The sequence below is a fragment of the Phalacrocorax carbo genome, chromosome 1, assembly GCF_963921805.1.
Source record: "Phalacrocorax carbo chromosome 1, bPhaCar2.1, whole genome shotgun sequence".
Taxonomy (NCBI): domain Eukaryota; kingdom Metazoa; phylum Chordata; class Aves; order Suliformes; family Phalacrocoracidae; genus Phalacrocorax; species Phalacrocorax carbo.
Window position 1 is genome coordinate 66060557 of NC_087513.1, and position 108981 is coordinate 66169537.

Genomic DNA, 108981 nt, shown 5'->3' on the forward strand with positions numbered 1-108981 from the left:
CACACAAACAGCCTAATGCAACAGAGCAATAAATTCCACTCCCTGAGAGGCCAGCACTGGAATTTGAACTGGTATTATAAATTCCTTAAACTGTCAGCCCTGAACAGTTTTGATTTCACCCTTCTCTTGCCTCACAAATGTCACCACAGCTTGGAGGACACATGAACGAACAGATCTCTGACTCCTCAGTCAGCATCTATAACAACAAAAATGAAAGGCTTTTCCTCATCCTTGGCCATCTCCCCATTTTACCCCAGATACAAGATGTAGATTCTTTGCAGTGTCCTTTTCTGGAAGCCTATGGTAGATTTGTGGCTGACTTTTGAACCTCAACAATATCTATATCACCTTTCCTAACCGTGCTTTATCTTTTTCACCATACCCTTGGATAGCTCATGGCAATATTTAACTGATCTCCAAACTTCCATGGAAAAAAAGACTAAAAATGGTTGTACAGAGGGGTCATGACCCACGACCATAAACCACTTCTCCCAGAGCATTTTTTGTGCCATGCTCACTATACAGACCAGTATTGACCTGAAAAGCTATTTTCCTTTGCTTAGGAGTGCACTGATTTTTCTTCTATATGATGCATGTTGAACTATATTTTTGACATAAGCATTTGCAAGTCTAGTGACGTCAGTTATCCACCCAGCAATCTTAACCTCATCTCTCTCTCGCCACAGGCTCCTCCAGGATCCTCCCTTTGAGTTCCTTCTAATTTTAGTCTTTTATTTTTTAACTACAGTTTTGTTGACAACCATAGCAGTACCCGTGTGAGCCAAAGTCTGTTACAGCTAATTGAGATTTTTCATTGGCATGATTTTGGATTGTACACTTCACATCTTTTTACTTGACAATTACAAAGTTAATTAAACAATGCTGAACACAATTAAAAATTATAACTAGACAACATATGAATTGATATTAGCTTGTACATCCCACATAATACTTGTAAAATGCCTTTTTATTTGTCAGCTGCAGGGCAATTAGTGTATCTGTGATTGTCAGATGATAGTTTAATAATCTTTGAGCATGAGATTAAATTGGTGTTTAAATCAGCCTCATGCTTTGGTTTCTTTTTTAATACAGCACAATTTAGCTTTCTCAACAGAAATTTTCCTGTGTAGGTTTGAAATACCAAGAACAAGAAACTAAACAAAAAAAAATAATATGAAGATGGCTTCAGAAAGACCTAATTTAACCTAGGAAATGAGATTTAGAGTTAATTCCACCAAAAAAAAAAAAGCATATGGGAGGAAGAGCCTAACTTTATAAGGTATCTGTTTTTCTGCCTTCTCAAATTTCTTTACACTCATCACTTAGGTATGTAACTCAGCACTGGAACAAAAAAACATTCCCTGTTTTATGGATATAATAGCCTTGACAGAGTATGCACCACTGTTCATATTCAAAGCAGCTTTAAAAGAAAAGAAAACAATGCGCTGCTGCAGTCCCTTCATTTTTTAGTTCATTCCCCGTGAAGAGCCACCTTTCTATGCCTTTATGAGCAAAATGAATTGGAAAGAGAGATAAAGTATTTCTCTTGCTGTCTTAAAAAAACTACAGGATTCAACTATTATTCAAAATGATAGGCCGTCTTGTTGAAAGAGTGAGCAAGCAATTGTTTGTCTGATATCAAAAGAAAGTCCTAAGTAATCAATGTTTTAAGCCCTATGAATCTTCAGAAATTAAATATGCTGATGGCTTCTCTCTCACCAAGTAACTGAAGTACTCTGCCTTCCCTCTTTATTCACAAAAAATATTGATTCCTTCAGACACTCCTGATGTTACTGTGGGTTACACTACTGAAAAATCAGCTAAAGCAGGCATCAGGCAGCAGAGAGTCTAAAGCACTATAAATCAGAACATGAAAGCATAGCTGACAATAGAAGAGTGGCTGGAGATAAGTGTTATTTCAGCTAATATTACTATCCAGCCAAAGTAGAACTATGCAGAACAGCAAAATGAAAAGGTTGTTTTAAGAATGCTGCTAGCATGCATTAAGACAGAAAGAACATAATAAAATGACCTCCTTTTAGCACTGCTTCTTGCAAACGCTACATACAATATCAAGGTTTTTATGCACACTGTTCTGAAATAGCTTCTTTAAGATTTCACACATGTAAGAATACAGAATTGTGTCTCCATTTTATATTTCATTCCCCAAAAATGTTGTGAGATTACAAAGAAATACTACAGGTCAATTATTATCCATAGGAATAAAATCAGTTTTCTGATTCATACTTTCCAGCCAAGGTAAATACTGAGAGCAGCCCCTTGGGCACTCTATTGTCTCCAGGTAACATGGAAAATGCACACAGAACAGTCATACATTTTTTGGCAGAGCCATTTTAACTTTTCAATTCCAATTTCTTCATATAGTAATTTCTTTTCCTTCTCTCCTGTTTTATTTGGGAAATAAAAATGTACTTGCTAATGGCACAGCATTAAAGTCTTACTTCCTAAAGAAGCTGGAGTTTATTGCTGAGATTGGAGAATCCTTCAAGTCTTTTTGAAAATTCAGCTTAATACAGTCAGGTTCATATAAGGTTCCTTCAGGTATATGTACTGATCAAAATCTAAAGTTCTTATCATATCAACAGACATTTAAGCAACAGATGAGTCATCCTGCAGTATTCTGGAAGAGCCATTCATGGTCCTATGCTGTTTCTCCTTCCATTGTTTGCTCTCTTGCCTCTTACAGCTGAAAAGGACCTCTGCCCTTAAATGTTTACTCTGACTCTTCCCATTGCAAATTTTCCTTTAAATTATCCTTTACCAGATTTGTGTTGGCCAGTCTAGAACTGTACATATTTTACTTGTGTCTTAGTTCTCACCTTTCCTTAACTCAAAATCCTTGAGTTTATAACCTTGGTGTTCCTTTCCTGTATCCCTTTTAATTTAATCTGCAAGCTCTAATTTACACCACCTAACAATGACTTGAGAACTTTTATGCCAGGTACTAATTCCCAAGGCAAAGGACCTTTCAATGATGTTAACTGTCTCCTGTGATTAGATGCAGTGATTTCAGGTCCTCTTTCCTCTGACAGTTTCAGAGAAAAGTCTCAAGGAAGGGCAGAAGCAAAACCCAGTGAGTGGTGCCTCCGGTCCCAATATTGTGTGCACTCTTGCCTCATTTCAGCAAGTAGTCCTCAGTAACAAAGTCAGAAAAAAACAAACACCAGAAGCTGACAAGTATTTTTGTGTTCACAGAGCCGGGTTGCTGCCTCCTCCTCTCCCTTTGCACTTCCATCCTGATTGTCTCTCTCCTCTTCAGCTGAGCCATCAAGGCCAACCACAGCACTGCTCTCACATCTTTTCCACTCAGCATGCCTGGTCCCCTGTTGCTTCTTTTCCTTCAGCAGATGGCATATGCACGGCTAATAAGCACTAACACATGTGCCCAACCAGCCGTTCCTCACGGTCTCAGTCGCTCTGCTGCTCCCTTTGGAGCTTCTCATCCCTGACAGTCGTCTTCTTACAAAACAAACCCACCAAAATTGCTGCTTCCTACCCTTGTGGTTTAATACAGACCTGCAAAAATGAAGGAGTCATATGCAAACTATGCAATATTCTTGTGACCCACGTTGTACACACAAAGCAGAGGATTGAACACTCAACAACCAGCAAGAACTTGCTTTCCCAAGTTGCTTTTCTGGGAAGCTCAGGGGAATGCCACCCTGTTGTAGATTTTGTACAGACTGGAGAGGGGTAAAATCTGATACACGCTGGCTAATCAACAACTCCCAGAGAAGAAATCCCATGTTTCATAAAGACCAAAGAGCGGGGAAAACAGGCGCTGTGCAGCAGCACAGGGAGAGCAAAGAGCAGCAGACCAGAAAGTCCTGAGGGAGAACTGTGTGTACAACGCTACTGGCATGGATTTGAAATCTCTGTGAGATGGCTTAGCCTGATTCTCTTTAAATGTGCTTGACAATAATGAAGTAGTTCCTCTGATTTCAAGGACTACAGTTTCATTTTTACTTCAGTGACTCCTAACCTAAACTGATTTAAAGAAAGAATGAAGCCTGATCCCCCACTCTCTACATTGCTATCACTTTAGCTTGCCTCCAACACTGTAACACAAGCAGTTGGTAATCATAATGCTGCTAATTTCTACATATCTTCTTTACTATCTAGTGGTTGCATCAAATAGAAGCCTACTTGAGGGTTATATTTAAGGATTTTTTCAGTTATTTGAATTGGGGGTTTCCATATTTCCCATCAATATTTCAAGCAAGATAGTACCTTTCAATCTTGAAATGTACCATTGACTTAGCTCAATTTGGCTTGCTCTGACACAGCACAGGCTATTTCTGTGAACTGAAGCATCTCTGATAGATAAATGACCAAAGTGACCTTTTCATTTTTCTCTGTAGAAGCCATCTACCTTTGTGAGATATTTTTAAACCATTCATGATTACCTCATCACAGATGCCTCTCATGGAGGCTAAGTTTAAAGGTGAAAGCTCTCCTGATGGTCGCAATTAAAGCTCACATCTTTCAACCCATCATTTTGTTTGACATGCAAGAAATGTCTTTATTTCAGCCATGACTCATCACTGCTACTTCAATGTAACAAAAAAAAAAAAAAGGGTATTGCTGCTTAAAATAAATCATGCGGCAATCTTTCCACCTTCAGTGGCCCCCAGATCACACTACCCAGTCATTACTTAATAGCCATCGTATTTTATCCTTGTTTTTCCTGAAGTGGTGTGCTTATGCAAAAATCCTTTTCTAGAGCTATAAGCTCCTGGATGGCTTATAATACCTCTGAGTGTAAATGTCTTTTTTTACTTCCATGTCATATTGAAAGGATACTGCGATCTGTATGTTCTTCAGGCCTCAACTCCATAGTATATATCAACAGGCAAACCTGCAATTCCTTATCAAAATTTTGTCTGTATCAGTTTGGTCTCAGCAGGAGAGGAGACCCCACAATGTAACCTTCTGTTTCTGGAGAATATAATACAGGGGATATGAAACATATAAATCCATTGGTACTTTATGTATCTCTATTTCAGTTTATAGTGTGATAGCTTCAAACCACCCTTCATTCTTTCTTCTATAAAATAACATCCTTAAAAATTTAGTGGCCTGTGTGACCAACCCGAAATTGTCATTTTTCTTTATTTTTCTCATTACAAAAATATGGAAGTAGAAATCTGAAAATAAAGTATCCAAATTTTTAATGAGACATTTTATGATATCCCAACATATTTCTGCTTTCAGAAACTTATTTTACATTTTCAGATTTATGCTAAGAACAACAATTTAGTATATTTATAGTCTCATTACTATGCTTATTGTAACATGTAACTTGCCTATATTTCCAAACTTCTTTTTTTTTCCATTAAAGAGGTACTAACAATACAGAGGCACAATTCAAAGTTCATTAAAGTTTGGAGCAGACTGACTCAACCCCAAGTTCAAATATTTTCTTGCTATTATTACACAGTATGTGAAGGTTCTGTTTTCAGCATGAATAAAACCTAGCACCCCTTCCCATCTCTTTTTATTATTCTTTCTTCTTTCTTTCCTAGCTTCTTTCCTCTTGATGAGAACAGAAAATGTCACTCTTTCCCCTCTATATGCTGGAAGCCAATCCCACCTTGCCCAAGGTAAGCCATAGCTCCTCTTCTCCTTACCTCCTGGTCTTTGATCCTGCCTAACACTGACTGTTTGGATTCGAGAAGCTGACACGTTTCTCAGCTAAAAAAATGACATTGAAGTAAAACTGTCTGCTTCCAGAACATATGGAACTGCAAAATCCCTTGAACCCTGACCATAACTGATAGTGCCAATGATGCTATCTTTTTTCTTTCTGAGAAAATCTGAGTCCTTTCTGAGGACTACTTCAAAAGCTCTTGTCTTTAGTTCTTGGTGGGCATCCCCTAAGATATCCCTAAATATACAGAACCTTTCTTTGTTCCGAATGGCTATTTCTACGTGGGTTCTATGCAGTAGTTTGAAAGCTATCCCTTGCACTTACCTGGCTCTTACTTTTATTCTGGAAGCCCTATAACACCTCCTGCATTTATTTCAGCTGGACTTCAGATGTCATGAAACATACTCCTCACAAGAAAGCAATAAATTCCTATTGACTGATCTCTTGGTGATGACTTTTAACCCTCAGCTGTGCTCTTCTCAGTCTGATCCTCTTCTCTTTCATCAAAAGCATGACCGCTGCCATTGATATAAAGAATAGACAGTCCCAACCATGAGTCAGTTCTTCTCATGTCTGCTGTTTCTGACAATTGATTCTGCTGGTGTCCTTCCAGCAGAATTTTACTTTGTCGTCAGCAGAAATTTCACCAGCTATTCAGTCTCCACTTGCATTTTGCTGCTGTTTCTTTTGACAACAGTATTATAACAGTGCAGCTCCAAATGCCTGAGTGGAATTATATACAAGTGGAGAGGGAGAATAAGGTCTCTAATATGGATATAAAGAAACATAATGAACTAAAGTGTATAGTGAGTCTCACAGAACCTAATTGCAATGTTTCCATGTGATTTTGAAGTATTACATAAGCACATTTTCTCATAACTCCATCAAAAATGTCATTAGCCATATTCTAAGTAGTCTTTTTCTAAGTTTGTAAAAGCAAAATAAACAATACTTTGAGCAATTGTAACTTTAATTGGAGATTCAATTCAGGGAATAAATCTCAGTGCTTTTTAATTTACTTCTCAGTAGGCTACAAGGTTGTATAATTTCTGAAAAGGAATATGACTGTGTAGTAAAAGTGGCTGACAAGTGCAGTCACACTTTTCTTCTCTGTACAGTAATCACCAGGAAATAATGTCATCAATTATAAACCAGTTTATGAAAAAGAACACAGACAAGACCTTCTGTTTGACAATTGTAGTTGCGTTTAAGCAAAATACTGTTTGATGCATAGATTCTTTCTTTTTGTTAATCACATTTATTTCACACTGAAGCGTCTAATAATATATAGTTACCTTTTATAAAACAGAAGCTACTGTTTATCTTCTCAAGTACTTCTTTTTCTGAAAAAGCCAAAAGTAAGGATAGAAGATTCTCTTATGTAGCTGAACAGCATTATTGCTACAAGATAAGGAGCCATTTGATGATAAATACAACAGAAGTGGCTCAAAGATTCAAGGAAATTAATAATTATAACAAATTGATTGCTGGCAGAAGAGTAAAAGTCCTGAACTGGAGCTCAGGATTCAAGACTTGTATGACTTTAAGCAAAGTGAAGTAGGAGATCTGGAGATTTCTATTCTCTCCATTTTCTAACTGGCAAGTTTAGAGCTGTCATACAGCTTTTCACTGCCCTGTCTGCTGGACCGAATTGTTGTGGCTATTTCTGAACTGAGGCACTCCAGAGTGTTTCTGGGATGGACACAGACTGTGCCCTGGCCAAATCCCAGCTCATACAAGGATGCAATGTACAGTAACCCCACCTTTTCACTCCCCCTACTCACGCCTTGTCTTTCAGAGGAAGGGAGTCTGTCCACACAGAGCTAAACATTATACTGTGCAGCCATGTTATTCTGTGGCTAAATTCCCTGTCAAATGATCAGGACACCAGGAGTTCAGGCAGCAACCCAAGACATTTTTGTCCCCCACCCCCAGTGCAAACAGCAGTCCGTGAGAAGATACAACAGTGAGTTCTATACTGCTGCAGTTTTGGGAATATGTTAACAAAAAAGGTTAAATTTCTATGCTGCTTTGGATAAAACATGCATTCCTTGGCCCCACATACAACCAATGAATGCATAAATCTATGCTTTTCACCTCATAAATTATTTGCTCTTTGTTCTTTTGTCTATGTCGAATTGCAACTGATTAAAAGCTCAACATCTCTGGAAAACTATTTGCAGACCTGTTCCGTAGCTATCAGTAGACAAGAAATCCAGAGTTTCTTCCTCTCCAGAGAACTACCCTGGATGGAAGAATGAGAGCATTAGTCTGTGCTTGTCTGTGCATACCTGAGTGTGCCCATACACATAAAAGAAGGGTCACATCACCCATTACAACATACTGCTATACCTCATAGCAGAACACAGCCCAGCACTGAACAGTAGTTCAAAGACCTCCGAGCAGCTTGCACAATGGGCCAAGAGAGGAAGCAGAGAGAAAAAAAAAACAATCCTAGAAAGCTGATATAGCACCAGAGATCTATATAAACAGTATTCAACTTTCTTGATCTGAAATATTGCCAAGATCTTGTTTCAGAGCTGTGGAATATAGTGTATGTCCTGTGAAAACAGAGCCTTTTTTCAAACATCTCCCTATGATGGAGAAAAGAGGAGCTAAATTACTCAGGGAAGGAGGGAATAAACAAGCTGTTGGTGATGGATCCCAATAGTGAGAGGAAAGCTAATGGAAAGTAACTTATGTATGTTTTCCTACTGTCCGCAGTTTCTACACAGACCACTAATTCTCATCTTCTTTTTCATCTAAAACAATTACACCTAATTTCATCTAATACAATTACACATATGCATTTTACATACATGTATGCCTATACATTTTTGATGAAACTACTTAATTTGCTTCCAATACTGTGCATTCTCTTATGTTTGGCATCTTGCAAGAGAGCAAGGTCCGTCTGATCTGGGCTACTGCACTCAGAGTTATACTGAACTCTTTGGAGAGAGGTAGAAAGGACAAAAAGGCAAGAAGCAGCAACAGGGACTGAGAAACTCCCAAGAGAAGTGAGGGGCAGCCTGCAAGAGGGAGCAGACCCATAGGCATGCAGTTTCAAGTTACCTGCCTGCTACTGCCGGAAGATTTCATCTTGTTCCTTCATCTGCCAATCTCACAGAAAACCAACCCAACAAAAAAGAAATTTCCAGCTTTTCAGGAGCAGCAAGGTAAGCCTTCTTACCCTGTGCCCAAATTACTGTTACACTCAACACAAAGGAGAAGCATTTAATTCAAAGTGCGAGGGAAGAAGTGGGAACTACCATTTCAGCAACAACCCATATGAGAGGTGGCATGACACAGTACGCTGAGACAGACACTTCCTTAGCAACCCAGAAGAGGCTGTATGGTTTTTTTTCAATGCCAGTTAATAGACGAAAGGAAACAACCAGACCTGCAAGGATCAGAGTGTGCAGGAGGGAGATTTATATTTCATCTGTTTTAACTATAAAAACATCTTAAATATTTGTCATGCCCTGATTTATTATTTTATCTTCAAAATGAAACATCGATTTAATAACTCCAAGCCTTTAGTGTCATTTCCATGTTAAAAAAAAAATAGAGTTGAGAGAAGAAATTCCAATCCTTGGCTGCACATGATTCCAGGTCTAGTGAGGAAAACCTTCAGCAGGGCTTTTAGAGAGGCTGGCAGGTGGCCCGTCAGTAAGAAAAGATGCCCACAGTGATCGTTCCAGTTAAATTACTGGCCACTGTATTCCCAAAAACTGGCAGGCACAGCTTAACTTTGTGCAGTCCCTTCTTCCAGCTAAGACCTAGACAAAAAAATGTCCTTGTCTGCTTAGACTGCTCTTCAGCTGAATATTCCATTTTAAATTGCCTATTGAGATACAGGCTTTTTGCAGCAGCAGGAAATAAGTTATCATCAACAGCACATCTAGGGATCAATTAAGTTTCATCAATGCTGGAAAAAGTACAGCTTCGATAAGAATAGCCAGCCTGGATTCAGATTATGGAGAGACTGACTGATTCATTTTAAAGAAATTCATAAGGGTGTTGCCAAAACCCAATGAAACAGATATAGCAGACACCAAGGGAATATTAATTCTTGCAGTCTCTCCATTACCGCCAGTGGCTTCACATCAGGGGGATATTTGGCTGGATTTCTTCAGGTTTTCAGGAAGTGCTTTACAAAGCTCCCATATCCCATTCAGAGTTATTGTCTGGAGTTGACGAAGAAGAGTGAAATCCAGTGGCTACTGGCACAGTATGTCAGAGTAATCTAAAGTGTACGAGGGAAGGAAATCCCTATAGTTACAATTTTCATTAAGCTAAAAATAAAACAGGGTACCTACAGAGGCAAAAATGGGACCGCATACATTTCTATAATTTATCTAAAAGACTGGCAAAGGAACCAACAACATCCAAATTGCCTGTTAATATTAAAATGATACTTAACTTCAGAGACATAGCACATAGCAAGGAACAGTCCACTGGCACAGAGAACTTGTACTGCTTAGATCTAGCACCTGGATTAACAGATGGCAGATGCTGTGGTACTGATAAATATACATGAATGTATTATGCAACAAAGGAGCAAAGAGTAGGGAGGACATTGAGTATATGGAGTATATTGATCAAGCCACAGCTAGAGCACGTTGGTAGAAAAATCCCCAAAGTTTCATTTCATTTTGCAGATGGCTGTAGGTAGGGAACTAGTTGCCAAATATTCTGGTTTTGTGATGTTGTCAAGTTTACTTCATGAATACATGCAAAATATTTTGCAGTCTTTGGAACAAAGCAAACAATTCAGCTTTGGATTTCTTCCATCGTTTACTCTCTTCAGGTAAGGACTAGGTTTCTCTTCAAACATTTTGGTTTAGTTCCTTTTGACCTATGGCTCTTTTTCACAAATGAACTATGTTTAGTGTTTACTAACAGTAACTGTACTTAATGGAGTGTCCTGTCAATAGCAATGTGCATTTACACACTTGACCTTCCTTGTTAAAGCTGATGTGTATTCTACAGCACCATGAACAACTTGTGAGACCGCAAAAACTACAGCAGTGGTTGGATGTCAAATTGCAAACCTCAGTTCTCATACAGAAGTGTCAGGCAAAATATTTAAAAGCAACTCTCAAGGCAAAGTATATACATTACCACCAATAGGGTCAAGATAACAACAGTTAACAATAGTGAAAAGCTGGGGGAAAATCAGATTCAGAGAGTCTGCCAGGACTGGAAATGCCATAATGATAGGAGAATCTAATTACTCTTATGTAGACTTAAATGTCACACTGGGGTATTTTTAGACAGTGTACATGAATGTTTCATGGATAAGCAAGTCAGGTAACTCAAAGGGGAGAGTCCGGTTTTGACTCACTTCCCAGTGGTATTTTTGGCTTGTGTCACAGTGTTCCTATCAAGGACTAACTCTGTAACAGTAACTAAAATGTTCTTATATTCAACATCCTTGCAGGATGCGTGAAGGCCAAACAAAGAAACCTCTGCACTAGCGTTTGACATCAAAATGTCAGCTTAGAAGCAGTCAAAAAAAGCTAACTGAACATAAAGGAAATATGGGGTGCAGAATAAGGAGGAAAACAGGAAATAATGACTATATCACTGTATAAATCCAAAGTGTCCCAGCACCTCAAATATTGCATGCAGTTCTGGTGTCCTGTCTTAAAAATGGTAGAGCTGAGCTAGAAAAGTGAAGGTTGATAAAGATGACCTACAGTCTGAAACAATTTGCAAGCAAAGAGTGATAAAAAGGTTAGGACTTTTCAGCCTAGTAAACCAACTGCAGAGGAACATAATAGTGAACTGTATAAGAGCAGCACAGAGAGGATGAATAAGAAACTCTTACTCACTTTTTTTCATAATACCAAAAATAGATTACATCAAGCAAAATTATCATATAGCATATTCAAAAAACACAAAAGGGAATATATATTCTCATACCCTATAAATAAGCTCTATATCCCATTACAAAAGGGCAATAGTGATGCAAAAAGACATTGAAATTCATGGGGGAAAATCATTAAAGACAATTAAATACAAAGGTACTACCTCTGACTAAAGATATCCCTGAGCTGCACATTGCTGTAAGCTGCAGAAGTATACTAAGGGAATACTATTACACCTTTGCACTGTTTTTATTCTAGGCATCCAGTGTTGGCCACCATGACAGCATGGTAGGCTACCTAGATCTTTGGTCTGATCCAGGACAGACATCTTTCTGTTCTTATGTCACTCCCTAAACTGTGCTGGAGATGCCTAGAATATGAACTTTCTTCTTTGTATTATACCCACTGCTGTCTATGCTAAGAACAAACCGTAAAAAAGAGAAAGAGTTAGAAAAATCAAAAAGTATAGGAAACGAGGCAGAACTGGTTGCATTTATTTTTGAGCCAAGATCAGGTTGGACTGTACTTTTCCTGACCTGGCTTACCTATGGCAAATTAATACCAAAAAATGTGCCTATAAAAAGTTAATCAGTCTGACTTACCACCCCCACCCCCACCCCCAAAAAAAAGAAAAAAAAGGAAAGGAAAAAAAAGAGAGAGAGAAAAAAAGAAGAGCCCATTGGGAAATCATTGTGTTCATAGAGCAGCTCTCAACAGCAGTTCTTGCTGGCCAGCTGGACCTGCTGGTCTTACACACAGATTGCTTATAAACTATTCTGGCAACTGGAGCCTATCTGAAATTTTTTCTTTCCCAAGGAAACAGGCCAGCCAGCTTTGTGACTGCTTTGTACACAAAGCTGCTAAAGAAAAGTTAAGGATCCAACCCAAAATGAATATGCATGTACACTTCAGGTTTTTTCCAACTTAATCTCTATGTTTTAGTGCATTCTGTCATTTTCTTATAGTGTCTGGTTTGGATGCATTAATCTGGCATTATGTGGATGAGTGTCTATTATAACAGATCTTTCATGTGTGCATCCTCAGGTTGTGGAAAACCAGTATGATATAGAAATAGCCTTCCATCACGTATTAAATAACATATTAGAAGCAGATTAGTTTGATATTGGTGATATTTTAGATATAGGTGATCCTACTTTACAGCAGGAAATGAGTAGATGTCCTCCTCAGGTCCCTTTAGCCCTGTTTTCTACTTCACTAAATATAATAGGAAAAGAAATTAGGACATTTTAATGAAACCAATAATTTTATTTTTGCCTGGAGGAGGAGTGTTGACAGCTCTTATTTAAAAAGAAAAATGTTAGTTTTATCTCAAAAGATGCTTTGATGGGGAAATTATGATCAATAAAAACCTTTCTACTAATACTACAAAAAAAGTGTTTCAAAATGTTGCTCTACCATTGTCCTCAATAACCACATCTCATATATTTAAAAATTAGGAGCCAAAAAATAAAAAATGCTTTTCAGTTTCTGGGTTACCACATTTCTTCAGGAATAGCATTTAATTCCTCCAACCCTGACTTTTATATAAAGAGGATACATCAGTCATTTGGATGTATTGGTTACTTGTACCATAAGGCAAAGGCAAAAATCGCTCACGTGCAGCCCCTAACAAAAGAGGGCACTGATAAAATATAGAGCCTCTAGATAACACTGCATGCAATAACAACTCAATAAACACTGGTGGTGTGCTCCTGTGTCAACAGTTTAAGAGTATTTATACCTCCACCTACATATACAGCATGTTCTTTTACTACAGTGACCAAACGCTAATGCATGACAAAACAACCATGCCTGATATAACTGAACAAGCGTGTTACTCAAAGCAGTGATAACAGCTTACTGAAATTAGCTCTGCTTCATTGCTTTCATTCCAAACCTTGCAAACAAGTCACATTACATTGTTGCGCTTTTTAGCATAGCATCTGATAAGACCATTCGAATATGTCTTCCTAGATCTTTCTTGGCTGTCTCCTCAGTGCCCAGATGACTCAAGAACTGACACATGCAGAGCACAACCTTTGTTCCAATAACTGGTTACGGGCACCCATGAACTAGAAAGAAGAAGAAAGAAAAAAAAAATCACACTTTTAAAATATTACACTTGATTACCAAAGAGAAAGACTAGGAATGGTAGGATAAAACAGAGCACAGGGGGCTGTAAAGAAAAAAATAAGGACAAGAGAGGTACCTTAGGCACAGGCAATGGCCTAGGGCAGCAGGTACTCAGACAGCAAACAGTCCAATACATGGACAGGCCATGCTGTTACTTTATCAATGCTTAAATGCAGCATTACAAACTTCGCCCATGCTCCCCTGCTGTTCAGTTTTGCCTGCTTTGCTAGCAAGCCTTGAGCCAGCTGTGATAAGCTGCATTAAAAAAGCAGTCAAGGGAATGTTATCCACAAAACACTGACTGGCTAGGACAGAATGGGCTTTACCATCTTCCCCCAGAACTTGCTGCCCACCCACCCCCTCCCCCCCCCAGTTCACAGTGTGCAGGTGGTCCTGCTGAACACAAAGGATCTGTCGGGAGACGGAAAATCTAGGCTAACCCTGTCTCCTCTGCTCTTGATCACTGAAGAGTATCTTCCTAATGGAGCTGTGCAACCAGGCTCTCCCCTGCTCGCAGGGGAAAGAGGAGCCCACTAACAAGCAAAAGAGACCTGGTACCGGCTGGGGAATCTCCACAAAGGTAGTTCACAGTCAGACCTTTTAAAAACCTTATCTCAATTCTCTCTGTTCCTGCTGTCTTGTTCACTGCGTCAAAACCTCTTTGTAGCATCACAAAGGACAGAGGACATCGTACACAAGGGCAGCCACACACACCCCCCTTCCTCTTGGAGACTGCTCTACTTCATTTATCAGAGCATGATCCAACCCCACAAATTGTGCTGGAGACAGCATCCAAAAATATCCCCTGATTGAATGCATCCCTATATCAATCTCTAGCAGATCTCTAGCAGTAGCACACAATTCCCACCAGATTGAGCTCTGTGTGGCAATGACAGCAAGCAAAACTGCTCAACGGTCTGTGACTCAAGCAGGGATTTTACCTGAGGGCCACAACGTTGGCCAACATCAGCTGCCACCCTGGTACAGGCAGGCTAGATAACCAACACCTCCAGCTGCAGGAAGAAACAAATTGCAGCAAGACTGATGAAATGAACATTGCTTTCTCAACCCAGGTCAGGGTGCAAGTTAGTCCTGTCCTACTACACAACCAAAAAGCTGTATGCCTGAGGAGCCACTGTTATCTGCAGCTTCAGGACCATCCTGAATTCCTGCAGCCCTTGGCTCTCTTTGAGACATAAAGCAAAGCTCACGGCCATATGGCAGTTTTGATAAGATGTTTCTCAAGTCAGGGGGTTTAGTCAGCTCTAGGCTATGGCCTGGATTTCCAAAGCAGCAGCTGCACACTCTCATCATCAAAGTGAAAGAAGGTTTGTGATGTTCGAATAAGGATCATTGTCATCTTGTGTGTGTGTGTGTGTGTTTTCTTTCCTTAGGCAATTTGCTGCTCCCTTGAACTCTAAGTCAGGTAGGGAGTCTCAGTCATAGCTCTTACTACTCTTATTGCCACATCTCTGTCAGGCAGAGAACTGCTATCACACCCATTTTACGAATGGAAAAGTAGCACTTTTGCCCTAGTTGTCTTGAAAAAAACCTATGCTTTAAATTATTCTACAGGACAAAATAGATGATCTTCTATTTCTCTGCTTCCAGAAATGATGCTAGGCTGAAAGAAATGTATATGTTACTGTGGAAAATGCAGATACCAGTTCTTGGTGCAAAAGACAGATGGTTTGAACTTCAGTTCTATCTCCTATGACAAAAAACAGTTGCAATAAAATACCGATTTCAGATTGTTAAGCCTGGAGTTAACTCCTTCCTGGGTACTCTCCAAGTCTGCTTTGCAAGTTTTACCCTCCTGGGAGCCGCGGCAGCGAGCAGGCTCGGTCGTGCCGTTCCAGCAAGGGAACACGCGGTGGCAGTGTGGCCTCTCGCTCCTCGCTGGGGTTTTACTCACGGGGAAGAATTGGTTCCCTTTCCCTCGGCGGGGTGACTCAAACGAAACCAGAAGGAAGAGGACAGATGCAGAAACAGTCCGGCTATTCCTGACTAACCTGCACTTGTATATAACACCTTCAACCATGGGATCAAAAATAAAAAATAAAAAACAAAAAACCAAACCTGAGTGAACGGCACTTCATTTTCATGTGGTCCTAGAGATACACATAGGGATAATTTGTGTGTATTTAAGATTAAGCCCTTGTTGTCGAGCTGTTTCACATTTAAACTTAATGCCTCCATGTTCATGCTTACGCCCATTTCCTCCTAAGGTTCCTGCAGCTGAAAATAACCTGTTTCCAGGTTACAAACCCAGCTTATTCCGTAAGCCCGAACACAGAAAGAGGGGTCGGGGAAAGGAAGGAAGAGTGAAAGGACCAACTACCACAATTTTAATATAAATATTACTTGTGGTGAACTTCTGATGGGGAAAGGTTGCATGATTTAGGCTGAGAATATCTGGCCAGATAAGAAATCAGTCTTATAAAGAAATACCTGATTTACTGATCTGCTTAACTCCATCAGGCACTGGACAGAAAGAAGATTTTTTTGCATGTGATTCCTCATCCCTTAGTCACTACATGTATCATAATTAAATCTCTTTTTCAAAAATCTAATGAGCAATCATTCATCACTAGTTGCAATTCTTTCAGGGATAATTCCAGCTATGTTGCTTTGCATCTGCAAATGGTGCTAGTGAGGTATTTCCCTCTCAAAAGACTCGGGTTGGTTTGTTTTGGGGGGATTTTTTTCTTTGTCTGTTTTTTGTGGTTTTTTTTTCAGTTCAGTCGAGAAGAGGTGTTAATCCGACATAAGTCAACTTCAGGGAATTGCTATTGATGGGGCAATCAGTTACATGATATTTTCTTATTTTCTTCAGGTAAGAAAAAGCCTTAATTCATTTCTATTTCAGATCTTGGCTAAGCATTGTCTGAATTGCTGTGCAGGCAAAATTCTTTCTCTCTCCCTTCCCCCCCTCCCCCCCAAACTTTCCAGTCAGCATTCCTAGTCACAAGGAGAGAAATCTATCTCAGAAATCTCATTAAAGAATTTAAAGCCCAGAGCAAACTGCCATTTCTTTTGCCACGAATCTCACAAGCACAAATAAATGAACATACTTGCAAAATAAAGTTAATAACAATTCAACAGTTCTTCCAACAGAGACAATGCCAATGTGCCAAGAGCTTGTAAACCTGCATGTGCTGTCAGTGGCATCTGAGGACACCCTCTATGAGAGTATTTTCTAAATGCTGAATCCATTTCAGGTGTATTTTGTGTGTGAAACCAAACTGGTTTCAACTATAAAAGCTATCCATCATTCATGTTTGTACTGGAGCTCGGGAATGGAGAAGAGGGCAGGGAAAAGGAGGAGGGGAGGAAATGTTTCACATTTTTTTGACTATTTTCTAATCTCCTCAGTAGTCCTCGCTCATACATGCAGAGAATGTAGTATCTATTGTTTACTGGAAATGCTTTTGTGACTGTCTGTATGTCAGCAAAAGGGTCTAACATAGTTTCTAACACTGTTTACATTCCTTCCTAGCTGTGATGTGTCTTCCCCTTTGTTTTGCTGCTTTATCCTGCCAGTTTGGTGGGTTTTTTTTTTTTGATCCTTCCACTTTTCTGTTATATTTTTCCCCTGCCCATTGTAGTTCTGCCGCATACCTCTAACTTTCTGCTTTCCACAGATTCCTGCTCCTCTTTCCCAGCTGGTACCCCCACAGCTTATCTCCAACCTTTCTGCTCCCATACATAACCTTTCCCCATGTATAAGGAAGGAGTGTGTCACTCCATTTCTCTTAAGCAGTGAAACTATTCTCACGTATCATTTACGTGACCTCTCCTGTGATATGCCACGTTACAACAAAAGGGGATGACATTAGCCAGACCAAGTGACCAGAAAGGCCAGAGCTCCCTCCCCCTCGTAAAGAAAAAAATAGAAGAGAGACAAAGAGTAAAGCAGGAGCAAAAGGATTCTGGACTCCTCCGCGTGGAGCCCCGTTCTTCCCTCACCCTGGGTTTTCTGAGAGTAGAGAAGGTGCCCCAGTTTCTTACGTTACTGTATATATACGGTATACACTAAGACAAGTATTACCTCAGTTTCTCCCCAGCCAGCCTGTACCCTCACCGTTGTCTGAAGTGTTCGTAAAAAACAAGATACACCAGCTCATTTTGAGTCCCAGCGTGTCTCTGAAATAGCAATACATGAAGTTAAAAGCCTCGTTAGTTTCAATTTGCTTTTAAGAAACATTAGTTTTTCTGTTAAAATACCTACATTTAGTTTGCCGGGGATTTTTTTTTTTAATCATGCCACCCTGGATCATCTATTTTTTCTAGTGCCTGCACTCTTCTATCCCCAACACGTTGCATGTTCCTTTTTTTCCTCCTCCTTTCAACCCACCGTGAGTAGAGTGCTTGTTTAAACAGTACCTCCAAGCTGTGTCCTGAGATAGCGTGAGAACTTCAGCCTTCCTCCGGCTCAGCTTCACCGAGCCGTATTTCAGCGTGTGAGAAGCCACTTCGGATCTCAGAAGCAGGCAGGCGGTCGGGGGGCGATTTCAGCCTTTGATCACGCAATTCCCTTGCCACCTCTTTACAACTAAAGGGAGAGAAGGCGGCTTCAATCACCCTTTCTGCAAATCCTCGGGACAGCCTGAAAAACCCCAGAGAGCAGGAAAAGCTCCCAAACCAGCAGCCCTACAGCCCCCTAACACAGTCCTGCTGAGAACCATCTTCACGCACAGGGACCACTACATTTAAAGCAGTTTCACGCCTTACACTTTACGTCGGAACTTGCGTACACGTGCACAAAATGCAGCGATGTGCAAATTACAGAAGTACCTTAAATCTCTCACCTAATGCAAAGGCTCTGTAAGGGACAATGCAAGAGGACACTATATATTGATGTGTTTAAAACGTGCATGTGTCCGTTCCCGCGGGCGGTAGGGGTGCCGCAGCAACACGGTCTCCCGGCGGGTGCGGGACAAGGCGGCACAGCCCCCCCCCGCCACCACGGGAGTCCCACCAGCCCCTGCAGCCCCGGGATGCCCCGGCGGGTCAGGCCGGGCGCCGCGGCCGCTCAGGGAGGACCGGGACGGGAGAACGGGGGGGGCGGCGGCGGCTGCCTGCGGCGGCGGCCGCGCCCCGCTGGGGAGGGCCAGGCCGGACCGGGCCGCTGCGCCGGACCCTTCACCCCGCCGGGAGGGGAGTGGAGCGGAGGGGAGGGGAAGGGGCGGCCCGGCCCCGGGCGGCGGGGCGGGCCGGGCCGGGCCGGGTTTGGGCGGGGGCTCGGGCCGTGCCTGGCACCTGGGCGGCGGGCGGGGCAGAGCCCGGGGCCGGGCCCGAGGCGGCGCTGGGCGCGGCCCGGCCCGGCCCGGCCCTCGGCGGCTGAGCCCCGGCGCTGGCTCGGCGGCGGCGGCGCAACAGGTTGTCGGCGCTGCGCGGAGCGGCTCCCGGCTGTGCCCATGGCCGTCCGCGGCCCCGCCGCCGAGCAGGGCTACATCCGCACCGTGCTGGGCCAGCAGATCCTGGGGGAGCTGGACAGCTCCAGCCTGGCGCTGCCCTCCGAGGCCCGGCTCAAGCTCTCGGGCGGCCGGGCGGAAGAGGAGAAGGCGCTGCGGATCCACCGGCAGGTCCAGCAGACGCTGTCCAGGAGGAGCCGGGGCTCGCTGCCCAGCGGTGAGTGCCCGCCCCGGCCCGGGGCCTGCGCCCCTCGGTGCCGTCTGGTGGCGGCCGGTGGCCGTTTCGGCGGCGGCGGGAGCACGGGAAGGGGCTCCGGGGCGGCGGCCCCGGGGTGAGAGAGACCCGAGCTGGCCCCGGGGTGAGGCCCGAGGTGGCCCCGGGGTGAGACCCGAGCCGCCTCGGCGGCTTCCCCGCCCCGGGGTGGTACCGGCTGCTCGGGGCAGCCGCGGCGCCGGGCATTGGCCTGTATCGGGTTTGGCAGAAAATCGTGGCTCTGTCGCGTCTTCTCTTTCTTTTTTCCCGCCCAAGTGAGTCAGAAGTTTCTCCCTCCCAACCGCCGTGACTCGGGCGAGTGGCGGGGGCTGCTCCCCGGCCGCCGCTGCCCGGGGGATGAGCCGAGCCTAAGTTCTTCTAATCCAGCAACCGCTTATTGTGCTTATTTTAATACCTTGGCTTCGCATACCCGCCTGTTTGCGAAATAAAATGGGAAGAAACATAGGAAATGTCTTTCCTTGTTTCACCTGGAAGCAACAACAACAAAAAAATTAACCAAAAGGAAGTTTGGAAAAGTAACTGTAGGAAAGGCTTGAATGGGAAACATGGAATGATAACGCTACCGGACATATTTACCCTGTTGCTTGACGTGCGTGATACAAATTGACATCGACCAATCCTTGCTTCCAAGATCTTGTAGGGCAGATCCATCCGTAAGGTCCGCGCAGCCGTGCCTTCTGCCCCAACGAGGGTCTGGCTGCGGCGTCAGGCACCCACAGAGCGCCTTTGTCAGGTGCCGAGGGGTACAGGCAAGCCGCTCCAGGGGTTGAGTCTTAACTATGAATGGTGAAGAGATGTGTTGTTTTCAAATTAAATTTTAAAAAGGGCAATGCTTACCGTGAAAACTCCAATGCTGTTTTTTAAATAGGAAGATATGACTGACTTACAGGCTATATACCCTGTTGCTCGGTTGTCATTAAAGAAGCTGTTCATTTGCAAAAAGCTGTGAGCCAAAGGGCTGTAAATTTATAACTATACTTCACTTGTCTATCTTGTCAGGCAGAGGAGTGTTTGCTTGTACTTCATCTGGCTTCTATCTAAAAAATGCCTCATGGCGAACACTGCATACGATGCAGACACAGACATACTCTGCTCAGAAAAATCCGGTACACACACCGCATAAACAGGTACACACAGCTGTGCGATGTGCAGCTGCACGTGCAAGTCCTTAGCTTGCTACTCTAAGTAAGGTTTCTAAACACTTTTAGAGGAACTTACATTTCTTTTTCTCTCACCTAGAGAGCCCAGGAAAAGCTTTTTAAGCAACAGTTAATAAATTATATGGAGTCATAAACCTGAGATTACATCTCTAAACCATGCATAAAACACCATGAAGACAAAGTTCCCATCCTCCTAACTCAACTTCTCTGGAATACATTAACAGACCCAATGAATTTGGGGATAGTTGTCTTGGTTCGCTTTGTTTTTCTAAACGTCAAGTATTTGAGCTCTTTGCATTTCTGAGACACCAAAACTTTTAAGCTTCAGGATCAGGAGTGGCAAATGACATGTCTGTTACATGTATTGTTCACGCATAAAATGAACTTTTCTTCTTTCAAATGTGTCCTTGTGCCCAACTCACCGTACATTTTTAGTCCCACTGCAAAACTCAGAAAAAATAAATGGAACTGGAATGTAATCCATGTAATTATACATACACACATATATATATAATACAGATGTATATCTATCTATATCTTAAATATATAATGTGAATGAAATGGCAATCACGCATTTAACCTGTTGATTTTCCTGAAGAATATACGTATATATACATGTGTATCCCAACGTGCTTTCTATATAGACTTGCTCAAAATTTAACTATGCTTTGAGAAACAAGTAAATTCTTATATGTAGGGTACTTTTTAAAAATATGCACTCTTCTACATGCAAAACATTCACTTTCTCTGAATTGTAACAGTTTTCTAGATACATTCACCATGGGACCCTTACTGCTTGCAGGTGCGGGGAAGAGGATACAAAAGTTTTGAAGGAGCAGGAGCAGGCCCCTGTGATATAACTGTCCTATCTGTAGGAGTATTTCAGACTCTGTTCAGCAAGGTACTTAGCGCATACCTAACCAGAGTATTCACATACACGCCTAAAATTAGCCAAGCACATAACCACTGGGTATGAAAAATCAGTGGTAGTAAAGGTCTGTCATGGTAACCGTTCAAATACAAATGCAGTGAAAAAGACTCAGGACTGAGGGTTAACACCGTACATGATTAAAGGGGAATTTGATAAACCTAACTCCTTAATGGAGGATGATTGTCTTTTTCATACATCGTATGTCTTAGAAATGCCTCCTGTTGTTCTCGGTTTTGAAAGCCAAGCAAATAGGAAATTGATCTGCCTGCAGTCATTGGCAGTGATTGCTGGGGAGGAACTTCCAAGGCCTTTGGAGATGTTGGACCTGTCACGTCCAGGGGAGCAAAGGGGCATCTGTGAAGGCAGATGGGATCTTTGCTCAGTCATCTATAGTCTCTCTCCTGATAGTGTAATTATTTTTTCAGGTCTCAAAGTTTTGTTATAACTGATACCAGGTGATTTTTGTACAGCTTTTATTTTAGGCATGGAGAGAGTGAAGGGGTTCAGTTTTCCTCCTCCACTGACCACATCCAAAGCTTTCCTGAGCTGCTTTAGTTCATACTGACAGGGGAGAGGGGAGACTGTGATAAACGGTTCCGCTCAGTTGCCCACACATGGGTGTCTGCTGCTGTGTGAGATGCCTGAGTTTTCCAAAATATCCTCATGGGTTGACAGACAAGACACAGGGCCTGTAGGACACCCATCCTTTTCTTGACTGGCTGCTGGAAATCAAGTGTGGCATCCTACGGCCTCTCAAATAACATTTGTCCCCTGTGAATAAGTAACTGAATCGTGTGCATACTTTCTGAAAAGAGTTTTTGTGAGACTTAAAACACTGAGTCTCACAGTTAGAAAATATTAATCCTAACAGTAAATGAACCCATAATATATTTAAAGAAAAAATTAATGCCTTTTTTTTTTCCTTTCTTTTTTTTAAACCAGTGCACTGAGTGTAGAAGGACTGCCTAATGATTTCTGAATATATGTAATACTGAGCAAATCTGAGAGGTGGGAAAGACATGTAGGTTTTTGTAATATGGTGAAAATAAGCTGAGGAGAGCTTCATGGGCAGAGGCAAGTTTTGATCAGATCACCTATTCTGCATCTCTTAACTAATGGAAAGACACAGCATTTGAGTTACCGCTTTTTCCTTTTAACACTCTGGCTTTTGGCACAAGTAAACAGCACACAGGAAAAGACATATATTTTATGTCTGCCTAATAAATCTACAGGTAAATTGCTGACAAAATAATTTACTGATGTGGTAAGAGCAGGCAGGAGACAGTGTAAATGCAAAGCGGAATTCCATAAGCTAACATATACTGTGTTTATCTCAGAAAGAGAAAAATGTTTACTGACAGATAGTTTCACAGGGAGACTGAAGGTTAAAAAAAGAGGACTGCTTGAAGATAACTGAGTGTTACAATTTCTGATTGACTATATTTTGCTTTTGCAGAGAGGGAACTGTTAGATATGTAGTTCATTCTCAACTAGTTCATGGACAGCCTTGTTATTTTTAATTTATCCTCATTTTTAAAAATTTGTTTAGTAAAGGCAGGGAGTTTAGAGTTACCTAAAACATGCACAAAGTACTTGGTCAAAGGAACTTTATGGCCTAGGCAGATAAATAACTGAGAGTAACTTCTCACTAAGTAAATTGGACGAAAAATACTAACTATAAAGAAACAAATGTATATGCATTTGTATTTAAAGACGTTAGATGAAAGTAATATGCAGCAGTGAATAAAGTGAATCTTTAAAAAGCAGGCACAGGCGATAGGCTAAGATAGTCTTATTGGGCACCTGAAATAGTGCACTGATGTGGGAATTATATCACACAAATTAGAGATTTATATGAATTTGTAGATCTTGGATGTTGGCGTACATTGGCAGGAATTTTTTGCAGTACAAAGCAACAGTTTCCTCTTACTGCTTTCTCATGCACTTGGGTGACCCTTGGGCTATGGTAACCTTGTAATGTCACGAAGGAATTATTACAATCCAAATCATGAGTTTGACCAAGCTGCATCATTCCACTCTCATGATGCAAAGTTACCGTGAATGTGTCTTAACAAATCACCTAATACATGTTTAAATCTGTCTCGCGTGGCCAAAATGAAAGAATTGGGAAGTATGATTAAGTAAGCAAAATAACTGCAAAGTATGATTAAATAGGCCTCAAATTATTGCAGTCCGCTGTTAGATTGTTTTGTATTATACTATATTATATTATACACAAATTTGGACTTTTCCAGGTGGCTACGTGCTAGTGAGAATCATTCATAAATTGTTCTTACATGAGTCTTTTGTTTATTTTAATACTTGTCAAGCCCTTTACTAACTACAGACACTAAGAACCAAGGATACAGGAGTACTGAAGTTCGTAGGGATACCCACATGCACCTGATGAAGCCTAGAGTCTAACTACACGAACTGAAAGCCTCAGCTATTTAGGACACACACACTAGGTGCTTCAAAAATCCCAGCAGGCACTCGCCTGCTTATTTTTGGCACCTGAATTCCCATGGGCATATGACTCCTGCTGTTTTTTAAAAGTGGAGACTTCATGAGCTTGTCCAAGTTAATGATTGATTCTGTAGATTTCTTTTCTATAGTGCCTCAGGTAATGCCTGCTATTTTGAAAATTCATGTCCAATTAACTTCTTTATTGACAACTGTTTTCTGTTCAGCCTAAACTTCTGCAGCACACACTGGCCCCATCTATGACCAATTTGCGGCATATCTTGCTTTCAACTTCTGTTTCACCTCTTTAAACTGGTCTGTGTTATAACCTGTGGTATTTGTATTCCTATATGCAGATTCTTGTAGTAACACAAGAATCTCATGAACAATTATTTCAGCAGTATTTGTTGCTTCAAAAAAATATTAATAGAAGCACTTTTTCTTTGAAAATGCATTGTGTCACTGAAAGAGAAAAAGCCTGAAGTTTTTGGTTGGTTTGTTTGTTTTTAATTAAAAGAAGAATGCAGTTTTAATGAAAGAAGTGATCTATTTTCAAAGCTGGGTTTTTGAAAAAAATTATTAGAACAGATACGCTGTGGATCTTCTGTAGGCTTAGCAAACCTTTCAGGTGCAGATCTGCAGTGTCATTAAACAACCCTGCTTTACAGCATCATATGCCACATGCCTCCAAAACCATGGAATTTGTTTGTGGACTCTTCAAGCTCTTTGGGTGAAGCAATGAGAAGATTAGTGAAGCATTCCTTGCTCCAATATATTATCATTAAACTAGCACCTAAGGGAGAAGAAACACCAGCAGTTGAGGTAGACAACTATGAAATAAACAGTCTCTACTCAGTGTATGCTATTTATTTACAGTGGTACGTTATGAAAATTGCATCCGTAGGGTGCACAGTAACAGAGGTATAGACATCAACCCATGCTTCTCATCTACAATCTACAGCTGCAATATTTTAATTTCCTGTGTACTGTGCATGTTATATTCAGCCTGTAATGTAAACCATGCATATATACTCGAAGTGGTTACAGTGGAAAATAAGTGTTCTTAAGAGCTGTTCAGTGATACCATTTCTCAATGCTTAAGGATCTGTCATTACCTGGGATATTTAAAATATCAGCTTGCTATGTTAAAATATTTTTCACTAAATAGCTACATGAACAATAAGACTTCTAAAAGTTAAAAATATGTCTTAAGTATAATAAACAGGAAACTGAAAAAATGGCTTGTGTCCTCAGAAAGTTTTGCTTAGCCATGTTTTGAATGCAAACCTCTTTCCATCATTTACCTGTCTGATTTTCAGCTTCTATATATTAGTGGCAGTGCAGACTGGGACATTTCCCTAGTACTGTAAATCATCCTTTATAACAATATCATCTTTTGTTAAAATCTTACTAATATTAGTCTTTGGTTCCAGGCATTTTGCAGCGTGCATCCAGTGTTCCAGAGCGTGTCTATAACATGGGGATTACTGAAAATGATTTTGCACCAAGAACTCCCTATGGGTTCTCATATTATCAGTCAAACCAGGTGAGGAAAAGAAGACAACAAATAGAAATAAATAGAATATTTCATGCATAGTTTATCCATTTTGTTACCACAAATAATATCACGTAGATGATGTTTCAAGGCTTGCTTCCTTGCTTGTTTACTTTTTAAAGCCTTTTTTAGAAAAAGAGGTTTTTACAGCTGAGATTTGTTAACGTTTTTTCCCCCTTCTGGTGACTTCTGAGCCCAATGGCTAAATTCAGCTTAGTCGTACAGATGGGCTTTCTGCAATCCTATTGATTTTGTGAGAATTGGCATCAGGGTAGAAACTAAAAAACTGTATTAACACTCCACTAAGGCAAAGGCTGTGACAAGTTAAAGGTTGGACTAGATGTCCCCTGAGGTCCCTTCCAACCTGTGATTCTGTGAAGTCAGGTCTTTATCCATCCCACCAGGCAGCAGGTCAGTCAGCACATCGGTAGCTCAAAGTGGCCGGAGGCCATGCTGCCACTCTCCCAGCCGAAGAGTTGGAGGTTCCTAGAGGAAGTCCAGCGATCCCGCAGGGTAACGAATGACATGGGTAGGAGCTGGGAATGTAGTGAAAGAGGTTAGGGAATTAAGCATCCAAAACCACAGGAAAGCAGATTGCTTTAGATTCATGATGACAGGTAGAGCGTTCCTTATAATTTAAAATAATCCTGTTGTAAGCTGCTTTAGCATTACAAGAATTTCAGCAGTATAGTCTTTGCAATACAATGATGTTTCTAAACTGTCTCATCGTAAATACACTTGTTATTTTGACTAATTTTTCTTGGGTTCATGGCCTGAATGCTAAGATAAATAATCGCTTTTCTGCAGGGTTTGTCACATAGCTCACAACTGGTATGAACCTATTTGAGGGAGCAACCATATGACTTGGAAATCAATGCATAGCTCAATAGCAACACTGCTACATAATCAATATTAGTAAACTGAAACCAATTCAGCTTGGGAACAGAAATGTTTATGTAATAAAGAGCTATATACATAGGGGCCAATTCTTTCTTGATTTTAGATTACTCAAGAATGGCTTATTCTCATTAAAGAAAATAGCCCACCTTCTGGCCAGTTAATGAAGCAGCTCCAGCTCTTTATGGGTAGAGTTAGAGCCATTTACTTAAATACATTTTCTACTCTGTCCTCCTGTCTTCTCGTCTCACCTATCATACAGTCCGTAATATTTGGTGTGAATCTCTTCTTTCTAGAAGAGAACAACAAGATGGAAAACTGGAGAGGACACAGAACCTACAAGAAAATGCTACAGTTTTCCATGCTGGGGGGGGTGGGGGTGGGAAATACTAAAAAAAGAATAATGAGAGAGACTCTTTGTTCTATGTGAAAGCCAGAGAAAGCCACAAGGTCTAGTATTTCACAAAAGTATTAATTTCCTTAACCCCAAACAAAAGATAAAGATATCCTTGCATAGCTTCTGTAGAACAAACAGATATATCAAATGATCCTTGCCTCAGCAACTTTTACTCCTTTTCTGAGTTGATTATCACCCTCAGTAACACCTCAACAGTGAAATGAAGAGATTTCAGTCTGGCCACTATCTGCTAAGCTCTGTCCCTTCAATTAATAACTTCTGTAAGCTTCTCAGTTTATCCTAAAAAATGCCTTTAATATTACAAAACTTTAATACAACATGGAAATAGAATATATGGGGCATTGATTTATGGCTGGATGACACTATGCTTACTAGTTTTAAAAAATTGGGCCATGACTCCTTTATTTCAAGGTCAGATAGTCTCCCAAGTTGATTTAGTTCTGGAAGGTCTCGAACAGAGTATGATGTCCAATTTGGAGCATAAGAAAAAGGTAGCAAAATTGGAGAGGCTTTAAATGGCACCTAAACAGTAAGAATCTTTAAGACATATCCTACAACAACAGGTTGAAGGAAGTGGGTTTGTTGAGTTTAGAAAAGAGAAGCTTATAAAACAAGATGATGATCCATTATTCTCCATGACCATTAGGGACAGGAAAAGAAAAAGCATGTTAAATTGCAACTGTAGAATTAGGGAAACCAGAGACAGTGAAATGGTCATATTGGTTTCCTTGGAATATTATGTAGTCTCCTTCATTTTTAAGAGGTTAGACAAACAGGGAAGGGACTATCTCTTTTTAATAGATCCTACCACAAAGTGAACAGGAGGGCTAAATAACCTTATATTAATAGGGCTAATAGCAATATACAGACACTTTAGTATAATATTTTAATATCTGACTGATTGATTTTCTTCTGTCTATTGGACAGCCTTGAATTTAATTTTAGTAGCAGGTGTGGGAGTTAATCCCCAAGGAGTTTCAAACTGAAACCAAGACCTCTGTTAACAAGCAGGCTGTTTGCTACCAGCCATAATTGACTTACGCACCTCTTTTGAGTTAATGACAGGACACTAGGTGCTTAGACTTTGTCTCCTGAAGTTTAGACCACACTTCTTCCTGCCTTCGTTAGGCAGATACAAAGAAGTGTTGCAGCCTCCTGTTTAACATGATTTTGGTGATGTTCACATTTTGTTTTCTGATCCTGATAGCAGACCTTAGAATGTTTATCTTTACTTTTTTGCTTTGGTTTCTTTGCTATTAATCCTAAATGCTGTGATCTTACTGTGACTCCTGTTCTTTAATGTACCCTTGAACAGGTGGCCTCACCATCCTCTTATACAAACGGCTGGGGGACGAGGATTACTTACAAGACACTGGAAGACAGAGCTCAAAGACAGCCTCTGAAAAGACTAGAGGTTTCACCCCAACGGGATCCTGGAAGATTGGCATATGTGTCCAATGATTTTCACTATGACGGAGGGATTTCAACTGGATTCTCCATGAGGCATGAAGATGGCAGGAGATCCAGCGGGACTATCCCACCAAGATACGCTCGGTCTGAGATTGTTGGCTACACTCTTCGTGATTCAGTGAACAGGGGACGCTCTTTTAAGAGACAGTCCCACATGGGGGCTATTAATGATGCCGTCCCTGATGGTGTCTACCCCAGCCGCACTGTACCTCTGTACCATCAAGCAGGCAACAGTCGCAGTATGAACAACCTTTTGGAGAAAGAGAACTACCTGACCTCGGGCAGTGCGATAGGACAAGTGAGATCACCAATTGCTTCCCATTTGGCGTCTCAAAACAGGCAATCTTTAAGGTCCAGCTGGTACCAAACTACTTTCAGAAGTACACAGGCCAGGAGGGAAGCTTCCCAGCCAGCTTCAATAATCAGTGTCACTGCAGAAACAGATGGGAAGAGGATGCCATTGACAGCTGCTATGGCAGCAGCAGGGAGAAATGGTTACCTGCAGAGCGAACAAGTCACCATCAATGGATCTCAGCTGGGGTAAGCACAATGCAGGACCTGCTTTGGTTCTGGGGTGTCACAGCTGATAGGAACCTGTTTGTTTAACAAGAGAAAGTAAACAGACAGCTTATGGTTCAGCAGCCAAAACAGTGTATGAAATGTCAGTGCGGGAGGACGCAGAAAGTAGGTTTGCTTTTAAAAGTCCACTTCCAGTGCAACAGAGGAAAGGGAGAAAAAGTGTATGTGTATGTACATACTGCAGAGTCCACACCTCCAGCTCAGGTTCGGGACCCCCTTTTGCCGAGAGCTAAATCAATTTTGTAAGGAGACATGAAGTAGTCACTAAGTAATTTACAACCTAAGTCACAGTACACAGTAATGCATTGGCAGGTTTTGTGCTCATAAAAGACCAGATAATTTCAGCGCTGGTTCTCACAAGAATAGGTCAGACATCTACCAGTGAAGCAGCTTCTGGCAGATTGACAATATCCAGTTAAAAATCCTTCACGGTTTCAAGGAAACTTTTTAGTTTTTATAAACTTCAGTTAAAACACAGGCAGAAATTTCTCTTAGCTTTGTAGCACCATCCATCCCTAGAACAAATATAAACTGCTCTGAATCTCAGGACCCCAGAGCTTCTTACTACCATGAGATTGTACATGCTTTGAGGACTCTATCTTCATTTGAAACCCTGTTAGCCCCATGGCAGAAATTCCCAAAGCTGCCCCCAGACTTCAGGAAAATTGTTTAAAATCTTAGAAATTTATTTTATTTTATTTTTTCCCCTCTGAAATTCCCTTCCAGTGAAAATTTCAGAATGTCTAAAATTCTATCTTCAAAAGAGAAAATTTATCAGTTCTGGAATTCCCCTCAGGAGTGAATATTTTTTTCATTTTAGAATAATTATGAATGTTTCCAGAGCTTTTAAGGTTCAGTGGACAGAACAAACCACTTGGTAAATAGGAGATGGTTACTTGCACTGTTTACTGTGGTTTCTGTTGTTGTTTCGTAATCCAAACAGGATCTCAAGATTTCTTATGTAACTTAATCATGGTGTAATTTACAACAGTGTTATTAAGAAATGTCTCTTTTTCCACAACTGTGTAGCTGTTAAGTTCATTTTTCTGAAGGCCACCTTTCTTCTTTTTCTAAATTTGCTACTGTGTGAGATGAGGCATCATCTGATATCACTGCTACGTACAAATCGGGTATTTTCTGTCATCAACTACATGTCATGTGTTATGCCTAGGTTTACAAACATATACAGGCTTGTGTTCACGTCCGATCTGGATCAAAATTTTCACCTCTGGGTGATGCAGGAATTAAGAGATCTGGTATTAATGATGTGACACTTAAGTATTCAGTCTGTACAGCAAGCAAGTCCAGAAAAAACAGCTGAGAGCTCACAACTCTCTAAAGAGCTAAAGAACTGGGACTAGTAATGTTGAAAATAGGTACCTGGAAGGGCTTTTTTTCTCAGTAAGACAACTTACAAACAGGCATATATCCCATTGACTTAATTATTTACTTAACTTTAAGCACATTCTTGAGCACATTTCTGAGCCACAACCAACAATTTTTTATTTAATTTTGTGTAGAAGCAGTTTTGGTTCTTCTTTTGCAGGTGCAGACACTGGAGTCTGGTTGTCTGCCTGCACAAACATCAACCAAAGTGCTTTTCATACCTGCAGATGCAAACATCTATCTTCAGTCATTGTGTGAGTGGCTTGCCTGAGACCATGCTGAACTCAGGCGGAAGATTTGTGACCTAATGGGAATCTTTTTGACAGCATAATTGCTTAAGTGCTACTTAAGTGCTAGTTTTTAAGTTCAGCTTTTGCTGGAAATTACAGGGGAAAACAGCTGGAAGTTCTGTGAAAGCCTCTAACGTTCCTTTTGTAGATGTTTACAGATTTCATTTATCACAGTACTTCTATTTAATTTATTTACACATATCTTCTTTAGATTTTCAAGTATCCTAGGTTCTACTTTAGTTTGATAGCTTGGTTTTTGGGAGAATAAGGGGCTTTTTATTCTACCCAAAGTTTTTAAAAGTTTCTGTAAAATATAATAGCTTATATTAGTGAAGAAGCTGGTGAAAAGGAGTATGTGAAGTACAATTCCTCAAGAGATTTGCACCACTAGATTCTAAAATTATGATGAAGAAATTAAAGACATTTTAGCTGACCGAAGTCAGTATTTGTTATGCATGCCTATGTAATAACATATGTATGGTATCCACATACATTATTACTGTTTTCAGACATCTAAAATACACATTTAATAACTCCCCTTGTAATTCTCGCCATGGGAAGGACTTGATGCAGTAAGTCCTCTTTTGGCTGTAGTACATTTTGGTTCATCCACATCTAGTAACTGCACAGTTTAATGTAGGATTAAGTATTTAAAACAAAATAGACAACATTTTGCTTTGGGGTATACACTGCTGTCAAATCAGAGGTATTTCACTTAAGTCCATCATTCCACCAATAGTACAATAATTTCTTCTGACAAGACTTCTCAGCTTAAGAAGTTAGTAGTTCAGTTTTCTTGTCATTTCCCATTCTCTTTGATTTCAGGGTTGTATTATCTGATATATTGCTCCCTTACTTGTTCTTCCCTTCATAATGGAAGGGGGAAGAAAGGATAAGCTTGTTTTCTGAGTAATTTGATTTTTCCAGAAATTTATACTTTTTAAGGCAAATCACAATTTGGGTCTTTCCAAGGTTAATTAATAGGGTATAAAATAGTTGTGTAGGGTTAAAGAGAAGTAGTGGACTAGCTGTGTATAGTATTTGAAATGTATATAAAAACATTTTCAAATTTTCTGTAGAAGAATTAGCTCATGCTAAGAAATCAAAGTAGAAAAATCAGAGTATAGAGGTGCTATCTCTGTATCTTCTGGTAAAGTGAAGCAGTTAAAAGCATCCTCATATCGAGGGTTTAGGAAAGAGAGAGATTCAACCTGAAACTGAGAAACAGCTGCTTACAGAATCTGACCTCTAAATGTGCTGAGAGCTGTCACAAAATTATTAGACAAGACAGTATATATATATATCTCAAAAAATGTTATCTTTCTGGCAATTAAGGTGAAGTCAGAACTTGATAAATCATTGTTCAGTTTAACAACGTGAATTAAGAACTTCCGATTAGCAATTGCCTGGATGCCCATTTGTTTGTTGTCATTACACATGCTAATCAGCCACATGGCTATTAAGTTTGCCTGTAAATGTTCTGAGTGTAGGATGGATCATTGCATTAAATTCTGTTTTGACAAAAGCTAGGGTGCTGCAACTTTATAAATACCACTGAGGGCCAAATAAAAGGTTAGTGAATGTTCTTTTTACCTAATGAGGAGCAATCCTAGTATGGCAGTGCATAACAGGAGCGAAAGATTTTGGCTACTGCACATGAACAAGTATCAGCCACGAAGGGATAACTGTGGTGAATGGAAGGCTGCTCTCAGTCTCAGTGCAGATCTACACACCCAGCACATAGAAATTTGGTCTCTGGCTGTACATGCATTTATCTCAGCCTGGCAGTGACTGCTGATGGGCTTTTATCATTCTGGGATGTCCTTGGCATCCTGAGGCTGCGAGTTCCCACGTAGATTCTCTGGTGTCACATGAGGGGTCAGCCCATGCAGCAATCTTAACCTTGGAAAGTGCATGGATAGAGTCCCTCTCTGCTGTTAGTCACTGAAATGACTCAGAATTTAATGCATTGGAGATGTCTGCCACTCTGTAGAAGGCGACTAAATTCGGTCAAAGGGCTCCAAAGTTACTGCAGTGACTAAAAGGCAGGTAGGCATGTTCACATGTGCACATATATAACGTGGTCACAAAACCCTTGTTGTTTTAAGAAACCTGACTAAAACCCAAGCTTGAATAGCCTGTTTTTCTCTTCCACTTAGAAAAGAGTAAGAAGAAATATGATCTGGCTTTTTTCCAGGGTTCTGATTAGTACATCTGACTTGCAACTTAGAGTAACTTAGTAGCTACTTTTTTTTTAAACCTGGGCTGAAGTACACTCTGAAAATCTGGAAGCTGTAAGCATTGCTAGACCAGAGCCCAGGGCACTAGAGATACTAACGATAGTTCAGTCAAATTTCACTTTGATTTAACCTCTCTATTGACATCTTCAACACACCGTCCCCTTCATTTCATCTTTGTCTTGCACAAGCAAGCCTCAGCACCAACAGATGCAGCATATTTGCTCAAAACATTAACTCAGAGGAGGGGAGAAGACAAGAAATAACATGATTTATACCAAAGGGAAATACAAAGGCAGGTGGAAACCTCAGGGTACAGGAGTATAATTTCATTTGCAACAGGTGCACTGAAATGGTTCTTCACTTCTTTGCTGTCCTTGCAGCCATCCTGTCTTTTGCTTTAGCAAAAACAAGCAGCAGATGTTGATTTACAGTGTAGCTAGCAGGAAAAATTCCAGGAAAATCCATTTTTGTCTCAGAGCTCATGAGTTCACCATAAATATTTTGGGGAAAAGAGTCAGACTTCAATGCATTTGTAGAAAGATTCCATGTGAGAAATCTGCCAGATTTCTGCCTGGTTTGTCTACCTTGCTCCTCTGCAGCCCTTTCCGGGCAAGCTTGGACTTCCAGGCTCTTTTCCTCCTGCCAATCCATTATTGAGACAGTCCCAGAGCTAACAAAATGTTTAATTTTAGCTGCCCTTACTGAGATGATTTTCAAGTAAACCATTCAGATTCTGGTAGCTCTGAAACAAGGAGTTGTTGCCAATGACTACTTGTTTCACTGTGGTTCACACACTTCTCTCTCATCCCTGTCTGGCCAGCCTGTGATCTGGTTCCACAAAATTATTTGGTTTTAAAAAAGAATAGAATTCTCATGGTTTTGTCCACTTCTGTTTTGTTTTGAGGTTGGGGTTTGTTTTTTTTTGTTTTTTTCCTCTGCGTGGAGACTTTTTGAAACAAAATGTAAATAAAAAGGCTGGGGAACATAACCACCTGTCCCAGAGCTAATGCACCTGATTGTGCCATGAATTGTTTTATGTTCCATTTACTGCTGAAAAAAAAACAGGTCTAGTGACCTCTCTTTCCAATTTTTCATAGGGTTGTCTAACACAAATATCATTCAAGCAAATATGCTGAACGTTGGGAGGAAAATGGCCATGCATATTTTTAATCCTCCCACAGGCAACGTACATAATCAATTTAATGAGTAGTGTTTTTATTTTATCCCACCTGAAAAAAGGATTTGTCCATCTATTTCAAAGTAGAACAACTTCTATAAGCTTGAAAAAAGCAGATACTGTGTCCTGTATATATGTAGCCTGGGGACTGAGAAGCTGAAGTAAGGCATGAAAACAAATGCAAAAAAGCAGTCATCACGTTACTGAGAAAAACATCAAGGTATCTTCATGACCAGTAAAAGACACTCTAATTTGGTTATGACCTTCTTTGGATCTTACTCCTTCATTCACTGATGTTTCCATTTTGTTTTTATAATTTGAAGCATGACTTGCTTTGTCCAACAGCTCTCATTGTTGCAACACTTCCATTTATGGTTGTCTCTTCCCCCAGAATACTAGTATCTCATAAAGCTTTTATAATATTTTCTGCCACTGGAAAGGGAATAACTTTCTAAGAAAAGCTAAAGTTACTTGAAAAATATGAAAATCTTAGTATTACAAGAAATTTCTCAGGCTAAATGGCTATTTTTCTGCAGTCTTGCTTCATTATATTTCCTCTGCCCATACTTTTAAGGAGCTCAGAAGTGGAGATGACTCTTGAGCATGCAGTGAGCATACTGAAGAGTGAAAATACACAGTCTATACCCAGGATTCTTGCTGCAGTGACCTGCATACAGCATGAGTGCTTCCAGAAAGCAGATGCCAGAAGAAAAGTAAGTAATTATTTTTATGTGAGTTACAATCAGGTAGAGCAAATAACTTTCTATACTGTATGGCACTGTGTGCCAACACACAAAAAAAAAAGCATTCCAAGAAACCTTGTAGGATACTGATGTTGTATATGTTCCCTAAAGTATGCTGATGGATTTTGCTGCAGATTCTTTTAAATCGGTGGAATGGTACTGGTCTACGCTAGCAAAAGTTTGGGTTTTAGGATTTTGTGATAGGAAACACAAAAATGTAGCATAAAGTGCAGTTCAGTGACGCCAAACATCACTCAGTCCTTTGGTGGTTTTAACTTGCTTCACAGTAGATCAAAGTCTGTTTTGGAAAAAAATACCAGTAAAATTAGCAGCCTTAACTTCAGTCTGAGGACAGAGCTTCAGAACTGAATGCTTCAAGGTGGTTTATTATTCAAACCTCTCTCAGGCAGCTTCCTTGAAAATCAAGTGGATGAGCAGAAGTTCAAACTGGAGCAGTTGTCCTGAAGCCTTCTTCTATTTCCTGTCTATGCCACATATCCTAGCTGAGTTTTCCTGTTTGCTCTGCATCGGACTTGTTCACATTAGCATTGTCTTGTTTCCCCTTTTTGCCTTTCAGCCTGCATTCCTTTACTTTGTCTCCCCATGATACCTGACAGTCTGTGGGGCTAGTGGCTTTTCTTTCTCGTGTGAACTTGTGGTCTTACAGTATTTTGGTGAATTTTGTCTACTGATGAAAGTTTAGACAGACCAGTCAATATCTTTTGTAAATTCTCCTCCGCACATTAGGTCAAAATAGCACCACTTCTTTTACAAGAGTCATAAATCACTTAAAATTTCTGACAGAAAGTCTGCATAAATGTTTAAAAAACCAACCAGCCACAGTATCAGTGTCAAAAGGGCTTATCTACTGTAATAAAATAGGTCAAAGTGCCTTCAGCATGTTCTGTGCTCTATTTACCTCAAGATACATGTTTCTGTATTTCATTCTGTTAGCATCTAGATAACTGTTGAATCAGGTGGAATCAGGTCAGCAGTGCAGCAGCAAGAAACTGCCTTTTGTACAGCAGAATCAGGCAGGCAGTGTAGTTTGCCAGGGCATGAAGGGCAAAAGGCTTTGTTACATTTCATTTCTTAGTGTTGCCAACACCTGTCGGTCATACTGAATTCCTTTTATCATTAAACTCTGGACTACTCAAAAAAGTTGTATCAGATTTCTAAGTCTTTCACATGGTGGTGATTCTGCACAAGGATGAGTTTGTCCATAAAACCGTATGGCATTTTGAGATGCTGGAGGAAACGGTCCTCAACTGTACATGAATGTAAGGTATTTTCCGTAGTAAACTCATTCCTAAATGAGCCAAGGCTTGCTTGTGTCCCATCACAGCTCATATGGGATTCATCATTTGCCACCACATGTAGAACTTGGAAACTATTTGTTTCCATACAGCTGCTGTAAAATAACATCTTCTTAATTCTTTATTCATTTGGGGCCAAATCCTCATTTTCTGAAGAACTAGACACCGAAGAGTAGTCTTCGTTAAATGTGGATGGTTCAGTAGTTAACTAGCTGACAATGTTTAAAGGTCTACATTTTCAAGTTTACTGTTTTTTTGGCGGTATGCCACAGATAAGAAGTACTAAGTATGATGTATTCTTATTTAATACACTTTCAATACATTCACAGAAGCTAACAGAGAAAAATATTATCTTTCCATCAAGCTGGCTGCTGAGAAAAAAAAAACAAACTTGGCACATCAGGAATGTTTTATGTCCAGAAATCTCAAAGCAGTTTATAAATGTTCCAGAGTTAAATCTCAACTATTCATTTCACCAACACGGAAGCTAAAATACAGAGCAATTAAACATCTTGTCACAGAGTACAAATCTGCAGTAAAGCTGCAAGAGGTTTAGTTTCATTCTTTTCCATTAATTATTAAAATATGATGCCTCCCTTAGTTGTGGATTTTAACTATGGCTCATATGAAAGCCCAGAAGCTAACAGTCATGTCCAAATGATTAACAATCTATGCTTCAAGTCTTTCAAATAGGAGCAAATGAAAAAAGACCCTAGGACTATTTAAAGATTTGCTGGGGGGAGGGTGGAGTTTGTCGTTTACAGTATCTAACTATTTTCTGCTGTGTTTTGTTTTCCTCACAGGTTTTCTCACTTGGTGGTATCCCCAAACTTTTACAGCTGCTTGACACTCAGAACCAGGACATCCAGCGGGCAGCCTGTGGTGCTCTGAGAAACTTGGTGTTTGAGGACAATGACAACAAACTGGAAGTGTCAGAGCAGAAAGGGATCCCACTCTTGCTCCACCTACTCAGACACACCAGGGATGTAGAGACTAAAAAGCAAATAACAGGTAGTGTTTTCTGTGCAGTCAAGCATGAAGTGCTTCAAGTAGCAAGCTTTCTGTGTGAGCTGCACTACTGTTTACTTAGGCCAAAGTTTAGTGACTAAATACAACAATATTGTCACCTATTCTAAGCTCTTCCCTTAGGGTGAAATTCCAAGGTCCTTACTCAAGAACAGTCTTTAAGACAGTAAGAAGAGACAATGAATTGCAATTTCCCTTCTTAAAGCTTCTTCAGAAATGACATGAGTCTGTTTGCAGGAAGCTTGAAGTCCTAGGTATTCCAGAAAAGAAAGTGAGGCTCCAAATAGCAAATTCTGTATAACCATTTTGGCAAGCAGTGATCGGAGCAGTCCCAGAGGTGCCTGGGACCAAAATTAATGCCCACTACTTACACAGCAGCTCAGCCCTCACTTTTTGACACTATGCTGCCAGTGCATACTGGGATCTCCTTGCTGAAGACTGCCCCCCAGAACTGTCAGGTGCTGTGGACAGAAAGTGGTTGTCCTACTCCCCACAAACCCTGCTACCCCAAATTTCTACTCTGAGCTCTCACTCCCATCAGTTTACACCTGAGTCTGTGACAAGCAGAAAACTCTGCCACAGCAACATTGTGCTTCCTTTCTGTGTGAAGGGCAGAGAATTCCTGCAGGACATCCATCTGGCTGTAAAAATTGTACGGCACCATCAGTGGAGTGACCTGCATTCTGAATTCAGTCTTTGCAGGGCTTATGTTGTCATCTTTTATTTCCAGTGTCCTGGAAGAACTGTTAAACATTAGTAGGGCCCATTGTAATTTTGAAGGAAGAGCCCTTCACATCAGAAACCCCATATTACACCTTTTGTTTTATATCAGTGTAGCAGAAGGAATGGTAGGAGGAAATGTCCACCATTACTCACAAAGAAACCTGTGGTTACTGCCCTATTGGCTTTGCAGCAGCCAGTTAAGAAATGCCACTGCTTTGTCCCTGCACTCCTGTTTGACCACAGTGTGTCTGTACGAAGTCAACTGCTTCTGACCCACATTCATTCTAGTTAGCATGCAAAGGAAGAGCAGATATGTATTTTATAAATAGAAGAAAGCATTATGAATAAATGAATGGGGATTTATTTCAAGTGATCTTTAAAGATACCAGGAACACAAGCTATTAAAATAACAGTGCTTGAAAAGATACAGAAGGTGTCAAGCAGCCCTGCCTTGAAGCAAAGGCATGTTGAGACCTTCTGTAATTCTGCATTCTTTTAAGTGTTTGAAATACAGCTCCCTAAGCTGGAGAACAAAGCTTTGTATTGTTGGCTCTTTTGGCTCAGTTCTACCATTCTGCAACATTAAAATGTTTTAAAGTTTTTCACATTCATCAGATGCAGAATTCATTCACTTAGTGACTTATTGCATAGCGTGCTGTCTCCCAGCACACCAGTGAGGGAAGCAGTGAAAATGGTGGTACAGTGGCCAGAAACCTAATGCTCTCTTCTTGCTAGCAATTTCATAATTTATGTCAAAATCTTTGACTGTTTGTGCATGATCACTCATACAGATATTGTGAATATTACTGCCTTCCCCTTCACCAGTGTGAAAATGGATAAAGGGGCACCTTCCTCCTGCAATTACTGCTGTTGTTGAACATGAATATTTACTTGTGAAACATACAAGACACCAACAAAATTTTTAAGCAATATCAAGCAGGATGTTGTATTTTGTGTAAAGCAAAATATTCTGACATACTTTCGTGCCTATCCATTGCAAGGAATGGCTTTAGAAATGCACCAAATGAGTACTATTTCTCACTTTGTTCAAGACCAAATGTGCAGTCAGGAGGAACTATGCTGGGTCATTTGGTGAAAATGGCACCAGGGCATACTTTTTGCCACCACTTTAGCAATTCTTCCAGCTCCCTAGCAAGCTGGAAGGAGCCTACAGGGCAAAGGGAAGCCTGGTTGAATGAATTCTATGAGAATATTAACTTTGCTTCCAGCCATTTTCTTTCCCAGCCTGCACTTCAAAGGCAGGTAAGGAGTGGGCTGCAGACAGGAGGTAGAGAGTCACTGTTAAGCATATGCTTACTAAGGTCAGTGCTTCCAGATGATCTTGGCATGTACAGCGATATCTAGGAAACACTGGGATTACTGTCATGTACAGATTGACTATGTAGCCTGAGAAAGGCTGCAACATAAGGCTTTTCCAAGTGCAGTGCAAACCTCTGAGTGCCTTCCTACCAAGATGGTTAAACCCTGCTGAGCAACGGTTTCCCCATCTGACCGATGGCTCACCTCCAAGTTTTGTTTCTCCTCTGGCATTGCCTTTGGCTTCCTACAGGAATAGTGGAATATCACAGCTATGCCTGCAACTGCACTGCAGCACTGTAACACTTCCAGGAAAAGGTTAATGCAGAACTTTTGGGCTTCCGCCTGGTCAGCATGAGAAGCACATTTGTCTTTCCACATCACACTTATTACTTGCCTACTCTGACTGTAAATTAGGGACTTCCAAATGTGTGGTATGATAATTAGCTGAATGTCTTCCCCCGTAAGAGATTAGCAAAATAATCTTGGTAACTGATAATACCACACTGAACTCTGGTGAAAGACTCCTGACCAAGGATCGAAAGCATGTGATACTCATTAATAAAGATGTCTAAGTTCAGCAGAGGAAAGTTTTTTTGTTTCTACTGCTGTGTAGACAGTATGATACCAAAGCACTCCACCTGATAAAAATACACAAAGGAAGTTGTTGGAGAGAAGGAAGTTAAAACTCTAAGACACAGAAGTTTTCTCATACCATACTTGTCATACCTGTCAGAAATATGATCTAATACTTCTGCACATGAGATAGGTACATCTCAGCATTAGAAGTTTATCTTTAATGTCATTGGCTTATTAGTACCAGCAGTGTTAATACAGACAAACATTTGCCTAATATTAAGCCATATTATACCATATCTTCTCAAAGAATATTTTGGTGGTCTGTATTTTTTTTGAGACCTAGGCTGAGGAATACATTCTGAGTATAGTCATGCAGTGTGCCTTGTATTGTCCTATGAAAAGACTGAAATCAATGGAAGTGTATGGAGATAAATGCTGATTAAGGCAAGTTCTGTGTCCTGCCTCGCAGCCTGTGCATCCCAGGAGAACATACAAAAAGCACCAAACCAGTATCCCCATCAAAGTGGCTTGAAAGCTGCTCTGGACCAGCTTACCTAATGCCCCTGTGCAGAAAATAGCTGTCCGGTCTCCCCGTGCAGTTCCTGTGCCTACATGATGTCTTCTTAGAGGGAATGAGAGCTCCTCAAGATCACATTGTCTGAATTTGCTAGCTTCATAAAATCATTGATACATGTAAAGTAAAGGAACCATAGGCTCTGTCCTTTGACATACAAACTTCTTGCAAATCTCTCAGGAAAGGAATGAGGTTACTCCTGAATAGTAGAAGAGAATGTCACTTGGAGACAATGCAGGAGCCAAGAGAGGAATGGCATTTTGTAGTGTTTGGAGAGCATACTGAAGAACACAAAGTAAAATGGCTGTGGCATGAAAAAAAGACAAAAAAAGATTAGCTTTTGAAGGTAAGCCAGATGAGCCTCCAGGGAGTATCTAACCTCTTGATCTTGTTATCATGCAGCATAAATCTAAGAAATGAAAGAAATTTTTTTCCTGCAGGGAAGATTAGAGCACAAACAGAGCTGTCATTAAAAGAAATATAAATTTACAAGGGGACCCCACCCATTTTCCCTAATAGCCATTTAAGGGAAAATTATGCCCCTATGAATACGTTATAGGGTAGCTGCAGGGAAAAAGCCCACTCCTAAAGACATTTTCTAACGTGAACAAACTCATCCATACCCAGAATGGTGCATGACACACTCAAAGATTCCTTCTGAGCCCAGTAAGACAGTGCCTATGGGTAAAGGTAGGATGTTTGTTGGAAAATTTACAGTGTGAACAACATCTCAAATTCTGTTCTGACAATTCTATTCTACGTATCTGTCTATAATTCAAAATGCTCTTGTTCCTTTTAATATGATATTCTGTCCTTGTGCCCTTGCATTTGCGCCATTCTGTCTTAACCTGCTTCCCTTACCAATGCCCTTTGGACTGTGGGTCTGATTTCCTATAAGCCTTACTTACCCTTCAGGAAAGTACATTCTTCCTTTTATCCCCTAATTCAGAGGTTGAAGAGCTGATCCCAGGAGAAGGAATGGGCTGCTTCTGGCTGGATTTTGTTTTGATTTTACTACTACTCACAATAGCTGAAGTTAAATTCAGAGCATAAGGAGATAAAAAAGAAACATTTTTTTGTTGTGAACTGATGAAAGGAACATTCACTGATACTCTGCTGGTGTTTGGAGGAGGAGATCTGTGAAACTTAGAGCTGCAAGCTGGGGAAACAATGAATGCCTTTGTAGTGAAAAGCAGAAATATGTGTCTTTTTCCAGGGGAAGAGTACTTTAAAAAGAATTGTCATCTGTTGGAATAGAACATAAGCAAAGCTAATCAGTTATACAAGATGATATTTGAGATTTGTTTTCCTGTTTGGAGATTGTAGTAGACAAGGTGTGTAGCATTACGTAATGATTTGTTTAGTGACAAATGTCTGGACAGTAACGGCCAACCAGTGTTTAACAGCTTTCCATCCTATGAGGAATTTTGCTATCAAGTGCTAGAGAAACTTGGAAATGGGCATGTCCTGTCTTCTAGCAGATTTCCAAATACCTATAAACTCACTCTCTGTACCTCCCATCTACCCCCTTTGCATGTGAGTTTATTCTCCTGCTCATTGGTCTTTACTTGGTACTTGGAAGTGCAACTAGTCCTGCCAGGCATCCAGAAGGGATGAACTCCTCCCTGGAAGCATGGAGAATGATCACTGATGTTGGTGGTAGGTCTGTTTAGCTGTTTTACTTTTTTAATGGAGAAGATGATTGCTACAGATGGGCAATGCACATACAGAGCCATGGAAAACTGCATTCAACTGACTATATAGAGATCTGACTTTAATTACATGGATAATTGTGCCCCTCGTTCGCTTCATTTCCATGTCCTCAGATCAGGGCTGGTGAACTTGAATCACCCCCTTCTGCTCTGCTTCAGGATATCAGGTGCCAGGCAGGCTCCTTCACTCATTAGCTTCATGGAGTTTGAGATTAGGTCTTTTGAACTCTGGGGGAGTCTTTTTGCCATTCTGATTTTATTTTTAATATTACAGGTTTGTTGTGGAATTTGTCCTCCAATGAACAACTGAAGCACCTGTTGATTAAAGAAGCTCTGCAGACGCTGACCGAAGCTGTTCTCATCCCTTACTCAGGCTGGCCAGATCGAGATTACCCTAAATCAAGTGTGTTACCTGACCCTGATATCTTCTACAATGCCACAGGATGCTTGAGGTGAGCACTCAGTTTACAGGTACCCAAAACAACAGTGGTGATAAAACAGGCCTGCACACTTATTTTCTTTCTTGCTTTGAACTTTGATGGCTCCGAGAGAAGAGTTTGCATACAGATCATGTTTTGAAATGCCTCATGTGTATCACACCAGAAGAATTACTGCTCAGTACAATGAAAACGACTTTCTTTTTAAGGCTTCTATATATTTATTTGATGGGTACAGACTAAGTATATCCTTAACAGTAGATAGTAATCAGAGGCCTGGTTGCAGTTTATAGTTGCATTGAAGTCAAAGAGATCCTTCACTGAATAACAGTTGTTGGTATGATGTATAGTATTAGCCCCTGACTGATGATGATAGCAGTAAAACCAAAGCTTTTAAAAATGGTTGTAGGAGTGATATTACAAATTAGCACTGGAGAAAAGCTAACAGTAACTTAAAATTTAAAGCTGTGTGAGCCTTTTAAAGTTATTTTAACACTCTAGTGCAGTGGTTTCCAAACTTTTTTGATCATAAACCCCTATCAGTAAAAAACTTTTGAGAACACTCCCTCAGTATATGTATATTTATTTATTTATAAATTATATACATGTACTACTTTACTAATATACTATGTACATTATAAAACATACATAAAAACAAAAATTAAGAAGGATGATATAAAGATGAAATAAACACTATTTCAATTTTTTAAAAATTTTATTTATTAACGGTTCAAAAATACTTCCTTCCCGCACTCCAACAGACTGTCCTGTGCAGCCCTTGGGGAGACCAGTGCTCCAGTTGATCTATAGCATGGTGACCTTTAAAGCCTAGGTCTAAGTTGTATGATCTGCTGATACAAACAAAAGATTGACACTTTAACAGGATGCGACGTTTTTTGACCCATATAAGTATCATTTATAACTACTTGTTAATACCTTTTGTCATAAACAATTCCTACTTCATTTTAATTTCTAAAATTCGTGACGCATAAGAAGCAACTTCTTATTTTTTCTTCTTGCCTACCTGTATGCCTACTCTACAAAGTCAAAATAATTAAGACTCTTATACAAAGATTGAGTATGTGTCTATACTTCTGACTGGCAGAACAGATTTATGATTGTGTTTGTTGAAAAGTGACAGTGCAAAACACCATGAAAAGTCCTGGACTGTAGCAGGTAAGGTTTATTTCTTTGAAACACAATTTCTTAGTTATGCTGGAGCAAAACACAGTTATAGGCAGTGATAGGATTTTTATTATCACATGCCTCCATTTAGAGAATTTGATTCTATAAAAACAAGAAACTAGTCTTCTATGAAGAGTAAAGAAAACACACTATTCACATACCACTGTTTCAGGGTAGCCTCAACTGAAATTTCTTGTCATGTAAGTTTTATTCAAGCAGTGGTAATGCTGTTTGCAGTGGATAACTCATTGTGGGCAGTTCCTTTGAGCAGTCTCAGGTTCAGACACCCAGGAGTGTCAGCATTTCCCATAAGAACCACAAAGCTAGCAGCTTTCTCTCACAATTTCTTCCCTTTGCACTTTACTGTTGTATAGCCCTGTAAGTGCCATTTGGGCTATAGAAAGACTAACATACTTGAAGGATTAGTTCTGGTGTCATAGGTCCATCAGCGGGAGAATGGAAGTGCTTGTTTACCTGGAATTTTCTTTCAAGAATCTGAGCATGTCATGTTCATCTACACCAGTATTAGGCATTAACAGGATCACAGTGTTTTCTGCCATTTGTGCTGGGTAAGTTCTGCTCACCTGCTGTAATACCTGCTGAGTCCTACCAGCTTTAGTAGGCATGGGAGAAATCCTTTGGGTAGTAAGCAGAACATGCTCAGCAATGGCCAAGTCACTCTTATTTTCTAGTCAGCATATAAACCACAGCTAATAGTTACAGTCAGTAGCATCTCCAAGGACTCTTTGGATAAATACATAGAGTTAATCTCAAGCCATAATCACTTCTTGTCTAAATAGATGACTTGGAAAGGGGACGTGGTACGGTCAAGCACAGAGAAGTGTTCAGTTTTCAGCTGCTGCTAAAGATGCTTACTCTGATGTATCATAAACTATAGCTAAACTGATTAGAAAACAGCCAAACCCAAATTAGGGAAAGACATTTTTTAAATCAAGTAAGCCCTGTCCAACTTTTTGCGCAAGTTCAAGTAAATTGAGGCCAGGCTGCTGCCATGGAGTGGATGAATAGATTTACAGTTGTGTATTTACTACTGCATTGTCTAATAGCCTCTTGACCACAGTAGCACCTACTAGAGAGAAACTGCAAAGGCATCAGTAAACACACCCCTAAATGACTGAAGTACAAAAATCAATCTTAATAAAAACACCTTTAAAAATAACAGACCATAAAGCTGTGGCCCTTTGTGTTTGTGAGTTCAAAGTCATTGTACTTTAAGTAAATACAAATAGAAGTATCAGAGATGCATGTCTCTTGTTTACACATTCAAATATAGATGAAAGGACATAGTTTGAAATAATTGAGTAATGTATGAGTGCAAAGGCATGGCCTGAGTTTTAAACTCTTCTTAGTAAAGTACAAGGAATTAAGTTTGAAATTTAGAGGCTGGGAAGCTGCCCAGTTTTGCCTTACCCATACCGGCTTTGCTAACATGTCCTATAGCAGATCAGTTGTATCTCTATTGCATGAATTTTTCCTGTGTAAACAGCTCTGTATCTGGCTCGTGTGATTTCAGAAGACAAATTAATTTTTAGCTATACAAAATACTCAAAAATACTCAATCTTTTTCTGCAGGAACTCCTGTCAGCCCACTAAGTACTAATTAACTTCATCTCTAAGTAATAGTGAACTTTTATTTACTCTGATGGCTCAAAAGCAAAAACAGAGGAACCTTAACTACCTATAATAAAATCTCTCTAGCTAATGCTAGTGATGTTGTCTATGAAATGAAGCAGGCTGTCTTTTTTGGTATCAATTAGCCCAAGATGCACTTGTACAGAAACCAGTCTGGCTGTTAGGTGTGCCGCTCTGTGGTCCTCCATTTGGACACTGGAACCAATGGGGGCTCAGGATCATTCTCAGTTTTAGCATGGTATTACTCTTTCTGAGCTTGTTGCAGCAACTTGACACAACTTGATATATGACAAATAAGGCATAACAGTAGCCAAGTTGTTTTAAATTAAATAAAAGTAGATTCAGAACATACCTTACTCTGTACAGAAAGTCAGTGAGTGAGGCTGCTCCAGAGCTGCAGTTAGCTCTGCAGCCTTACTGAAAAATCTGTCAAACTGCCCTTATCTGGATTCTCAAGGATACACCACCTGTTTTAAAAATGTGATGTCCATATTCTAGTCCTTCTCAGTTTCATTGAACACTGAAAATTATAATTAGAACAAGAACAGCTTGAAAATTCACAGGTAAAGTTGATCTGCAGGATTTCCAACATACTTTTTAGCAGAGAAGAGTGTTTAACGAGGCTTACCATATTTGTACAGACCAAATATCTGAGATTTTTAAGATTAATCAGTTTTGCATCTCCTTATTGGAAATTAACACACCTCCCAAATGACGTCACTAGAAGTATTCCTTCCTTATGTATTAATTAAAAAAAAAAACAAACCTCTGCACAAAAAAATGCTGAAAACTAAAAGGAGAGCACACCACAAAGTAAAAAAACATGCACCGAGGAAATGATGTTACTAATGAAGATGCTTAAAGAGTATATATATATATATTTGCCAGAATATAAATCTGTAATTAGTCTTCCCTTTTGTAATACTAATATGTTTGTTGTGCATGTTGATAAAGTCTATAGCCTGCAGCTTCTATTACAGGGTAAAAATAGTACTTTGAAGTACAATACGTTATGCACAGTATGGAACTTAGTCACAGGAGAATGCCAAAACTTCTTTTCAAAAATTTACATATGCCTATTGACTGAAAGGGACACCACAGTCCAAATCTAACACTGTCATTTGACATGGGCATATGCACTGTGCCACACAGTTACCAACTAATAAATTAAAGCTCTCTTCATCCTCTTTGGCAGACTTTCAGGAGGGGAAGCGAATCCACGTCTAGCAGATAGCATTGCAGACAGTAACACTAGAATGAGTGAATGACCAGAACACTCCCTGTTCTGCTAATCAGTTACTGCCGGAAGTATTTTGGAGCCCTGAATCGTGTCTGCCTGTGTCAGTGTATGCAGTCACTGATAAGGTCACTGATAAGGAAGTCTGACATTAGAAGGATTTGTCAATCCCATTCTCTAGGTCTGTAATTTGTCTTAAAGCTTTGCTTCTAACACCGTTTTACAGTAATCGCAGGTCACAAAACTTAACATAATAAAAAGAAGCTCTGTTCACCACAGAATTCTGCATTAGCAGTTAGAATAAGTAATGGTATTGTTCAGTCCTGAAATATGATAAAAAGCACTGTGCCCTGAACAGGCAGAGTAAGCCAAGTCAAAAGACTTCACTGCTTGCCTGTCAAGTTGAATAAGTAAAATAGGGGTATTAAACTATCTCGAGGAGTACTGCAGACTTTTGCAGACAAGTTTTGTTGGATTTTAAAGGTAAAGTCACTTTTTCATGGCCTGAAAGTCCTACACATACTAGTTTTGTCTCCAGTTCCAATACAAATGGGTGGAAATCTTCAGGATACTTAGCCTCCTCCTCCATACTCCTCCGAGTCTGAAAGGGTAAGATGCCAACAGCATGCAGAGTATATGGTTTGGAATATGATTTATATACATAAGTGAATTTCTGGCATGACTCGTCCTCTGATTTAAAGGAAGCCTGTCTGTATTATACCTTGAAAGCTGATAATGATCTTGTTCCATTTTTATCTTGTAATACCTGTTCCCAAAAGTTCTACAATGCTGAACTTTCCAAAATTTATGTTTAGTGTTAACCACACATTTCCTCCTGCAAAACATTTTGTTTAAGTGTTGGAGCTAGCGATTGCAACTGCTGTGTTTCATTACAGGGTCCTCCTTTTTAATTTCTCCGTAACTGGAGCATCTTGTGGCCCTATGTATCCTAATTCTTAAAACTTTCTAGACAACTATCTCCAGAAAAGTCAGCTAACCTCTCTGTTCCTGGTTCTCCAGCCAGTAAAATAGAAATAATACTCCCTTTGTATTATTATTTTTCACACTTTTTCTGTCCCAGCTTGCTTTTAAGCTCTTTGTGAATTACACAGTGACTCACAAGGACAGTGGTAAGCTGTATTTAGAGGAAGTAGCATTATTGCACTTCAGACCAGGAGACTGTATAAACATGTACTTACATTTGCTCTGAAGAGGAGTGAATCCAAAGCTCTCACTGTGTTAAAAAGCATAATGGCAGCTCAATTTCAAAGGGAAGCTTCTAAGAGAGAACGTAAAACAAATGACTGACGATAACAAGTCTTTGAACCAAGGCCTCTTGCATAGCATTGCCATTCCTTTAAGTTTATTTCCATCCATTCTTATCTTCTCTTGCCTCCTCTTCAGTTCATCAGGTCCCCCAGTTCCTGAAAGGAATTTTGTTATTTCCAGCAGGCAGCTTGCAGCCTAGTGCCTGTAGTTACTAAGTAGATCCTCGGATACCTTTCTCTCCCTGTTGCATTTTTGAACTGTGTAAGGCACGAAGGGAATAGAATTTCCCAGTCTGCTTCAGGAAATTGTTATCATGTAATTGAGTTAAATTCAAATTACCATTTTTAGCAGAATGAGTCCCAGCAGCAAAAGTCGTCTCCTTGTCAGTCATGTGGATTGTTCACAAGAGTGCAAAAACCTTTTCCAACATAGTCTGCCAGTGTGTGACTCACTGATGTCTTAAAGGGAGCATCCCTTTCGTTTGATGCCATTTGCAATCCAGCTGAACATATATTATCATTCTGTTTCTTTCGAAACCACACTGGATTTTACTATGTTACATTTCTTTGTATTTACCTCACATCTCTGGATCAAAATAATATTTCCCAGTAGGGAATTAGCTGATCCTCCACAAATGCCACAGGAACATGGGCAAACATCTATTTTGGTTACAGATATAGTTACACCGTGCACGTGTGCAAGAGAGAACAGAAGAAGCAAATATGGGATGAGATAAATGAGGCACGTAGATAGATATAATGCATCCACGTTAGCACGTGGTATAGTTTGGGCGTGTCACCAGGATTACCATATTTAAGCATGCCATAAGTCAGAGACTTTTAATAGTTAGATGATGCAAAAATGCAAGTTCTAAGGCATTGAAAGGAGAGCATCCCTACGAGCAGCAATCTCCCTAAGGCTGTGTTCCCCCCATGCCGGTAGAGATATCAGAAACTGTGGAGCAGAAGAGTTTTTCTATGAGAAGACTCTTGATCTTAACTCCAGCTGATCCTTTTTCCACAGATGTATTTCAGTGTACTTCTGATGAAATACAAGTAAAACAAACTTGCAGAGCAGACTTGAAGATTTCTAGGTAGCCCTGAAGCCTCACCATGGCGGTTGCCGTGAGCCACAATACTGCGCCAGCCTAACCATGGCCACTGCCCAAGCATTGAGTATTTCAAGGCCTCCAGGAGCTCCACTACAAGAAAGTCCAACTCCTGAGCTCAGAGGGAGGCATTCCAGTTGTCAGGAACCTCAAATCTTGGGAAGCCAAGGTGAAATCAGTTTTGCATTTTTCTAAGCAAAGTATTGCCATTGTTTCAAATTTTTTTTTTTTTAAATGCTCTTCTCTGCCTTCAAACCAACTCTGACCCTATTCAGAGTAAGGTGCTTACAACTGTAATTGGGCAAGTGGGAGAGCAGAAGCTCTTCCCTTCCCAGTCTGTGGCGTGGTGATAAGGAAACAGGGAAAGGTGGAGAATGGAGTGGCCATATGTGTACAGAGACGCAAACAGACACACACTGACATCCCTGACTGGATGAACAGTTGAGCATCAGCTTCTTAATGAAACAGAGCTCAGTATTTCATTTCCATTGCAGAGCAGGGCAGTGCCTCTGTTTCAGGCTCTTCTCTGCCTTCTGAGCTGTAAAGCTATGTGCCCCACCATATTCATGCCAGACAGCAAGGGCAGGTGATGGCCTCTCCTCACACAGCCATTCAGCATGATCATAGGTGTCAAAAGTTTAGGGATTTTTAGAATAACTTTGGGACAAAACGAAATACTGTTCAGCTGAAGTGTCTTTGGTGAGGGAGATTCCTCACTTATCTTTTAATAGTATTTTTAGTCTGTGTGCCTCAGAAACTATTTTTGCTATGCACTAGAAGGGCTGTAGCATGTACATTTCTGTCAGTATAACCATAAACATATGAAAGGATGACACCTCGAATGTAGCATACATAAGTAAAATTGAATTCTGAAGTGATGTCTACGGTAGGCCATATGAGGAATCTGAATATTGAGTCTGTGATATCTAATTCCATGAGAGAATAAATGAACTCATAAATAGGGATATTGCTAACAGCATGACCTAAAGTAAAACTATAATTACAGTGCATTAGTATTTAATCCTAATATGTACTTCCCAGGGAAAAAAAAAACAACTGCATTGACTGTATATAAAATGCTACATTCATTTTACAGTCATAAGCCACAGAAAAGTTTAAAGCTGTACCTTACTGCCTTTGCTGTTAATAAATTTTAAACCGTTGTAATTTCCAGTGGGTAAAGTAAGCATGCAAAATAAACACCCTGAAACTATCTAAAGGAACATGTCCCTCTCTGTGATGGATGCTAGGATTGGATTATATTTAATGTTATTTCAAACACAGAAGCTGGAATTTGATACTGCATGCAGCCTTTTGGCCAGCAGAGCTGCAGGGGTCCAAAATAATGAGGCCTACGTTTATAATTCCAGCATTCCATAATTCAGAGTTTGTTTAGTTGTAAAAATAATTATACCCCAAAACTGTAAGCGTTGTTACTTCCCTGGAAATCAGTAGCTTATTTAGAGCCAGACTTCAAGCAGCAAGTGTGTGTTTTGCTTTTCAAGAGTTTTTAAATCACTTTCGTAATTAATTTTCAAGCTGTACCTGGGTTACCACAAAGCACAGAAAAAGTTACTTGAAAGCCAGGCAAACAGTGGCTTCCTTTGGGTCTGGAGGAAGCAGAAAGCATGCAGAGCTGTGTCTGAGCCACTGTAGTAGAACGGTAGAAAGCATCTGCATAAGGCATCTAGCATTTCCCTCGCTGACTGAACAGCTTCTGGTGGCTTCAGCTTTTTTCTGCTTAGATGCCAGCAGTTTCTCTGGGAAGTTAGAAATCGGCTGAGCATGGTATATTCTTTCTTCTTCCTTGTCCCCGCATATTTCAAGATGCTCACACTGCTGGTCTGGCAGCGACGGCAGCGGCAGCCGCATCACAGTTCATCCCCTCAGCCTCTCGCCCGGCGGTGGGGCCAGGCTGCTGCTCTGACCTACCGGCTGGGCTGTGTTTGCATCCCCTCCTGGCCACTAGCACTCCTCAGAGCATTTCCATGAGCACAGGAACTGCCACCTGAATTTGGTCCCGTAACTGACATCAATTATCTTTACCTTTAATGTACAAATGTTGCTAAAACTCTCAGAACATGTAGCTGTTGATGGGTCATCTTGGGTCAAGAACTGGTTTGGTGTAGCTAAATGCTAAAGGACACTTGTATGCATGGATATTTTTACAGGTATCTTTCCTCTGATATTTTGACATAGCTACTGTTCCAAATATTATAACTACAGATGGAGTAATGGAAAAAAGGTCCAGTTTGACTGTTTAAAAGGATTAATTCAACTTTGAGATGAAGATTTGAGTCAGGTCTTACCTTATCCATCCAAACACAACAGTTTGTTTTTCTGGAGTGTTTGTTTTTGTCTGGGAGTGCACTGAAGTGAAAGTTTTACCTACCAGAGGCTCAGATTAGCTTACAGCTCTGAAGAAAGGAATCAGTCAGCCTTAAATTCAGTATCTTTAAGATTTAGCTGGGAAAGTTTGTCAGAGGAACACAAGGAAAAATCTTCAACTAAATCTCTTCTCACCAACCTATTCCTTCCTGCACAGAAACATGAGCTCTGCTGGCCCCGAAGGAAGGAAAAAGATGAGAGAATGCGAAGGCTTGATTGATTCTCTTGTGTATTACATTCAAGGAGCTATTGCAGACCACGAGCCTAATGACAAGGTATTGTTTGAGATGAAAGGTCTTTTCCTAGGAAAATTGCTGGGAGAACATGTTTTTGTTTAGAAATCAGTGTTCAGAAACAGCTGTGATGTAATGGCCAAACTTATTTCCAGGGCTTTTAGAACTGTCACCAAAGATGAAAGTCCAGTAAGAAGCTTTCTGAAGTGTTTTTTTAAACCCTGCAATCTAAAAGAATAACATACCTTAGCTTTGGTAAAACATTTTCAGAATCACCACAAAGAGCGAGAAACTTTTTTTCAAATGTGACAAAGTCAGAGCTTTCAGAGATGCTGAAAGACCTAAAGAGTGAGATATTACAGATTTTCAGTTGTCTCACAAAGCTAAAAGCTTAAAAAATTAATCTGGTTACTTTCCTGTATATTTACTGCTATATACCCCTTAGGAAATGAAGAGCCTAAATGTCTGTGGGCGGCAGTGTAATTAAAGAGTTTGCATCCTTTAGAATGAGATTTATCTTCCTAAGTTTTTTTTAGAAGTTATACATTCTGCCTAAGCCAGTAACTACAAGGACGTAGACACCTCCAGAAGCCAGTTCCTCTCGTTCTCTTCCTCCCACCATTGACTGCAGATGAACCCTGAACAGTGCTTATACTAGAGGCTTACCTTTCAGCTGGGCAAAGCTGGGTGAGGAGACCAGCTGTCACTTATGAGAAGGTTAGCCATAGCCTGTGAGGCACTTCTAGTGTGCCTGCTACAACTTGTGCTGTGTAGCGGTAATCACTGCACATTTATAGCTCCATTCTAGGATTAGTTACTTGAGCTTCTCCATCTCCATGTATTCAGTGCTGTTAGCTTCAGGGAGAATCCAGCACATTGCACTTGTGCCAATAGTTCCCTGCTGCATTTTGCCTTAAAACCACTCATTCCTTTTTTATTTTCAAAAAAGGAGGAACTGGTAATAAAGCTATTTGCCACTAGACTCATCACTCAGAAATTGTAGACCTGACCTCAGCCGTGCCCGGAAAGGCACATCTAATTGAACAAAAGCGTCCTACCACCGAGAAGTGCTTCCTGCTTAGGAAAAATACAAAGCTTTCCTTTTGCTGATGTGAGGGTGAGGTGTGTACATGATCATCTTTACTCTTAAGCTCTTAAGCATTCCTTGGCACACTTCTGGACTATGCCAAATAGCACTCACACAAAAAATTCCCAGGCACAATTCAGGAATTAAAATGTCCCAGGACCATTTCCAACAGGCACGCACCCTGCTCCAAATGCAAGCCCCGTGTGCCAGTTGGCTTCAGTGCTCAGGAACATCCCAGGGCATGTTTAATTTATCAGTGTAAATGCAGTCTTGTGGATCACTGGCACAAAGACTAGCTCTTCTGTAAGCCATTAGATGCTCTGCAGTTAGTTGTTGAAGATCCAAAAAATGAAAGCTCTTCCCACGTCTATACATGTCCCCTCAACGCATGCCAAACCTTTCAAGATTTCTATTCTCTTGTTATTTTAGGCCACAGAGAACTGTGTGTGCATTCTTCACAATCTTTCATACCAGCTAGAGATAGAGCTCCCTGAGAGCTATGCCCAGAGCATATATATGCAAAGAAGAAATATTTCTAGCAATGATAAAACACCGGGCTGTTTTGGAACACGGAGCAGAAAAGTAAAAGAGGTAAAGCACATGTTTAGTTATATCTTGTTTTGTTAATCAGTTGTAGCAACTTCTGGAGAATAAGGCTGTAAGCTACTTAATAATCTGTTATTGATGTATCTGGTAGCGTGACACTTAACTTGCCCCAAAAATGAAAATTTATTGATTTTCCTAACACCATTATCTTGTTCAGCTGCTGATGGTGAAAATGATATAGCAATTCACTGTTTCATTCCTTGAGGAATACTGCCACCCAGTTTCATCCCCTCTGATGGATCTAAGCGGTATCTGTACCATGTACAGCAATTGTGCAAGTGCCCTACCGATGACTGAGCGTTGTGATGGTTTCACCAGTGAAACCAGCACAAGGTGACTTGCCACTTCCATGACTTGATGGCTTTTGGGCTACGTCAAGACCTTTTCTTTTCTTGCCATGTGATACGGATCACAAATAGTCTGGCAACTGGGAATTATTGGAGAGAAAATGGGTATCAGGCAAGGGGGAAAGTGAAAGAAAAGCATTAATGACCCTTCCCCATCTATTAATTTTGCTGGAGTGTATTCTGCCTTCCCCATTCCATCCACAGTACAACTCTAGCTGGCCATTTCTGTTTCTCCTTGGCCTCAGCCCCTAATGTCAGTTGCTGACAAATGAGAAGCAGCTTCCACGATACCTATCTCCTCTTTTTGGATGCAGTGGCCAGTATAATTAAATATTGAAATTTTACACATTGTCCTTTGAGTTCAGAACTTGGTAATCTGCAAATAATCTGGTCATAGAGAGTTATAAAATGGCTAGTTTAGCTTGTGATGCATTAAGTCGTATAAGGTCACTGTTTCTAAAAGCTTGATCTGTTTACATGTTTAGAAGCAGCAGGACACCCCGCTACCTGAGGAAAAGAGCAATCTCAGAGGTGTTGAATCGCTCTGGCATTCCACACTGATTAGGATATATCTCTCCTTAATAGCAAAGAGTACCAGAAACTATACCCAAGAAGCATCCCTGGGAGCTCTTCAGAACCTCACAGCTGGTACTGGACCGGTAAGTCGGCTTTTTTTCTTTTTCTTTTCATTTAGTTCTTAAAGTGAATGCATAGAGTTTAGGGCTGGAGTGCAACATGCCCACAGCACTGAGATCAGGTAACGACCGATGAGTCACTGTCTCACAGATGCAGTCAAGGAAATCGAAGAACACTGAATCATAACTCGCAGTGCAGCTATTTCTTGCTTGGCAAATACGGGGATGCTTCTTCTCACTCTATGTACATCTCCATATGTTGAATTTTGCCTATTTATTGCACAATGAGGGATAAGTAGCTGTTAAAAGCACAAGAAAACAAGTGGTTTTGTGGAACATAATTAGTCCCATGGGGACAGGAAGGCTCTGACACAGCCACAGATCACTTTCACAGTGAAGAAACTAATGACCTCTGTCATGTTTTGGCTGAGGAACTGGCCAAAGAGCACATGGGAGCAAGAGGGTTCAAAATTTCTTTTATACCACCTTCCTTTTCTGTTGCAGCTGATACGTAGTTCTGGATTTAAACTATTTTAAAGGTACTTAAACTGATGTAAAGAAGCTGCTGCAGCTGTTTCTGAGGCTGTACATTTATGGTAATGACGCGCTATTGCTACATGCCTTATAACAGATGCCGTTTGCAGTGGCCCAGACTGTTGTTCAGAAGGCAAATGGCCTTCCAATTATTCGAACTATGCTGCATGTAACCCACCCAACAGTAAAGAAGACAGCAGTCTCACTGCTCAGGAACTTGTCTCGCAACGCCTCTCTGCAAAGTGATATAGGTGAGCAAACACTGATATTGTCTCTCGGGCTTTCTTTCTCTCTTCTCTTTACGTTAAGCTTTCCTTCTTTAAATAAAAATTTAAAAGTGAAAAAAAAAAGAAGTGGATTTTTAGGTCAGACACCTGCAGTCATTTTACAGGGTTGAAAATAGAGTTTTGCCTAAGAAAGACTCTTACCTCAAGTTTTCTCTAAATTGTGTGTTCCTCGTCAGATACTTCCATTGATGTTACTTTCAGTAAATACATAATGGAAGTAAAATCTACATAGATTTGGAGGGGGAGTTTTTCTTCTGCTTGAAGTAGAGTAAAAGAAGGTGAGTGATGAGTGCTGTGCTGCCACAGCTTTGTAATCCTCTGGGAGAAATCATAGAACATCTCCGATTTTCTGGTGAAAATAATATTTTCTTCTTTTAGACACAAAGCTTTGGAAGCTTGCAGATAGCACAGTTTTGCCACCTAAGTTTTCTGAGAATGGAAGCTAGAAGAGGCTATAGAGAAAATAGTTCAAATTTTTTGGAGGACCTTATTCCTAAAACATAATCATTATTTTAACATCAGAAGCCATTTCTATTCCGAGTATTTTTATTACAATTTAATGTATACTTGAAATTTTTTTCCTACTGATAGGATAAAATAAATTCACATAATTTGTTGTCCTTTTCTGTGTTCCTACCAGAGGGGGAAGGGGAAATTACAGGCATATAGCTGGTTCATGGGGCAGACTAGCTTCCAGAATTCTGCAGAACAGTCTTCTGGGCACTGTTTAATCCTTAGAGAACATTCCCTGTTAATTAAAAGATTATATGTTGTGGGGCTGATTTCAAAGGGATAATTCATATGGTGTCAAAAATTACAAGTGGTGAATCCCCCAGGAAGAGTAGGAATTAGCCTCAGAAGAAGAACTTGGGATTTTATCAGGAAAATAATTTATGAGGGAATGTGGGAAAGATAGAATAGCATGAATCTTCGGAGAAAGGTGCTTCATCTTGCACATTCACAGTCACTTTCTTGCTTTACCCATGGTAGGAAGAACTGGGGTTCACCGGAAAGTGAACCTCTCCCCCATGAAAAGGTGTTCTTTTTAGTTGACTAAAAGCACGTGTGAATTCAGGTAAAATTCTCCAAATGATTTTGGCCAAAGGAAAACATTTGGAAGGGCATACAGTTCCCTAGATAAAGTGTTTATCAAGCAAAATGAACCTGTCATATGAAATTGAGATTAATTTAATATAAAACATCTCTAAAAGGTAAGTTATTGAAAAACATCAGAAAATTTCATATTTTACTTGAGAAAAACAACATTTGTTCTGAACAGATGTTTTCAAGGCACTGCCAAATTATAGTTTTTAAAAATCTCCTTCCTTGACTTACCAATAGAAGAAAAAAATGGGCAATCATGTCTGACATAATTGCTTTGACTGATACTTAGCATAGCAGGTGGTTCATCTAGTTTTAAAGGTCCTTTTCTAAATTGCATGTGATTTAATCTCAATATCCATGAACCTCGTCACGCACCCAGCTGGAGAAATGAACAGAAACTCACGGAGAGCAAAGCGCTCTGTCCAAGGAAAGCGCTGGTGTTGGAGGCGAGAATGGCCCAAAATGCCCCAAACTAAAGCCCAGTGGTCCTTCTTACAGTGGGAGCAGCTGGCTAAGACCTACTGCTTTGATCTTCTCCATCAGCTCTGGTCCACACAGCACAGATCTTAGAGTACACAGTAGGATGCAGTTGCTGTCCAGAGCTGCTGTTTGCCGTTGGGTTGGCTGGTAGGGTGACATCCAGCGTGGTCAAAGTGATGCGGTGTTTCTTGAGCAGGGACAGACTTCAGAACAGGACTTTCTTCTTAAATAGATAGCTTACACACTGGCTTAGAAGGCTGAGTGTGTGCGTCTGTCCCCTCATAGTCGACCAGTTCAGCAGTAAAAATTGTGCTGTAGCCACCCTTTCTCAGTCTGCTGTATATCACTATACCCATGATTACCTATAGGACACAGGGCTCCTTGGGTAGTGGCAGCCTGCTGCTAGCACATGCCTAGGGACCTCACTAGGGTACAGTAGGTATTAATGTATTGTGTATGAGGCAAAATACCTACTGTCCGATTTAGTGCGGACACAGCTTAACCTAAATTTTGGGGCTGTAATGCAGGTTTGAAACCGTGACTCTGTTGGGGGCGCAGACAGCACCCTGATAGGTGGTAATGGGAGGAGTAAGGTCTTGTAGGACCCCTAGATAAACCTGCACCTATTAGTAATGGAGTTGCTTGTCTCTCTTCCAACTTCTAGCAAGAGAAGTTTTGCCTGATTTGGTCTCGGTACTTCCTGAGTCTGTCCCGGCGTCTGATATTGTCTGTGAAACCACAGCATCCATCTGCTACACTTTGTACAATTTGACACAGAGCAATTCTCACAACGCACGGCTTCTCCTGAGTGCTGATGGCCTACCAAAGATTATTACCATCAGCATGAATGACAGGTAAGATGCCTGAGAAGCCTTCCCTCCATTCCCTGGTGAAAAAAGAAGCTGCAACCTCTGTCACTTGAAGGGAAAAAACACTGCATCTTAAGGTACAGGACAGCTTAAACAAGTGACTGTGATGTGAATAGAATTGCACATATTGGGAAATACAGAAAAATCTCTTAAAACAGCTGTTCCATCCACAGCTAAATTTGCCACGTTCCAGCATTTTAAATAGTTCCTCAGAAGATGATGGCACAATATCATTTATATTCTAATATTTATAGTGGCTGACCATCAGATCTGATCAGGCCCCAAAACGTTTCTGTATTTCCTGTTCTCTGTAACACAGCCCTGATAATCTTTAGCAGAAAAGTGCCGAGGTATATTTTATAGCACTGATAGAACTGTACTTAAAAGTTATTTGTAAAGGGGCATAATAGATGAGGAATTTCCTTTAATCGTTATTTAATATGTAATCACATGCAACCAATGTTTACTCAAATAAGAATAATTAATGCTTTGTGAATGTGAATAATTATTCTGTTTGCCTTCCTCTCTTTTTACAAAATGAAAGAGGAAAATCATCTCAGTAAAGGAGGCCTCATGAGGCTCTGAATAGTTTAAATCCTATCTAACTAACCAGAGTTTTTACCTGCTGGAAAGATCCTTTCAAATGCTTGTTATGTTGAGGTGTATTTTCCTCAACTGAATACGAACAGTATGATAGCTGCTCTAAGATGAAGGCCAGAGAGTACTTAAATTGTCTCTAGTTTTGAAGAATGAGTGAAGCAGGGAGGTATGTTGCATTTGTTTCAGTAGTCAGGACAGCGTGAAATGTGCCAGAATACGTAAAGAGCAGTAAACCAGCATTTAGGAGGAGAGAGGGACAGAAAAAAAAATGCTGCAAGGTTCTGTTTGCTGAAGTCTGCACATGCACTGTGATTATGAAGTGGGAATTTAAACATGTTTTATCATTCTTTTCACAACATTGCAGTAATATGTTCAGCAAAGCTAGTAAGGCTGCTTCAGTCCTCCTCTACGCCTTGTGGTCACATACGGACCTCCACAGTGCTTACAAAAAGGTAAGATCTGGGTTAGAGCAAAGACATGTCACCTGTCCTTTCGGACCTAGAACCCTCTCTTTTGTCTTCTGGGGCCCTTAGCACTTCTGCACTGTTAAGGAACAACCTATGATAGGCTGTCGGGTGGTCTCTGAATTTGGTGGTTTTATTACTTGTACATAATCCTGCACAAGCAATGCACGCCCTTAATTTTTGCTCATCTGTGTTCATATTCTCTGCTTCTGTGGTTTTATATCCACTGGCAAAGTTTATGAAAAACATTGCTGCTGCCTGCCAGAAGTCTCAGATGGTGAGAAGTAATGCTCAGTAGGTGTCTGTCCACCACCGACTGAACCAACCTGACACAAAGAGCCTAAGGTGCCAGCAAAAGCAAAGGCAGGGTGAGGCAGCTTCCTGCTTTAAAACCAGAACAATTTTGTTCTCCTTGTTGTTTGTACGGTCTGTGAGCCCAGGTGTTAGTTATATTCAGACAAAAAGGTAGGGCCTGGGAAAGGTTTTGGCAAATATTTACTGCCACATTCAAAATCAAACAAAAAATGACCAGCATGAATCAGCCAAAAAACCATTTTATTTCTTGCCTTTTGAAGCTGGGTTGACTTCAACCTACCTACCTGCAACCTGCATTTCAAACTGTTTTCGTTCCTTGTTTACTTGCTGGTCAGAATTTCTGTCACCTAAAATTCCTTATACCCTAAAATTATTACATTTTCTCAAGCTCTAGCCTTTAGCGTTTATTTGTCAGCTTATTTCTTCTTGCAGATTTTTTGTTGAAATTTACTCCAAAAAAGTTATGTAGTGTCGTATCCTTTAACAGTCTTACATCACACTCAGCAGTATACTGCCCCACAAACCAGAAATCTGCGTTCAAGAGTAAGGGTGTCGTACCCATGTGAACTCTAACTGGATTTTATTGTCTCTGGTTTTTTGCAACTGCATTCCTGACTTTACTGTACAGCAATATCCCCGATGGCATGAATTTTCTGAGGTCACTGGTACTTTGGGTATGCCTATAAGACACATTTGTCAGATGTGAGTTTCAAAAAATGCTGATTACTTGCTGCTCCTGTGCAAACTGGGTCTCCTAGAGATATCGGGTACAGCACTGAATACTGCAGGCTACCTAATGCCTAGACATTTTTGAACAGCCAGTCTAATAGGCAACAGAAATCACTTGATCAAATGAGACTGATAAAATCCTGAGTCATTTTGGCATTGCCCTGTACTCTTTGTTCAGGCCGGTTAATCTCAGCTGACATTAGTCACCTATGAGTTAGGATTCTGTAGAGCTTAGCTAGAAGAATAGGCTCCCCATACAGCCAGTGGAGAGAGTTGAGCAACTCCAGTAATTCATCTCACCTGTCTTAGACTGAACAGAGTCACTCCTGGGAGATGCCTGTCCTGTCTCTGTTGACCATAGAGGATTCTGCCTAGACCCCCTACCATGGCTCCATATCTAGTTTTTAGGCAGCTGAACCCTCCGTTCCCTTGCAGAATCAGCACTGAAGATAATGAGTTATTCTGTTTCTTTCATTCCAAAGGCTGACTTTAAGAAGGCGGATTTCATCAATACCCGGACCACAAAAGCCTATAACTCACTAAAAGATTGAATCAGATCATAACACCACTGAAGACAAATGAGATCATACATCAGTTAATGTAACTATCTTCACACAGTTGGTGTTGCCATCATGAACGAGGAAGTATCAGAAAAAGGAGTCTGATTTTATATGGGACTTGAGTGACCAGAGGATAGCTGTTTTGTGTTTTTAATCCTAATCACCTTGTTGTCACTGTATATATCAATTTAATAACCTTTTATCAATATAAGAATAACCAAAGATGGATTCTTCAGGGTGTCTGAGGTGAAGTTTCATCCAGGTTGACCACTAGTCAGAGCTTCAGATGACTGCCTTTAGTCTAACAGGCATTATACAGAGAGGTTTGAAATGCTGATTGGCAGCAAATTCTTTTCAGACTGTTTTATACAGATAGTTTTCTACAGTGGGTAAGCATCAAGTGCACTGCTCAGGGCATAGTAGTTTTTCACGCTTTTGTTTCTTCCCACATGCTAAATAAGAATCTTCAGGCTCCGTGAGTATACACAAGAAGCTGTTTCACTACCTGCATTAAAAAGCACCAATGAAGTTAAAATTATTATTTTTTTATTGCTTGTATTCATGTGCTCACTGGTTCTTTAGCCTCTTTCCTTCGAGATTTCACCAACAACAGCAACAAAACTGATTTTACATGGGTCTTGTCATCCCTTGTTCCTCTCATCCTCCCTCATACGGGGCTGCTGGAATTTATAACTGTGTACAGAAAGGGTTTTAACTAGAACCATGATCTTTCAGATGCTTTGGGCTAAACTTAGACCCATCATTTTTGCTAATTGGTGGAACAGTTATTTGCTGGTGATTCAGTGTTTATTTTAAGAAAATTGCATTTTCAAAATTATTCTTCTGATAATCTATATGTAGTAAAGGGAGTGGAGTCTTGCCTTTAGTTTTGAAGTAATAGATACATACACACATGAGAGGTTAGACTGTGCTGCTCAAAGAATTCATCTGATCCTGCTCCATATTCTCTTACTCAGAATCATCATCCTCCCTACAGCAATTATGTGCAATGTGATAACTGAAGGACTATGCCTGCACATGTGGGAATAGGTAACAGGAGGAGAAGAATTCCTAAGCACCTAAAGGCTGTTCCCATTTTATGATCCTCAGAGAGGGAAAAGAAGCACTAAAAACCCCCATCTGATACCTTTAGTAAGCGAGGTTATCTCAACAAACCAGTAGTTAAATTGTCCATTAAACCAATAGGAAATTAATATTTAAATATATGAAACTCTGTGGATTGGTTTATCAGCTGATGTGATCTGGCATTACTCTTCTGAAATCAGGGGAGCTAAGCTACATTTAAGGCAACCGAGACTTTGGCATATGTATTTACAAGCCTTCCTGCACAAGTGGAGCCTGTCCTGTACCCCCACACTGAACTGCCTGCACAGGAGCTATTACAGCTGTTCTTATCAGAAGGGGATGCATAATCCTTGGTGTAGGGACCTCACAGAGGAGATCATCAGGCCTGTTCGTTTCAACACTCATGGCCAAAGGTCTAGCTCCTACCAGAAACTTGCAACCAGCGGATTGTGATATTGCACTGTGTCCAAACATATTTCTGGATATTGGGGAGCTAAAGGCTGCTGGTATGTGCACATAGTTCTCATAGGGTTCCCGGGAAGTCCCTCAATTGCATGCAGAACCGAACGTGTCCTGGGAGTTAAGGAAACAACCCAGCTTTCACGTTACGGATCATTTTCATGATCATTTTCATTTCTGTTAGTAATCTGCACTTGCTTTGAATAACTCGAATTAAATGCATTCCAGTAAGAGGTTTTAAAAATACTATTGGTTTTTTAGGAGGTTGTTTTCAAAATACTCCAGGTCCAAAAACAACACAGGGGAAGGGAACTTACAGCACTGCATGTTGAGGAAATTGTTTTTCTAATTTTTTAAAAATATGATACAAAACAGACAATTAAAATCTAATTTTTTCTTCTGATTAACTTGTTAACCCAAGTAACACTGCATATGCCATGAATGACTAAACACCAGGAAACATGGACAAGTCTACTTTTACTGCCCAAAAAGTAGTGGTAGGCAAAATTAATATACAAAGAGTAAACCTAAATACAGAGTAGCATGGGCATGAAGGACTGCAGTCTAAAGATCAGGAAGGGGGCTTTTAGAAATACTCAGATATTGGTTTAGTTCTGTGAAACTCACAGGGTATTAAAAAAAAAAAAAAAAAAGAAAAACCAACCAAAACCCACACAAAAACACAAAGACAATGCTGGGCATTTTCAAATGCCCTATTTATTATACCTAACTCCCAGTAAGATGTGCTTAAGAATGGGGTGCAAACTTCTTGGGTTGTTTCTATTGAATGTGTCCCTTTAAAATCAAAGCAGTGTTCAGAAGTCACAAAGACGAAGTATCAGCCCTGGCAGCAACTGAAAGCTATAAACAGGAATGAGAAACAATGACACACCTTATTACAACTGATCTCCTACTTGTATGCAATCAAAAACATTTCAGCAGGACTCCAAAGAAAGCAAAGAATGTTAGTCAGAGAAATAATAAAGTGTTCTCTCTACTGCAAAAAATTTGCCTTTGGTCTTTGTTGTTATTAGTGAACCTACTTGCTGGGATGCAGCAAATGTGCGTTCAAGCCTTGGCACTTTCTTTAAAAGGGCAAATTAATTTCTACATTAAATCTAAGTACAGAGACTTATACTTTTCTACAACAGGAGAGTGTTACTGAAGGCAAGCTGTGTAATGCTCCTGTTGGCATTGGGGTGCTCCTGCAAATAATTTATTTCAACTTACAGTTCTCTTTGTCCAGTATTGCTGACTGATCAAAGCACCTGACATCCTGTCTTCACCCCTCTTTAATTTGTCTTTGCCAGTAAACTTTACCATGGGGTATGTCACCACTGAAGATCTCAAACATATTTAGGATCATCCTCATCATAGTCTTGGACTTGGGAAATATAACCTCCTCTCTTGCTCTTTTACAGAGAGGAAATTTGAGACCTTGAATTTAAACATACTGGGTAGTGTCCAAAAAGTCTTTGGCTGAATGAGGAACTGACTCCAGGTCCTCCTATCTTGAGATAGTGTCTTAACCACAACCCAGTAAAATGACTGATTGTTTTAGTAGAAACTCTTAATTAGTATGGATAATGTTGTAGTAGATAACGCAGAACATATAGCCATGAGCTCATTTCCAGAGAATTAGTCATTCTTTTCCCCATTTCATCTTCCTACCTTTTTTCTACTGTCATTGCTCCTAAATATTAATGCTTTTTCTCCTCCGTCTCTTGCTAAATAGAATAAAACTATGTAAAATATTGCATTATATTGTGCACAGGGGTTTAGGTTACTTGGCTTTTTTTGGGGGGGAGTGGGGGGGAGGAGGGGTGTCTTTTGAATAGGAACATGCAGTATATTAAGAAAAGTTCAACCCTCTCTTCTGGAATCATAGAAAACTGCAGGTGAGATGAACCATCATGAGTCATGATACAAGAACCCCAGCCGTTTCACCAGCTACTGCTTTGCCTGGCAGTACATCCTCAAAAGGCAACTCACTAAAGCTGAGGGACTGTATCTCAGGCTGCCCATTTGCTTGTTACTCTGTTTAGCCCTTAGGCTCCAGCTCGCCAGAAGCATTATGTTTTCCTTTCTTTAGGGTTCAGGACCAAAAAGCCCAACAGTATCACTTCACAGCCTTCTTCAGGGCACAGTTCATGAGATAGACTAATGAGCACGGTCACAGTGTGAATCACACACAAGCTATGCAAAGTGATGAGACTGATGTTTCCTAAGTTATTTCATCTCCAGCAGCTGCTCTTCCATTCTTTTGCTTTAATTGTTACTGATTAAAACCTCAGTTTGCATACCTGACTCATAGTCCAGACCCATCCCATGGGGAAGATAAGAGGACCTTAAGGCATCCTCTAACATGAGACAAAGATTTGGAAACAGCAGCAGAAACCAGGTTGAAGAACATGCACATTTGAGACCAACATCACAGGGCATCAAGGACAAGGCTTGAAGAATCAGGTGTTAATATAACCATGTGAGTCTACACTTAGCATATTGTTTTAGCTGTTGCACAGCATATGCCCACTGAAAACCCAGAAGGAAGATTTGCTCAAATATACTGAAGACAGAAAGAGGTTTGTAGCAGGTAGTACACAGAGAGCATGGTTTTGCCGCTCTCTACAGTCATACTTTACACATTTTAATACATTTGCATATGATGAGGAAATAAGCCCATTTTATCTTGTTTCACATGTTCAGAGCCAAAACCATCTTTTTACACACAGTAGAGGTATTGTCAGCTCAGGATCAGAAATTAGAGTTTGCTTGCATCCTTTCTCCAGATATCTCTCCCAGTGTTGTGTCCAGTGTGACTGTAAATAATTCAAGTTTAGGAGCTTAACATTTGTTACAGATTTTTCCATCGTTCAGCCTAAACTCTCATTCCATTATTTGTATCCTATTATTCTTAGTGACCTCTCAGACCAGTCTAAATATCCACACATGTGAAAAAGAGGAAGCAGGCATTTGCTTTACATGTCCTTAGCAGCTGCAGTTTAGAGCCAATGCTGCAAATCCCAAGGTATCAGGGTCCTCTGCTCGTGCTCTCACCCTTGGTCACAGGGCAGGCGGCAATGTGACCATGGAAAGGAACAGGGATCCCAGCTGCAAATACAGTGCTCATTGTTAGTCTCTTTTTTCCATGACCACCACATTTCCCCCTGAAATTGCACAAGGCCCTGTCTTACCATTCCTACGTTTTGCAGTCGCTAAGCTGTAATCAGCTGTAGGACTATGAGCCAAGCTGCCATCACTCACACCTTGAAAGGTGTTGGCCTCGAAAGTCCTCAGCCTGCACTTGCTTTCTGGGGCTCAGAAGGACACCACTTCTACCTTGAATGTAACTTAAATAAGCCCCTGTAATTTAAATAAGATATTTCAAGTCTCCCTCAGTTCTAGAGATATTTAAGGGCATTGTTTGACCCTCAAAAATGTGTCAGGAATTGAAATAGCCAAGCCTGAGCCACTAGGTGGACACAGGAAAATGATGAAGAGTGAAAGGAGCGTTTTTGGCTGCTGCCTAAGAGGGTAATATCTTTCAGAAAGTTCAAAAACTTTCTGAAGCCCATGAAGGTCATAAGATAATGGGCCCCAGCCAGAATAGCCGTGTTTGCCTTGGAATAACAACAAAATAAATCAGTGATGTAGTAGTACCAGTGTTGAACTCTGCCTGGAAAGCAAACCTGCACCTCAGGATACATGAGCACACTTGAGTTTAACTCAAAACACTGGACATTGGGCATAGCCCTAATATAAAACTGCATGAGTTTAAACCCCCTGCAACTTTGTAGGGCTGGAGAACCTTGGATGTGGAATGCAGGATGAACGATCTGCAACTGAGATTAAAACAGACTTTGCAGAAAAAAAGCTGTTAACTAGAAGTGAGGAAATAATGTAAAGATAAAATATGCTTTTTCACTCTAAAACTTCCCCTTTGTAATAAAAATGTTGCTTGGCGGCATAGTTGGGCCAGGCTGTATGGTGTGTTTGTGCTGAGGTTAGCTTTGTGCGTGCGTTGCAGTTACAACACAGTAACGTGCAGGATGCTGCAGAGAGAACAATGGAGGCTTTCAAAGACAGCCTTTGTCCTTGAGGAGGGACAGGGCGGCCATGTGGGCTGCCAGCTCTCTCTGTTTGCTAGCACGTTGCATTAGGTGTGTTATCTGGCTCCTGCTTCGTGCTTGAAATGAAAACTGGGATTACAGGAATTTTAGTCTGTCATTTTCAAAAGTAAAATAAGGATACTTAAGAAGTTTCTTCTTTCATGATACTAGGAAAATAGCTGCTTTAAACGTATGATACATATAGCCTTGAAATAATATTAATAGGATTGTATTTGTTGTTTAAAAGCATACGGACAAAGATTAGAGTTTTTAAAATAAAGGGAGGCTGTGATGAGAAACCCAGGCCTGATATACATGCTGTTGAAAAGGAGAACCTACAAAGTAATATTTGCAAGCAGCATTGTTGTAGTCTTTCCTTTTTTAACGATGCTACTACTCAACATGAAAATAGTTCAAACCTGGAAGTCAATAACTGATGTTTTCCAAAGCAGTAATGCTCCTGCAGGTGTTGCAAAAGTTTGTTTCTTTGTTTGCTTGGTATTGCAAAAGTTTTGGTACATCTTAATTGACTCAAAGAGATGGAGGAAGAATTGTCTTCTGGTGTGAAAGATTGAAGCAGAGGCATTTGAAAGAGCTGTGAGTGCCAGAGCGGCTCATTAAGGAAGGGGTAGGAAAGCTGGAGCGTGGGGAGGAGGGAAGGGAGCTGGCTTCTCTCTGGTGAGAGAGGAGCGGTGCCAAACGTCCAGTGAGAAGTGTTACCAGACAGGGTCAGGCAGAAAATGCTACCTTGGCAAGAAAGTATGAGGTGAATAAACTGAAAGTGAGAAAGGCCAAGCAAGCAGTGTGGAAAAGAAAGGAGAAATTTCAGAAGCTCTGAAATTCACTTGGCAGAAAGCAAGACCATCTGGATATCAGGAAAGAGGCACTTCCAGTGACTCCAGCAAGGGAGGACTTACCTCAGGAGACCCTCACTGCAAGCCCTGACAGGGTTACTCACAACTGCCTTACCAACATGTAGATGGAGCAAACAAGAAGCTGAAATGGATGCTGCCAAGGTTTAAGGGCTGGGCATTGCTAAGGGATTTTGTTTTGCAGGTTTCTGAAGTTCTGCACACTGAGGTAGGGGAAGTCAGCGCTGGTCTGGCATTTGCCTCTTGTACAGCCACGTCTGCAGGCCGGCAGCCTGACCAGTGCTGTGCCTTCTGAATACACAGTGCAGATAACCCGTCCACCAAGGCCTTTTTTCCTCATTAGACCAGTTATTTTCTACTGTTAAGAAGACAGACAGATTCATCGTGACCTGGGCTTAGGGTTGTAATTAAGTTATTGTGGGGATAATAATGGATAGTAAATAGGGCACAATGAATTCTGCAGAAACATAGAATCATCAAGGTTGGAAAAGACCTCTAAGATCATCAAGTCCAACCATCAACCCAACACCCCCATGCCTCCTAAACCATGCCCCGAAGACCATGTCTAGTAGACTACTCTCTGTAGTCTATAATATGCTCGCCTATGAAAGAAGACGTATTTTGTGCGCCTGAAAAACATGGACCTGAGCTTTACAGGCAACCTTGTGTTCTTCACATCTACTGCAGTGGCTACAGATGTAGATCTGTTACATTGGCATTAAAAAAAAAAAAAGAGAGAAAAAGCATAAGAACCCAAAGTGGCCTGATCTGTGAAGGTGTTTATATGTAGATTTAAAAGTTGGGCCCCACTTGCAATTTTGCATATTTTTCAACAGAGAAGCTCTGACTCAGAGAGAGGAAAAAAAAAAGCCCAGCACCCCAAGCCTGATTCACCACAGCACAGCACTGGGGCAGCTTTGGAAGAACATCTACTGGTCCACATGCAAGCTTCGCTGTGTGACTTCAATGACAATGGCAGGCACACGTCATCTGCTTCATCACCGCGTATGCCTCCTTTCCCCGCAGGGCCAGAGAGCAGCCCAGCTTGTGGCAACCACCCCTGGCCCATCCCCAAGCCCTGCGAGGCTCTACCTATCTGCGTATGGTCATGAATCGGTGCCTTGTTTCCCTCCGTTGCCAGAGCAAAAGCAGTGCTCTCAGCTAGCCAGATACTGCCCGTCGGGCTGGCTCCCCTCCAGCGCCTGCTGTACCAGTGTGGGGCAGGATGCCACACAGTGGGGATGGCCACGGGTGGGCTTTATAGAACAGACACGTGGCCTGTCGCATGGATGCTTTGGCAAGGATTGCTTGAAGAAATTTGGGGTGAGCACATCACGTCAGCCTGGGAGGACTTTAAGCAGCACAGAGGCGAGTGGCCGCTTTCTACCCATCCTGTGGGCCCTCGCTCCCTGGGAAAAATGCACTTAGCAGCCTCGATCAAACAGTCGTGTTAACTGCAGTTGGAAAACCCCTTGGAAAGCACATGTCTGCTCTCAGGTTCTCCATTAAAGTCAGCAAATGCCACTTAGCTGATTCCCAGCCAGAAGAGAAAACAAAGGTAAATAAGGTGTAGCCCTGGACAGTGGTCCCTGATCTCTCATGAGTTTATACCAACCACCTGTGGCAGCTGTATAATTTGCTCTGCCTCTGTTCCTACTCGTGCAGTCTGCTTGTAGGGCCTTGGCCAGTACTTTTTTCTCTGTAGACACAGAGCTAAAAAAAAAAAATTAAAAATCAGTGTAACATCTCAAGCCAGAGAAACTTTTAACAAAATTGTTGTTAAACATGAAATTCATGTTAAATGCTCATGACCCTGTGGTTTGGGCAAGAAGACACTCTCCTGACTGCTAACAGCATCACTGGCAAGGTTTCTTCCCTTTACCCCAGGCAGTCCCCAGGATGTTTAGCTCTGGCTGCCAGCGAAGCCCCAGCATGACCTGCTGTCTCCATGAAAAGGACAGCAAATAACTCATAGTTTACACTTGACTTGTGCTCCCGTCCATTAAGTAGAAGCATCCGCATTGGAGGGGAACAGTTTAAATTTTACATTCATGCTATTTATTTAACAACAGCTTTTTCAGGATAAGACAAAGGTGAAGAGGAAAAGAAAAGGAGGGTTTCTGTGAAGATCTTCCCAACATTTTTTCTCTTTCTCTGCCATAACAATAACTGTCCTCCTAAAGTAAGCAAAATATTATTCTTCCCCCACCCCCTTCCATGATAAATCAATTAATGTTTTTTTGGGGAATGTCTTTGTACAACAGGCTTGCTGAAAATGCTATAAAATACACATCATTTTTGCTTTGGCTTAGCTGATAATCTCTGAATGCGACATCTTGCTGACAAAGTTGAGATCAGAAATAATCCAGCAGTCCCATCTCTGCCCCCACATCAAAGTCGGTTCCACCTCCTGTAAATTTAGCAGAGAAGTCAGGGTAACATATTGTTTACCTCTATATAACCCAAAATACATTCCCAGACACAGAAAAGTCAGGGCAGGGTGGAGGGAAGGGAGGTTCCCAAAACAAAGGATGTTGCAAGCGTGGCTCGAGGATTTTCTTGCCAAAACAAAGTGAGAAACATCTGCTTGGTTCCTTCTTCATTACAACAGTAGCTGTGTTAATACAATGGTCGCCCGTGGGTCTGCAAGGTCTCCCCAGGTGGGGAAGGTTAAGGTTACAACAGTGCAGGAAATCCCCATGCACACATGCAGACACACACCCCGGTGTCTTGCAGTACCTCTATATATGAAGAACTGAACCCTCCAGGGGGTTGAGAGGGAATTTAAGAACATGGGCCCTGTAAGGGGTAAGCCTAAAGTAAGGGATAATTCACTGTTGGTGGTAAGAGGTTTCAGAGGCTTTCAGGATTGCTTTCCAGCTGCCATTTCACTGGAAAGGGATATATCAGGAGATGCAGCTTAGCTCACTGAAACTTTGTTCACACGCAAGGTAATTTCTGAAAGGACAAGAGAGCCACGGCAAACGTCTCATGGCTATTTATTACTCCCCGAAGAGCTTTGATGGGAAGCATCTTCAGTAATATTGTTCTAGTTGTTGGAGTCCCATATTTCCCGAAATGTACTTAGCAGAAGCATACCATAAAATCCGAGGTGGTGGCTTGTGGGAATACCCCAGCATTTCTGTATGAAAAGCTATTTAAAAACCCTGCACCCTCATATTCCCTCTTGATGCTACCTTGTTTAACTGTCACTGGCTTTCACCCAAAGCTGAATTTAGCAGACCATCCCACTATTGCGTCACTTGCCATTTTCTTCTTTCTGTGACTTTTTCAAATATGTGAGCCCTTCCATGTAGCTCTGACCTTTGTAATTTGCGTTTAAGGAAATAAAAGAGTTTTCTCACACCTGTGCTGTGCAGTACCTAGTTCTTTGCACCTGACTGATAACTGCATCCACAATAGGGATTTTATAGGATAAAGTCTGTTTGGAATCTTTTTTTAATAGTTCATTATATGAGACACCTGTCCCTATAAACAGCTTTCTCTCTAAGGGCTTTTGGGGGTGCAGGAGGGGTAGTTCCATGAAAGCCAAGCTTGCAGTTTGATATAAACAGCAGTGTGGCAAAACCTCAGGTTGTAAAAAAAAAATTAAATCACCACATCTTGGCTTTTCAAGTTCCGTTAAAGGCTTTCTGTAACTGAAGCTATAACTTCCCCCCCGCACCCCCGGCAATAAAGCAGCATGCAATTTAGACTGTTTAAAAATCCCTCATGTTCATTGGCCTGTAGTTTTTAAATGCTTGACCTTAAACACAACTAGTTTTAGGGGCTCAGGAGCTTTACCATCCTGTTCTTTCATTGCTGTCCCACAGACAGGCATATTTAGGTACAAGCTTGTATTCCCATTACTACGTACATTATGCATATATCATTACAGGGCTCAGCTCTTCCATGTACACCAAATCAATTTGTCGCTGTGCTGAATAACATTTAATTTCTTTTATTATGTATTCTTGCTGGTCTCTGCAAAAGACAGCCACACTGCTGATGATGGCACCTGCACTAGGCAGAGGATTTGGTCAGGGCTTACTAGTGGAGATACTAATCAATTTGCCATCCAGGAGTATTACGAATAACTGAAAACTATAAAAATAACTACAGGTTTGGATACTAATAGTTTTCAAGAGAAACAGGCTATACGTTTTGTGAAATGGCTTCCTATGAATACTTCGGCCTTCCTCAGGAGTGGAAACAAGACTAAGCTGCGTTAGGATCTACAACAGGGACACCCTCATCTTGACACACAGACTCAAGCACTGGGCCAACAGAGACTCAATGTTCAAGAAGTGCAAATCTCTGCACCAGGGGTCGAATAACCCCAGATATCAGTGCCAGCTGGGGCTGACCGGCTGAGCAGGTGATCTGCTTAAAAGCGTGTGGGAGTTACAGTGGAAAACAAGTGAAATTTGAACCAACAGCACACTTACGTTGTGAACTGGGGAAATGGCATAACGGGGTATGTTAGGAGAAGCACGGCCAGCAGACCAACAGAGGTTGTTACTCCTGTTTGGCGTGGAGTAACACTGCACTGGAGTGCTGTGACTTGAACCCTCCCAGTTCAAGAAGAGGGAAGCCAAGAAGGTGGAGAGGATCCAGCAGAGAGCTACCAAGGCTGTGAGAAACCTACAGCACATAAGCTGTAAGAAGGGGTTGAAGAGCATGGGCTGGTTTGGCCTGGTGAAGAGGGGGCAAAAGAGAGATGTAAAGCAACCTACAGGTACTTGAAAATAAGCCCCAAAGATGACAGAACCAAACTTGTCACAGTAGTGATAAGGGACAACAGGGCAACAGCATCATGCTGAGGTTTGGGAGATTCAGGTTGGGCATTAGGAAAAAATTTCTTACCAGAACTGTGATGCCGTGCTAGAAATGGCTACCCCGAGGGGTCAGAGATGTTGCACCCTTTAACACTTTTGAAGACTTGGCTAGAAAAAACCAGCATGGTAACTTGGTATTTCCTATTCTATGCACAGTGCAAATGGTGCCATCTCCAGTGCATCGAAGACAGTTGCTGACAGCAGATGGTATTTCAATGGTGCTTCTGTGGGTTTTTTCAGTACCATATAATCTTTACAGGATTTTAAAAGCTTCTTGGCATAAAGTGAAAGAATGACAAACCAGTTTAGGTTCATGGGGTTAGAAAGATAAATTCTTCAAGCTAACTTTAGCTGAAGACTAGGAAATATTTTCCAGTTGAAAGCAATATCATCTGCTCGTTGGGATTCAAACTCCATGTGGCCCAGCCTAACTACAAGAAGCAGACCAGAGCAACATTTGTTCCAACCAGCATTAGCATTAACTTGGTTTGTCCTATGACACTAAAACAAGATGTTTTGACCTTCTAGTAGCATAAAGAAAAATCCCTTCCTTATTCCCTAGCACAAAGCTTAGCTTCACAGCAAAGCAGATAGTTTTTCACAGTTTTTAAATGCCTCTGTACTTCTGTGTTGTTCTAATCAAGCCAACAGGGCTGCCTCCATGAAAGTTCATACAACCCTTACCTGAAAGGAAAAATACATGTTGAAAGAAAAATCACAACACTAACTTACAGACTTTCCTGAAGTGGGTCATCACCACCAAAAAAGAGCTTCCCCATATCTATTTCCAGAATCTACTGTGCTTTTGTTTGAGCTTTGATTTTTCACAGCACTGACAGCTTCCTTTACTGTACTTTTATCCTTTTGTCCTCTCCTTTCAGTATAGCTCTCCCATTACAGCTGTAATAGTCACCATCAGTCAGACCTGACTGGCTTTGGAAATTCCTTTAATCAACTCACTAATCACGAGCTTTTAAGCAAGCCCCACATCAAGAAGCAGTCTGATCTCTTACAGGACTTTGAGTCTTGCCTAGCTGATGAATGAGCAGTGCAGTCAATTGTGAAAAAGGTCTCAGATAAGGAGGAAACTTAACCTTGTTCATTAGCTGTTTTCACCAGCTGTAATCAATAGATGGCTTCCAGATGGAGTCAAATCTTGGGCCCTCAGTGCAAATGTTTGCATAATGTGGCACTTGTTTTTCTCATTACAGTTACCATGTTAATGTTAATTACCATGTTCAGTAGATAAAAGTATTAGAGGTTATCATTAATTAAAGCACTAGACTTGGATGTATAGATTAATTTTGGTTTATGGGCCTTCATTTTTCCTTAAAGACAGACATTAAAATCAGGGAGGAAAGGGGAGAAGGATAATAATGTACTGTAGAATTCTTAATTTGAAATTTTGGAGCTTCTTTAGTAATTAATATAACTTCGAGATCAGTTTTATTCTGCTGCCCTTTTTTTTAACAGCTGTGAGTTAGAGATGCTAGCTCACCTGGAAACCTAGGTATAACCAACTGATGGGTTAAAGAAGAACCTGTGGAGACTGAGCCTATATTTTTAAACATATTTAGAAACCTAGTTCCTACTTAGGTATGGGGAATGGGAAAAGACCTCAGCCTGTGCATAGCAGGTGATAGATGGGTAAAGTTTGTATTGAATCTGTCATTTGGTAAATGCTGAACAAAGTGAAAGGAAGGAACAGAGATCACAGCTCAGGAGGGAACAGCCCAGTTTTAAGAAATTGTAGGAAAGAAATTCATATGGGAATAATTTACTTGTTGTGCCTCCAAGGCAGAATACCGCAGTAATCTGCTATTCTAACAGCAGTAATGAAGTTGGAGGTAGTTTCTTCACAAGATCAATCCCGTGTTTTTCTCTTAGCTGATGTAAAATTTAAGGAATATCTGCTAAAAGCCCCATGTCTCAGAAATTCCACTGTACTGGCCAGCCTCAGTTATATTTCTGTGATAATATATGACCTAGTTAGCAGTAATTACTAATAGAGGAGTTAGTTTTCTCCCTACAGAACTGAGATGCCTGCAGAGCCCGAGCACAGAGCCCAGATACAAGGTAATTGAATAGGTGGAGGTGTTTTAGGAATCACCAAAGACCTTGTCACGCAGGAAAACTTTACCCTGGAATCTTCTTTTCAGGATGTTAGAGGCCTTAAGAAGCCTTGCTGCCATCATGAGTCGCATATAAAAATTGGGACTTTTATTTCTAAAGCATGTAGGCACTTTAAGAAAAAAATCATATAGTGCCACTTCAGGACAGAAATACCCTCCAGTACTGCATATCTAAGCCTCTGCATACGCAAAAGTACAGAGGAAATAATAACATCAGCATGTGCTCAAATCTCATTCTCTGTATAAATGTAATGGTTCAGAATGTACTGCAGGAAAAGACCAACAAGTTTTACCTGTTCTTGAAGAGTTTACTGGATTCCTGCACCCAAAGGTAATCTATTTATTGTTGCTCACCTGTCAGATCAATGAAAGGCTCTTGGCATCAGTAAAATCTGTTATGAACTTGGTGCGCTTCAAAACAACCAGTCTTTCCTGGTATCGTCTAGAAGAGCAGTGGGTGAATTAAACTCACCTTTGCCATCTGAAAAACCATAGGGTCATAGCTCCATTCTTCCCTAAAATATCCACCTCAAGTTACTCTCCAGTGACAAAAAGCCATGCCACTTTCTCAGCAAAGTACTGGTGTGGTAGTTTGTTGTTTAATACTTTTAAAAAGCTTATTAAAAGGACTATCGTTGCACCAAGTGCAATTTTTTCAGTGTCTGCTAGGAGCCTACATGCATGTGAAATGAATGTACAGGGCTGTATGCCACAATAAAAAAAAAAAAAGGTCAAAGATACCACCAAAACTGTTCTCTAGGGCAATGGGAATATCCATAGCAACTCAGTGTTTCAGAAAAGTGTAACAGTTTAGAAACAAAACAATCACCATTCCTGGCAAGACTCACTTATCCCTGTGGAGCTGGAGGCAATAAGAGCAATATCAATCAAATCTTTGCATTAAAAAGTGCACAGTTATATGATCATATACTACTTGAAAATCTGCTGCGTTTTTTGTTGTGGTTTTTTTTTTTTTTTTTTAAATAGTTTTCTCTGGTTTCAGTAGATACATCTCTTTGGAAGGGAGCTGCTCTTTACTAACGTCCTGCAGCAGCAATGGACACTGTGGAACCCTCATGATCATAAAGAACACGTGGATGCGAGGCCGTACATCACCTTCTCATCCTTGCTGAAAGAAATAAGAAAGGGAAGGTCTGCATAACTTATAGTTATAGAACAGGCATGCATTAGCTAAGACAGAAATGTATTGGTTTAGTGTTATTTCCCATAATATAAAGTTTGTTCTTACTATTAAAAAAATAAATCATACATTTTTCAAATGTACAGGTAATCCATCCATACTACAGCTCAACGTGCCTGAACTCAGCTGTATAAAGCAGCTTGATGAAGACACTCCTGCAGCCCAGGCTCAACTTCAGACTGAGAAAATTACACAACTGTACCTCAGCCATGTGACTAAAGACCTGGAGAAATTATTCAAGAGATCAGAAAGGCCACAAGGATATTGATAAATCTGTCATTTAACACCACTTTTTACAGTTCAGGTGGACTGTAATTTCAGTGATTTCTATCTCCCTGATCTGACCTCGGCCACTGAATACTTGAAGACACCTGCAAGAGAATGAAGCTTAGAAGTGCTGTGCTGCCTTTCAAAGGTGTCAATCGGCAGATGCACAATGCACTAGTCCAGCTTATTTTTTTGAATCATTGGTTATATACATGTAGACATGAATTGAAAGTACCTGCTTCAGATACAGTCCTTTATTTTGCTCTTTCCTCATAAATTCTTTCTGATAGCTATTAAACAAACTTGATATCAAAGAGCATCAATGCTCCAAATAGCACTGCCTGCATTCATGAGCATTCAGACTCTTACAAGCAGAGCAGGTTAAGGAGTTGGTTGGGTGTTACTCCACATTCAGGGTTAAATAACTATAAACCTATCATCTACATTTTTTTTTTTTAAATTTATTACTTCTGACAGACAAATATAGATTAAATATATTCAGCAACTCCCACGCATATTTATTGTAGGAACTTCCTCATGCAGTATGCTAGCTAGCTCAAGGGCACCCTTTTGCCAAGAGAGCTTTCATATCACCAAGGTTGTTTCTAGAAAGGTGTGAAATCTATTCAGGCACACTGGATTCCAATGTCTCTCTCTATATACGTGTGTGTTTGTGTGTGTCTATACAAATTTATGTACATTGGTTATAAAAAGAATGTCCTCAGGACAGGGGGAAAAGTCAAGCATTGAAAGGTGGGAAGGACCAGCAGTAAAGTTACTTTCTTAAGTCCATCTGCTCATGTTTCCAGCATATGCTCTGCATTGGAGCAGAGAGAGGAAGAGTTTAATCTTTACATTAGATTACAGCCTTAACGACAGTCTAATGTCTGTGTCCACAGGAATTCACAGTACTTTATAAGTCACTCAGCCTGTGTTGGCAATAGCAATTTTTGACCCTGCCTTACTGCTCACAAACACTTCACCTGGTTGAAATGCTTAGGTGCCAGCTGCATATTGGCAGCAGAAGACTGTCATTCTGAAAATTAGTGCACTTTTTTTCTCAGCAATATTAAAAACCACGCAGGCTAATTACAGCAGTTCTGCAACTCCGGCAGAACGCTGAACCTGCCTGAGCCATTCCCTCACTTGAAAGTGACATACCAATTACAAGTTTCATCTGGCTGGAGGCTTTATTACATTTCAACATTATGCTGAAGCTGTAACTTCATTTCACACTGCACGGGCCCATCCCATGCCAACAGAGGGTCAGATGCACAGATAAATGCTGAAGAGAACTTACTCTGGCAACCCATCTCCACAATCCTGGAAGGAGGTGTTTAGGTGCCAAGTTTAGATAGAAGCTTCTGCTACATTTTGAATGTTGCCATTAAAGCATGCCTGCAGTGCATTTGCAACCACAAAGTGAAGTCCCATGCCAAAAGTTAACTGCAGAAAAGTGAGAACATGGCATATTTACAATATTACTTTTAAATGCACTCTGCATGGACAAGAGCAGCAGTGACTCACACGCCTACCAGCTCTGCAAATTCACCTGGCACCACCTGAAAAAATACAAATATAAAAAATCAACAAGATCCTGTTTCTAGCTCATATTGGAAAGGAGAATTAGAAAGGTAAACAGTCGGATAAAGTAGAACAGCTGGTTTGTCTAGCCCAGTTAGGCCAAAGAACCCCTTGTTAGAAACAAACCCTTTGTATTTCAGAATACCCTTCTCATAATGATAATAATAAACATACATGAAAGTATAGCCTTCCAAAACTAATTTCTTCCAGAATCAGAAAAACCATACAAGAAAATGGATTCTTTTAACGTGAAATTTTGAAGAAGATACTGGTCATCGAGGCCAGTTTTGAACATTTCCAGAGGGAAAAAAATTTTACGTTGGCTGCACCGGAGATGTGTTGGCATCTCAGAGCAGCCCTCTGGCTCTCCCGGCAGCTAGCAACAGTTCCGCAGAAAGGCGCGTGTGTGTACATGTGTGCACGCACGCGTGCGTGTGTTTGGTGGGGGGGTTGCCTAAAAGCAACACTGTCTTTATAGGCAGCCTCTGTACAGAAATCTGCACCCGGGGCCATCACTGAAATGTCAGTGTGGCATTTCACTGCCTGCAGGGGTGAGAACCCTCCAGTGCTGTCACTGTGCTGTTCTCCCCTGGGAACACACAGCCAGCCAGGTCTGCCTGCCTCAGAGGACAGGACCCAACTCTTTTTTTTAAGAACTGTCTGGACACAATACTAAGAAACCTCTTCTAAGCATTCAGGAGAACTACATTTCTAGCTCGGCCAGCATGGAAGAAGACAGCTTAATTAGAATGACCAGAATTCAGAGTATAATATTTTGTATTTCAGCTCTATAGTTTTATAGCTCTGCAGAAATTATTTTGCAGAAGCTGAGATCTGCTCAGATTTCTTCTTAGGATAATATGGGGTTTTTTTTCACAGGGAATTCGCACCTTCATGTTTATGCCAATAAAATAATTCCTCGTACTTGTATTTCATCTGTGCTATATGTTCTTTCCAGTTCTAAACTAAAGAGGCAAATGAATAAAATTTTTCCAGCAAGGCCTGTAGCATATCCAGCTATGTAGCCATCTAAGAAGTTTGAACTGTATTAATTTCAATGGCCTAACAGCATTCTTGTTAGTCTCAGTACAGTCTCAGAGTTGGTAAAGTCAAATGCCTAAGCTCATTTTTGGCTTTTTACGTAGATCAGGCAATGTTTTAAGTCGACCCTTGAGCCACACACAAAATCTTGCTGAGACGAAGGAGATAGATGAAACAAGGCAGATGAGACAAAAAAGTTAATCACTAGTCTAATAAAATATATATTGCGGTTGTTAGGGTCTAGTAAAACATAGACTACTTAAACTGAGATAATCTCTGGAGATAACCCATTACCTCCAGCACAATTGGTGAGGTTCAAAAGGACAACAGGATGATAACCATAAGGCTTATTGTTAGAGAGGGTAAAAGACAGGCCAGGAATTTATAGACCAGTCATACCAACTTAATCTCTTATATAATATATGAAGCTCTATTCTGACAATATATAAGGACAGAGTTTGAGAGTGCCTAACACACTGCCTCCCAAGGATTTACTAGGTGATCTCATAACAGCTTCTGTCACCCAAATCTGAAAAATGCTTCTCCCATTGAAAATAAGCTGGAGCAACAGTAAGCAAGTAGACTCCCTCATTTGCCATCACCACTGTATCTTCACACAAGCTCAACAAGAGAAAACTGACTTCAAGCAAAAGAATGTCCTATCATTTAAGGTGAGATTTAATAGACTTTGAATTGAACTGAAAAAGAGAAAACAAATGGATGAACTTGCCTCAAGGTTTTATGAACCATCAGTTAATTGTACTTTGACTGTCTTTGTAAAGAAAGCCTCCCCAATCTGGTCCGGTTGCTGAGTAGGTTTCAGCTAGCTGTAAATTACAAGTATTTGCAATTCTTCCTTAGGGAGGTTATTCAACACATGATCATTCGGTAGTTTTATGGAGCACTTAGAAGCCCAAACTTGCATTGAAGGATGTTTACTGTGGATAACAAAGTAAAGTCAGGGAGCCACAATAGCATCACACAGGACAGGGAAATCCTGTGTTTTGATCTGGATGTCATTGCTGGCTCAGAGTGTGGTTTTGTAATAGTTTAAACCAACTTAAATGGCTGCTCTTTCCTCCCTCATGACTATACTTTTCTTTTGTCTTCTGTTGTATCAATTCTGGCATTTATTTGACACCACCTTCTCTGTTTTTTCACCTTCTTTCCGTGGCTCGTTTGAGCCTGTGTAGGTCTCCATTCGGCTTGCCTGGGTGTCAGGCGTGTGGGGCGTTAGGCCAGGGCAGGCACGCATGGCCAGGGGCAGGCTGAGGCTCTGCCTGCAGACGCTCCAGCACAGTTCAGTCTGGCATGTCACCAACCTTGGCTACGGCTCTGACATGCATGGCCTGATGGGCACCTTACTCATCAGAGAAAGACTCTTGCTGTAGTCATCAGGAGAAATCAAGACCACGATGACAGTAACTGGCTATCATCTTTCCTGCTGTTATTTCATGCAACTGATTTCTATGTGCCTTTCAGTGGGATCCCTGAGTCCTGTCACAGGTCTCCAGCCAGTCTCATCGCTGGCCAGTTTCTTGGGTTACACCTGCAGGTCAGGGCTTTCAAGGGACAACAGAGTGAGCCAGGTCCCATGAAATGCAGTGTTAGCTGATCAGAAGACAAACACTCCAGGAAAATAATATCTTGATGTTTGCATGCATGCCTGTCATATCACACCATCACGCTCCATTCATGTGGTGAGCCAGGAAAGTGGGTCATAAACTTATATGTTAAGAGTCTGGAAAGAGCTTCTCCCTTCCTCTTTCCTTCAGAGGACAAGAGGAGTCATTCTTTTCAAATCTCTGGCTTGAAGCTATCTGACTCAGGTCCCAGACCTGTACTTCCTCCCTAGGGAGATGAGAAAAACCAGAAGTCTTGTTACTTGCATTGTTTCATGATCATGGATGATGTTAATTGCCCCAAAAGTAATTAATTTCAGGAAGCATTCTCTTAGATTGCCCACTGAGTCAGGAACACAACGACGAAACAAGTCATAAAGATACATATAATAGCCCATTATATGATTAATCTTGAAAGAGCTGCAGTAGCATGAATTGCATACAACCCACAAATGTAAGCTCTTTGAATATCACCTGGTAACTTAAAGCCTTGGTTCTGAACCACTGGCCAAAGCAAGCTTCTCCCTTGGGATTAGCTGAGGACTCGCATGGCGGAAAGTTGCAGAATCAGACCTCCAAGAGGGTACAGCATCTCAGCCACAGGTGGACCATGCACTGGTAGTCCCTAGTCACAGTAGTCATCTCACAAGAGCTAACAGGATTTAGGCAAGGAGCTAAGTGAGTATTTTAAGGCTTGAGCAAAGTAAAGGTGCCCAAGTGAAAAGCTGACGGCGTCAAGGAGGGACCTCATTAGCTACTGCCAGGACTCACTAAGATAATTTCTGTGGAGAAACAGGGACCAGCATTTGAATCTTTATTAAAAGAAAGGGTCGTGTAACAGGTTGTGTGTTTTCCCCTCACCTATACCTGCCAATCAGGAGAAAAGCTGCAATTCTGGTGCCCAAAGTACTACTAACTAGTCCTGCCACACTTCCCTGGTGTCCCCCCAGTCTTCTTGAACAAGCCATAGAGGAAGAAAACAGAAAAAACTCCCAAGGGGAGCCTGTCCCAGCTGTGCAGGTTTCAGCCATTCCAGATGTGGGATGGGAATAAGGGGTGCAGGTCTCCCACTGCTCAGGAAGGTGCTCTCCTTGCTCCACCATCGCCTGAGTGCAAAGGAGTTAAAAGCTCGGGGGTGTGGTCACATTTACGCATTAGCCCTGTGCCATACGCACCAGGAATTGCCTAACACGGTGTTACTCCCCTAAACCCTTTTTCTATAGCTGAGATTTAGCACTGCAAAGCACAGCGTATCTACAATAGATGAGCAATATCTGATTACCTGTAGGAATAAAAGGCTGTTGGAGCTATTTCATTTACAGCTGGCCAGCTGAACTCTAGACAGGAAAGCCACACCCATCCTCAGTTTCAGTTTAAATGAGATTACACTGTTTTTTCACATGTAATTTCCGCTGAAGGTCTCTCCTGTGCTTTACTGGCCACAGCTTACATATGGGAAATCAACACATCCCTGAGAATTCGCAGCTGTAAAGTAAATCCTCCGCAGCAGACGGAGAGCATTGCCTCCACCCGCCAGCCCCAGCCCGTACCCTGCACAGCCCTTCATTGCTGCTGGGACTGACCCACTGGGTTTGCTTGAAGCCAGGCCAGCAGAGCAGCGAGGAGAAGACATCGGCTGCCACACGGGAAGTGCAGTGACTCACCTGGCACCGTCTCTGCTGCCACGCCTGGCAGGCTGAGGGCTTATCAGGAGGGGCAGTAATTTTTAGTAGAGTCATTGATGAAAGGATACAGCCTCGCCACTGAGACCTTGCACCTGTTGTCACCTTACCTATCATGGTGACAACAGCAACAATAGCACGGCTGCAGCAAAGCCAAGTACATGGACTGAGGATGGAGGAGAAGAAAGAGGACCACACCAGGGCCCCCTGCTCTTCTGCACCCTGACTCCCCAGGAGTCCCATTGCAGAGGAGGCACAGCTCCAAGGGCTGCTCTGCTCTCCTAAGACACAGGATTGCCTACAAACCAATGCTGCACACGGCAGGCACTCAAGGGAAGGGGACACCAGAGGCACCCCCAGCCAGCCTCGTGAGCCTGGGCTGCAGCGCCGCCTCCCCAGCACACCAGACGGGGGGGAAGAGAGGTGCCCCTCTGCTCCTACCTGCCAGTTTTAGCACAGATCTGTACCAGCGACTCCACTCAGCCCTGCGTAATCTTCCCTACTTGCTGGGCACGCGCTCCCATACTGCCACTGCAGAGCAGATCCCCAATAATATTAAGCCGTTTTCCATGGAAGGGAAAGCGTGGCAATTTCTCTTATAAACCAAAACTCAATAGTGTCAGGTAAGAAACCACCATTTCAGAAACCATGAAAAAGATTTCAATTAAGATTTACAAGAAAAGAAAAACCATCACCTTTGGAGGGAAAAAAAAAAAAAGTTATATTTTGGACTGAACAAAATATTTTCCTACTTCTAGTTTTTTCTTTTTTTTCCTTTTTTTTTTTCTTTTTTTTTGTCTTACAAAAAGCAGAGAAGTGGAGGACACAAAAAAATAAAAAGGACCAGAGATGCACAAAAGTCCTCAGTGACCTCAGAAGTAACACACCCAGGTGTGGGAAAGATCGCATACCAGCGTGTCCCTCCATGATGTAGCATGATAGGACCAGCCAATCTCTCTTTCACAGAGGGTGCTATAAATATTTAGGCCCAAGGTAACAAAGCAAAACAGGACCAAATGCTTCTAGATTGCTGGCAGGAGAGATGGGGCAGTCCAGGTCCTGCTCCAGTGAGCCTTTCTCATGAAGGTGTAACATACACTGCTGAAAGCAATTTGCCAGGAGCAATAAATCAGAATTCCTGTGCCACTGAATAGCAGATTTCCAGAGGTAACAGCTTTCTTCTCATGAAATTCTTTGGTTAACAAAGCACCACTAACCTCGCCCTTCCTTGAATGAGTCCTAGTTTCTTTGGTAGGGTGGACTCAAGTGTGCTTTCCTCATCGCTGATGTATTCATCACTTTTCCAGGAATTTTGCAAGAGGACATATAGCCATATAAGGCAGGTTTAGTGAATATGAGCTGGACCCAAGAGTGTGTAAACATCAAGGTTATTAGCCTTGACCTTACAGAATCAAACTATTAAAGGTTTTTAGGGTGTGAGTGTAACCTGAAACATATTTAGGAAATAAAACCTGACAGGCTACACCGTAGCAAAGTAAGAGTATTGTTTTGGGATCTCACAGGGCCTTTGATTCTGATAAGAAGGCATCCAAGTAAAACAAGAGGAATTATGACAATAAAATCAATGTTTACCAATCAAAAGTTAAAAACTATTGTCTGCAGTTTGATGTGTAAGTATGCCTATTCCAACTGTGAAAACTATCATTAAAAAAATAGAAAAAGGAAAAAAAAAATGCATTCAGCCTAATGGGGTAAATGCACTTTTAACCAAATACTCTCATTCCTTTTTGTAATACAACACCTCTGATAGGTGAAACTCTTCTCTGACAACTTGACAGTTCTTTCAAATGGCATTGAGCACCTGAGACTTTGTGGGGAATGAGAAAAAATTGTTGGGACTAGAGCTGCTGCTGTTGGCATGTGCTCCTGTTTCCGACAAAAGCATGTACAAATGAGGACATGAAGGAATTAAGCCAGAAGAAGACACTTTTGACCCTGGCATTTTATTCAGCTTGCAACATTACGGCTGAGGAAGTAAAAGCAGCTTAATTGCAAACTCCCTCCCACATTCCAGCAATTAGGCTTTTAAAGGCATGATTTTAGTGCCTTGTAGCAGTTCTGTAAGAGTCACTTTGGCCACGGAAACCAATACAGGGTAAGAAAGAGAGAACAGGATGGGAGAGGTCAGAAAATAAAAGCAGAATGACAAGGAGCAATATAGGACCAGGAAGATGGCAATTCCAGGTTCATGTATCATAGGTGAGTTAGCTGAAGCCAATGGGCCTCTTTGATGGAGGATGCCTTTTAGCTCAAGTGAAGACAACCCAGCTACACTGTGGGAGCCTGAAGACCCAGAAGACACTGGTCTGGCAGCCCCAAACTCCTCAATGACTCCCCAGATGAACTGTAGCTTATGGCCACACACAGCTTACGGAAGTGCTCCAGCCAGAGCACTTCAGTGCTATCAACATCTCTTTCTTTTGCCTTTTTCTGTTGTTTTGGGGGGAGCGTGGTTTTGGTTCGGTTTGGTTCTGGTTCTTTTTAGTTCTCTCTTATGCCAGGTGCCTGGAAAACACCTTCCCATTGTAATTTCAAATCCAGCAGACCGGCTCAAGCCTGTTGTTGACTCCATTTTTCATGTATTTTCGTGAATGACTGTATGCGAACAGGCTGAGCTGGGCTTGTTCTTAGGCTAAGCTGGACATGTTCTCCAATGTAGACTCAGGCTGCTGGTACCAAGCCAGGTGCCAAACATCCTAGAAGGCATGAAACTGGCTTCTCAAACTTTCTGGTGAGCTCTAGAAAGATAACAACTCTTTAGGGCAAGACTCCCTTCCCCTGGACTTCTTGTTGAGTGAGGAGATAATAAATGAATGGCCCAGGCCACCTTTCCTGTCAGTTACACAGAATTGGGGTATATTTTGGTTAACTTGGGGTATGTAAACGTTGATTCTGAAGAAAGGAAAATGCCAGTCAAAGGAAACAAGTAACTGAGCCAGCGTGACTTTGGCAGAAGTCCCCTTAGCCAGGCAGACTCTGGCTGGGTACCCCACAACGAGTTTATGGAGAAGGATTCCCATTTTCCATGAGAGAGAGCTTGTGGGAGAAGAGACAGAAGAGGATGGAGGCTGGGGAGGTGGGCTTTCTTCTTTCCTAAGCTGAGGCAAGTTCACTTGGGCTCAAACCATGGAAAGGAGTAACCAAACAGAGAGTTACGGTGAAGGGCATCACTACCCAGCACAAATGCTGTAATGTCTTCAGCTGGATAGAGACATAAGATAAATAAATCACATTTCAGATGCCAGGAATGCTGTAAAAAATATGCAAGCAGGAAACAATGGAAGGCTACTGGGCAGCTGCCTTATTAGCATTTCACAGTTGTGAGAGGGGAGCTTGAGGCTGAGCCCTTCACTAACACACCTGAGGGGAATTCATTTATTGTGCTTAAAGAATATTACTCACGGAGGTCACCTGGACAGATGACCTGGGAAGTGATAAAATGAAAACCTCACATTCCATTAAGAAACCTGCCTCTGCAGCTGTTTTCTTTGTGCCTCAGACTGAACTGCATTTCTGTATTTATGCCAAGTAGCTTTTCCGATATCATGTATCTTTGGGTTTAGCTAGGCAAAGGGGAAGTAATAAATTTGAGCACATAGAACAAGGGAATAAAATGCAGAAGTTTTATATTGCTGTCCCATCAGCCTGAGAAAACGTATGAGATCTGGGCTCAAGCAATGATCAAGAAACACATTGAACAGCATTAACTCTTCTCAAGTGCTTTCTGGAGAAACAGCTGCTCTTATCTTAGCCCCAAAGTTACCTCTGTTCCTTGCAAATTTCTGCCTTAATCCCAGCAGAGGGATGGCTATGCTTTCAGTAGTGAAAAATTATGAGCAGAGATAACAAACCTATTGTAACTGAAATGATGGATGGAATGGCTAACCTCAAAGGGAGGAAATTCACACAACTCAAAATTCCCCATTTTAATCACTTTTGTGCATCTCTCACTCCAGCAATTCATCCCACATTAGCACCGACAGTGGGGTCACAACAGGTTCAAAGCACGCTCGCACAAATACCCGAACAAGGTTTTTTGCGCTGTAAAATCTTCTTCCTCTCTATATTACAGGAGGAAACACAATCTGCACAACCAATGTTTTTAAAACTGATGGGAGATTAAGACTGGTTTTATATGGAGTCCAATACATATTTATCCAGCTAGCCCCTTCCTTTTCTGGTTGAAACATCTGGGTTATAACATCCTGTGAGGAAGTCTGTGTGTTGGAACCGCAGCCAAAATTTTAGCCAGATAGGCACAAGCAGGTGGTGACTGAGAGTCGCGGATGTGATCTGCGTCAGGTGAGTGTTACTATCACTGTGCCAGAGTTAACCTGATAGAAGCTGGTGTACTGCCCTGGCAATATCAAACAAGAGAGAGATTGCTGCTGGGCAGGACTCCCAGCACACTTCAGCTTCTCATGGCCCAGCATAGGTACTTCAAAAGCCCACAAAGAGCAGGATGAGGCCCTTTACAATTCTGTATGCACATACGACCTGTGCTGAAAACCTCTCCACAAAAAATGAGCAAGCCCTTCTCAGCCAGGGGCAACCCATTGGCTCTCCCTGTTTACCTCAATAGGAAATTGTTCCCCAAGTCAGTCTCCAATTGTTGTAAGAAACTGACTTGCAGGTCAGGACTTTCAGTATTGATTCTGCCATCCTGTTAAAATCGCAGTCCTACACAGCCTATCCAAGGAGATCTATTGTTTTAATACAGAAAAGCTACAATTCCAATTTTCACTCTCCGAAGTATTGTGTGAAACAAAGCACACAGTAAAATGACTGTGGTTTGCATGGGGCACTGTACATATTTGAAGGCAGACTTTATCTTCAATATTTAAAATTGATATATATTTAATTTGCCATTTTTGCTGTACTTGAGAAACAGTAATGGGACCCCCCTAGGGTTAATTTAATACAGTTTTGTGAACAAAGCATCTGCTCCACATCTCCAAGCAAATGAGTTTAAAGCCTTTTACAGAGTGGATTGCATTAACCTTTCTAATTATTTTTCTCCTGAGAAAGCACTTCCAGATTTCTCCTGACAAAACATATTTCACTCCTGAAGCATATTTACTACCAATAATTAAAACCAAAATGGAGCAAACACACACATGCTCCTGTAAAATAAGCAGCCCAATGGCAGAACTGCAAACGCTGAAGAGCCTCACGGCTCCATACGGCCTTGGAGCTGCCTGTAACTCCTGCTGCTAACAAATTCCATCCAGCATAATATGTGTGCTAGCTACAGATTAACCAAAATAACCAAAGCTCTTGAAGTTAAGGTCTGACACCAGGAACGTGTTTAGTCCTCTCATTTAAGAAGTCCTATGTTTGTGTTAAAAGCAGGTGCTTGATTTGCCCCAGCAGAGCACTGTCTGTGCATTCCAGCGTAGCAGGGTCGGTATTTATCACCAAAACAACCCCAGGAACAACCACGGGACCTTTAAATGACTGCAAACAGAGTGTGTGTGTCCTCCCTCTCTCCCCCTACCCCAGATTGTGTACAACTCTGTTTTATGTTACTCCAAAGAGCAGCTAAGACACTGGAGTGGTATCTTCCTATGATAAGTACCAGCACAAATACTGGGAACTCAGCACGTTCACAAGAGCACAATGAACACAAGCGACAGTGCAGTGAGTCACCTAGCGGCTGCTCTCTTTGAAGGGATATGGAAATCGGAGATGGCAAACCAGAAAGGATCACCTTTCCTCTGCCTCTGTCAATGCCATTCACCTACCACTTGAATTTTTAGTTCAAACTTAAAAAGGAAAATATTCTTTCACAATGGCCACATTGTACTGAGAAACAATGGAAAATTGCTGATTTGGTTCTATTATAAAACACACAGAATTATCTTGGACTAGGCACAACAGTACTAAATTCCGTTTCAGCTTGGTATAACCGGCCACTCATATGCTGAACTTACATCAAAGAGCAATTTATTTTGAGTAATAGCACATAATTTATCCTAACGTATGTAATTAGAAATGAAATGCAACATGTGCCCAGGCATCACATCAAGGGATAATGGGAAGTGCAGACTTCTGAATTCATACTTTGTAGGAACTGCTTAATAACACAACTGGTAAAGATTAATCATCCATTACAGTGCAACAGATCAGGTAATATTAAACAACCAAACAAAAATCAAGCTGCTCAGCACAAAGGAAACCCATTATAAACACAGTGGAAATTATACGTGCTAAATTAATTCCTGGTGTAGCTCCACTGTTAAGGGAGGGGAAAAAAATGGAAAAAAAAAAAAAAAAACAAAACATTAAAAATGCACTCGGGCCTCTGCTTCTGCAGTGCCCGGTATTCCTGAAGACAGACTGAAGTTCTGCCTCGACCAGAGATGGCCACCCATCTCTGGACTCCCAGGACTGTAGCCCTGGAGTAGTACCCCTCTTATCCCCCACATGCACATCTGGAATGGCAAGAGCAACAGGACATATGGATGGCAAGACCAGGCTGGAGCCCGCCACCCACCCCCTCAGCAGGACTGTGGGGGACACCATGGTGGGGAGGGTTAGGGTGGCCACATCCCAACACCGCTGAGCACCCCGCCTGCTTGCAGGAGCCTCCAGCAAGTCCTGAGGGGTCTCAGCTGAAGCAGTGGCAACTGCCTGGGCTACAGTCATCCTCTGACTGTCCACAAGCAGCCTGGGGGCTCTCCAGGGGACCTGGATCTGTACTGCTGCTTCTCTGTGCATGTTATGGCTAGCCAGGTGAAAAGAAATCTTCACTCCTCCAGCAAAACCCTCCACACCTTCAGTCTTTTTCCACCTCAAAGTACTGCTGACTGGCAAGACAGCTTTTTTTCCCCCCAGCACTTGCACATAGTTGCCATGATCTTTTAAGTAAGCGCTAAAAGATACAAGGACCATGCTGCTGTGTACCAGGCAGCAAACAAAATTAATGAATAATCTGAAGGGAACATGCTGACATGGAAACCTCTTTGTAAAATGGAAAGAGTGAGTGGAATGCAAATGAGCAAAAAGCAAAAAGGCTTTCAACTGTTGAAGTGCAGTCTTATGAAAAAAATTGCTGCCTGCAAAATACGGTCACTTATTTGCTTCAAATAAAATAAATGAAGTAGAAATGTCACTACGATAAAATGTCTATATCATGTAGCATACGGGGAACAGGCACGATTCTTGGCTAATGACTGCATACCTTTCTAAGTACTTTGTCCCAGTAGCTGCTGCATCGTATCTTGAGCTGGTATATGACTGAAGGTTTTGTAATTGATTTATAGTCTAATAATTCTGATTGTATTTAATGGATTTACCACTTAACTTTGAATGGCTGCATTTAAATCCTTTTTATCCTTATCATTTATCAATGTATTCTTTGATTCTGCTTTGCTATCTGTCATTCAAATCAACACTGAGATTTGGCTTCAAGAAGAAAGCAGGGGCTCTCATTTATGCTGGGACACACACTTTACCTTACCTAGGGAGCCAGTCAAGGGAGTACAGTGAACGGAAAGGTCTCCCTTCAGTTTTCCATGGTTTTTACCCCAGGACAGTAGCCACACAAAGGAAATACAGTTGTGACAAAAGGCTGAATATATCCTGGTCAGACAAAGACTGCCTTTCTTAAATCTCTCAGGTAAAAATGTTTCTCTGAAGCATCTTTTTCCCAGATGTTTTGCCCCACCTGGCTTGCCTGTTCTGCACTCTTCCTATTCCCCAGTTCTGGCCTTGTTTGTTCCCAGGACTTGTCATCAGTTTAAGCTGAAACAATACTTTCTGGAGGGCACATGGCTCTGAACATCTTCATCTCTCGTAGTTGGGAAGAGGGCAAGAGCAGAGAGTTCTTTGGAGGCTGTGGTGACCGGAGATACAGAGTGGAGAGAACCAAAAGCAACTAGTCAGAGTAAGTGAGAGAGTGGAATTACAACATTGGTCAGTCCCCAGTAAATATCTCAACATATTTTGCAGATGACTAAGAGTTGCTCTGGATTACCGAGCTTTCTGTAGCACTTGAGGGACCATCGTAGGAGCTGCCTAAGCTGCCTGTGGTGGGTGCAGGAACCACCTTTCCAGGTTTTTTGGTTTGGTTTGGTTTTTTAGAAGTTGCCTTCTGAAGTTACCTGTGCTCTTCCTCTCTCCTTAAATATGTTTGACCAAACAAATGTCAGCAGGCCAAAATTCAGTTCTTTGGAAGACAGCAAAGAGCCAGCTGCATTGGTTTTAGCCAGCTGGGAAAGTCTCCAAGAGTGGGGTTAATCTCCCTGTGCTTTGCTCTTCCTTCCTCACATGAGCTTCAGTGTCTTTTAAAAGGGCTACAGGGTTGTATTTGTGATGCATATGTGTATTTATGTATATTTATCTTTATCCACACTTTTTAAAAAAAAACACCAACTTTTGTATATATGTGTACAGATATAACCAAAAGGTTATATAGTAGTCATGGTTATTGCTAATAAATGTTTAAAATGATCCACTGGTTGTGTGTAACCACAATATCAAAGCCACGCATGCAAGAAGCTCCTTTACCTACCTCTGTTAATAAAATTGCTATTTATAGAAAACATGTTTGTTTATGTGCTCGTGATAAAGATTGAATAATGAACTCCTTGGGGTTGTTTGAGGTTCGCACACACAAAAAAGTGCTTACACAGCTGCTCCTGGATTTCTTTCCTTCTATTTGGCAGTCAGTAGTTATCCTGGGCTCTGAAACAACTTGTCTTAACATTAAAGTTAAGCAACGTAAATGGCTAACAATACCCTATAGGAGGCCATAATGCTAAGATACACATCGCATTGAAGAACTGTCACTCTTCTTATTTGCAAGGGTAATTAAGCAAATGCAGACAGGGATATACAGGGACTGGTTTTCATGTCACCGGAGTCCCACAGAAGTAAGGAGGATTGTCCATTGCCATGATCTGTTTCAACAGGTTAAGGAAATCTTAACTCTGTTACCCAAATCATGACTAAGCAGCTTCAATTTCCATGGACATCTCCCAGCCTGCAGCTGCTGCATAGTGCTGGATTGGCAAAGGGAAGGTAAATAATGGGCCAAACTGCACAACTTTACAGCTATGGGGACATGTGGGACCACAGCCATATTTTCAGCTGATAATGAGGGTGAGCATGAGGATGACCTAATGCTTTTCATCAGCCATCACCTCCAGGAGTTTACTACTAGCACTGATTGGGGGCATTAATGGCTTGGATTGAACCACCATGGAAAAGCTGGTATATCTGGCTGCTCTTCAATCTCTGCTGGCTTGGTCTGGTCAACACCATAACTTCACAGCTAAAACAAGGTTTCTGGGCCGACAGATGTTTCACCCAGACACCCACTGCAGCTCACAGCCAGCAAAACACACTGCCTCTTAAAAACTCCATGGTTCCCAGCTACTGATTTTTACTAGTATCCCATAGCAGTGCTGGCGTGTCCTTGCAGTGTTAATAACTCCACCTGCAGTGAAGCTGACCTTGTGGTTAGCTTTGGGCAGGCGGGAAACGGCTGCAGCTTAAGGGCTAGGAATGAGATTTAGGAATGGGCTCATGCCAAGAGCTGTAGAAGAAGGCAGACACATTTCAGGCACTCTTCTGAGACACCCAGCATCCCCAGACATCCTGCATTTCACTGACAGACCTGCCTTTCCCATGCATGTCCCATAATGCCACATTCAGCCTGCCCAACTCTCTGGGGAGCCACACACGGGGCTGCCCCAGGAGTGGGGACAAGCATGGGGCTAAGGACAATCCCTCATCTAACAGCCTTCATCAAGGGCTCAGCCCCACGGGGGCAATCGAGGGGTGAGCCAGGATCAGGGGGTCCCATCAGGAACAAAAAGAGCTGGGACTGGAGACAGGGCTGGGCAGAGGCACCCCTGTAACATGGTCAGGATGGGCGCCTAGGGCTGAGCTGAAATGGGGTTGTAGACCTCGGTTTGGGTGGAGAGGCCCCGGGAGAGGCTGGGCAGAGCAGTGAGGGCTGGTAGTGCCCTCAGGGGCTGGAGGTGCTCCTAAAAGTAGGAGGCACACACAGAATTACCTGCTGTGAGGCCTTAACTCCTGAGTGCCATCTACCTACGTGGGTCTAAATTTTATTTCTGCAAATATACTGCTCGGTTGCTGCCTGCCCTGGACATAGCAAAGTCCTCTAGCTGCACAATGCTCTTTAACCAGTGAAACTTTACAACACAAGAAGATCTTCCCTGACAGATCTAGAAACGTCAAAAGCCATGACAACACAAAAAGTCCCAGTGCTTAACCCAGGAGAGAAAGGCTAGGCATTCCTCCACCCATCATACCAGGAGGCTCCCAGCCCTCACGTTAGATGAGCAGAGCACACCACACTGCATATCCCCATGGCTCATCCACAAGCCCAGTGCTACCAAAATTTCCACAAATCTGTTTGATCCCTCATTTGAGCAACATGAGCCTCATGTCCACCTCCTAGTTGAGAACTGTAGTTAATGGATTTTTAGGTAAAAGGGAGACAGCCAGTAACTCTGACACTTGCGCTTACAGGGAAAAACCCAGTGCAGGGGCTGATCTCCAGGAGAGAGCAGACCTGTCCATTCCATCTGGTGCTAGATACACCTTCCTCCCACATGCTACCTAAACTCCTCAAGGGTGGGGTTTAAGACATCCCCGGTTCATACCTTTTGCCATTTTTTTTTTCTGGTGGAGGCTTATGCACTACTGCAGGCCTGTTCATTACATAGGACTTCATTTTACTGGGAGGATAGACAAAAAATTTCACTAGTATCTGTTTTGCCATGCTTGAGCTTTCTGACATAAACACACAGATGTGCAACAAGAATTTAAAGCATTTCTTAAGCCTCAGCTGACAAGAGCAGTTAGACATTGCATCCACACCCAGAAAAAAACTCCTGCATTGTGTGAAACCCTCATTGACTTTTTGGACCGTTATTGCAAAAAACCTGACATGTCTCTCCAAATAAAAATGAAACTGCAAAGATGCACCTATATTAATTAGCCCAAATATATTCCTGCCATGCTGCAATTTAGACTATGGCTGTCCATCATTTCCCATTGTTTCTTCATATTCTGTGTCTCTTTGTAGCAACTACTGCTTTACTTTGTATTTAAACTATAAATGCATTTGGGCACAGACCACATTTATTTTCCCTGTTTGTAACTGGACCTTGTAACAAAACATTTCTTATTACAGAAAGAACAAGTGGTTTTCCTCTTAGTGGATCCTGCTTTGGAAACAAAGACGTTTTTCTTACAAACCTAGCAGAAACATTAATTTTAAGGTTTCTCCTCCTCCTGAATTCCATTCAGCCCTTGTTCTGATGTCTCTGTGATGTCTGACAAGCCAGATTAGATACAACAGCACCTTGATACACAGCAAATCTTTAAACTTGATTAGATTAGAGCATTCTGAAATGTCTTTGGGAGCAGATATCATCTCATCATCATCAACCATTCACTAACCACCTACTTTTCCACATTGTTTATAGGTATTTAAAACAGCACTGAGCTTAATGTGAATCCATAAGAGATTACAGCTAGTAATTCCCCTCCACTGCAAAAAATGACCATTTTTTCTTTATCTTTCATCAGTATTTGCAGGTCGCCTTATCGTGTGTGTGGAGAAGTCTGTGACATGTTGGGGGAACTCCCACAGGCCTAAAAGATTTCATGTAGAATCCCACTCTATAATTTCCCCTTGCCATGTAGCAATACACAGGGTATGAACAGCCTGAACAGAGTCCATTGACTAGCAATTCCTGGGAAGAAAAAGCAAGCATCTCCCTTCCAGTAGTGGAGCAGGAATGTAAATCAACAACTTTCAGATGACAAACCCATCAAATTAATAATCCGTGAACACCAAAGACAGCTATATATATATACCTGATGCATTATAAGGAGAATAACCACCAACTCGGAATGAAAGCTGATACTGTTGTCTACGTCAGGGAACATCATACTTCATCACTTGCTTAAGTGGTCACCAGGTTCCTGCTCTTTAGTTTAAATATATATTGAATACCTTAAATCAGAAAAGGAAGTGTGTAGTACCACAAAGGTTCAGTACCCTTGTCAAGACATGCTCAAGAAAAACCACCTACATAGTAAGAGAAGACACAGCATCATCATGTTACATGCAAATGCTAAGTGCTGTGAAACGTTCCAGGTGTCTCATGGAAATACGGACAATGCTATTAATAGTTAAATTTTACTCAGTTTGAAAACTCTAGTTTGCTTAGAGTTTGAAAACCACATTTTGAGATGTAAAAGCAAGGAAGGGAAAAGGAGGTAGGAGGGAGTAAGGAATACTTTATCATCTATACTATATCTTAGAGAAGACATTCTCACCCCAGCTCACTGAATATTTTAATGTGTTAATTAGGTCAATTAAAACATATCTACTGAGTTCATTGAAAGCTGACTCCCAGCTCCACAAATGCAGAACAGATAGACAGAAGCCTGGAGGAACACAGAATTAGATATCCTGCTCTGAATAGAGCCTGGAAAGCACTTCACTGCCACTGCCCAAGCCCCATTCCAAGCCCCACTGAAACACCTTGGTACAGTCCAGGAAGATTTTAGAGATTACAGAAAGATTTGCTGGGTTGTTCCTGGCAAGATAAGCAGAAACATTTCAGTAAAGCTTTCAGTGGCTGCCTCTGAATGCTTAGACCCTTTCCTCTTCTCTGCCTTTTTCATATCCTACCCATGCTAATGGGCACCAAAACTTTGAGAAGAAAAAAAAGTGTCTGCTACAGGAAGCAGTACACTAAAAAATGCTCATTCACAGAGGAGAATTTACAGTACAGAACACTGTGCATTTCCAAGAATGGCTTTTATTTTTCTGGAAGAAAATCTATCATGTAGTCTCTCGCCTTAGCACTGTACTTTCAGGCTAGCAGTCATATTCTGCTTCTCTCTTTCCTTTTTAACTCTCCCTTCCCAAGCACATTTGCTATTCTGTACAGTCACAGTCATCAGGGTGAAGCGGAAAATTATCTTCCTCATTTGACACTATAGGACAATTTAGGTGGCTGGAAATACTATTTTATCAATTACAATTGACACTGAGTCGAGTTAGCCTTCTGCTCATTCAGCCAATTACATGTGATCGCTGAGAAATGGCTCCCTTCAGAGTTTATATCTAACACCTCACCCACAAGCTGGAGAATGTAGTAGGAGAGAGCTGTAAGAGAAAAGCAGTAGCCACCCAGCTCCTCAAACACCATATTCCAAAGTTCACTTTCATTTCTTCAAACACCAGCCAGCCTTTTAAATCTTATTTTATGTAATCTGCCAGGAGCACAGCCTGGGGTTTGTGTGGCTGCAGGCTGTGCAGTATGCAAACAAGAAAGTTGGTATGTGCATGGATACAATCTCCAGAAACAGAAGAGGCTTATGGCACATTTTCCAGGAAGAAATCTGCCCTTATCAGCTTTGAAGACAAAGTTTGTTTATCAACTGTCTAAGCAGGCAGCTTGATGTTAACAGATAGGATTAGAGATACACCACAGCCCAGGTGTCTTTCAAAAGTATGTGCCCCTGCCAAATACAGGTCCCCATCTGTGTTAACTCTTGAATCCCGTGGTCAGTATCATGCAGAGGGCAGATCAGCCAATTGTTTCCTTCAAGCCTTAGGAATTGTGCATCTCAAATTCTGAGAGGACAAGGGCACACATGTGCCAATGCCCCTGGCCCACCAAGGTGTTTGAATCAACACAGGGCGTCTATGAGCTTGCAGAAGCAGCTATGTGTTATCTGAAATACACGGCAGTCTCAGCACACGTGCCCACAGCAGCTCCAGCACTCTGAACACCCAGCTCACAGGCAGAATTTCCTCTCAAACCCTTCCAACAGAAGCTCACATCTCAAAAGTTATTTATTTTTTTCAAGGCTTCCTACTGTGTTCCTCTCCTTTACATTGCTATTTATTTACTAAACCACAAGCATGTGTGTGTTTGAAAGAGGTATTTGCCAACCCATTGGCTCACAATGTACCTTGTGATTGAAAATAAGATTTCCCATAAAGCGCTCAGAGGAAAACTGGTACCATGTCAAGAGAAGACAGCAGCAGGCTGCTATCACTCTTGTGCAAAATAATGAAATGAGCATCCATAATAACTTCCCCATGTCCAAATAAATACCATGGTGAATATAGTGACATGAAGCATCTGCCAAATCCACAGTCCATTTCTTATGCTACAAGTTTTTTAGTCTATCTTATTTGGACGAGAAAAACAAACAAACAAAAAAAAACCAACAGAAAAACCCACCGTCTGAAAAGCTGTATCTTTTCTACTTCTTCTGAAAGAAGTAACACCAAAATAGAAAATGTCTTAAAACACTTTTTCCATTACAGTGGGTGGAAAATTGATCCTTGAAAGTGCATGTAGAAAACAGGGATACTACTACTTTCCCTATACGCACAAACAACGCAAATATTTTTAATTACAAGAAAGGATGAAAAAGGCTGGAAGTTAACTATTTCCACCTGACACCACTTTTGATTCACTGTTGAATGCACTGATAGTGCACTGATAGTGCAGGATAACAAGCATCAGACATGCTGAAAAGTGAATCAAAACCCTGGATGACAGAAGCAGACTTTAAGAGAGTGAAGCAGTCAACTTTCTGGGAAATCCACACATATGAGGTGTCCAGGTCCCCTTGGACCTCAGGAAGGTCAGGAGTTAAAGGCAAGAGAGGACTCACCTATAGGACGCCAGTGCATCCCCTTTGCTTAGACATTTTGCTTTTAACAGCAGCTGAGTTCCTAGCAGAACATCTCTCACTGACTACTGAGCCACTTAAATACAGAAATCAATTACTAGCAACAGAAAAGTTATAAAATATTGAGCCATAAAATCAGCTTAGTCTTCCTTAGCTTTTGCATGAAGTCAGCTATGCAGACCTGGAGCACGTGTTACACCCTGGCAAACAGAGTCAAACTCCGCAGTAACACTGCAAATGTATTTACTTACCTAACACCGCAAAGCCTACCTCGTGTGAATGCTACGAATGCCAGCAAAATTTAGCATATCAAGCTCTTGTATTGCCACCTCGTGGCTAATGCACGTATAACTTCACGTCCACATCTACTTGAGAATAAGGAAAGGCAAAGGAAGCAAAGAACAAGGAGGACAACGTGGGTGGTGGGGTGCCTACCACTGCCAGAGACATCCATTACTGACCAGAGAACTGTGTGGGTGCCCACCAGTCTCCACATGGGCCTTTCATACTAGCCTTTTATATTTACTTTAATATCACATAGCAGTTCCATGAACTCTCCAAGCAATTTCCTTCAAATCACCATGATGCTTATATACCTGCACTGGCAAGCAGAGGGACTTTCAGCTTTCACCTGTTTTTATGGTCTGAAAGCAGAATGGTTTCTTCCTTCCCTTCAGTGTCAGCACCACCCAGAATCCAAAAATAAGACAGTCAGGATAAAGGACTCATCCTTGAACAACTCGATTGGAAAAAATGACATTATTATTCTCATTATTAGCTCTTGTTAGTTCTTGTTCTAATCTTGTCACGAAAATATTCAGTCTTTTGTGGCCATCCTGTTTATCACAAGGAAGGCTAAGCCTTTGCTATCAGTTCTGTACTTTTTGTGCAAACGCTTGCAAAATGCCTGCAAAAACCATTTGCCTACAAGTCTAGAATAAATTGATTTATGATTTATAGGAAGACGATCACACACAAAGCTTGATGATTTATAACAAAAAGGCTAATCACCTTAATCATCTCTAACTGTATCTACATTTCGCCTGCGTAGGCTTAGCCTGCTTTCTAAGAGGATTAAGTCCTGACCACTTCCAACTTTCCCTGGTTACATTACTGGTATCCCATAATACAGACAAGAGGCATCACCCTGGGCTTTGTCTTACTCTTTTAAGTGAATGGTTCTTAGGACAAATAACCTGCCAGTTACAGTCTGATGAAATAGTCATGCAAATTTCTCAGTAATGCCACAAGCAAATATTTTGTTAGCAAATGGTGCCAACCTGTAAGCTCTGGGGGGGGGGGAAGGCACTATCTGCATATACACATTGTGTGATTATTTAAATTTGAGCATATTTAACAAACTATGACACTTTTAAAAAATTATACATTATACTCATACACATAAAAATATACATAATTCAGTGATTAAAAACGCCACAATCTCTGATAGCTAAGCTCTACTGTTATGCAGTGAGTTAGATGCAGTCCAACAACATTGGCTGGAGGAAAATCAGTCCTTTCAGAATGCAGTCTAGCATTCTTTCCAAACTTCTACACAAGTCCTTGTTCCATCTTTGCCAGGAGCGACGGGCATGCACTTAAAACATGAGACTGGAATGCAATTACAATGGGGATTACATTTCTGATGGTTTCATTGGTTTCTGCATGACCCAGGGGAAGTTGTTGCAGTTTATCTTACTTGAAAATTAAGCTTGTGTGTGACTGTTTGTAGAGAATGGAGAAATTTTGGACTTAGGATATGTCATGCTATTTTACATATAACATTTAGCGCCGCAAAGGTCCTCTGTAGCATGGCTTAGTCATACCTACATTGTATAACGAGTGGCATGACCCTGGAAATAACAGCCGCTTTTCTCTCTCTCTGCCTCCCCCTCCCCACCGCACCATCCCTCCCTGTGCTACCCTGTATCAAAATCCTTCTGCTGCTGCTGCCTTCTCAGTTTCCACACTAAGCACAGAGCCTACACATGTTTTCATACCAGATAACAGAGAGGAAGGATGGAATGAAGAACAGAGGTTTGTCCAAGACTTGCAAGCACCTTGGCATGAGGGAAGCAAATACATGCCCGGTCATAGCAACATCCACTCCAACATGAGTACCGAGTACTGTCATGGCACGGGCCTTGCCGTTTGGTTTGTGGTGCTGTGCTTTTACCACCTCCAAAGTGAACACAGACAGAAGACACAGGTTGAAAACTGCAAACGATTTATTTTTTTTAAAGTGACATAACTTTCAATTTAATCTCATGCAGAACACTTGGATGATCTCATTCTAAAGAGGCTGTGTAAAAAGAATAATTGACGAAAGCTAACAAACCACAAATAATAGCATTATTACAATGATATTTTTAAATTTAAGACGATTTTCATAGTTGTTTCTGGGTTTGGGCTCATCCTAGAAAATCCCAGTACTGAAACAGCAGTGGAGGGAGTCTAAAGGCAAGGACAAAAGCAGCTATCAGCACCATATTCTGCAATCCCCTGGTCATTTAGAGCAAAATTATTTAGCCTGGAAAAATACGAAAGCACCTTCCACATTAATTGGTCTAGTTCTTCAAGGACGGAGATCAAATTTAATCTAAAACATGATCAACATGGCACAAAAAGCAATTAAAAACAGGTATGCACCTATCAGGGGACGCTTAGAGAGGTCCATGAATAAGAAAAAAAAATAAACAATGTATTACACCAGAGAAAAAGGGGACAAGGAAGGGTAAAGGGCACACAAGAACCAAAAAGCCCTGGGTGGAGAGAGACAAGTTACAGGGAACGAGCTACTTTTCTGCTGAAAAAGATCACAGGATTAAAAAAAAAAAAAAAGAGACATATTGAAAATTAAGAACCCCAAATTAAATCAAATAAATGTGAGGGAAACTGCAATAAAGGAGAAAAGTCCTCATTCAAATGCTCTGACTAATCCAAGAGCAGAAAAGCTGCAGAGGGAACAAGGACTGTAGAAAATAACCACTGCCTTCATGGCTACAGACACTGCACAGTTAGGCATGACTACCCCTTAGAGGTACCTCAAAAGTGAATGCTTTTCCAACCCTTAAGTCACAGACAGAAGGAAATCCCTGTAGAGCACAGCAGAAGCAATAATAAGAAAAGAGGCAGCAGAGGGATTGGTATAAGTTGTGCTTCTGGAAGGAAGCGGGCACCACCAGAGTGGCTACCATCTCACGGTGATTATTCCAACGCCACTGAATACACTGCAGGGCCTGGGGTGCTGGATCCTAAAGCTGGTGGAGCTTTATGCTCGTTTACCAGCAGCAGCAGCCACAGACTGCCCCCCTGAAATGAAAGCAGAAGCGAAGGAGCATGAATAAGGAACAATTGGCAAAAATTATCTCTGTAACTGAATTAACTAATTCATTGCAAAGGGAGGGATGCTAAGAAGACACAGCATCTCGGAGATTTCAGAGAAGTAATTTGATGCAATCGTATCTTTTCCACTTCCATGTTAGTGTGAGCTGTCCCTGTTCCAACAGACCATTCCTTACCACTCACATAATTAAAATGCTTATGTCTTGGTCTCACATTTAGTACATGTCATAACCTCACTCAGTTTAGTTTCTTCCACTCCTCCTCTGAGATGGTCATGTTTCAGACCCTGTTGCAATTGTAGCTAAAAATTAATGTGACTTGTCCCTTTCATATTTGCTTTTATTTTATTTGGACATCATTACCTGAAGGATCTTCAGTTAATCATCTGGATTGCTGAGAAGAAAACAACACAGTGAGTGACAAACGTATAACATACACCATTAAACAGTATGAAGGACTTTAAAAAATAATTTTCTGATTTCATATTTCTATTTTTATATTATCTGACAGGCACTTTTTTAATAACCTGAAATCGTCTAGGATGTACATTATAGTGTGCTAAAAAGCCTCCAAAAAAATCATGCTCATTAAAAATAATTTGTTAGTGAGATGTGTTTTGATAAAGGAAAAAACTCTACTTCACTAACTAGCTCATATCAATAAAACTATGGTCTCAATTCTACAGAGATCTGTGTGCACATATCCACTGAGATAATTCTTTGCTAGAATGAGAACCAGTAACAGTCCCAATGCATTCTATGTTTTAAACACAGCTGTGTTAATGTAGTATCAAAGTTGTGACACAATTTATGGCTGGTGATACATAAACAAATTCAAACTTAGATTTCCTGCAGCAACTTTGTTTGACTGCTTGAATCATAGAATCATTAAGGTTGGAGAAGACCTCTAAGATTATCAAGTCCAACTGTCAACCCAACACTACCAAGTCTCCTAAACCATGTCCCAAAGCGCCACGTCTACACGCTTCTTGAACACCTCCAGGGATGGTGACTCCACCACCTCCCTGGGCAGCCTGTTCCGGTGCATGACCACTCTTTCAGTAAAGAAATTTTTCCTAATATTCAATCTAAACCTCCCCTGATGCAACTTGAGGCCATTTCCCCTTGTCCTGTCGCTAGTGACCTGGGAGAAGAGACTAACACCCACCTGGCTACAACCTCCTTTCAGGTAGTTGCAGAGAGCAATAAGGTTTCCCCTCAGCCTCCTCTTCACCAGACTAAACCACCCCAGTTCCCTCAGCTGCTCCTCATAAGACTTGTTCTGGCCAGTTTCGTTGCCCTTCTCTGGACACGCTCCAGCACCTCAATGTCTTTCTTATACTGAGGGACCCAAAACTGAACACAGTACTCAAGGTGCGGCCACACCAGTGCCAAGTACAGGGGCACGATCACCTCCCTGCTCCTGCTGGCCACACTATTCCTGACACAAGCCAGGATGCTGTTGGCCTTCTTGGCCACCTGGGCACACTGCTGGCTCATGTTCAGCCAGCTGTCAAGCAACACCCCCAGGTCCTTTTATGCTGGGCGGCTCTCCAGCCACTCTTCCCCAAGCCTGTAGCATTGCATGGGATTGTTGTGACCCAAGGTCAGGACCCAGCATTTGGCCTTGTTAAACCTCGTACAGCTGACCTCAGCCCATCAATCCAGCCTGTCCAGACCCCTCTGCAGAGCCTTCCTACCCTCAAGCAGATCAACACTCCCGCCCAGCTTGGTGTCATCTGCAAACTTACTGAGGGTGCACTCAGTCCCCTCATCCAGATCATTAATAAAGATATTAAACAAGACTGGCCCCAAAACTGAGCCCTGGGGAATACCACTTGTGACCAGCCACCAACTGGATTTAGCTCCGTTCACCACAACTTTCTGGGCTCAGCCATCCAGCCTGTTTTTTACCTAGAGAAATGCACACCTGCCTAAGCCATAAGCCACCAGCTTCTCTAGGAGGATGCTGTGGGAGACACTGTCAAAGGCTTTGCTCAAGTCCAGCTAGACAACATCCACAGCCCTTCCCTCATCCCTAGGCGGGTCACCAGGTCAGAGAAGGAGATCAGGTTGGTCAGGCAGGACTTGCCTTTCATGAAGCCATGCTGGCTGGGCCTGACCCCCTGGCTGTCCTGCACTTGCCTGGTGAGCGCCCCCAAGATGAACCACTCCATAACCTTCCCCAGTACCGAGGTCAGGCTGACAGGCCTGTAGCTCCCTGGATCCTCCTTCCGGCCCTTCTTGTAGATGGGTGTCACATTGGCAAGCCTCCAGTCACCTGGGACCTCCCCTGTTGACCAGGACTGCTGATAAATGACGGAGAGTGGCTTGGCGAGCTCCTCCGCCAGCTCCCTCAGTGCTGTCGGGTGGATCCCATCCAGCCCCATGGACTTGTGTGTGTCCAGGTGGCTCAGCAGGTCGTAAACCGCTTCCTCCTGGATTATGGGGGGTTCGTTCTGCTCCCTGTCCCTGCCTTCCAGCTCAGGGGGCTGAATACCCTGGGGACAACTGGTCTGACTATCAAAGACTGAGGCAAAGAAGGCATTTAGTACCCCAGACCTTTCATCATCTTCGGTGGCGATGTTCCCCTCCGCATCCAATAGAGGACGGAGATTCGTATTGGTTGTCTTTTTGTTGCTAATGTCTTTGTAAAAGCAGTTTTTGTTATCTCTTATAACAGTGGCCAGATTGAGTTCTAGCTGGGCGTTTGCTTTTCTAATTCAAAAATTCTCTAATCTAAATCAAAACTTTATTTTTGGGATAATTAATTTTGTGTATTAGGTGTTTAATAACAGGATTGTTACAGCTTGGATTTTTATGCAGCACCCTCGCCGCGGCCCTCACCGAAACCCCACGGTTAAGCGGGGGGGGACGGCCCCTGAACCGAGCCCGGCCTGCCGGCACCCCTCGGAGCGGAGAGGCGGCGCCGCCAGCCCCGCCCCGCTCCCAGCGTCCCCGGGACAAGATGGCGGCGCCCACGCTGCGCCGGCGCTGCGGCCGGGCGGCGGGGCTGTGGGGCGGCCCGTGGCGGGACCCGCTCCCGCTGCCGCTCCGGCGTCGAGCCCACCAGCAGCCGCGGCAGGCCCGGGGCGCCGGGGGGCTGCTGGCGGCGCAGTGCGAGCGCGGCCTCTTCCAGGAGGTGTTCCCGGCGCAGTGCGCGGAGGAGCAGCTGCTGGGGCTGCTGGAGCCGGGCCGCCCGCCCCTCACCGTCTACTGCGGCTTCGACCCGACGGCCGACTCGCTGCACGTCGGGCACCTGCTGCCCGTCATGGGGCTCCTCCACTTCCAGCGCGCCGGCCACGACGTTATCGCCGTGGTGGGCGGCGCCACGGCGCGGCTGGGGGACCCCAGCGGCCGGGAGCGGGCGCGGGAGGCGCTGCCGGCGGAGCGGGTGCGGGCGCACGCCCGGGGGCTGCGCGCCGGCCTGGGGCGGCTGTTCGAGAACCACCGGGAGCTGTTCTGGACGGCGGGCGGCGGGCGGCTGGGGCGGGCCGCCCTGCTGGACAACGCCTGCTGGCTGGGCCGGCAGCCGCTCCTCGACTTCCTCGGCGGGGCCGGCGGGCGGCTGCGGATGGGCACGCTGCTGAGCCGGCAGAGCTGCCAGGCGCGGCTGCGCAGCCCCGAGGGCATGAGCCTCGCCGAGTTCCTCTACCCGGCGCTGCAGGCGTACGACTTCCTCCACCTGCACCGGCAGCACGGCTGCCGCATCCAGCTGGGGGGCGCCGACCAGATGGGCAACATCATGTCCGGCTACGAGCTCGTCACCAAGTAGGCCGGGCCCGGGGGGCGGCGGGCGGGCAGCGCGGGGCCCCTCCCGAGGCGCCGAGGCGGGGGCTCCGGGCCGGGCAGGGGGTGTCCCGGCTCCGTGCGGCGCGGCGCCGGCAGCGCCCGGGGCTGCGCGGGCGGGGGTCGCCCCTCGGGGAGCTGGCGTGAGGCAACACCGGGGATGCCGAGAAGAATTAGATGTCCTGGCCGTGAGCCTGGCACATAGTGTACGCTTCAGCCGCGGTTGTAAGCCTTTTCCGTGCAACATTAACGAGGTTTTAAGAAAAGGGATGGGTTCTTGTTTTAGTGAACGTGTTTGCCCAAGAACCAAAATCAGATACCCTGAATCGTGGGAGAGAATCGAGACAAGTCTTCTGCTGGCAAACGCGTCCCAGCATAATCACACCGAAGTAGAGGCAGTTGTGTTATATTGGCAAAGAAGGTTGCATTTCTCCTCTCGGAAATAAAATGAAACCTAATTATGAGCTTTTGTTTTTCCACCGCATCTGGTGTGAGTCTTACAAAATTCGCAGAAGCGTACAAACAAATCGGTGAGTGCGTGGCAATGCTGCTACTTCAGTACCTGCTTGACTATTACAAGACATTAGAGAATCGGCACTGAAGAAAAGCCTTACAAGTGTCCCAGCTGCACAAGCGGCCCTAATTAGTGCTCAGTGCTGGAGACAAACTGTACAGGACACTTGAACTTGCTATTTTCATATATCTGTATATGTGAAAAATCTAAGTATTCACATTGCTCATGAAACTACTTACTTAAAGAAGCGTACATACTATGTTACACGCAAAAACACTTAAAAATTTTAAGTTCAAGGTTGGTTTTTTTTCCTACAGCACTCTTCACAAAAGTGTGTTCTGGCATCTTTTGCCCCTCACACATACCCACCACCCCCCCCCACCCCCCCCCCCCCGGTTATTTAACTGCTGTATATCAAGGATAGAATCTTACAGAATGCCAAAGTTTTACTCAACTTTACCAAGATGTGATTTTTTTGTTTTGTTTTTATTTTTTTTAACATGTAGTGACTCTTCTCCTTCTCAGGATGACAGGAACAGATGTGTTTGGAATTACTGTACCTCTTATTACCAGTACTACTGGAGACAAACTGGGAAAGACTGCTGGCAATGCAGTTTGGCTAAACAGAGATAAGACTTCTCCGTTTGAGCTGTATCAGTTTTTTGTCAGACAACAAGATAACGTAGTTGAAAAGTAAGTGGTTTTTCCTCATCTTGCGTTTTGTTCTTGTTTGTAAAACCCGATCCTAACTGTTCTCTGTACCTGTTTTGTGTGGATGTGTGCAACACGAGCTCCTTGTAAAAGTCTATGGTAAATATAACTGTATGTTCATTAAATAAGTGGGCATGACTGTTTCCTAAGTATAGAGGATAGTGGAACCTGTCTCCGTATGCTGGCATATGCATCATAAAATTAGAATGTGGATGAACAAGCAAGTAAAGCACAACACATTTTGTTCTGCCAGTGGGGTGACTTTATCTTATGAGGCTTGTTAGTTTTAGTACCATAGCGTCACAGTATCGGGCGAAATCTCTCCTGCTGATTAAAAAGCAGCTGCAGTTTAATAGATATCGCTTACTACAACTTTTTTTGTAGCGTGAGGTATACAGAAACACCACATTCTAATCACAAGCAGCTATTTAACTGATTATAAAAAAAAAACTGTGAAGTTCGGCTTCTAGATCTGCATGGCATTAAAAACTGTAGATCCCTCAGTGAACTGAAACAGTGCCTAGTTAGGAAAAAGCCAAGAAGTTCCTACTTATAATTGCATTAACTGTCTGGATTAGCAGATTTGAAATTTTTTTTTAATCGTGTGCCCCTATTGGTAAAAAAAAAATTTTGAGCATGCACTCCCAAGGCATGTATATTTATTTATAGATTATATAAATGTACTACTGAAGTTCTAAAATTTTCTTCCTGCGCCCCAATGGATCATCTTGCGTACCTCCTGGGGTGCTGTCACCCCACTTTGGAAGCTGCTGGTCTAGATGAAAGCATGCCTAGGAGACAGTTACGCTGCCCAACGACTGCTTAGAGCTGTAGTGTGTACAAAGACAAAATTCTGAATCACCATTACTTAAGGTAGAGCAATTCCAGTGAGCAAAACCTGGTCTTGGATTCCTTGTGCTATCTCTGAATCCATGTTAACCACACGTAACTCATACTCTTACTCACCAGTGTAAAAATACTAAAATCCTATAATGAGAACATGAAAGGGTAGCAGAAATGCAAGAAATGTCATTTGACGGGTCGCCTTCATTGATGGCTAGCCTCCATACTGCTGTGCCACTTACATGGCTGAAAATACGTCGCCAATGGCTTTATGCAGGGCATTACATTAATTTTAACAAGTTGCTACAGGTTCTTGTTTAAATCTGCTTGCCTTTAAAAGCCAATATTAGCATCAAATCTGAATGTCTTTAAACTTCAGACATGTACTTCCCTTTGATATTGTGAGCTGTCTCATAATGTGGTTAACTCAAAGGTTTTTGCCCTGATATTTCAAATTTAGGCTCCGTATCCACAACACTTTTCAGACTGATAAGAAGGGTACATGGGTACTTAACCTGAAAATGTCTCATGCCTTCAGACTTTGTAACCTTTGTTAATACACTACATCTCACACTACTGCAGGTCTGTTAAAATGGACCATGCTTAGATACGCATCTTTAAACTCTTGATTATCCTAAATAATCTTCCTGCTGAGATACTCACTTGTCTGTACATAGCATACTCTGTCCTGTGATCACCACAGGATGGCAGTGGTATTTTGCATTAGCATATTGTGCAACTACCAAGAATATAATATAAAGCCTTGTTAGTTGACACACAGTTGCAAGAAATCCTGTAAAGTAAATGGTTCAAGAGAAAACCAAGTTGTTGATTGCAATACAAGCTTTATAAAAGCATTTGACACTCTCTTATGTCTGAAGACAGTACCCTAAGTGCAATATTAAATAAAATGTGAGTTATCCTCGTAAGCTGAAGCATGTGGGCAAAAAGAGAAAGCTGTTTGAAAGGACAGAATAGCTGTAATATGGATTTCTTAAGCTGATTAAGAATCATTGGAATGTAGTGAATGAAGTTTGAATGACAAAGGCAGGACATCTGTAATGATGGCAATAGAGACAAAATAATTTTTTCCTTGCTCATAGGTACCTGAAACTCTTCACCTTCCTTCCTCTTGAGGAGATCGACCACATCATGGAAATGCATGCCAAAGAACCTGAAAAATGGGGCCCTCAGAAGCGACTTGCTGCAGAAGTAACCAAGCTTGTTCATGGAAGAGAGGGTCTAGAATCTGCTAAAAGGTGAAGTATGATTTCTCAAGGAGTTTTCTTTCAGATTTATTCAGTGGTAATTATCCATAGCTTTTCAGGGACTATTTTTGAGCTGTTAGTTGTTACTCAGCTGTTAACAGAGAAAAATGTAATAATTCTGTAGACTTAAAATGCATTAACAATATAAAAAAAGTTGTAGTGTAGTGGGTTACAATAAAAAAAAAAAAGGGGTGTACTTGAGTACTTCTGTTGCTGAGTGGACCTTCAGAAGAAGCTGGGGAGGGGAATCTGATCAGTTGAGTAGCGCTTTGTGTGAGGATGAGACTAGGACTGGATTTTGAATGATCTTTGTTCTCACAGGTGTACTAAGGCCCTTTATTACAGCAGTGTGGAGGCATTGGAAGCTATGTCTGACCAAGAGTTACAGGAACTTTTCAGACAAGCTCCTTCAGCTGAATTGATGCTTGAACCTGGAATGAACGTTCTGGACTTGTGTCGCAAAGCAAATGCCATTCCAGATGGACCTAGTGGGTATGTTATCACCTGTGCTCTTCGGTAATACCTCACATAAACAGGTCATAGCAGTATGCTGCCAGAAGTTAAAAGTTAGGACAGCCAAATCAAGCAGAAACAGGCTAGCCCTCTACATACCAGCATTAGAGGGGAGCAGGCGGCTTCATTCCATTTTGAAGTGTAGGATAACAGAGTCTTATGTACCTTAGCTGTAAAATCTACACCTGATGAAGGGACAGTCTAAGGCAACAGCCTAAGGTTCCTTGTACCTCTCAGAAAGACTGGGAGTGGTAGAGGCTGAGGTTAATTTCACTCACTCTTCACCTGGACTGAAAGTAAAGTGTAAAAGAATTAAAATATATTCCATTAAGGATCCAACCAAAAAGTCCTTAACTACTGAAAGTTCAGTTAACAGCAATAAATAGCTGCTTCTTGCAATTACCGGTTGTTGGTTTTGAATTTTTTTTTTCGCCCCCAGGTACCAGAAAATTACACATGGTGGAGTTTCAATAAATGGGATTAGAGTAACCAATCCTGAGGCTGTTCTTATTGTCGGACAGCATATTCTCAAGAATGGAGTATCATTGCTTAGGATCGGAAAGAAAAATTATTACATTATAAAATGGCTGCAGTTGTGACAACAGGACATCTCTCTGAAATGACATAGCATTTCGACTCTGTTGCTCAAAGATGTACTTGAAGATGTTTCTATACTGTGCATTACCACACAGCTCACAGACTGCCCAATACCATAGTTTCATTCTCATACACCAACGGAGTTCAAATAAAGGCAGCTAAGTTACACCACTGAAGAAGTTTTTTAGGTACTCTGCCTTATTCAAAGCATCATTTGTAAGAGGACATGCACAAGAAGATGAATTTCAAAGTCCAAAGGTGGAGATGCTTTTCCCCTCCTTTAACAACCTTCTGTGTTGTAGGAGAACAGTGGCTAGGTACTCTACAGTATAATCTGCAGCAAGATGAGCAAAGGCATATGTGAAATCAGTGCTTCTTGCAGAGGATGCACGCTGCTGTTCAGCCTGCACAAGTGGGTAAGGAGGACCAACCTATGATCAACATGTTTTTTTCTGAACAGGTTTGCTTTGAAGGAAGCTGCAGAAGATTCACAATAAATGAGTACAGTGATTAAGCCCTAATATGTAAGCTGCTTATTCACAGAATCATAGAATGTCCTGAGTTGGAAGGTATCTGCAAGGATCAGGGAGTCCAACTCCTGTCCCTGCACAGGACAACCCCAGAATTCACACTGTGTGTCTAAGGGTGTTCTCCAAGTGCTTCTTGAATATTGTCAGGCTTGGTGCTGTGAGTGCTTCCCTGGGGAGCCTGTTCCAGTGCTCCACCACCCTCTGGGTGAAGAACCTTTTCCTAATATCCAACCTAAACATCCCCTGGCATGGTTCAGCCATTCCCTCGGGTCTTATCATTGGTCACCAGAGAAAAAGAGATCAGTGCCTACCCCTCCTCCTCCCCTTGTGAGGAAGCTGTAGGAGCAATGAGGTCTCCCCTCAGTCTCCTCCAGGCTCAACCGACCAAGTGCTATCAGCTGCTCCTCATATGGCTTTCCCTCTAAACCCATCACCAACTTCATGGCCCCTCTCTGGACACGCTCTAGTAGCTTTGTTTCATTAATATACTGTGGTGCCCAAAACTGCACACAGTACTTGATGTGGGGCTGCACCAGCGCAGAGCAGAGGGGGACAAGCCCCTCCCCGACCAGAGAGCAATGCAGTGCTTGAGGCACCCCAGGACACGGTTGGCCCTCTTGGCTGCCAGGGCACACTGTTGGCTCATGTTCAACTTGCCATTGAGCAGAACCCCAAGATCCTGCTCCACAGAGCTGCTCTCCAGCCCGTGTGACTGATGCTCAGTCTGTTTCTTCAGTCCTGTGAATTACATGGATGCATCTCTGCTATCTAGACTCTTTGCTGAAGGTGCATCTGGGCACTACAGTCAGTTGCAAGGCACGTATGTGAAAGCTTTTTTTCGTTTTAGATGCCTAGGAGGGGTGGGTGACCAGAAACATGAGGGTATCTGGACCAGGAAAACTGAAGGAAGATATAGTGATTCTGCAATTAAAAAAAGTCAGACACTTCAGCTAGGGCACCATGCCAAAGCTGCACTTCTTCATGAGAGCAGAAAGTGATCCTACTGCTTCTGGCCTAGCAATGTTTGGGATCGTAGCTTCCTCATTTTCTTGTAAAGACAGCATGAGGATGACAATGCACTTCAAGAGATGCTAGAATAGCAATATCTACATTTAAAGGTTATCTTGCTTTATTGCTCTAAAACATCACCACCACCCCTTTTTATTACTAACCTCTACAGCTGCTTACACACCTGGAA

General features: G+C 41.8%; 2 protein-coding genes and 1 long non-coding RNA gene across 3 annotated transcripts; 2 read left to right on the forward strand and 1 right to left on the reverse strand.

Moving 5' to 3' along the window:
* Window positions 1–12881: 12881 nt before the first annotated feature.
* LOC135315194 (uncharacterized) lies at window positions 12882–18342 on the reverse strand. Its single transcript, XR_010374641.1, has 3 exons — window positions 18067–18342; window positions 17732–17826; window positions 12882–13619 (listed from the first exon to the last, which is right to left on the reverse strand). It is a non-coding gene; the product is annotated as an uncharacterized LOC135315194 (long non-coding RNA).
* Window positions 18343–18930: 588 nt separating this feature from the next.
* Window positions 18931–62606, forward strand: PKP2 (plakophilin 2). Its single transcript, XM_064457654.1, has 13 exons — window positions 18931–19314; window positions 25359–25471; window positions 28111–28805; window positions 34512–34650; window positions 36800–37007; window positions 42202–42379; window positions 51362–51479; window positions 52954–53115; window positions 53963–54136; window positions 54744–54897; window positions 57182–57371; window positions 58351–58438; window positions 59977–62606. Exons 1-13 carry the CDS (start codon window positions 19101–19103, stop codon window positions 60043–60045), a joined length of 2502 nt encoding a protein of 833 aa, XP_064313724.1. The 5' UTR covers window positions 18931–19100; the 3' UTR covers window positions 60046–62606.
* A 39353-nt stretch (window positions 62607–101959) lies between these two features.
* Window positions 101960–107774, forward strand: YARS2 (tyrosyl-tRNA synthetase 2). Its single transcript, XM_064457732.1, has 5 exons — window positions 101960–102789; window positions 103847–104014; window positions 105979–106134; window positions 106465–106635; window positions 107096–107774. The coding sequence occupies exons 1-5, from the start codon at window positions 101987–101989 to the stop codon at window positions 107253–107255; spliced, it is 1458 nt and encodes a 485-aa protein (XP_064313802.1). The 5' UTR covers window positions 101960–101986; the 3' UTR covers window positions 107256–107774.
* Window positions 107775–108981: the final 1207 nt, after the last annotated feature.

Excerpts from the sequence above, each read along its gene's own strand:
- YARS2 (XM_064457732.1), top strand. The coding sequence starts at position 101,987 with ATGGCGGCGCCCACGCTGCGCCGGCGCTGCGGCCGGGCGGCGGGGCTG. Across the intron at positions 102,790-103,846 it reads GGCTACGAGCTCGTCACCAA|GATGACAGGAACAGATGTGT; the intron begins GTAGGCCGGGCC and ends TCTCCTTCTCAG. Across the intron at positions 106,636-107,095 it reads ATTCCAGATGGACCTAGTGG|GTACCAGAAAATTACACATG; the intron begins GTATGTTATCAC and ends TTTCGCCCCCAG.
- PKP2 (XM_064457654.1), top strand. The coding sequence starts at position 19,101 with ATGGCCGTCCGCGGCCCCGCCGCCGAGCAGGGCTACATCCGCACCGTG. Across the intron at positions 53,116-53,962 it reads GGAGCAGAAAAGTAAAAGAG|AAGCAGCAGGACACCCCGCT; the intron begins GTAAAGCACATG and ends TTACATGTTTAG. Across the intron at positions 54,898-57,181 it reads CTCTCTGCAAAGTGATATAG|CAAGAGAAGTTTTGCCTGAT; the intron begins GTGAGCAAACAC and ends TCCAACTTCTAG.